General features: G+C 45.1%; 3 protein-coding genes across 9 annotated transcripts in view; 1 reads left to right on the top strand and 2 right to left on the bottom strand.

Annotated features, from left to right (window-relative positions):
* The window catches only part of ITSN1 (intersectin 1), a 193,420-nt gene extending 154,512 nt beyond the window's left edge, over nucleotides 1-38,908 (top strand). For all 6 annotated transcript variants that reach the window (XM_056559559.1, XM_056559560.1, XM_056559563.1 and 3 more), the window contains 14 exons: nucleotides 579-700; nucleotides 894-1,011; nucleotides 2,799-2,990; nucleotides 18,553-18,674; nucleotides 19,740-19,846; nucleotides 22,858-23,041; nucleotides 23,613-23,711; nucleotides 24,728-24,895; nucleotides 25,501-25,713; nucleotides 27,919-28,040; nucleotides 29,507-29,589; nucleotides 32,261-32,344; nucleotides 32,581-32,754; nucleotides 37,876-38,908. In XM_056559559.1, coding sequence (XP_056415534.1) covers nucleotides 579-700; nucleotides 894-1,011; nucleotides 2,799-2,990; nucleotides 18,553-18,674; nucleotides 19,740-19,846; nucleotides 22,858-23,041; nucleotides 23,613-23,711; nucleotides 24,728-24,895; nucleotides 25,501-25,713; nucleotides 27,919-28,040; nucleotides 29,507-29,589; nucleotides 32,261-32,344; nucleotides 32,581-32,754; nucleotides 37,876-38,024 — 1,937 coding nt within the window. In that variant the 3' untranslated portion in view covers nucleotides 38,025-38,908. The remainder of the gene's footprint in view (nucleotides 1-578; nucleotides 701-893; nucleotides 1,012-2,798; nucleotides 2,991-18,552; nucleotides 18,675-19,739; nucleotides 19,847-22,857; nucleotides 23,042-23,612; nucleotides 23,712-24,727; nucleotides 24,896-25,500; nucleotides 25,714-27,918; nucleotides 28,041-29,506; nucleotides 29,590-32,260; nucleotides 32,345-32,580; nucleotides 32,755-37,875) is intronic.
* Nucleotides 38,909-50,527: 11,619 nt separating this feature from the next.
* ATP5PO (ATP synthase peripheral stalk subunit OSCP) lies at nucleotides 50,528-60,151 on the bottom strand. Its single transcript, XM_056559570.1, has 7 exons — nucleotides 60,015-60,151; nucleotides 57,872-57,922; nucleotides 56,313-56,423; nucleotides 54,553-54,682; nucleotides 53,168-53,280; nucleotides 52,941-53,027; nucleotides 50,528-50,717 (listed from the first exon to the last, which is right to left on the bottom strand). The coding sequence occupies exons 1-7, from the start codon at nucleotides 60,048-60,050 to the stop codon at nucleotides 50,607-50,609; spliced, it is 639 nt and encodes a 212-aa protein (XP_056415545.1). The 5' UTR covers nucleotides 60,051-60,151; the 3' UTR covers nucleotides 50,528-50,606.
* Nucleotides 60,152-80,612: 20,461 nt separating this feature from the next.
* Nucleotides 80,613-91,512, bottom strand: SMIM11 (small integral membrane protein 11). 2 transcript variants are annotated; one of them, XM_056559571.1, is made up of 4 exons: nucleotides 91,398-91,512; nucleotides 89,110-89,295; nucleotides 86,236-86,422; nucleotides 80,613-80,782 (listed from the first exon to the last, which is right to left on the bottom strand). In XM_056559571.1, exons 2-3 carry the CDS (start codon nucleotides 89,128-89,130, stop codon nucleotides 86,237-86,239), a joined length of 207 nt encoding a protein of 68 aa, XP_056415546.1. In that variant the 5' UTR covers nucleotides 89,131-89,295; nucleotides 91,398-91,512; the 3' UTR covers nucleotides 80,613-80,782; nucleotide 86,236. The 2 variants fall into 2 exon arrangements, with proteins under 2 accessions (XP_056415546.1, XP_056415547.1); XM_056559572.1 differs by lacking the exon at nucleotides 91,398-91,512 and having other exon boundaries at nucleotides 89,110-89,315.
* Between the last annotated feature and the right edge of the window lie 52,667 nt (nucleotides 91,513-144,179).

Here is a 144,179-nt window from a genome sequence, read left to right on the forward strand (position 1 = left end):
GTGTTTTCTTCATTACAGGTTCTTGGATTGGGCACAGTGGGTACCCTAGACCTATCCGGATTCTCCTTATTGGGACCAGGGCATACCCCGTTTTATTTATTTATATATATATATATATATATATATATATATATATATATATATATAATTTATATATAGTCAGGCTGCTAATCCTAGGTTGCCACCGGCTGGACTCTGCACCTATGGCAATAGATCAGTCTAGCTGTCTGTCTGTGATTACCCCTCCGCCACCAATCTTGATTTCCCCCTGTTGGCAGACAACCTTGCATTATAGTTGCTCAATAAAGCTATTAGGGCATTGTTTCCCACCCAGGATGCTTCCAGCTGTTGCAAAACTACAATGCCCAGCATGTCCGGACAGCCGAAGGCTGTCCAGGCATGCTGGGAATTGTAGTTTTGCATCAGCTGGAGGCACCCTGGGTTGGTCAGGTAACAACCCCTGTTCACATTAGAGGCATGCCTGTGCCCTGTAGCCCTTGCTTAAAGGAAATATTGCATTTCAAAAATATATGTAAAATGATAATCAAATAGGAATGTCTTCTTCTGTTCGTCTTTAGAAATCGCCCAGGTTATTGCCCCCTATACGGCCACAGGCCCAGAACAGCTGACACTGGCACCTGGCCAGCTCATTCTCATCAGGAAAAAGAACCCCGGAGGCTGGTGGGAAGGTGAACTGCAGGTGAGCATTATGGATGAACGGAGAGTCTTTTTTTTTAAGTTTAAAAGTTCTATATTATGGGTTCATTTTTAGAGTTTCCAGGGACTATAGACATGCAGCAGCATGGTGTCATAGAGAACTCTAAAAATCTGATTTACTAGTTGATTTATCTGCATATTAAATGGCTCTTGGTTTGTGTGATTTCTTTCTCCAGGCCCGTGGGAAGAAGAGGCAGATTGGGTGGTTCCCTGCCAACTATGTTAAACTTCTGAGCCCTGGTACAAATAAGACTACACCGACAGAGCCACCTAAACCAGCAGTGGTGCCACCCAGTAAGTATGATCCCGTAATCCTCAGGTGGAGGGTTAAAGCTGAGCTTCTCATTAATTAATTAATTATTAATTTATTTAAATTTTTATTTTATCATTTCTTGAGTGTTTTTTTTTTTTATTTTTTATTTACCAACTCAACCCACCGAATATTTAATTTTTTATCTTGGCAACCCCTTTAACCACTATATATCCAGTTTAGGATATATATATATATATATATATATATATATATATATATATATATATATATATATATTATTTTTTTTTTTTCATTTTCTTTCTTTCATAGTGTTTATATGTATATCACTATTCATTCAGTTATTTATTTATTTTTTATTATTATTTTTTTATAATATCAGAGCTATAGAGCACCAGAGCTATTTGCGCCACCCCTGTCCTCAGGTTGTGTGCAATATTACTACTTATCTCCATACTCTTAAAATGAACTGAGCTGCAATGCCACACATACTTCCTGGGTACAGAGGTTGCGCTGTTACTTGGAAGAAATTAGGTTTGGTTTTCTAGTTCTGGATAACCCCTTTTAAAGAGACCCTGTCATCAGTTTTATGCTGCAACCACAGGCAGCATAACACTGGTGCAGGTGCATAATGCCGGGACACTATGAAGTACTCATAAGTTCTGGCATTTTAGAGTAATCCTAGTTTAAAAATACCGCCAGGACCTGGTTAATGTAGTCATTAGGACGGGTCCCGGTGGCTGCTTCCTGCCTGGGACCGGCCTGAAACGCGTCTCTATGTACTGGTGTGGCAAAGAGCACCCACCGTGCCCACCTCAATGACTAGTTACCCTGGTCCCGGCGGCATTTTTAAACTGAAACTCCTGAACATGTGAGAGTAATTGAGTGTCCTTGCATAGCACTGCCTGCACCACTGTTTGAGCAGCATAAATCTAATGACCGGTTCCCTTTAAGTACTGCCTCCCTTTCTTGTACGGTCATTTTTATTCAAGGGCATGGTTCCTCAAGGGCGGGGCTGTAGCTGTAGTTTATTTTTGTCGTGGCATTCTTCATCCTTTTTTTTCTTTGTATTTAATTATTTTGTACTTGTTTATTGTGACTACCATAAGGTCATGAGAGACTATAAGGGACATTTTAACATTCCATCTTTTTTTTTTTGTTATACTAATTTCTTTTTTTTTTGTTTGGGATGATAAATACGCTCTATTTCCAGAGGGAATACAGGCTCTTGACTACACTGTAAAACTGTATTGGGTCTTACTGAAAGCCATGTATAAGTAACCAAGAAGGCAGGGATGGTAATAAATTGTCCACCTAGGTGGTCCGCAAGTGGTAAACTTCGCCATTCTATAAAGCTCCCCTGATGATCAGCCGATCACAGGATCACACTGCTGTTACCTTTGTCGATCATATCAGGCAACCCCCTACATCAGTGTTTTCCAACCAGGGTGTCTCCAGCTGTTGCAAAACTAGAACTCCCAGCATGCCCGGACAGCCGAAGGCTGGAAGCACAACAGCTGGAGGCACATTGGTTGGGAAATACTGGACTATAGCAATACTACAAAGAACAAAACATAACTATTTAACAATGTTGGTGTAGTAGTAGTAGTAGTAGTAGTGCTAACTAGAAGACAAACATGTGACCTGCCAACATGTTTCACTCCACCAGGAACTTCATCAGGGTAGAAGGGCTAGCAATACTTGTACTTTTGCAACAGCTGGAGGCGCCCTTGTTGGAAAACACTGCCCTACATGACAGCTAATGAATGGGGTGAGGTGGTGGATTAATTTTACTGTGTCACTTTTTCAGCATGCCAGGTTATCGGGATGTACGATTACATCGCGCAGAACGACGACGAGCTGGCTTTCGCCAAAGGTCAAGTCATCAATGTGCTGAGCAAAGAGGATCCGGACTGGTGGAAAGGGGAACTGAACGGCCAAGTGGGGCTCTTCCCTTCCAACTATGTCAAGCTGACCACCGACATGGACCCCAGCCAACAATGTAAGTAGAGAATTAAAGGGCGTGTCTTTTCCGTAGATCTCGCCTCTCGTCTTGTAAGTGACATGCAGCATTGCTGGGATTCTGCGGCTCTTTGCAGACATCAAAGCTTTGCCTACTGCTGCCTTTTACCCATCTCTCAGATTTTATTCAAAGTGAATTTTGTCCATTGGTCCAGTCTCCAGATTTACACATTACATCATGTGATTGTTCTTGGGCCCTACTGCAGAGCTATGGAGAAGTGGGGAAGTTTAAAGGGGAACTCCGGCAACTGGTGCCATAAAATTACACAGATTTGTAAATTACCTCTATTAAAAAATCTTAACCCCTCTAGTACTTATCAGCTGCTGTATACTACAGAGACATTTTTGAAGTCCTTTCCAGTGTGACCACAGTGCTCTCTGCTGACATCTCTGTTTTAAATAGAAGTAATTTACAAATCTGTATAACTTTCTGGCACCAGTTGATTTGAAAACATTTGTTTTCCCTTTTAATTCTAATTCATGGTTTGACTTCTTAGCAAAATTGAGATTTGGTATAAATTTGGAATTTGCAATCCACCGAGATTCCACTTCTATTGCTGATGCTGAATAAGCAATGCCCCCCAAAAAAGGGACTGATGTGAGAAATATTTTAAATATAGCAATGGGCCCTCCTTGCTGTGTTGCATAGATGCAGGGTTAGGCTGAATTCACATAACATTTGGAGCATTTGGCAGCCAAATCCCCACTGGACGCGCTTCATACACCATTAATTTCAATAAGCTGGATGGAGTCAGCTAGTGACTCCAGTCGGGTAATTTTTGGACCATATCCATTTTTGTTGCTGGACTGAAACCGCAGGAGTTCATGATTTTTAGTCCAGCAACAAAAACGTATACAATCCAAAAATAACCTGATCGAAGTCACTAGCTGACTCCATCCGGCTGATTAAAATGAATAGGGGTACGGCAGGGACATGGCCCGAACATGAAATGTGAATGCAGCCTATCAGTGGTTTCCCCCAGACTTTTATATTCATTGCCTGCCTTTAAAATTGCGCATCAATATCAGATCAGTGGGGGTTTAATCCCCAGCATCCCTGCAGGCTCTCACTTACCAGGCACTTACCATGTACAGAGCTGCGCTTGGTAAGGGTGCATTCACATCACGATTTTACCATCCTACTTCTTCTCACGATTTTTAACGTTGCAATCGTACAAATCTACACGCCAAGTCGTACCCATTGACTTCCATTCTTTATTGATAGTCAACAAATGCATCAGTTTTGATCCGCATCCGATTTTACACAATTCAAGATCGGCGGTAAAATCGTGGTTGACCACGATTCTTCCGTCCAGATTCGAAATCGGATCAAAATCGTGTTCGATTTTTTTATTATTGATGTCTATGTAAATCGCATTGAATCGTGAGACTGTGCGATTCTATCAGATTAACCGCACACAATTTTTTTTGTACGCATGCGCTGTAGACTTCAAAACACATACACTTCAAGTATATAAAACTTTATTGCCATTGGCATACCTATTCATTTTAAAAACAGGATCAGATTTTTATTGAAAATCGGATGGAATTTTCATCTGTACGATTTTTGGATACGATTTTAAATCGGATAGCAAAGATATTTTTACATACGATTGTATACGATTTTTTGCAATACGATTTCATCTGATTTTACGGTCCGATAATCGGATGGTTAAATCGTGATGTGAACCTAGCCTTAGTAATATAGAGGCCCGTTTAAGTCAGCTGATCGGCAGTGGTGCAGGGGTGTGGTCCCCACTGAATTGTGTTTAATGGCTAAGGCCTGGACACTTTGCCTGCCACTTTCCTTATTACACCCATAGATTCCATGCTGTTAAAGAGTACCTGTCACCAAATAAAACTTTTTAATATAGTGTTCCTTGTTAGCAGCTCCTTAGCAGACACTTTCCTATTCACTTGCTTTTAAAATTATCAACATATATATGTTTAAAATGTAATAGAAAAAACGGCCACTAGGTGGCTCTGTACTGTTCCCTGACACAAATTAATACAGTGAGTTTGGTCTCTTCCCGGCCTGGCAGGAGACCAAACTCGGGAAGTGTTGAGTGTTGCTTTAAGCTTGATTGACAGTTGCACAGAGCCTCACTGAAACATGCACAGAGCCTCACTGATAGCTGCACAGAGCTTGAGGTCTTCTATTCATCACAGCACTGCAACGATGTGAGGGCGGAAGTGGTCCCCAGCAGGCTTCAGTGATGTCATGCCTGCTGGGAAATGCCTACTTTCTCCTACTGGGAGATTACACTGCTGCTCCCTGCTGGGAGATTGCATGTGAGCAAGAAGAATGGTACGATACACAGCTTTTTAAAGGGTGGGAGGAGTGTTAGGAGTAGTTAGGGAACATAGCCTGAGTTAGTTTAGAAAAGTTTATTTGGTGACAGGTTACTTTTTAACGAACAAGGAATATATTGAGTTTTGCAAACATTTTTTTTATTACCCTAATGCATCTTAAATGTAAGTAAAAAAAAAGACTTTGCTTATAATGCTTGATTTAAATAATTTTGTTTATACGGCACCTATGCAGACCAATGTGTCTCCATGGATACAGACATGCGGCAGCTCCTGTCAGTAGGGCTGCAGAATCAGGCACAGAAAACTTTGCATGGGGATTTGATCTGCAGTCTAATAGATGCTCAAGTGAAGCCCCATAGGAATACAGAACTGGGGGTGTCCCCGAGTCCCCACATATTCTGGCCACAAAGACACTGCACCCAATATGCACTTGACAGATAGAAAAAAAATTTAGGGTGACATTAGGACCAATTTTTTAATTTTTTCTGAGAAACCTGGGTAATACTAAATATAGACCTGCCTAGTTATACTGCCACAAAAGTTTTGATTGTCGAGATCTTGGGGTTGAGACCTTCGCCGATAGCAGAATGCTTCTCCCTGCTCGTTCTAGCTAAATCAGTGTTCCCCAACTAGGGTGCCTCCAGCTGTTGCAAAACTACAACTCCCAGCATGCCCGGACAGCCGTTGGCTGTCCGGGCATGCCGGGAGTTGTAGTTTTGCAACAGCTGGAGGCACCCTAGTTGGGGAACACTGTGCTAAGTGCTTCTCATCCTGCCTCTGTCATCACTGCAAGAGACAGGTTATGTGGAAAGACTATAGAGCTGCCTCCTGCAGCAAAGAAGTGGAGGGGAGAACAAGTGCTCAGCCATGTGCTATTCCACCTTGACCGATCAAAACTTGTGACATCTCTATGTCTAAGTATATGAAAGGGTTAATCTGGTTATTAAAGGGGTAATCCACTGGAAAAAAAATTTCTTTTCTGTAGTGCAATATAACTTATCCCCTATCCGAAGGATAAGTTATAGATCGCGGGGGATCCGAGCGCTGGGGTCCCCCGGGATCTCCTGGACGGGGCCGTGGTAGTATGCTGGAAAGGGGGTGTTCCGTCCCCGCATGATGCGGCAGCTGACACGACCCCTCCATGTACCCCATAGAGATACATGGTGGGGGCTTCCTGCTGGGGACGAAACTGCACTTCCTGCAGACTGCCACGGCCCCATCCAGGAGATCCCGGGGGGCCCCAGCGCTCATACCCCCCCCGCAATCTATAACTTATCCCCTATCCAAAGGTTATGTTGTGCTGGAGTTCTCCTTTTAAAATCAACTGGCGACAGAAAGTTAAACAGATTTTCAAATTACTTCTATTAAAAAAATCCCAATCCTGCTGCTGTATAATACACAGGAATTCTTTTCTTTTTCAATTTCCTTTCTGTATGACCACAGTGCTCTCTGTTGACACCTCTGTCCACGTCAGGAACTGTCCAAATCCCCATAGCAAACCTCTTTTGACGTGGAAGGAACAGCTCCTGACGTGGAAGGAAATTCAAAAAGAAAAGAACTTCCTGTGTAGTATACAGCAGCTGATAAGTACTGGAAGGATTGTGATTTTTTTTTTTAATAGAAGTAATTTACAAATCTGTTTTAAATCAACTGGTGACAGAAAGTTAAAGAAAATGTTAAACAGTGGAGTACCCCTTTAAATACTTTTCCCCTATCCTGTGGGAAGGAGTGTCTGATCACAGGGGTACAGTCGCTGGGTCCCCCCCACCAACTCTAGGATGGGGGCCCATCTCTTCCCGCTGAGCGCTCTAGCACCCACCTTCTTAGCCAAACTGGTTACAGCCCACTTAGCCAATCCCTGGCTGAGACGAGACATTGCTGCGGCCAGTGATTGACTGAGCGGACTGTCACTGTCGAGACCAGTTTGTCTCAGAAAATGGGGGCCGTACTGGAGATTTGGGGGGGGGGGGGGAGAACCCACTGCAATGAGACACTTACCCCCTATCCTGTGGTAGTGATAAGTTTTTATTAACTGCAGTACCTCTTTAAGAAGTGTATTATTTTAGTATCATTTGTTTGGTTCCCTCACTGCATCTCCGTTTACACATCAGTATGATGACAACATGTGAGTGGGCGGCCACATAACCGCCTGCGCTAGTGATGTCACTATCCAGGACATGTCATTGACCTGATAATGGTGGGTATCATGTGTGAACAGACATGGAAGAAGAACCAAACAGCGGCAGTGAAGAGCTCTGTAGTTAAATATATTTTTAAAAGTAAATTTTTACAGCTTTTTGAGCTTTAAAGGAAATCTGTCACCAGTGTCACCTGCACTAACCTATCAGTACAGACAGGTAGTGCAGGTGACACTGATGACAACGGTACTTACCTTGTCCCGTTCCGTGCAGTCGTTCTCCGGTATCTTCAGCTCCGGGCCTGACTTGGATCATGGGCGGAGCTTAGTGACGTCACTGCTGCTGTTCTCTGCTGGGTTCTGCTACTAGGTGACATCACAGCTCCGCCCATACTTCAAGCCGGTCCCAGAGCTGAAGATACCGAAGGAGATTACCGGACAACGACTGCACGGAACGGGACAAGGTAAGTATCATTGTCATCAGTGTCACCTGCACTACCAGTCTGTACCGACAGGTTAGTGCAGATGACACTGGAGACAGAGTTCCTTTAATCCTTAGGAAACCCCTTTTATAAGGGTATTCCCATCCCCTAAAGTGAAGACATGTTGCTAGGTTATGCTATCACTTTATGATCGTCATGGTCCGACCTCTATGATCAGACCTGAGACCCCCTTACTGTTTCAGGGGATCTGAAGCCGCTCCTACTCACTTGAATGGAGGTGCGTTGCCGTTTCCCGCATGGTAGGCCGGGTTTACACCACGGAATCTCCGGCTTCTATTTCCTCCGGAGATCCTGAGGGCACCGCTAGGACTGCGCAGACTCCATTGTCGTGTGTACAGTAGTTCTGCTGCAGGAGAAATAACAGCAAGGGGATACCTTTACACGCGCTGATCTTCATTGTGTAAAAGTTGCGGGTTTAAAAGGGTACTCTGCTGCTTAGTGTTCAGAACAAAATATTCCGAACGCTTAAATCCGGCGCCGGGGGCTCAAGACGTCACGACCCCGCCCCCTCGTGACCTCTGTTCCCTCAGTGCAAGTCTATGGGAGGGGGCGTGACGGCAGTACCCCTTTAACCACAGTAAATTTTTCGATAGTAAAATCTGTCCCGGCTAAACCTGCAGCTTTTCTGCAGTGGAAAACTTGCAGAAGATCGGCCCGCGTGAATGTACCCTAAAGGTATTGCAGTGCTCGACCAGTGCTATATCCCCTCCATTCCCCGGAGGACTGTTAGTGATGGCATAACCTAGCGATATACTATGGGATTATACCTTGACCGATAGATACATTTTCTTAGTAGTCCTGTTATCATACATCACTCCCTGTGTGTGTAGCATGCTGCCTTTTTGTTTTAATTTATTTTGCACCATGCAGCATCATTTATTGTAGTGTACCGTGTTTTTTTTTATTTTTTTTTTATTTTTTAGATTTTTTTTTTTTGTTTGCTTATGTGTTGTTTTCCTCCTTTTTCTAGGAATCATATGTTGTCCATCCCCCTACTCAGGCTTGAAAGTCCTCAAAGAGACCCACTATCCCCATATCACTGCCCAGAGGGATGATGGGAGATGCAGCCTTGATCATGTGACTTCCAGCATGATCATCCTCTGCCTTCTGACTAGACGACCGCTGCACAGAATTTTACCTCATTTTCCATTTAGATGCATGTTGACCATTTACGTTGTATCCGCAGATCCTGAAGCTCAAAAGCAAAAAAAAAAAAAAAAAACTTAAGTAAAATTAACACTCAGAGGATAGTGGGTCCTTTTGTGGCTTTCTCCATTTGACTAAATTTTTTTTTAAATCGCATTTTCATACGTCCATTTTAGTCTGACGTTTCACGACGCTTTGCTCACTAAATTCGAGAGGTAATCGGTCACTCAGTGGATACATTATCCGTTTTGATTTGCAAAAAGACCCACTATCGAGGAATGCTGCATGTACTGTTAATATTGTGTCCATAAATATGAAATGTTTTTTCTTTCTTTTATGTCTTTTATTTTGTGTCCAGTGTTATATTCCTTTTTATTTGAAAGACTGTAGAAAAGGTTACAGATAGTTAAACGTTCCCAGTTTATTTTAGAAGGTATATTCTGCTAAATTATATTTTAGACCATATGCGTAAAGGACTAGTCATACTTTTAGATTTTTTTTTTTACTTTTTTTTATTTTTTTTTATTTTTTTTTTAAATGCCGCAAAACAAAATAAAAAGAAATTGTATTTTTTCTGGTGCAATGGTTTTCCAGCATTGACAGGCTCCACCGTGCTTGTTGATCACACTCCTCAGTTTTGCACAGGTCACTGATGGTATACATCCCTGATTTGTACTGTTTTTATGTATATGTTATTATTATTATTTTTTATGTTATATATGTATACATTTGTCAGGGATATTATATGTCCATTGTATTATACATACCAGTGTTTTTCGTCTCCATCATCCGGTCATGAAAAGGGCTTCCGCCCCCAACCCCTCCACCCCTCGGTCAGTGATAGGGCTTCTTAGCTGTTCCTTTTCGATCAGGACAAAGAATGTATACACTATTTTAACCTGGAATTAATCGCAATGTTTACATCTTTATTATTATCCTCATTTTATCTAGACTGTGGAAGTTGTCATGTTTTTTAGAAGCTTACAATACTGTCTTGTGCCGTACACCCCATTAATTATTCTTTTTTGAAAACTAGCGTCCACTTTTTACTACCTTGCATAGGGAGAAAGAATAAAAAAAGAAAAAAATATATATATAGAGCCAAAATTTTAAATTTGTGCTGATGGCCGTAATATATTTTTTTCTTAAATTTCTGAATCTCCCACCTCCCGCACCACTATTCTATTCATATGTGTGTCCCCCCCCCCCCCCCCCAAACAAAAACATTTATAAGGCTTGAGCCAACTGGAGCTCTGTGTTCACCCGCACTTCAGTATTGTCATGGATATGAATGTAAGATATATAAATATATAAAAACGTACAGCTTTAACAACTGTAATACAGCCTTTACAATCAACTACATGTATAGAGAATTAAAACCTTCTTATAAAAGCTAAAACCCTCCTGTGTGTTTGTTGTCCTTGTGTTTTGTTGTTTTCCGTTTATATAGGAAGTTGTGAGATTTTCAAAAAAGGTAAAAAAAAAGATTGTTTTATGGTCAGTATTCTGTGCAGATTTTCTGCTGTAGATTTCAATGTAAACTGAATGACTGAATACAGCCTGAAATCCTGCAAAAATTTGCAACAAATCTGCGCAGAATACTGTACGTGTGAACTTTTGAGGTATCAAAAATGTTGATCAGTGAAGGTTTGGGAAGGTAGACCCCCCCAGTGATTGTTGAAACAAAGGGGCAGAAGCGCCATCCTCCCCTCATTTCTTATGGGTACTTGGTATGTGATCAAGTGTGGGGGTCCAATCACTAGGATCAAATATAAAAAAAAAAAAAATGTAAAAAAATTATAGGTATCCTTAAAGGGGTACAAAGCTGCTCAGCGTTTGGAACAAACTGTTCCAAACGCTGGAGCCGGCGCCGGGAGCTTGTGACGTCATAGCCCCCCCCCCCCCCTCGTGATGTCACGCCCCGTCCCCTCAATGCAAGTCTATGGGAGGGGGCGTGACAGCCGTGTTTGCCCCTTGATTCCCTTTATGTATATAAAAGTCTCTATCATATCCCCTCTGTCTCTTCTTTCTTCCAAGCTATACATGTTAAGGTCCTTTAATTTTTCCTGTTAAGTTTGCGCTGATAAGTTTTATCCTGCACTCCATGTACTAGTTTAGTATCTTCTCTGAACTCTCTCTAGAGTATCTATATTCTTTTGGAGATACGGCCTCCAGTACTACGCACAATACTCCAAATGAGGTCTCACCAGTGTTCTGTACAGCAGCATGAGCACTTCTCTCTTTCTACTGCTTATACCTCTCCCTATACATCCAAGCATTCTGCTACATTCCTGCTGCTCTATTACATTGTCTTCTTACCTTTAAGTCTTCTGAAATAGATTCTCCTAAATCCCTCTCCTCAGATACTGAGGTCAGGACTGTGTCAAATATTCTATATTCTGATTCTGTGTCAAATATTCTTTATTTTTACACCCCAGGTGCATTATCTTGCACTTATCCACATTAAAGGGATACTCCGGCCCCAATACATCTTATCCCCTATCCAAAGGATAGGGGATAAAATGTCTGATTGCAGGGGTCCTGCCGCTGGGGACCCCCGCAATCTGTCATTCAGCACCCACCTTTGTGAGCTCTCAACAGCGCTGGAGGCTCCGAGTGTGCAGCGTGACTACCACAGGGCTGGAGTATCGTGATGTCACAACTTCGCCCCCATGTGACATCACGCCCCGCCCCCTCAATGCAAGTTTATGGGAGGGGGCGTGACGACCTTTGGATAGGGGAGAATATGTATTAGGGCCCCCTTTAAATTTCAGTTGTCAGAGTTGTGACCATTCCTCTAGTTTGCCTAAATCCTTTTGCATTTGGCGGATCCCTCCAGGAACATCAACCCTGTTACATAACTTTGTGTCATCAGCAAGAAGACCAATATCTTACCATCAAGACCTTTTGCAATATCACTAATGAAGATATTAAACAAAACTGGTCCCAGTACAGATCCCTGAGGTCCCCACTGGTAACAAGACCTTGCTCTGAATATTCTCCATTGACTACAACCCTCTGTTGTCTGTTACTCAGCTACTGCCTAATCCACTCAACAATATGGGAGTCCAAGTTCAATGACTGCAGTTTATTGATATGCCTTCTATATAGGACAGCTAACTCCCCCCCCCCCCCCCTCCTCCCTGCACACTGTCCTCTGCACAGGTCAAAGAGCATGCTCACAACACTTTTCCCATAGAGACTCTTCCTCTGTAAAGCAATTCCTCTATACACTACAAATGTTTATTGATTTCCATTACTGAGACGGCAGATGTCTAGGCGGTAATCCAGGACAGTCCAGATGTGGCCTGCATCTCCTCGGATATGGACTCCACTGTTTCAATGATGTGTTGTCTCAGGTCGTTCAGATCCTGTGACTAGATAGGGCAGATACACTTGATGAAGTCCTCACAGAAAGAAGTTGCAGGTTGTTAGATCTGACGATTGTGGAGGCCAGCACATCATTGGGAAATAAGCACTAAAAATCAGCGCAAGAGGCACAGTATTTGTGTCACGATTCGGCTGGCTGGAGGTGGATCCTCTGTGCCAGAGAGGGATTGGCATGGACCGTGTCGGTGGACCGGTTCTAAGTTGCTACTGGTTTTCACCAGAGCCCGCCGCAAAGCGGGATGGTCTTGCAGCGGCGGTAGCAACCAGGTCGTATCCACCGGCAACGGCTCAACCTCTGTGACTGCTGAGATAGGCATGGTACAAGAGATAAGGCAAGAGCAAGGTCGGACGTAGCAGAAGGTCAGGGCAGGCAGCAAGGATCGTAGTCAGGGGCAACGGCAGGAGGTCTGGAACACTGGCTAGGAACACACAAGGAAAGGCTTTCACTGGCACAATGGCAACAAGATCCGGCCAGGAAGTGCAGGGGAAGTGAGGTAATAAAGCCAGGGAGCAGGTGGTAACTAATTAGGGTGATTGGGCCAGGCACCAATCATTGGTGCACTGGCCCTTTAAATCTCAGAGAGCTGGCGCTCGCGCGCCCTAGAGAGCGGAGCCGCGCGCGCCAGAGCATGACAGCCGGGGACCGGGACAGGTGAGTGACTTGGGATGCGATACGCGAGCGGGCGCGTCCCGCTATGCGAATCGCATCCCCGCCGGCAATGTCAGTGCAGCGCTCCCAGTCAGCAGGTCTGACTGGGGCGCTGCAGAGAGAGGGACGCCGCGAGCACTCCGGGGAGGAGCAGGGACCCGGAGAGCTCGGCGTAACAATTTGTTTGTCATTTGTAGTCTTTGGCCAGCCTATTTGTTATTATTTGGTGTTACACTATGTAAAATCAATTAAAATTTAGCCCATGAAAATAGAACCTGTGCTGGGATTGGTTGATTTGGACAGCTAAGCCAGTGTTGATTTGATGTTCAGTCCCCGGCCATGTACATTTAATGTTACTTAAACTACAGGCCCTAAAGGGGTACTCCGGGGGAAGTATACATATAAAAAGAAAAAACGCTCCAAAGCTACCACACTACCTGGATACAGTGGAGCAAAAAAGTACTTAGTCAGCCACCAATTGTTCAAGGCACTTAAAAAGATGAGAGAGGCCTGTAATGTTCATCATAGGTATACCTCAACTATGAGAGACATGATGAGAAGGAAAATCCATTGTCTGATTTTTAAAGAATTTATTTGCAAATTATGGTGGAAAATAAGTATTTGGTCATTAACAAAAGTTAATTTCAATACTTTGTTAAATACCCTTTGTTGGCAATAACAGAGGTCAAACGTTTTCTGTAAGTCTTCACAAGGTTTTCACACACTGTTGCTGGTATTTTGGACCATTCCCCCATGCAGATCTCCTCTAGAGCAGTGATGTTTCGGGGTTGTCGCTGGGCAACACAGACTTTCAACTCCTTCAAAAAGTTTTCTCTGGGGTTGTGATCTGGAGACTGGCTAGGCCACTCCAGGACCTTGAAATGCTTCTTACGAAGCCACTCCTTTGTTGCTCGGGTGGTGTGTTAGGGATCATTGTCATTCTGAAAAACCCAGCCACGTTTCAATGCCCTTGCTGATGGAAGGAGGTTTTCACTCAAAATCTCATGATACATGGCCCCATTCATTATTTCCTTTACACGGATCAGTCGTCCTGGTCCCTTTGCAGAAAAGCAGCCCCAAAGCATGATGTTTCCACCCCCATGCTTCACAGTAGGTATGGTGTTCTTTGGATGATAGCTGGCTGCCAGTCAACTGCTTTCACTATCTGTATGCTGGCTTACACTGCAGCTCACACACACTGTACATGTCTTTTCTTTCAGACTATCCTTTCCCCAGCAATAAATCATGCTTTGCTCTGAATAACAGAAGTCAGTGATTAGATTTTCAGCAGAAAAACAGTAGCTATGAGCTCAGTTGTGACTGAATCTTCACTGCTTTTCTCTCACAGCGCACAAGCTCCTCACACAGGGAGGGGAGATGTGCCTGTACAGCCAGGGCTCTGGACCAAACAGAAATCAGGTGGTGTTATCCTGAAGGGTGGGGGCTAGTCTCAGTGATGGGTTTACACCAAGACAAGGTGGATTTCAGAATTACTTTTTTCTCTCATTTCCTGCCTGTAAGTGACAGCTGAAAGAGGGAAACTGCTGTATGTAGCTAATGAATTAATGATATTTAGACAAATGCATAAGTTGGTGAGAGGGAAAGGATGGGCTATGGGTTTAGTTCCCCGGAGTACCCCTTTAAAGGTGGCATGTCCAGGATCTGCACTATTACCCAAAAATGTAATATCTGTCAGATGCTCCAAACTGCTGACGCTGTTAAATATGTTAGGGCAAAGAGACATATATGGTACCTTTTATATATCAGTTTGTTCCATAACGTAGAAAAATGCTTTTATTTTCCGTGCCTCTGCAGACATTTAAACATATACTCTGCCACTGGAGCAACATCGGAGTTATGCTTTAAAGAAAACCTGTCTTCCTGTTGTTGACTGAACCACAAGTCATCAATGTGGTGTCTGGTGGCTTCTGTCTACCCTTCCAGCCTTGTTAGGGTATGTTCACATAAGTAATGTGAACGGAATCTCCACTTGCAGAATTCCGTGAGCGGAGATTCTATCTGGCGGCCTCCACCGAAATACTTTGGCAGTAGGACTGCGCGGCCCTGCACTGTTACCATTGACGGCAATGCAGGGCACTCAGACTTCCGCGCAAAGAATGAACATGTTCAATGCCGCTGACATTCCGCAGTGTAAACGGGTCCACAGAAGACCCCATGTTAGGGGCTCACACCGTGGAATTCCGACACTCAATTCCACCCGCGAAATTGCGCGCCAATTTGTTAGTGTGCACATACCCTTAGATAGATCTTCCATAATTCCTTATACTGAAACAGGAAAAGGCAATCGAGGCTGGTGGGGAAGGCAGAAGCCACCAGGGACCTCCCCGATGACTTGTGATACAGGCAGCATGAAAGTGATGACAGGTTTCCTAAAAGGTTAACTATTCCCTGTTGTGGAGTGTTGGTTCTCATGTTTTTTTGTTTTTTTTTTTAGTTTTTTTTTGTCTGACTAAAATTTTTAATATTTAAAGGGTTAAAAAAAGGCGGAGAGAATAAAAGCACAAGACTCATTGCCAAACATACTGTATGTGAAGGCATCTGAGTAGTCAGTTGCCATGTCGTTTATTGCTCTATACATGTTCAAGGTTCTTTAGGCTATACAGCATAGTATGAAGTGATAAGAGTTAAAGGGGTACTCCGCTGGTCAGCGTTTGGAACAAACTGTTCCGAACGCTGGAGCCAGTGTCGGGAGCTCGTGAAGCCATAGCCCCACCCCCTCATGACATCACGCCCCGCCCCCGCAATGCAAGTCTATGAGAGGGGGTGTGACGTCATGAGGGGACAGGGCTATGACATCACGAGCCTAGATTCTGCGAGCGGAGATTACGTCTAGCAGCCGCCGCTGAAAATACTTCAGTGGTAGGACCGTGCGCAACTGCGCCGTCACCATTGACAGCTATGCAGTGCTCGCGGAATTCCGCACAAAGAATTAACATGTTAATTCTCTGTGTGGAACAATTTCTGGGGTGGATTGCGCAGTGTGAACATACCCTTATAGGCCAATATGCAAAGTAGCTCTTCTCAGGAGTAAGGGAGCTTACTCTCTGGTGCCACCTCAGGGATGTGGAAATCCTATCGCCCGACACCCGGGACAAGTAGTTCTGGGCGCCGGGCAAGTGAATTTTTCATAGATTTGGCCCTGTATCGGGCAAGCAGGAGGACCGAACCGACTTCCCTTTTTATTTTTATTATGCTGGTGTGAGGTGCAGGAGCGGGTGCAGACTTGCATTGGACGCAATATGCACCTCACAGTCCAGCGCTCAGGGTGTATAGAGCGGGCTCCTGACTCAAGCCCGCTCCATACCTGGAGGCCCCCGGCTGATTTCAGTAGCGGGGGCCACCACTAATAGCCCGGCATGCGTCGATCACCGCAGCCAGCTATTAACTTTTTAGATTGCCGCTGTCAAAGTTGACAGCGTCGTCTAAAGGGATCTTACAACCATCCCTGGTGGTCTAGTGGGGAGGATCGCCTGTGGAGGTAGCCGGAGTGCTTAACTCTGCATTCATGGTTGCCCCCGTGGATTATAAGCCATTTTAGAGCCCAGTATACGGGGGGGAAAAATGTTAGAGGGGTTAGGAACTTAAAAAAATAAAAAAGTAAAAAAATTTGGTATTGGTGTAATCAGAATGACCTAAAGTATTAAAATAATATGTAAGTATGACCACAAGGTGAATGGCGAAAAGAAAGAAAACCCCCAAATTTGCATTTTTTTCAATTTCACCTCACAAATATTTATTTTTCTTTCCGAGCAAAAATGAAAGGTGTCATTACAAAGTATAATTGAAGTATCAAGGAAAAGAGACTGCACTCACCAATGGCAACAGAGCTTTATTGCAGCATTGCAGGAACAGGTGGATGGAGGGAGGCGGGGGACATACACCAGGACAGGCTGTTTCACGCCAGACACGGCGCTTCTTCAAGCTGGTATGATACCAGCTTGAAGAAGCGCTGTGTCTGGCGTGAAACAGCCTGTCCTGGTGTACGTCCCCCGCCTCCCTCCATCCACCTGTTCCTGCAATGCTGCAATAAAGCTCCGTTGCCATTGTTGAGTGCAGTCTCTTTTCCTTGATACTTCATGCATCGTTCTATATACAGATTTTGCACCTCCTATACTGGCACCCATACGGGGTTACACAAGCACTCCACCATAGCTCCATCATACTGACATCGCAGCCTTAGTCCTGCTAGTGCCGGGTCACTCCATTCTCCTGCTGTACACAAAGTATAATTGGCTCATTTTCGAACCTTGGAGCATGACTGGGAATTAAAGGAGTATTCCAGGTTTAAAAATGTTTTTTATATATTGCTGGTGGGCTAATAAAAAATGAAAAATAAATACTATTACCTACCCCATTCCTTTCCGCTCCTCGTCCAGTGACTTTCGTTTCACATGCACAAACATCCTTAGACCAGTCTCTCTTCTTTGACCTCCAGTGACAAAAACAAAAATTTGGTGTTCTGCCATGGCTCTCCTTCTAAAAAAAGAAGCTTGTTCTGAGATACCCAACAGGTTGCTAATGTTAAAGGGGTACTCCTGTGAAAAACATTATTTTTTAATTAACTGATGCCATAAAGTTAGTAGATTAGTTAACGGTAAATTACATCTATTTAAAAAATCTTAATCCTTCCAGCACTTATCAGCTGCTATATGCTCCATAGGAAGTTCTTTTCTTCTTGAAATGTCTTTTTGTCTGACCACAGTGCTCTCTGCTGACACCTCTGTCCATGTCAGGAACTGTCCAGAGCAGGATAAGTTTGCTATGGCAATTTGCTTCTACTCTGGACAGTTCCTAAAATGGACAGAGGTGTCAGCAGAGAGCACTGTGGTCAGTAAGAAAGGAAATTCAAAAAGAAAAGAACTTCCTGTGTAATATACAGCAGCTGATAAATACTGGAAGGATTAAGATTTTTAAATAGAAGTAATTTACAAATCTGTTTAACTTTCTGGTACCAGGTGATTTAAAAAATGTTTTTTCCAGTGGAGCACCCCTTTAAGTATTAAAGTAATCCTCTTTACTCTTTTCTAATGAATCATAAATTCACTAGACAAAAAATTGTCTCCTTTCTTCCATAAACAGCACTATGGTGGTCCAAGCGTTGTGTCTGGTATTGCAGCTCGGTCAAATGACTCTAAGATGCAATACCACAAGCAACCTGTAGACATGAGTGTCGCTGTCTTTGGAACGAAAACCAGCCATGTTTTTCTAATTCTCTACAACACCTTTGTTTTCTGTGTACAACTCTTGATTTCTGGTACAACCTTCGACGATGTGTTTCTCTATGCCTTTTAACCATGTCCTTGCCAACCTGCAGACATGGCCTATAGGACACCACGGGGAACACACGGTTGAGTCTTTTCTTCTTTTTCTATTTGCCTTTTAGGGTGTGCAGATTTACATCTCCTAGATATGCTGAGTCCAGTAGAAAGGAAGAGACAGGGCTATATCCATGAGCTCATAGTGACTGAAGAGAACTACGTGAATGATCTCCAGCTGGTCACAGAGGTGAGTTCGTCAGGTTAAAGTGGGCCAGCAACATCTGGAGGTCCACAGTTTGGAGACCACTGTTCTAGAAGACCAATATTTTGGGTAGTTTTGCTGCATGTATACTAGTACACCTACATGGTAATTTTATAGACAGTTGTGATCATTGGGGGTCCGACTTCTGACACTCCACCGATTGCTAGAACAAGGGGACCCAAGTGCTCCCTCGAGAGCCGGGTCCCTTATCTCCTGCTTTGGTTCCCTCAGAAGTCTCTCATCGGATCAATACACCACCCGCTCGACTTTCTATGGAAAGCTGAGTGGAAATGAAGGGACGCGGCAATTGTGGACCTTTTTTCTACAATCGGTGGAGGTCTAAGCAGTCGGACCCCCACCAATCACAACTTCTGACAAGTCATGCCATGTTCAAACAGAGCAATATTTGCTGAATGTATGCCTGGAAACGCGGGCGGACATTCCACAAATAGCAGGCATCGGCAGAATATAGGACCGCTTGGAAATGTGCCTTCTCCATAGACGTCAATGCATTTCCGAGTGGATTGTCATGTCAATTTTTTGAGGCCAGAATCGTGATTTCCCAAAGCAGATGTTTCCGGCGCGGAATATCCGGTGCAGAAGAATCCCGTTGAAAACAGTGGGACTCTGCTGCAGCAGACTTTTTCTTGTGTGAACATGGCCTTACGGCAGTAAATGGTAATTCCTCGGTAAGGGCCCATTCACATTGAGGAAATTCAGCAAGAAATTTCCTTGCTAAACTTCCTTGGCAGATCCGCACTGCCCGGAGGAATCGGAGCTTATTACCCAAAGATTTTACAGTGGAAATAAGTGTCGCAAATCAAAGTCTTATTGACTAATAGACTTTTCTGAGCAAATATCGCGGAAAGAATGAACATGTTCATTCTTCCGGCGGAAACCAGTTCTGCCACGGGACTTCTGTGATCTGCACTGAGCAGCAGAATCCCATTGAAAACAATGTGTGTGCCTGGGCCTATGACCCATGACCTATATACATGGCAGTATCAAATATTAATGTCATTTTTTTATTATTTTATTTTTATCTCACAGACATTCCAGAAACCATTACTGGAGTCCGAGCTACTAACGGAGAAAGAAGTGGCGATGATTTTCGTCAACTGGAAGGAGTTAATTATGTGCAATATTAAGCTACTGAAGTAAGAGATATTCAAGTTCGGTAAAAGGGTTGTGTCTATACCAGTGTTTCCCAACCAGGGCGCGTCCAGCCGTTGCAAAACTACAACTCCCAGCATGCCCGGACAGCCATAGGCTGTCCGGGCATGCTGGGAGTTGTAGATTTGCAACAGCTGGAGGTACCCTGGTTGTGAAACACTGGTCTATTCCTTACGCTTGCTCATATACATGCTCATACCAAGCTTATTGGTGTCTGATAACATCATAACTAATGTATGCGCAAAATTGAATTTTTAACTACCGTATATACTCGACTATAAGCTATAAGAATATAATCGAGGCACCTAATTTTACCCCCCAAAAAAACTGTGAAAAATGTATTGACTCGAGTATAAGCCTAGGGGTGGGAAATGCAGCAGCTACTGGTAAATTTCAAAAATAAAATCAGCCCCTCTGTCACCTGGCAGCCGGGAAAGGGACACGTGACGTCAGGGGCATCCCTGCTGCGCACGGCGTCCCTGCGTGGCTTTGTCCCTACCCTGGTTGAGTCCGGGGCTGGCCCGGAGCGGAGAAGGGGGCCTCCCGGTATGCCCGTAAAATATCAGCATTTTTACTATTAATTATAATTGATTTCTGGTTTGGGCAGTATAAGCCAATGGGGGCTTTTTCATCATGTATATACGGTAATAGTCCTTTATATTATTTGCTTTGCTTTGTTCTTTCCTCTAGCTACTATAGTAATGGGAATCTTGTGCTTGCTCTGGGGTTGCCATGGTAGTATAAACAGATTAACTGTCATTCCGTCAGGTGACCTTTACTCTTATTTAGTGCGTTTATATGAGTGGCAGTCACATGACATGATGTCAGTCTGTTGATGCTACCATGGAAACTCCAGAGCAAGCGGCAGGAGCAAATCATGTGTGTATATGATATCAATGACAACAATCAAATCTGTATGTAAGACCGGCAAATATCTCAATGGTCACGATATATTACTAATCAAGAAAGAACCAAATGAACAGTAATCTCCAGAAGCTGCTCGGATCCAATCTAATAGAGCAAGCAAAGTAAATTCCAGCGCTCCATGAAGTCCATAAAATCACTGGCTTTATTGAAGTCTTTTAAAAGCAGAGTTGTACATATGTCATACAGGAATAAGAATTTTATAAGAATAAGAATCGCTCATCATGACAAAGGGGTAACCTCTCCCGAAACACGTCAAGTTCTTACCCATGTGTGACATATGTACAACTCTACCTTTAAAAAAATAAATGAAGCCAGTGATTTTATGGACTTCTTGGAGTGCTGGAATATTACTAATGTACAAGTCATCACAATGTACTACAGTGGTATTTGCATTTTCTTTTATACAGCGATCTTCCCCTTATAGTGGTCAGAATTGTATCATTAAAGGACATTGAGGGGGATTTATCATTGTTCTCTTTGGTAAGGCTAGTTGAAAGTGTTTTTTCATTTTTTGCTTTGAATTTGCTTTCGGGCTCCGTATTTATCAAACATTCGCACGGGATTGATAAATTTTGCGCACAAAAATAAAGCTTGGAAAAATCACCTCGGAAAGCAAGTTCTTATGACAATCCACAGAGGATTACGGTACTACGGCCCTAAGACATCTTATCCCCTATCCAAAGGATAGGGGATAAGATGTCTGACCACAGGGGTCCCGCCACTGGGGACCCCCGCAATCTTGCATTCGGCACCTCTTTGAGCTGCACGCCGCGCTGCCAGCTCACAAACTGCCGGGTGCCGACCACGGGGTCGGATTATCGTGACGTCACGACTCCACCCCCGTGTGACTTCACCCCATGCTATGCACCCCCATGTGACATTACCCCCCGCCCTCGCTATGCAAGTCTATGGGAGGGGGCGTGACGGCCGTCACGCCCCCTCCCATAGACTTGCATAGCGGGGGCGGGGGGGTGACGTCACACAGAGTCGGGACGTCGCGATACTCCGGCCCCATGGTCGGCACCCGACAGTTTGTGAGCTGGCAGCGCGGCGTGCAGCTCAAAGAGGTGGAATGCAAGATTGCGGGGGTCCACAGCGGTGGGACCCCCGCGGTCAGACATCTTATCTCCTATCCTTTGGATATGGGATAAGATGTCTTAGGGCCGGAGTACCCCTTTAAAGCATTGCCCTTAGCTTCTCTATTAATATGTCTAACCCTGGAGGGAAGCATAAGTCAAAACAAAAACACTCAGAAGGAACAATGAGCAGCGGGTTTAAAACTGTGGTCTGCCAGGTCTTGGTAAACTACAAATCCAAGCATGACCAGATTGCCATTTGCTGCCTGGGCATGCTGGAATTTGTAGTTTTGCCTCGTATGGAGGGCAAATGTTTACAGACCATTGCGCATAGATCTCCAAAAAGTGGTCCTCCAGAACTTGCAAAAATTAAAACCCCTGTGCTACTGCATGATCTGTATGTTTTTTAGGTAGACAATGTTTGATCAGCCATTGAAAGTTGTAAATGCTTATGTAAGAGCTTTCAGAAAGCAATGAAAAAGTTTGCTTCCGTGTGCGCTATTATTAAGCGTGATGCGACTTTTCAGGTGAAAGTCGCTATGATAAATTCAGTAACACTACAAAGTGAGATCGGAAAAAGTTTCTTACGTAGTGTTCAATGAGAAATTTGCTTTGCCTCTGCATCCGTCAACAAGTAGCACGATTATTTGCGACAGAGATAAGCTAAAAAAAACACCACTACCTGCTTTGATAAATTCCCCAAAATTCTTCCAAAAAAACAGCACCCCACCTGTCTTTAGGTTGTGTGTCGTATTACAACTTGGCTCTATTCACTTCAGTGGAACTGAGATGTAATACCACACACAACCTGAGGACCGGTGTGGTGCTGTTTTTTCCAGGGAGAGCTCAGCTCTGTTTTTCTATTCCTGAATAGGAGCGCTGCGCTAACACTTTATTGAGGGGTCACTTTGCTTGTAGTATTGTTTATCCGACTCGTCGTTGAAAGGAGCGCTTCTCAAAAATGTACCTTCCCTGTTCTGCCGTTATGTTAGGGCGTTACGTGTTCGTAAGAAGATGTCTGGTGAGAAGATGCCGGTGAAGATGATTGGTGACATCTTGACGGCCCAGTTACCGCACATGCAGCCCTACATCCGCTTCTGTAGCTGCCAACTTAACGGTGCTGCCCTCATTCAGCAGAAAACTGATGAAGTGCCTGAGTTCAAGGAGTTTGTCAAAGTGAGAACCTCAGTGGTTATATATGTGTTTACTGGGGTCTGATGTCTGGCACCCCCACAGAGGAGCTGTTTAAAGGGGCCATGGCATTCGTGCCCTGTCTATCTATCTATCTATCTATCTATCTCCTATCTATCTCTCTCATATCTATCTCTCTCATATCTATCTATCTCATATCTATCTATCTCTCTCATATCTCTCTTTCTATCTCATATCTATCTATCTATCTCATATCTATCTATCTCATATCTATCTATTTATCTCATATCTATCTCATATCTATCTCATATCCATCTATCTCATATCTATCTCTCTCATATCTATCTATCTATCTCATATCTATCTATCTCATATTTATCTATCTATCTCATATCTATCTATCTATCTATCTCATTTCTATATTTCTATCTATATTAGGGTTCTCAAACTGGTGGCCCTCCAGATGTTGCAAAACTTTAACTCCCAGCATGCCCAGACAGCCAACGGCCCTCCATGGGTCTACCTACCTATCTATCTATCTATCTATCATTTAGCTTTAGTGATGGGTCACATAGACAACTTTCTCTCCCCTCAGAGATTAGCGATGGATCCTCGATGTAAAGGAATGCCTCTGTCCAGCTTCATTCTCAAACCTATGCAAAGAGTCACAAGATATCCCCTTATCATCAAAAATGTAAGTAGCATGGAGTACGGTATCCAGTTATCTATATGCAATTCAGGTTTGGACTGTATAGGCCCTTTTGGGGTAACAGGGCTGCTAGTACATCTTCTGACAAATGGGCTGTTGTGGATCCTTTGATTTAAAGTGTACCTGTCACTTAAAAAATACTTTTTTTTAAAAGTTTTGATCGGCGGGGTTCTGAGTGACCTCTAACGATCAGGAGAACCTCCTTGCGCTCCTCTCCCTGCTGTGTGTCACATAATGGAGACTCGCTCCATAGACTTACATTGAGATGGTGACTCCATCACTTGACCTAGAGCCAGGAGAGAAGGCACTGAGTGTGGACTTTTCCTGACTCGTTCTCCTGATCGGCGGAGGTCCAAACACCCAGACCCCTGCTGAAAAAAGTGCACATGGGTTTCTTAGACATGTCCAAATCTCAAAAATCTCAAAAACCCCTTCATAGTGCACAGGTTATTTGACGTATGGAGACGTTGCCTCACATGGCCAAAGCCACCAATCATGACTTCATGTGGCACATGGCAAAGTCACTACAGTAGGCTGTGATTGGCCGCAGCAGTCATGTGACATGACATCACCATGAACATCCGTGGCCTGGATGGCCCCATAGACTTACATTATGTTCTTGTGCAGGTCACGTGACACAGGGCAGGGAGGGAACAATCTAAACCGGGCTTGTCCTCGTGATCTCCTCGACATATCAAAAGGTTTTTTTTCACGACAGTGTTCATTAAACTCAGGTTGCTAAGCATTGTGTCCCTAGCAACTGGTCTTAGAAGAAGAACCAAGGCAGGACATACACATTAGATATGTATTGCTCATTTCTCCAACAGCTATCTCTCCCGATGTGTGTTTAATGAGGAGATAAGGATAAAAAAAAAGTCACTGCTCAGACTCCTCTGGCAGCGGCTTATTTCCTCTGCTTCATAGATAACTTATTTAATTCGATTTAACACTTTTCTTCTTTTTTCTTTTTTTTTTAACTTTTTCCCACTAATGATATTTAGATTATAGAAAATACCCCCGAAAATCACCCGGATCACAGCCACTTAAAGCACGCTCTGGAGAAAGCCGAGGAGCTGTGTTCTCAGGTCAACGAGGGCGTCCGCGAGAAGGAAAACTCCGACCGTCTGGAGTGGATTCAGGCACACGTGCAGTGCGAGGGTTTGTCTGAGGTAAAGATACCTGGGTATATGTGTGTAGATATATATATATATATATATATATATATATATATATATATATATATATACATATATATATAGTGATAGAGATAGATAGATATACCAGTGATCTCCAAACTGTGCACCTCCAGATGTTGCAAAACTACAACTCCCAGCATGCCCGGACAGCCGTTGGAGAGGGTTTGTCTGAGGTATAGATACCTGGGTATATGTGTATATATATATATATATATATATATATATACCAGTGGTCTCCAAACTGTGCACCTCCAGATGTTGCAAAACTACAACTCCCAGCATGCCCGGACAGCCGTTGGAGAGGGTTTGTCTGAGGTATAGATACCTGAGTATATGTGTATATATATACCAGTGGTCTCCAAACTGTGCACCTCCAGATGTTGCAAAACTACAACTCCCAGCATGCCCGGACAGCCGTTGGCTGTCCGGGCATGCTGGTAGTTGTAGTTTTGCAACATCTGGAGGTGCACAGTTTGGAGACCACTGGTATAGATCATTTAATCTCATACACTTATGTATACCTCATTGACCATTCACTAACCATGGACTTATGGCTGCCATTTTGTTTTCCCTCATAGCAACTAGTGTTCAACTCGGTAACCAACTGCTTGGGACCCCGCAAGTTCTTGCACAGCGGGAAACTCTACAAGGCGAAGAGTAACAAGGAGTTATATGGGTTTCTTTTCAATGACTTCCTGCTGCTGACCCAAGTCATAAAACCGCTGGGATCCTCCGGGACCGACAAAGTCTTCAGCCCCAAGTCCAACCTCCAGTACAAGATGTACAAGACGGTGAGTGAGGAATAAGAAGCAGAAGGTCTTTGTACTGAGGTAACATAGACAACGCCAAGGAACATCCGCCCATAATTTGGCATAACTACGTGTAAATTACAATAGTCTGACACGTAAAAATCCAGCATGGACCGTCCGATCATCTGGAATCTCACGAGTGGAGGCGGCCTTAGTTTTTAGGTGTTTGGCCTTGGTTCCCGCTAAAAATCTAATGTCTATAGGGGCAGCTAGGCCCTCGCCTGGTGTCCAGACTGAACAGTTTAGATTCCTCCAATATAAGGGTCTCCATAGATGTCTGTCACAAAGCCATAGGCTATACATGGCTGTCCGGCAGTGTATCCATGGTAACCAGTCACAAGTGAGTCAGGTGCTCAGCTTAAGGATATGATCGAACGGTAACTGAGCTGAGCTTGCTGAATGGTATTGGCAAATTGCAGCGGAATTGTGGTGTACGGCGTCCATTTTAGAACATCGTCAGCCGTAACTCCGTCCCGCGTCAGGCAAAACATTCCTCAGCCGTAACTCCGTCCCGCGTCAGGCAAAACAGCGTCCCGCCTCCTCCCTCAGACCAATCTCCAGTCAGTCATCAGCCACAACTCCCTTCTCCGTCATCCGAAACTCCGTCATCCCTCAGATGAAAAACTTCCTGCCGTGTAGCAGAGTCGGATCAGTGTCAGCTCTCTGCTATACATGCTGTTCAGTGTCAGCTCTGCTGTACAGACTCTGTAGCACTTGTAGTGTCTGTAGTGCAAGTTTCACAGTTTCGACTCTACTATACATGCTGTGCAGCATTGGCTCTGCTAATTGGCAGGAAGTTTTGTCTGAAGGATGACAGAGTTTTGGACGAGGGTGTTTCGGATGAGGGAGGAGGGAGTTGTGGCTGATGGATGACGGTGATTGGTGTGAGGGAGGAGGAGGGACGCTGTTTTGCCCGACGGGGGATGGAGTTGCGGCTGATGACTGACGGACATTGGTCTGAGGGAGGAGGCGGGATGCCGTTTCGCTGACGTGGGACGGAGTTATGGCTGAAGACTGACTATGTCCCAAAATGGACACTGTAGTGGTGGAATTTTTTTGTGCTTAAAACACAGAATTCCACTGAAAATCGAAGCCCTTTTGAGTTCAGTGGGATTCCACCTGCATTTCCGCCAAATTTAGAGAAGTCGTCTCATGCCCGCTCAGGACAGAAAAAGTTATAGATCACGGGCGGTCCGAGCGCTGTGGCCCCCCGCGACCGTCTGTATGGAGCCCCGGTTCCCCCACAGAGTGGCACGTCATGACCCCTGCCCGAAACAGGGGCTGCCACGCCCCCTCCATATCTAAGGGAGAGCCAAAGATAGCCAAATGGGGGTCACACGTGCCACCAAACGGGGGTCATGACGCGCCACTCTGTGGGAGAGCCGGGGCTCCATACAGACAATTGCAGGGGACCACGACACTCGGACCCCCCTCGATCTAAAACTTATCCCCTATCCTGTAGAAAGGGGGTAAGTTTTTCTTTACTGATCGGACATGAGACTTTTCCTTTCAAGACAGGTCTTTATATTTTGCGGAAAATTGAATTTCTGCAGCGGAAATTCTGCTGTGTAAATGGGTCAGCGGATTCCCATTGAACATAATGGGGGAGATTTATCAAAACCTGCGCAGTAGAAGAGTGGTGCAGTTGCCCGTAGTACAGGCATATAACCCCAGTGATAATGGGCTACTGAAGATGCGGAGTCGCTGCCAGGCCTTCTGGGTAGCAGGAATCAGTGGCACTGTCCTTGATAGATTGCGGAGAAGCTTGAAAAATACCCTTTGCAGATGGCGCTGCGGCTCCTTCAGAATGATGAAGAGTAGACCAAAGCTTGGTTTAAGGTTCACATTTTTATTGAGTTTTTAAAATAAAAAACATGCGATGACGCGTTTCGGGAGGATCCCGCCCTTCCTCAGCAAGGAAACGCGTCATCGCATGTTTTTTTATTTTAAAAACTGAATAAAAATGGTTCCACTGTGAACCTTAAACCAAGCTTTGGTCTACTCTTCATCATTCTGAAGGAGCCGCAGCGCCATCTGCAAAGGGTTTTGATCTACAAGCACTTTTCCCAGTCATGGAGTCATTCCCTATCTCTGTGTTATTAATCCGATTTTCTTAACGAGATGTTTAGGCGGAGAGCTTCTGTAAAGACTGTTCACATTGGCTTCTAATGTCACATTCCCCTGCAGCCAATATTCCTAAATGAAGTCCTGGTGAAGCTGCCCACAGACCCCTCAGGGGATGAACCAATCTTCCACATCTCTCACATTGATCGCGTTTACACCCTCCGCGCAGAGAGTATAAATGAGAGGTAAGACAATTCTGTGAATGTGGAGCGCGGGACTCCTGGGTATATCATTACACAAGACTCTGTATGATGAGGATAATAATGGCAGTCCATTATACAGTGATAATAACATTGTACAGAAAGCCGTTCCTCTATCACAGGTGCCTTGGGTGGGCATACCTTTCAAAGGGTTTGGAGAAAATTAAAGGGGTACTCGGGTGGAAAACTTTTTTTTTTTTTTTTATGAACTGTTGCCAGAAAGTTAAACAGATTTGTAAATTACTTCTATTAAAAAATCTTAATCCTTTTAGTACTTTTTAGCAGCTGTATGCTACAGAGGGAATTCTTTTTTTTTTATTTCTTTTTTGTCTTGTCCACAGTGCTCTCTGCTGACATCTCTGTCCATGTCAGGAACTGTCCAGAGCAGAATAGGTTTGCTATGAGGATTTTCTCCTGCTCTGGACAGTTCCTGATACGGGCATCAGGTGTCAGCAGAGAGCACTGTGGACAAGACAAAAAAGAAATAAAAAAAATAAAGATTTTTCTCTGTAGCAAACAGCTGCTAAAAAGTACTGGAAGTGTAAAGATTTTTTAATAGAAGTAATTTACAAATCTGTTTAACTTTCTGGCACCAGTTCATTTAACAAAAAAGTTTTCCACCGGAGTACCCCTTTAAGTTATGGCTTAATGAAAAAAATGAATGTTTCCTGAGTTAAATAGAATATGAAAATTTTTAGTTTTTTTCTCTATCTAACAGTTTTTCCATATAAGACCAGTACCAAAAATAAAAAAGCATTTGCAATAGAAAAAGGCTATGTTCACACAGTGTAAGATTTAGTGGCATCTCTTATTTTACACCCTTCTTTTCTGCCGTAATGCAATTTTTACGGCCAAAAATGCAGGTGTAAAATAAAATATGACACAAAATTTTCCACTGAGAAAAAAAAAAAAAAAAGCTAATATACAGTATTGGAAAAAGTATCCGGTCCAAAAGCAATGCCAGTCATGGAAGAGTTAAAGGGGTTATCCAGGAAAAAACTTTTTTTTATATATCAACTGGCTCCAGAAAGTTAAACAGATTTGTAAATTACTTCTATAAAAAAAATCTTAATCCTTTCAGTACTTATGAGCTGCTGAAGTTGAGTTGTTCTTTTCTGTTTAAGTGCTCTCTGATGACACCTGTCTCGGGAACCGCCCAGCTTAGAAGCAAATCCCCATAGCAAACCTCTTCTACTCTGTGCAGTTCCCGAGACAAGCAGAGATGTCAGCAGAGAGCACTGTTGCCAGACAGAAAACAACAACTCAACTTCAGCAGCTTATAATTATTAAAAGGATTAAGATTTTTTAATAGAAGTAATTTACAAATCTGTTTAACTTTCTGGAGCCAGTTGATATAAAAAAAAATGTTTTTTCCTGGAATACCCCTTTAAGTTGTGTAATCACCTGTTCATTGTACGGAGGGTGATGGCTGATGATTTTGTTTCCTTTAGGACGGCGTGGGTGCAGAAAATTAAAGCAGCGTCAGAGTTGTACATAGAAACCGAGAAGAAGAAGAGGGAGAAGGCATATTTAGGTAAGGTGTCTACGTTATAACTAAATACAAGACGTCCCTTGGAATCTGCCGTGTAGATACTGAATGACAAATACTGTTATGACATCCATGTGAGATGGAGGCTCTCCGCATGTAGCCCTATCTATAGTAAAGTCCATCGTTCCTCTCATGCTTTTAAAAATCTCATCTTCCCATGGCTTCCAATAGGGGGCGTTCTGCATACCACTCTGGCCCCCAATAGTGTCAGCAGACTAGTGAGATTTTTACAGATTTGCATAAGATAAAATAGGTGTTTAGGGAAATGCAGCATAGACTTATCTAGGATGTTGGGAAAACGCTGCCTGCATTTATATTTTACGCTGATCGCTAGAGATCAGCAATTCTACAATGGAATCTAATAAACTGGTCTTCGATTTATTCAGTTGTGTAAAACATGTTCAGGTTTCTAAGTCTAGAACGAGAGGTTTGATCGTGACACTCAAGACTTCTCTGGGGAATCGAAACACAGGGAAATTGAAATGACTTAAAGGGGAACTCCACCCCTAGACATCTTATCCCAAGATATATGATCACGGGGGTCCTGCCGCTCGTGACATCATGGCCATGCCTCCTCCATACAAGTCTATGGGAGGGGGGCATGACGGCCATCACGCCCGCTCCCATAGACTTGCATTGAGGGGGCGTGGCCGTGATGTCACGAGAGGGCGTGACCGTGACATCACAAGGCTCTGCCCCGTATCGCCAGTCATCCGGCACAGAGCAAAGTTTGCTCTGTGCACCGGATGTCTGGGGTGCTGCAGCTGAGATCGCGAGGGTCCCCAGCGGTGGGACCCCCGCGATCAGACATCTTATTTCCCTATCCTCAGATGTCTAGGTGTGGAGTACCCCTTTAAGGCCTCATGCACACTATGTAAATTTGGCTTAGACTTAGAGTGGAATTCCGCTTGCCACATCTCAATTGAATTCTGCTGCACTGTGCACACTACTGAAGTTCTGTTACGGAACTTTCGAGGTGGCTCTCAATTACACCGAAAGAATAAGCATATTCATTCTTTCGGCGGAATTCCACTTAAAGGGGTACTCCAGTGGAAAACTTTTTTTTTTTTTTTAATCAACTGGTACCAGAAAGTTAAACAGATCTGTAAATTACTTCTATTAAAAAATCTTAATCCTTCCAGTACTTATTAGCTGCTGAATACTACAGAGGAAATCCTTTTCTTTTTGAAACACAGAGCTCTCTGCTGAATCACGAGCACAGAGCTCTCTGCTGACATCCCTGTCCATTTTAAGAACTGTCCAGAGCAGGAGAAAATCCACATAGCAAACATATGCTGCTCTGGACAGTTCCTAAAATGGACAGAGATGTCAGCAGAGAGCACTGCGCTTGTGATGTCAGCAGAGAGCTCTGTGTTCCAAAAAGAAAAGAATTTCCTCTGTAGTATTCAGCAGCGAATAAGTACTGGAAGGATTAAGATTTTTTTAATAGAAGTAATTTACAAATCTGTTTAACTTTCTGGCACCAGTTGATTTAAAAAAGTTTTCCACTGGAGTACCCCTTTAAAACTGCCGTGCGGTCAATGGGACGCCAATTAAGCACCTGCTAAAAGCAGAATTTCCTTAGCATGTATGGGCCCTTATTCTTGAAGCAGAAAATAATCCTTTTCATTGACATAAATGGGGCTTTGATTCCACAAGGATTCCACGTAGAAATGCCACATATTCACACACATATGTTTACGCGGCAGAATTTCCGAGCGGAATAAAGCTGAAAACTTCTGCTCGGACTCCCATTCTTTTTATTCGGCTGCACTGTGCACATGGTGAAATTTCCGCTGCGGAAAAAAAAAAAACATCTGCTGAGGAAAAGCCGATTCCGGCCTTCACAGAAAGAATTCATATGTCAATTATTTCTGTGAAATCCACGCAGAAATGCATTGCGGCCTATGGAACGACGCAATTTTCCATTTCGCCATATTCTGCCAGCGCCCACTGTTTGCGACATGCCCACCAGAGATTTTCCCAGGGGGCATTCTTCAAACATTTTGCCGTGGGAACATGGTTTTTACATGTCCGGTGGGAAACTTTTTTTTTTATTTTTTTTTTTTTTTTTTAAATCAACTGGTGCCAGAAAGTTAAACAGATTTGTAAATGACTTCTATTAAAAAGTCTTAAACCTTCCAGTACTTATTTGCTGCTGAATACTACATAGGAAATTATTTCTTTTTTGAACACAGAGCTCTCTGTTGATATCACGACCACAGTGCTCTCTGCTGACATCTCTGTCCATTTTAGGAACTGTCCAGAGCAGCATATGTTTGCTATGGGGATTTTCTCCTACTCTGGACAGTTCTTAAGACGGACAGAGATGTCAGCAGAGAGCACTGTGCTCATGATGTCAGCAGAGAGCTCTGTGCTCCAAAAAGAAAAAAATTTCCTCTGTAGTATTCAGCGGCTACTAAGTACTGGAAGGATTAAGATTTTTTAATAGAAGTCATTTACAAAAAAAAAACAGTTGATTTAAAAAAAAAGTTTTCCACCGGAGTACCCCTTTAAGGTAGAGAAAATTCTACCTTGTGATTGGGCCCTAAATGAATCCAGGGCCAATTCCTAAGATTCAAATGAGTTTTTTTCTCCTTAGAATGTATAGCAGTAGATGAGGCCGGATACATTTGTTCTCTTACTTGATTTTCAGTGCGTTCTCAAAGGGCAACAGGAATCGGTCGACTGATGGTGAATATTGTGGAAGGCATCGAACTGAAACCCTGCAGATCTCACGGTGAGTGCGAAATGTTCTTCTCCCATCAGGGTGGTGAAAAGTTGTGTGTCTCCCAACCAGGGTGCCTCCAGCTGTTGCAAAACTACAACTCCCTGCATGCCCAGACAGCCAAAGGCTGTCTGGGCATGCAGGGAGTTGTAGTTTTGCAACAGCTGGAGGCACCCTGGTTGGAAAACACTTCTTTATTGTGTGACGTCTGAGTCGTGTATTCTTATCCTATCTCTCATTCTACGCAGGGAAGAGTAATCCGTACTGCGAGATCACGATGGGCTCCCAGTGTCACATCACGAAGACCATACAGGACACCCTGAACCCCAAGTGGAACTCGAACTGTCAGTTCTTCATCAAGGACCTGGAGCAGGACGTCCTCTGCATCACTGTGTTTGAGAGGGATCAGTTTTCTCCAGACGGTCAGTACTCCGCGATAGGGCAGCGTACGAATCTACGGCAGGCATAGACAACCTTCGGCACTGCAGATTTTTTTTTTTTTGGACTACATCCCCCATGATGCTCTTACAGCCAGAATGCTGCCAAAGCATCATGGGAGATGTAGTCCAGAACATCTGCAGTCCCGAAGGTTGTCTGCGCCTGATCTACAGGATCCGTGATAAATGTCTGATCGCTTGGGGGGGGGGGGGGGGTGCCAAGTGATCACTAGAATAGGGCTCCTCACTGCATGACCCCAGACTAGTCAGTAGTCGAGTAAGCACCATGCCACTCCATTTAACGTCTATGGGTCGGATGGAAGCAGTCAGTGGCTGTACTCTGCTGTCTCCGTCAGTTCCATTAAAGGGGTACTCCGCACCTAGACATCTTATCACCTATACACCTATATAAAGGATAGGGGATAAGATGTCTGATCGCGGGGGTGCCGCCACTAGGACCTCCGCAATCTCTGTACAGCACCTGGCGTTCATTTAGAATGTGGGTGGCAGGGTCTTAAAGGGGTACTCCGGTGGAAAACTTTTTTTTATTTATTTTTTATCAACTGGTGCCAGAAAGTTAAAAAGATTTGTAAATGACTTCTATTAAAAAATCTTAAACCTTCCAGTACTTATTAGCTGCTGAATACTACAGAGGAAATTCTTTTCTTTTTGGAACACAGAGCTCTCTGCTGACATCACGAGCACAGTGCTCTCTGCTGACATCTCTGTCTATTTTAAGAACTGTCCAGAGTAGGAGAAAATCCCCATAGAAAACATATGCTGCTCTGGACAGTTCCTAAAATGGACAGAGATGTCAGCAGAGAGCACTGTGCTCGTGATGTCAGCAGAGAGCACTGTGTTCCAAAAATACTATTTTACACAGCAGCCGTAAAGCATCCACTGCTATAGTTCAGACCTTGCTAAGGTAAAGGGGCACTCCGCTGCCCCAGCATTCGGAACATTTTATTCTGAACGCTTGGAGTGGGTGACTTCACGGCCACGCCCCTCGTGATGTCCCACCACGCCTCCTCAATTACAGGCTAAGGGAGGGGGTGTAACGGCCACCACATCCCCTCCCATAGACTTTCATGGAGGGGGTGTGGTGGGACATCACGAGGGGGCGTGGCCATGTCATTAAAGAGGTACTCCAGTGGAAAATAAAATTTTTAAATCAACTGGTGCCAGAAAGTTAAACAGATTAGTAAATTACTTCTATTAAAAAATCTTAATCCTTCCAGTACTTATTAGCTGCTGAATACTACAGAGGAAATTATTTTCTTTTTGGAACACAGAGCTCTCTGCTGACATCACGAGCACAGTGCTCTCTGCTGACATCTCTGTCTATTTTAAGAACTGTCCAGAGTAGGAGAAAATCCCCATAGCAAATATATGCTGCTCTGCACAGTTCCTAAAATGGACAGAGGTGTCAGCAGAGAGCACTGTGCTCGTGATGTCAGCAGAGAGCACTGTGTTCCAAAAAGAAAAGAATTTCCTCTGTAGTATTCAGCAGCTAATAAGTACTGGAAAGATTAAGATTTTTTAATAGAAGTAATTTACTAATCTGTTTAACTTTCTGGCACCAGTTGATTTTAAAAAATCCACTGGAGTACCTCTTTAATGACATGGCCACGCCCCCTCGTGATGTCCCACCACGCCCCCTCCATGAAAGTCTATGGGAGGGGATGTGGTGGCCGTTACACCCCCTCCCTTAGACTGTCATTGAGGAGGCGTGGTGGGACATCACAAGGGGCGTGGCCGTGAAGTCACCCATTCCAAGCGTTCAGAATAAAATGTTCCGAATGCTGGGGCAGCGGAGTGCCCCTTTACCTTAGCAAGGTCTGAACTATAGCAGTGGATGCTTTACGGCTGCTGTGTAAAATAGTATTTTGCTCCATACAATATTAGCGCACTTACAGTGAAGCTGTCGCACCATGGTAAATGTCAGTAAGCCGGCAACTTGAAGTCATTAACCCTTTGAATACGCGGGGCGGCCTATGGAGTGTAAATTGCGTGATAAGTACAGTATATGAATTTAGTGATATTCTCATTGGATACATTGGTATATTCAGACATTTTGCAGCAATTCAGCTGTAGGATCTATACCCATTGCATCCTATAATGCAGTGTTTCCCAACCAGTGTTGCAAAACTACAACTCCCAGCATACCCGGACAGCCGTTGGCTGTCCGGCCATGCTGGGAGTTGAAGTTTTGCAACAACTGGAGGCACCCTGGTTGGAAAACATTGATATAATGTATTAAGAATGCTATAGAACAATAAACAGTAATAGATCTATCAGCAGCCACTTTATTAGGTACACCTATGTTATTGCTTGTTAACACAAATAGCTAAACAGCCAATCACATGGCAGCAACTCAGCGCATTTATTTTGTTTACACCAAATTCTGACTATTCCACCGGAATGTCACAGATGGAATCGAGACTTATCAGACCAGACAAGGTTCTTCCAGTCTCCCATTGTATAGTTTTGGTGCCTGTGTGAATTGTAGCCTCGGTTTCCTGTTCTTAGCTGACAGGAGGGGCATCCTGTGTGGCCTTCTGCTGCTGTAGCCCATCTGTTTCCAGGTTGTGCAGTTAAAGATGGTATTCTGCATACCTTGGTTGTAACCAGTGATTATTTGAGTGACTGTTGCCTTGCTGTCATCTCGAACCAGTCTGCCCATTCTCCTCAGTCTGGCATTTTCTTCCACACAACAGCCGCTCACTGAATATTTTCTCTTTTTTTGACCATTCTCTGTGAACCCTGGAGATGGTTAGAGATAAAAATCCCATCAGTTTCTAAAATACTCAAACCGGCCTATCTGGCACCAACAACCATGCAACATTCAAAGTCACTTAAATCCCCTTTCTTCCCCATGCTGATGCTCGGTTTTCTTGACCACATCTACATGCCTAAATGCATTGCTTTTGAGTTGCTGCCATGTGATTGACTGATCAGCTCAGTGGTTACCAACCTTTTTCGGCTCGGGGAACCCCTCGGAAAAAAAAATTCTGCGGGGGTACCCCTACCAAATTTGATGAGAAAAAAAAAAAGGAGGTGGGGGGGGGGGGCATAACAGGCGCAATGCACAACATCAATTTATACAGCAACTCACATGTGACGTCTTCTAAAATCAGAGTTGTTCCCTTCTCTTCTCCGGGTCATCATAACGATTTCTTCCAGCCACAATTCTTCACCTTTAAACCTGCAAAACAAACCTCCGCACTTTTCCTGCATCAGCCTCCAGATTCCAATTTTACAAGTGAAGAGGAATACAGGGGCGTATAGGTGTAAAGGGGTAACAGAGGGGTGCAGAAACGTGTACATGGGTGACAGGTGTGTAGAGGAGTGTACATGGGTGACAGAGGTGTGTAGAGGAGTGTACACAGGTGACAGAGGGGTGTAGAGGAGTGTACATGGGTGACAGAGGGTGTAGAGGAGTGTACATGGGTGACAGAGAGGTGTAGAGGAGTGTACACAGGTGACAGAGGGGTGTAGAGGAGTGTACATGGGTGACAGAGGGGTGTACATGGGTGACAGAGGGGTGTAGAGGAGTGTACATGGGTGACAGAGAGGTGTAGAGGAGTGTACACAGGTGACAGAGGGGTGTAGAGGAGTGTACATGGGTGACAGAGGGGTGTACATGGGTGACAGAGGGTGTAGAGGAGTGTACATGGGTGACAGAGGGGTGTAGAGGAGTGTACATGGGTGACAGCGGGGTGTAGAGGAGTGTACATGGGTGACAGAGGGTGTAGAGGAGTGTACATGGGTGACAGAGGGGTGTACATGGGTGACAGAGGGGTGTAGAGGAGTGTACATGGGTGACAGAGAGGTGTAGAGGAGTGTACATGGGTGACAGAGGGGTGTACATGGGTGACAGAGGGTGTAGAGTAGTGTACATGGGTGACAGAGGGGTGTACATGGGTGACAGCGGGGTGTAGAGGAGTGTACATGGGTGACAGAGGGTGTAGAGGAGTGTACATGGGTGACAGAGGGGTGTACATGGGTGACAGAGGGGTGTAGAGGAGTGTACATGGGTGACAGCGGGGTGTAGAGGGGTGTACATGGGTGATAGATGGGTGACAGAGGAGTGTACATGGGTGACAGAGGGGTGTAGAGTGTGACAGAGGGGAGTAGAGGAGTGTACATGGGGGACAGATGGTTGTAGAAGAGTGTAAATGGGTGACGGGGGTGTAGGGGGTGACAGAGGGGTGTACATTGGTGACAGAGGTGTTGGGGCTGTAGAGGAGTGTACATGGGTGATAGATGGGTGTAGAAGAGTGTACATGGGTGACAGGGGGGCGTATATGGTTAACAGGGGTGTTAGGGGTGTAGATGGGTGACACGGGTGTTGAGGGGTGTACATGGGTGACAGAGGGGTGTGGAAGAGTGTACATGGGTGACGGGGGCATAGGGGTGACAGATGGGTGTAGAAGAGTGTACATGGGTGACGGGGAAGAGGGGTGGACAGGAATGACAAGGAGATAACAGAGGGGTGGACAGGGGTGACAGAGGGTCGAATAGTGGGGGTTGGACATTGGTGATAGGGGGGGTAGATTGGGGGCGGTCAGAGGGGTGGTGAACATGGATGACTGACAGGAAAGTGGACAAGGGTGAAAGGGGGTAGAGGAGTGACAAAGAGGGGTGGACAGGGGTGACAGAGGGAAGAGGGTGCATTACCTTAATTAAGCTGAGCTGTTTTTCAGTGTCCTTCTGCAGGGGGCCAAGAAGATGGTCCTGGGGACGGGAGGATGGTCCTGGGGACGGGAGGATGGTCCGGGGGCTGGGAAGATGATTCTGGGACCGGAAGGATGGTCCTGGGGATGGGAGGATGGTCCGGGGGCTGGGAAGATGATTCTGGGACCGGGAGGATGGTCCAGGGGCCGGGAAGATGATTCTGGGACCGGGAAGATGGTCCTGGGGCCGGGAGAATGGTCCTGGGGCCGAGAGGATGGCCGATCACTGGATCAGCTATTTGTGTAAACAAGCTATTGGACAGTCTTACCTAATAAAGTGGCCAGTGAGTGTGGAAAGTGTTTAGGAAAAAGTATTAACGGGAAAATATGAGTCAGAAATCATTGTAACATGTATTCTCTGCCGTTGCAGATTTTCTGGGGAGAACAGAAATCCGGGTGGCGGACATAAAGAAAGACCAAGGCTCCAAGGGCCCCGTCACCAAATGTCTGCTCCTACACGAGGTCCCCACGGGGGAGATAGTAGTGCGGCTGGATTTACAGCTATTCGATGAAACCTAGGGGGCGTGTCCTCCTCCGCCTCCCCAGCCAGCCTTTCACGATGGTACATCGTCGCCAAAATCCCGGAATCTTAACATCACCGATTTTTAATTGGAAACGACCATTTTCTAAGAAAATGTCTGTGTTTTATATGTGGGGGACTTCGTTTTAGATTTTAGGATGTCGTTTCTTTCCTTTTTCTGAACACCGACGACCTTTGCTGTGATGAACACTCCGCTCGAAAGGAACGCTGTACATTCCCTGGAGAAAAAAGTAGAGCCCGGATGGGGCGTCTGCTGGTGCCGAACTACAAACCCCAGCGAGGCCCACCAGCAGCTACGGAGACAGGCTGGGATTGGTAGTGTCACTACTGCTATAGTTTGGAGCACCTATGACAGTGTTTTTTTTGCTAACCAGTGTGCCTCCAGCTGTATGTTGCCCCGCCCACGAGGAGCAGCATTAGAAAACTAGACAGAAGAGAACCTAGCCAAACATGTTCTTACATGTTATAGTTTGGACCCTCAATGCTGGTTTTGGGGATCCCGACTGCATAAAGCAGTGATCTCCAAACTCTGGACCTCTAGCTGTTGCAAAACTACAACTTCCAGCATGCCCGGACAGCCTTCGGCTGTCCGGGCATGCTGGAAGTTGTAGTTTTGCAACAGCTGGAAGCACACTGGTTGGGAAATACTGATCTATGACCAAAATGCACCAAGGCCCGGAACTGATGCATCAGATTTTTTGCTATTTTTCTATTTTATTTTTAGATTTTAGTAGATTAACCGTTCACATTTCGTTCACATTTCCATGGATGATAGCGCCACCTATCACTAGATTGATTACTTTGTTCATTGCACATTAGCCAGTGGCAGGACACAGCTAATATATATATATATGTATACATATCCATCAGTGGTTGTTGTAGGATGTATGAATTGCGCTATAAAGGGGTCCGCCGCCTTTGCAGAAGATGGACGTCCTAGCAGTGAAAGCACGCAAAAGGTTGCAATTTAGGATGCACGCTAAGGGAAACCCCGCCATTTACTTCAACCTGGGTCAATTTTTGTTAGTAGCCAATCAGATGTAATCTTTCGTCATCCTCTCGATTCCACTGCTAAAACCAGGTTTTGATACGGTTGTGATACGATACATTGTGATACGATACAAAGTCCTTGATGGTAAAGGCGCCATATTTAGAGGTTTCCGAGCACATTGAGGTTTTCTGAAGTCACCGCTGCTTCTAGGTGCGGAAAATACAGTGCCTGGCATCCGGATGAAAAGGATTCATAGGGAAGATGATTGACGATGCCACGCCCCCAAATATAGTCTTTTTCAGCTGGATGCTTCACACAGTATACAGGCTCCTGAGGTATGTATATGTGTATATATATATATATATATATATATATATATATATATAAATATGTCTAAATATATATATATATATATATATATTTATATATATATATTTTTTAATATATATATATATATATATATATATATATTTTTATATATATATATATATATATATATTATAGAAATGAGCGAACTTACAGTAAATTCGATTCATCACGAACTTCTCGGCTCGGCAGTTGATGACTTTTCCTGCATAAATTAGTTCAGCTTTCCGGTGCTCCGGTGGGCTGGAAAAGGTGAATACAGTCCTAGGAGACTCTTTCGTAGGAATGTATCCAACTTTTCCAGCCCACCGGAGCACCTGAAGGCTGAACTAATTTACGCAGGAAAAGTCATCAACTGCCGAGCCGAGAAGTTTGTGACGAATCGAATTTACTGTAAGTTCGCTCATCTCTATATATATATATATATATATATATATATATATATATATATATATATATTTATAAAGATATATATATATATTTATGGGAGGTTTTAAAAGTTACTTTGAAGCCCACTTGAATTTACATATAAGCATACAGAAAATAATGCCACTGTCTATGTAAATGTGTATAGTTTTTAGGTCTGAATCTGTATTTTTTATTTTTATTTATAAGGACGATCTGTACATTTTTTTTCCTGTATTCAGGTACTAATATTGTGAATATTCTGTGTAGACGGTACGGTACACTTTATACATACCTCCTGTTCATGGTACGTGTAGGCATTTAGCGGTACTTGTTCGCCCAAGTCTGAAGGGGTACTTTTATTATGTGGTGGCATATATATTGCTAGGATATTCTGCCATGTTATGTTCGGTGAGGTGACCTCTTAAGAAAATGGGACCTAGCACTATAATGGGGCTAGGGTGACGCTATGTGGTCCCTTTAATGTCAGGATTAGTTAGAGGGCGGCCCAAAGTAATGACAAAACCTAGCATTATACCTCTAAATAGGTCCCACGAGACTAGAAATACATTTTTTGGTCCTCTTCAGGAAATAGTGCCACTGGTGTCCGTGGGCTGAGTCTGGTATTGCAGCCTACTAGTGACTACTGCAATGTTTCTCAACCAGGGTGCCTTTAGCTGTTGCAAAACTACAACTCCCAGCATGCCCGGACAGCCTTTGGCTGTCCGGGCATGCTGGGAGTTGTAGTTTTGCAACAGCTGGAAGCACCCTGGTTGGGAAACACTGGACTACTGCAATACCACAAAACGTACCTCAGCTAAGGGGACAATGGGCCACAAAAGGTAACTATTGCTAACAATGTTGGTGTAGTAGTGCTAACTAAAAAAAAAAGTGACCTGCCAACATGTTTCACACCACCAGTAGCGTCATCAGAGGAGACGGGCTAGCACTACTACACCAGCTTTGTTAGGTAGAGTACGGCTACCTCCATCTTAGGGATGATCTTATGTGACAAGATTTCCATATGTTCACCCATAGTTATATCATTCTTAAACACTCCTGCGTTTGGTTTGAACATCGCATCTTCTCTATTATTATTATTTTTATTATAATAATTATTATTATTAATGTTAACAGGTAGTTTTCATTTGATAGTAAGGGCCTGTTCACACTATTGTGTAGCAGAAACCCATTGAACTGTGTGGAAATTCTGTAGTGTGAATGGGCCCTAAAAGTTAGTTTTTAGCTAGGGTTTGTTATATACCACAATACCAGACACAGGTTTTGCGCTTTTTTTTTTCCGTAAAAAGAACCAACCATGTTTTCCTGATCTCATACAACCACTTAGTAAAGTTGTTTACTTGAGCCGTCCCAGTTGTGGGCGCCATAACACCTTGCTCAGGAGTTGACATCCCTCTCTCCCAGACTCCTAAATGTCGCACTTCCCTATGGATGTGGTGATGATATAGGACTGGTGGTATTAATCAATGTTTTATAAGATTAAAAATTTATTCAGGATTAGAAATACAGAGCTGATTTTTTTCCAAAAACAGCGCCACACCTGTCCTCAGGTTGTGCGCGGTATTGCAGCTCTGTTCCATTAAAGTGAACAGAGCCAAGTTGTAATACCAGACACAATCTGAGCATAAAAGTGACACTGTTCTTGAAAGAAACCAACTCTTTTTTTTTATTCCTGAACAACCCCATTTAAATCTGTCATTCAGGAGTCTTGGAAAGCCGGGCAAAAATATAAGCTAGAAAGAAATAAGATAACAAGGGGGAAATAGAAGCCCCAGCAAACTCTGAGAACCAGGACCGTTATGTTACATGTGTGCTTTTAGTATTGTCACTCCAGACCCATGGGCCTCATTTATCAAAACTGTCTAATAGGAAGACAGGCCTTGTTGCCCATAGCAACCAGAGCTCAGCTTAGATTTATGAAACGGTTCTGAAATGATTGGTTGCTATGGGCAACTAGACCAGTTTTTATGAAGGCCCACTGTCTACTTTCTCCACCTTTTTTGCCTTGGGGGGGGGGGGGGGGGGGGGTTGCTGAGGAAATAACTTTATGTGTATATTATGTTCTTCTCCGTCCTCAGTTCGCTCTCAGGAGTAGATGGGTTTAGTACAATTCAGTTGTGGAGCATCCCTTTAAAATAGACTATTTCTATAAGTGGTCTGGGAATGGCACCTAAATGATAAAAGATGGCTGCTGGACTAGTGCCATATGATCCATGTCTCCTGGCAAAAAGTGCCTGACTAGAGTCATGTGTTCCGTGGCTTATTAAAGTAATTTGGCACAAGATGGCTGCCTGACTAGTGTCAAGTGATCTGTTGCTCATTAAAGTCAATTGCGGCAAGATGGCTGCCTAACTAGTGTCAAGTGATCCTTGGCTCATAAAAGTCAATAGACACAAGATGGCTGCCTGACTAGTGTCAAGTAATCTGTGGCTCATAAAATTCAATTGGCACAAGATGGCTGCCTGACTAGTGTCAAGTGATTCTTGGCTCATAAATGTCAATAAACACAAAATGGCTGCCTGACTAGTGTCAAGTGATCCGTGGCTCATAAATGTCAATAAACACAAGATGGCTGCCTAACTAGTGTCATGTGATCCATGGTTCATAAAAGTACTTTGGCACAAGATGGCTGCCTGACTGGTGTCAAGTGATTCATGGTTCATAAAAGTCATTTGGCACAAGATGGCTGCCTGACTAGTTTCAAGTGATCCCTGGCTCACAAATGTCAATAAACACAAGATGGCTGCCTGACTAGTGTCAAGTGATCCATGTCTCAAAAAAGTAAATTGGCACAAGATGGCTGCCTGACTAGTGTCATGTAATCCATGGTTCATAAAAGTCATTTGCCACAAGATGGCTGCCTGACTAGTGTCATGTGATCCATGGTTCATAAAAGTAATTTGGCACAAGATGGCTGCCTGACTAGTTTCAAGTGATCCCTGGCTCACAAATGTCAATAAACACAAGATGGCTGCCTGACTAGTGTCAAGTGATCCATGTCTCAAAAAAGTTAATTGGCACAAGATGGCTGCCTGACTAGTGTCATGTAATCCATGGTTCATAAAAGTCATTTGCCACAAGATGGCTGCCTGACTAGTGTCATGTGATCCATGCCTCATAAAAATCAATTGGCACAAGATCCCAGACACATAAAAGTATTACTTTCATTTGTGGAGGAAAGTAAAGCTTTAAAGGGATAGTACAGGATTAGAAAACCATGGCTGCTTTCTTCCAGAAATAGCGCCACACAGTTGGCTTTGTCTGGTATTGCAGCTGAAGTTTATCCCTATTCGATTGAATAAGCTGCAATGCTAGATACATGCCCGAGACAAGAGTGAGCAGACATTTCAATAAGGTTTGTATGAGAACAGGAAAACATGGTCCCTTTGTGTCATAAAGAGCGTCACTCTAATCCTCAGGCCATGCCTGGTATTGCAGCTTGGCCATACTTACTTGAATTTATTAAGTTGCAATACCAGACACATCCCATGTAGAGAAGAGTGGCGCTGTTGGGGGGGAAAGAAGGCGAACATGTTTTTCAAATCTCATGATTACATCACCTCTAATGGCTGGAGAGGGATCAATGTAAACTGTAGACCTCCAGATGTTGCAAAACTACAACTCCCAGCATGCCCGGACAGCCAACGGCTGTCCGGGCATGCTGGGAGTTGTAGTTTTGCAACATCTGGAGGTCCTGTCCACCTACAGCCTAAAGTGAAAAATATAGCAACTTTGCAATAATTCTCAATAAAAAATGTTATATTCTGTTTTTTACAGCTTCAATGGAGAATGTGTTTCCATGGTAACAGACTACAAAAAAATTCTCTGTAGTCTGATCCTTCAGTCTTGCAGTCGCATACTTTCTTTTAGTTGACCCCTGACCTCTTTTAGTCGCCCTCAATGTCCTAGAATACATTTGGTAGGTTAAGCAAAAGTAACATTAGAAACAACTCGCCCTCATCTGCCGATTCCGGTGGACCGTCTGACTGTCTAATGTGTATGGAGGCCTCCCGACTATCCTCCCCCCCTAACACATAATACCAGGGGAGAGAAAGAGTGGACATGTTAGATTTTGCCTACCCAATTCTTTTGTTGTCCGGGAGAGATAAGCCGCCGCCAGGACCTGACAGCAGCTTACCCCTCCTCTCTCCAATCAGAACACACAAACATTTGGGGGAGTTGAATGTACCGGTTTATGGCGGGATGGGGAGAATTGCCCTAACAAACAGTTATCCCATACATATGGCTAACTTTAAGGACAGACAGAAGCGAGTGTGAATACAGGATCAGACTACAGCTTGTAGTCTGTCACCATGGAGACGCATAGTCCGCATAGTTACGGAAGAAAGTAAACAGAAAGTAATTTTTAAACTGTGCCTAAGGCAAAGTTTTTCGATTTTTATTTTATACACATTTATGGGGAAGATTTATAAATGTGTATAAAATAAAGTGGTCAACCTGAGGAGAAATTGCCCAGTTGCCCATAGCAACCATAAGATGGCTTGTTTCACAAGGCCTGTGAAAAATGAAAGTAGCGATCTGATTGGTTGCTATGGGCAATTGGTCAACTTTTCCTTTGCACAGGTTTTGATAAATCTCCCCCAATGAGAGAGAATTGTTACTTTTTTCTCTATTTTTTAACACTATTTCTAAACTATTCCTGTCACAAGACTCTATAGACCATATATAGGTAACGCGCCATAATCCACTGCTCGCTATCTATCTAATTCTTCGATGATCGTACGTTATTTAGCCCATGGCGTCGAAAAAAAGCCATCTTGTCATTTTCGGTCACTGACGAAATGTATTGACTGTGTTGTTTTGTGCGGATATTTTATATATATATATATATATATATATATAAAATATATTCATATATACACATACATATATACAGTGTGTATATATATATATATATATATATATATATATATATTACAGTTAAAACTAGTTTAGTTACAACTGGTTTCCCTAGTGAAAACTAGTTTTGACTAAACGCCTTCTTATATATATATATATATATATATATATATATATATATATATATAAACATTTCTTGAAACCGTGCACGTCTCCTTCACAACATTTTGTGCATAGATTTATCTAATACTGTAGTAGAGACAAGTTCCGATTCGTTCTAACATCTGTCTTCCATTTTTTTTTTCTACATATTAAGTTACCTGGAGAAAAAAAAATTCTGGCCTGATAGAATAGCTCTGCCCACAAAATGGCTGCCAGCACTACGTGAGGACAGCAGGTATCCATAGGCTCATTGGAATTGTGACTGTGTTAAAGGGATTGTATGAGATTAGGGACTTCTTTTAGCCTCCTCGTTGCGGCGCCGTTGCCGAGAGAACCCTTGGCGACTACGACAGCCTTTTTCCCGCCAGTGTACGTGGCTTAGACTACTGACTACTGCCGTAGCGTCTGAAACGTAATTTATTGGTACGTGTGTTTGAATATGATATGTATGCCCCTAGGGGCAGTCCCGCGTTTCGCTCCTTTTTTGTTTTAGGCAATACCGTATTGTTGTGAATAATCGTCCAGAAGGGACCATTGCACAAAATCCAGTTGCTCCGCCGCCTGTGTCAACCCCCGGCAACAACTACAACTCCCAGCAACAACTCTAGAATACTTTTCCTAGGAGTTGTAGTTTAACCCATGGAGGGCCACGGGCCGTAGACTGGTGCGCAAATCATATGACATGAATTTAAAAAAAAAGACTCGGGTAACCCGTGGCCCCCACCCCCCCAAACTATATAGGGGGGGGTGAGGGGCACATTCCTACAGACCACTGTAATATAAATGTATTTAGGAGCATTATATGAAAGTTGCAAAAACATCAGAGTTTACATTTCATACTTTTTAGTGTATATTTATTAGGCACAGTGTTGATTTTGTTTTGCACTCATCGGGAAATTTTAGTTTACTTTTGGTTGTTTTTGTTCTTTTTGTCACACATTTTAAGGGTCAATTCACACAGACAGTATCCTTCCTGCGCATCAAGTATAAGCAGAATACTGAACGTATAAATACACCCTAAGGGTACGTTCACATGCACGGATTTTTTAGCATGTTTTCCGCTGCGTATTTGAAAAGTGGGCGGGCTCTTCTCGGCTGTCTGCAGTAGATTTTACGCTGCGGAATTTAAGCTGCGGAAAATCCGCCACAGTCCCTACTGACTTCAATGGGGATTTTCCGCAGTGCACATTCCGCCGCGGAAAATCTGCTGCGGACAGCCGAGAAAAGCCCACCCACTTTCAAATACGCAGCGGAAAACCCGCGCGTGTGAACGTACCCTAAGGGTACGTTCAAACGTGCGCAGATTTGATGCGCAGGATCCTGTATGTGTGAACGTACCCTAAGGCGGCGTTTCCCAACCAGGGTGCCTCCGGCTTTTGCAAAACTACAACTCCCAGCATGCCCGGACAGCCAAAGGCTGTCCGGGCATGCTGGGAGTTGTAGTTTTGCAACAGCCGCAGGCACCCTGGTTAGGAAACGCCGTCCTAAGGGATGTATTTTTGCGTAAATGGAGCATGTATTTGTTGCCAATTTCAGGCTTATACCTTTAAAAGTATTTTGTTTTCTATGTAAAAAGTTACAGTCCTGCTGTCTTGGCTGATATTATTTTTTATTTTTTTTCCGGATGTGAAACACGTCGGGCGTCCGATGCTGCCATGTTTTTGAGAGCAACGTGTTTTGACAAAAAATTATTATTATTTTTTGTCATTGGGTAGGAAAGTGACGAGTTACCTGTTGCGAGTCCGAGAGCATCATGTTGCTATGGGTAACCACACTGTTTATTCGCACTTTTTTGATCGCCCCCTTAGAATTTAAATATATTTTTTTTCTTGTGGGTTAGTAAGTCATCTGCCGAGTATTCTTAGCATTTCACGTTCTTCGAGAGCAGATGTGATCGCCGTGAGAGAAAACGCCAAGTCAGCTGTACTGCAACTTGTAGACCTCCGCCTCTGTCCAGTAGACATATCAGGACTTTTTATCACCTCTTCTGTGGTGTACGAGTTTTATGTTGTTTTGGTGGGGGAAATAAAAATTAATAATAATAAATAATAAAAAAAAGTTTATTAAATCTATTAGTGAAGTACATAAAAGTCTGGAATTTTATTTTTATTCTTGGATCAAAGTAGATTAATTAACTTAAAGGGGTACTCTGGTGGAAAACTATTTTTTTTATTTTATTTGTTTTTAAATGAACTGATGCCAGAAAGTTAAACAGATTTGTAAAATACTTCTATTAAATACTTCCAGTACTTATTAGCAGCTGTATACTACAGAGGAAATTATTTTCATTTTTGGATTTCTTTCTTTTGGACCACAAGTGCTCTCTGCTGACACCTCTGTCCATGTCAGGAACTGTCCAGAGCAGGAGAAAGTCCCCATAGCAAACATATGCTGCTCTGGACAGTTCCTAAAATGAACAGAGGTGTCAGCAGAGAGCACTGTGGTCGTGACAGGAAAGAAATCCCAAAAGAAAATAATTTACTCTGTATTATACAGCCGCTAATAAGTACCGAAAGGATTAAGATTTTTTTTAATAGAAGTAATTTATAAATCTGTTTAACTTTCTGGCACCAGTTAATTAGAAAAAATGATTTCCACTGGGGTACCCCTTTTTAAGATGGCAATTGATTTACACAATTGGCACAAATAACCACTGACATTATAAAAAAACTAAAATCCTGCAACGTCTCTATGGGCTCATGCACACTATGGAATTTCCGCTCTGAATTTTAGATTTCCAGAATTCCACCTGCAGCAGCCTCCTATTGATCTCAATGAGATTCTGCTGCACTGTTCTGTAGCAGTACTTCCAAGGCATGTTGGTTGCAGTCAATGGGATGGTCCTGAATGCCTGCACAGCCATTAAAAGGGGTACTCCACCCCTAGACATCTTATCCCCTGTTCAAAGGATAGGGGATAAGATGTCTGACCGCTGTGGACCCCCGTGATCTCCCTGCTGTACCCGGTGTTCATTTAGAACATCGGGTGCTGCACCGGAGGCTCGTGACATCATGACCACGCCCCGTCATCACAAGTCTATGGGAGGGGTGTCACACCCCCTCCCATAGACTTGCATTGAGGGGGGCATGGCCGTGACGTCACGAGCCTCCTCCTCGCATCTGGCACGGAGCAAAGTTCCCTCCGTGCACCGGATGTCTGGGGGGGGGGTCCCCAGAGATCAGACATCTTATCCCCTATCCTTTGAATAGGGGATAAGATGCCTAGGGGCAAAGTACCCCTTTAAGAACTGATTCTCCCATAGTGTGCAAGTACCCTTCATGTCAGGCAATGTATGCTTCCTTTCACTGACCGCTACAGAGATCTTGGAAATGCTGAAGAATAAAGCTGGTAATATGTATCATGACTCTCCCCTGATGTCAGGGAGATAAGGGTCGGGCCTATTTGAATTGGTACAAATCTATATCCATTCTTGCCAAACTGGAGGGCCACAGAACTATCTGGACAAAGTATCGGGTCTCCTTCACCTTACACCTACAGGAGGCACTCACCATCACTAATCATATGTTTTATTACTGTAGCTAGGTCATGTGATCACCAGTCTGACCAGGAGAAATTCAGTGTTTAATATGTCAGTTCTGTCCTAAGGTCAGCTGAATTCTTGTCAACTACAAAATTAGACCACCACCCTTATCCTTACAGACCCCTCCACTCCCAGCTCTATCTGTATACTGCTGCTCTCTCTATGGGCTGTTTTCCAAACACCAACTCCCAGCATGCCCAGACAGTTTTTAAAACCGCTGGAGGTACCCTTGTTGGGAAACACTGCTCTATGGGATCAGGATTTTCGGTAGTTATACACCTCCCCCTGAGGCTGCATTCACACGTAGCATTTTTATTTTTTTTTACGAGTTTTTGCTGTGATTTTCCAGAAATTACAGTAAACTACACTAGAGATGAGCAAACTTACAGTAAATTTGATTCGTCACGAACTTCTCGGCTCAGCAGTTGGTTTTCCTGCATAAATTAGTTCAGCTTTCCGGTGCTCCCGTGGGCTGGAAAAGGTGGATACAGTCCTAGGAGACTCTTTCCTAGGACTGTATCCACCGTTTCCAGCCCACAGGAGCACATGAAGGCTGAACTAATTTATGCAGGATAAGTCATCAACTGCCGAGCCGAGAAGTTCGTGACGAATCGAATTTTCTGTAAGTTCGCTCATCCCTACACTTTAAAAATGCTAGAAAATATTGGTTAAATACACAATATGTGAACATAGCCCAAGACTTTAAATCTTTTCTAAGGCTAGGTTCACACTGAGGGACCTTTGGACAAAGTTTTTCCAAGTGCACCCAGTGGCAACTATCAGCCGGCACTAGGACCACACAGACATTGCTGTCCTCCCTGTAGAGTGCAATGGGATTCTGCTGCACCAGAATTTCCGACTGACATTCCTAAGGAGCATTCCATAATGTGAACCTAGAGTAAAAAAAAAAATCATACTATAAATAAGAAAAAAAATAAAACATCAAAACTGCACATAATGTGCACTGTCACCAACCCACGTACAAGTTTCAGCCGTTTAAACGGTTGGCATCTGGCTTTACAGAGAGAGGGGTTGGAGTCTCATCACCTGACCGGAGAATTAATGGTAAATGCATTACAAAATTATTTCAGTGGTTAAAAAAAGTGGATCAATATGGCTGAAAACTCCTGCATGCCACATCAGCTAAAAACAGGTAAGCACTCGGCACAAGAACCTTTCCATTCTTCTATATAATTTCTTGCACTATATAAGCAAAAATAAATAAATTCGTTGAGTGAGTCTTTAAAATGTGTGTTCCAACAATGTTGTCCAGTGTATATTGGCTACACCAATTACAAATAAGGAAATAGAAACAGAACATATTGCTGCATCGGTTGTGCGTTTCAGGTGCCATTCGGCTTCCAATCCACTTCAAGTAGCCGCAATCAGTCCAAATGAGGGTGAACAACCGCTCCACTGTTCCTATGCACAGAGTTCTATAAATCTCCCCCCATCGTGTTTGCAGATAGGCCCCTTAGATGGACTTTATGACTAAGAACCCAAGTGTTCAAAACCTGTCAGGGCACAGGTGCACAACTCTTTTGAAAGGGTTTGCAATTTTTTTTTATTTTAATTTATTATTTTTTAATCTTGGAAATTATGATTCTCTGCTACAAATGCTGGATTCCTAAGTGTTTTTTTCGGGTTATTGATTTCTGCACGAGGGCAGCTTCTCTGCACTTGTGAATAAGAACTTTAGTATTCTATAGAAGCGGGGGGGGGTGTCAACAATCATCGAATTAAAACAGTGTTTGCAAAACTGTTGCAAAACTACAACTCCCAGCATGCCCGGACAGCCTTTGGCTGTCCGGGCATGCTGGGAGTTGTAGTTTTGCGATGACTGGAGGCACATTGGTTGGGAAATACTGGACTATAGCAATACTACAAAGAACAAAACATAACTATTTAACAATGTTGGTGTAGTAGTAGTAGTGCTAACTAGAAGACAAACGTGACCTGCCAACATGTTTCACTCCACCAGGAGCTTCATCAGGGGAGAAGGGCTAGCAATACTTGTACTTTTGCAACAGCTGGAGGCACCCTGGTAGGAACACACTGCATTAAACATGTGGTCGAAGGAAAATACGTGTGCGTGAATAAAATGAACATCTTCAGGAAAACCCTCAGACACCAGACAAGTTACACCAGGTAAAATTATTTATTCAGTTACTGGTAATCGGACAAAACTATTGGGAGGAAAATATATATAGACTTTTACACCTCTCTCATGACCTTGGTCAATTTCTGGATCTTTGTTTTTGTGGACATGTCAATGTATTTGTCCCCAACGCTGACAACCATTCCTCCCAAGATTTCGGGGTCAGTCTGAAATAGGAAACACAGCATAAGATTACGGCATTGGAATCATCCAGGTTCGCATAGGATTATTATACAATACAAGTGGAATTAATTGATTAAAATCCCACATCCAGGTACCAAATAATTCCGTACAGAAAAGATGACTAAGTGATGTAGACACAGACATTATTGACTCTCCCTGTAAATTATGTAGCAAAAAAAGTCATTTACAGGTAGAGTTGGGGAGGCAGTACTATCTGTGCTTAAAGAGGTACTCCGCCGAAAAAACATCCTATCGAAAGGGACCCCCGCGATCTTCGGCCCGGCAGCGGCGGCGTCCGGAACACGGAAGCTTGGAGCTTCCAAGTTCATGACGTAATGTCAAGCCCCCTCCATTCATGTCTATGGGAGGGGGACGTGATGGCAGTCACACCCCCAACCATAGGCTTGAATTGAGGGGGTGGGGCGTGACATAGGGGACGGGGTTGTGATGTCCCGATACTCCGGCCCCATGGTCGTGAGGCTTCAGACACTGAGCCTCCAGCGCTGATGCAGCTGAAACAGGTGAGTGCTGCATGAGAGATTACAGGGTCCCAAGAGATCAGATTTCTTATCCCCTATCTTTTGGATAGGGGATAAGATGTCTTAAAAGAGACGCTCCGGCCCTAAGGGGTACTCCGGTGGAAAAAAATAAATAAATTCTTAAATCAACTGGTGCCAGAAAGTTTAACAGATTTGTAAATTACTTCTATTAAAAAATCTTAATCCTTTCAGTACTTATTAGCAGCTGAATACTACAGAGGAAATTCTTTTCTTTTTGAACACAGAGCTCTCTGCTGACATCACGAGCACAGTGCTCTCTGCTGACATGTCTGTCCATTTTAGGAACTGTCCAGAGCAGCATATGTTTATTATGGGAATTTTCTCCTACTCTGGACAGTTCCTAAAATGGACAGAGATGTCAGCAGAGAGTTCTGTGTTCCAAAAAGAAAATTTAATCTGTAGTATTCAGAATCTAATAAGTACTGGAAGGATTAAGATTTTTTTTTTATAGAATTAATTTAAAATATGTTTAACTTTCTGGCACCAGTTGATTTAAAATTATATATAATATATATATATTTTCCAACAGAGTACCCCTCTAATGACCAGGCTCTTTAAAAAAACTATTTTTTTTTTTACTGGGTCTCTTTAAATGGTAAATTTTCAACGCTTTTTCTGAGCGGAGTGCATTTGTCGACACATTTTTTTTGTGAAAAAAAAATCTAAAATTTCTGGCCTTTTAAAAAAATTTTATGGTGTTCACTGTGCAGTAAAAGTGATGTTACATTTATTCTGTGGGTCAGTACGATTATGGTGATACCCATTTTATATCGCTTTCTATGTTCTTTTTCCTTTTCTGAGCAAAATTCTTCTTCCATTCATTTTCCAACAGCCATAATTTTTTTATTTTTCGTCCGATGCCACTAAATGAGGTCTTATTTTTTGCGGGATGAGCTTTATTTTTTATTGGTATCTTTTTTTGCGATCCATACTACCTTTTGATTTTTTGGATTTTGCCATTTGTACCAGAATCGTCAATTTTTTTTTTTGACGGCGTTAACCATGTGGAATTATTTACATTATAGTTTTATAGTACACGTCATTATGGACGTGGCAATACCTATTATGTATATGACTTGGGTTTTTGATCTTTTTTTGATGACAATGCAGGTTTTTATTGGGAAAGTTTTTTTTTTTCCCCCCATACATGTATTGAACAACCTTTTATATTTTATTTTTCACTTTTTACAGGTAATACTATGCTCCAATACATTTGTACTGCAGCACAGTCTTCAAAGAGCTACTACAGAGAGGACAAACAGAACTTTAGCGGGGGAGAACTCAGCGGCCAGGGCACACACTAAAGTGACCCCTCGTTGGACTCCAGTTCACCCACACGATCACCCAGTATATTGTGACAGTTTTCCTTTAATGAAATTAGTGCTATTTATGCCTGCATCATTTATAGAGCGAGACAGTAGAGTCCCTACTATCTGCGCCTACGTTACATAACACAAGACTGCACTGCATCTCTACATATATTACAGACAGTACTGCCTCCATTTCCCTGAAGAAACAGGGAGGTAACCAAATTATACATCTTTCCCTGTAATTTATGTAGGCACAGATAGTGCTTTCTCTAGTCTCATGTGGAGTACTTCTCTCATAAAACCCCTAATATTTAGGTCCAATAAAAGGGGCACTCACCTTGGTCTCCAGTTTCAGTGATTCTCCCTTTGCAAGGAATCCATTGAGGGCAGCCTTTAATTCTGTCAGACTTGCTTCATCCAGAGGCTGGGAAGACATGGGGTATATAGTAAGTATGGTGGGTTATAGGGAAGACACTGGTCACATGACCAGACTGGAGGAGTCTGTTCACACACAATACTGAGAGCACAGGTTACAAAGCATCCATACAGGGGTCAGACACTTACAGAGGCCGTGGTGACAGAACACAACACCTCTCCTCGGTGAGCGCTCATCATTTTAGCGAATGCACCGATCACTTCTTGAGTATAGCGCAGGCGACCGTTCTCAGCCAGTAGATCTGAGGAGGGAAACAATGTCAATGCTTGAGATTAAAGGTCTGTTGTATATGGCTATATTTGGTATTTGTGTCATATGAACATTAAGTACAAGTCATAGGGAGTGCTCTCCCCACAATGCTGGTGTAGTTGTGTTAGTAGTAGAGTTAGCCCTACTCCCCTGATGATGCTCCTTGTGGAGTGAAACATGTTGGCAGGTTATGTATTGAAAAATTTTGCGCCCCCATATGGGCCAGTTTGTTACACATGATTGGTAATCAGCCAATCATGTTTTGTTCTAGTGGTATTGAAGTAGTTTTGGAGTTTTCACAACCAGGGTGCATCCAGCTGTTGCAAAACTACAACTCCTTGTTGCAACAGCTGGAGATTGGTTCGAACACACTGCCACAGACGCTAGAATTTCTATTAGCCATAGCGCCTAAGAGTGCATTCACATCATGATTTTGCCACTGTTTTGCATCAGTTTTTTTTGTGCAGAACAGATGCCCTAAAAACTGTATGCAAACGTGTGCTCTGAAATGAAACTTCATACGGTTTTAAACCATATGCGGTTTGAATTTAGAGGTCCGGTAGCATCAGTTTTTGTTTTAAAAATGTTTTCTTTTTGTTAACACTTTAGTGCAATAAAGTTCCAATTGTTTTATTTTAATTCCAAAAGGAAGTAGGGGTGGTTTGCCAAGAACAAGTAAAAAAATAAAAATAAAACACCCTATCCAAAAACCGTATGGCACTGTAGACACATCCGTTTTTCATTGGTCATGTACGGTTTTGAAGTAAAAAAAACGTACATAACCATATATATCTTGTTGCATCTGTTTTTGCATGAGATGTCTATATGTATATACACGTTTTTTCATACGGTTGTATTTGGTTTTCCTATACAAAACAGTATACGGTAACTGTATAGGGTCCGTGGAGCTGCCATTGAGAAAATTCGCCTCCCAGTTGTCCATTCCTGTAATGTGGACTACTGACAGCACAGTAATGAAGCGTTCGGCCCAGGAGAGAATCCTGGCCACTTCCACTATCGCTGCCCCACTGTGGGTCCTGCCCTGGTAATTTATATACGCCACCAGGCAACCGCCGAGCCGAGAAGTTCGTGACGAATTGAATCACTGTAACTTCACTCATCTCTATAAAGCATTGTGTTTTTATGTGAATTGCGGTTTTGGTCTCTGAGTATACAATCTATATCAGAGTGCAGGAAGAGGTTAAACTAGCGTTGTAAGGAGCCATAACACAGCAGTAGATAATGCAGGAAGCCGGACACTCACTGATGAAGTTGGAGGTGAGAGGGGAGAGCTTCTCTTTAGCCAGGAGATTAGTGATGGTCTTCTGCTTCAGACCACGCTTGATGTGGGGGTCTGTGATGATGAATGAGAACTTAGGATCCTTAATAAGAGTCTGGAAGAGAAAGGGTAAGGATTGTGTATGAGGACAGAGGTACAGACCCACTAGAACATGGAACAGTAATAGGAGGTCAGCGAGTTGGCCCCAATGTGCATGACACAGTTTTGCCTCTGTGCTTTGCATTAAAGCTGTTACGGTCATTTGAAAAAACTTTTGACAAGATATTGTGAGGCCGGGCTCTTCACTCCCTGGCCAATCTGATATTTTCACTTCATAGGTTTATGCAGTAAGAGAGTTTGATTTGACTGACAGCTGGAGAGTGAAGCGCGCTGCTGTGCACTTAACCGGCTTATGACTTGCTATTGTAGAAGGTCTTAGTAACACTTAACCCCTCAACGACCACATATTTACACTCGTGGCCGGCTCCTGTTATGTGAAGCGCGCTTCACACCCGGCAGGTCCTGGTTAGAGATGAACGAACTTACAGTAAATTCGATTCGTCACGAACTTCTCGGCAGTTGATGACTTATCCTGCATAAATTAGTTCAGCTTTCCGGTGCTCCGGTGGGCTGGAAAAGGTGGATACAGTCCTAGGAGACTCTTTCCTAGGACTGTATCCACCTTTTCCAGCCCACGGGAGCACCTGAAAGCTGAACTAATTTATGCAGGAAAAGTCATCAACTGCCGAGCTGAGAAGCTAGTGACGAATCGAATTTACTGTAAGTTCGCTCATCTCTAGTCCTGGTTGCTATCAGCAGCCAGGACCCGCAAGTAATACCGGACATCTCCAATCGGGCTGATTTCCGGTATTAACCCTTTAGACACCACAATCAAAGTTGAACGCGACATCTAAAAACAGGAGAAAAGTGTTGCCGTTAGCTCAGTGGGCTGTTCGGGACCACCGTGGTAAAATTGTGGCATCCCAAACAGTTGAGAGGACAGCGGGAGGCTTCTTACCTTGCTTTCCGCCGTCCAATCGTCGCTCTGCTGCTCCATGCCCGAGATCCAGGTTGGAGCAGCAGAGCACAGATAACACTGATCAATGCAATGCTATGATCAGTGTCTGCAATCAAGGTATTGCATGTTATAGTCCCCTATGGGGACGTCACTAGCCTCCGACGCTGTAAACAAAAGCGGGGAGATCGCAGGGGTCCCCAGCGGCGGGAACCCCATCTATCAAACATCTTATCCCCTATCCTTTTGGATAGGGAATAAGATGTCTAGGGGTGGAGAACCCCTTTAAGGCACAAACCAAGTGATGACTACGCCGATGTAGCCCTTGACATCCCCATAGACTGCAATCTATTCCACACAAGAATGACGATGTTCATACTTTTGGCGGATTCAGTTCCATTGTGCGCACTCCGCAGCAGACTCTTATTGACAGCAATGCAAGTCTATGGGAGGGGGCGTGACGACCATCACTCCCCCTCCTGTAGACTTGCAATGAGGGGGCATGGCCGTGACGAGCCTCCGCCCCGCATGTCATCTGGCACGGAGCAAAGTTCGCTCAGTGCATCGGATGTCTGGAGTGCCGCAGCAGAGATCGCCGGGGTCCCCAGCGATCAGACATCTTATCCCCTATCCAAAGGATAAGATGTCTAGGGGCGGAGTATGCCTTTCACCCTGCGAAAATACAGGCTAACACATCAGCCTTAACATTTGGGTCTCACACTGTACTTACAGATACTCTGTTCAGATCCTTCTCGACCTGATCAAGTTTCTTCTCCTTGGAAGCGGCAGAGTACAAAGCGGTAGCATAGCGGCCTTCCACACCGAACACCTGGATGGGCGGCTGAAAAGAAGAATTTTTTTTTTAAATAAATAAAAAAAATTAGCTTTAGCTTTTCCCATCCCAGTGTCATCTATTACATGTGGAGAGTCAGGACAATTCATCCTAGCACAGCGCAAATCAATACATACAGGACCCACTATTACTAGGTCCAGTAGAAGTTGTGGAAAAAGTAGGTACAGTTATCCCCCAACCTACGATCATTTCAACATACAAAAGCATCGTATCTCGGGGCCATCGCATAAACTGCTACCCGGCAGCGCAGACTGCTTCAGCTGCTGCAGGATAGCCATTTAAGGTGCCCCGTGTGCTCCAGTGAGTTTCACTCACCTGTCCCCGCCGCTCCGGACCATCCTCTTCATGCTCCGTTGCATGGCTGTCACTCTCAGTCATCCCGTCAACCGCGCACGCCATCCAGTCATCCAATAGAAGCGGCGTGCGCAGCGACGTGATGATTGCGATGGAGAGCGACAATCCAGGGCAGCGGTGACGTTGCGGAGCGGCGGGGACATGGGAGTATAACTTTCTATATTACTATTGCACGGATCCCTCAACATACGATGCATTCAAGTAACGATTGTTCATTTGGAACCAATTTTTCCAAGCTGGGGAGATTTTTCCAAGCTGCGCAGAGAAAGAGCGGTGTAGTTGCCCATAGCGACCAATCTGATCCCTTCTTTAATTTCCGAGGCCTTTTTAAAAATGAAAGCAGCAATATGATTGGTTGCTATGGGCAACTGCGCCACTTTTCCTCTACACAGGTTTTGATAAATCTCCGCCTTTCACTTTCAGTGGTGGGTTTCCTGTAATACAAATAGGCTTGTGTGGGTATAAACATAGAGGTGTAGCGTGCGCCAACATCATGGCGGCTGAGTGCGCTGCAGTACAAAAATAGCGCACCGCTGATCATGTTGGCAGACGCTTTATTAATTTAGCCACATGTGACTGGTGATGGTGTCTGTAGTGATGTCATACGGCAGCAGTGACCACGAGCTGCCTGCCATCTTTATGGATGGTACGTCACTAGTTGGCAGCAATCGGACACTGTGGTCACATGATCATCTACTTGGAAAAAAAAACACAAGACTGGCAATAAGTGGAGTCGTACATTATATTCGAATTTTTATTTGATAAAACCATTAAGGGGTACTCCTCTACCCCGGTGTACGAGAAACATTTAGTTCCGAACGTTGGGTGCCCAAGCCCCCTCAATGCAAGTCTATGGGGGGGGGGTGACAGCCAACGCCGCCGCCGCCCCCCCCAATAAACTTGCGTTGAGGAGCGGGACGTGACATCACGAGGGGTGTGGCTGTGATGTCAACACCGCCCCCCCCCCCCCTCCCCCCCACGTTCTGAACTAAATGTTCCGGACGCTGGGCCAGTGGAGTACCCCTTTAACGCAGCCTGGAAGTTACACCGCGGAGTGATGGCTTCACTTGATGCACACTTACCCTCACCAACTTGGCTACTGGTCTGGAGACACTTGTGCTGAAGGAGCGAACCTGTAATACAGAATAGAAGGGGAGGTCATGTCAGGGATATAGATTTCTGTATAAATATACTGACTCTACACCAGTTATTTCCAAACAGTGTGCCTCCAGCTGTTGCAAAACCAACTCCCAGCATGCCTTCGGCTGTCCGGGCACGCAGGGAGTTGTAGTTTTGCAACAGCTGGAGGCACACTGTTTGGAAATAACTGCACTGGTCTCCAAACTGTGGACCTCCAGCTGTTGCAAAACTACAACTCCCAGGATACTAGGACAGCTGTACGATAAGACACATCTCTCTGCAGATACCCCTAATGATATCTGCTCCTCATTCCATCTGCAATCTAAGAAGTGTTGTCATAGGGACGCAGATCTCCAACATGTCGTCAGAGTCTCCTCCACAGCTCTATGCCATAAGGAGCAAGTCAAGTTCACCAGCATGAATTGTACGTACACGGAAACATAGCATGATTGATCCATCTCCGGGAAGGGGTTGATTCCGGTAACCTATTCTAGAGTTTATTTTATTATTTATTTTATATTTATATTATATATATTTTATATTATTACTATTTTATATTTATAAATTTTATATTTTATATTTATTAATTAATTATTAATTTTATTTTATATTATTATTTTATATTTATATTCTTATTTTATATTATTGTTATTATTTTTCAATATTTGTTTGTAACATTATTTGTAATATTTACTTTTATTATTATTTATTTTTAATATAACTGATTGTCATTATAATATTTTTAAAAACAGAATATTCAGGATTATTTTTTAATGCCATTGCCTTGTATACCCTTTAAAGTGGTTGCAATGTCCCCTGCACTTCAAGGTGAGTGAGGGCTACAGTGACCTCAATGACCACCTGACAATTTTATTGGAACAGAGCTACAGCCATGAGACCATAAAGGGGTACTCCGGAGGGGGGAAAAAAAAAGTTGTGTAGTTCTTTCCAGTCTGACCACAGTGCTCTCTACTGACACCTCTGTCCATGTCAGGAACTGTTCAGAGCAGCATAGGTTTGCTATGGGGCTTTGCGCCTACTCTGGACAGTTCCTGACACGGACAGAGGTGGCATTAGAGAGCACTGTGGTCAGACTGGAAAGAACTACACAACTTCCTGTGGAGCATACAGCAGCTGATAAGTTACATAGTTAGTATGGCTGAAAAAAGACATACGTCCATCAAGTCCAACCAGGGGATTGAAGGGAAGGGTGTAAGGGGATAAGGGAAAGGGATGTAGTTTTATAATTCTGCATAAGCATGTTATTTAAGTACTGGAAGATTATTAAATAGAAGTAATTTAAAAAAAAAACGGTATAACTTTCTGGCACCAGTTCATTTGAAAACATTTATGCTGCTGAGAACAGCACAGCACCCCCCCCTCACTCACTCACTCTGGAGGAACCAAAAACTTACTAGAATGGGCTCTATACAACTATGGCATGTGAATGCACCCTCCCAAATTCACCACAAGGGCGGCGGTCACAGTAGTAGAGAATTGGCCAACATCTAAAAGTGACATAGGAATACAGTACATTGGGGCCGGTGTTCCTGCAATTGCTAGACCTAAATATGCTAAAATAACATTTTTGGGTACAATAAACCATAAATTAGTGAGGCTTTACCAGCAGCTTACAGACATCTCTACGCACCTATGGCTGCGGCAAAACTACAACTCCCAGCATGCCCAGTCAGCCTCAGCCTGCGGCAAAACTACAACTCCCAGCACGCCCGGTCAGCCTCAACCTGCGGCAAAACTACAACTCCCAGCACGCCCTGTCAGCCTCAACCTGCGGCAAAACTACAACTCCCAGCACGCCCTGTCAGCCTCAACCTGCGGCAAAACTACAACTCCCAGCATGCCCTGACAGCCTTCGGCTGTCAGGGCATGCTGGGAGTTGTAGTTTTGCAATAATAACATTGCACTACATACACAGGATATATACATTGCACGCTGCAGTCTGGCGAATGTCACTACACATAGGTCTCCTTGAAGGTGAACCTCACACATACACAGCCGCCATCTTTCCCTCCCCCTCAGTCTCTCCCCGTCTTCTCATTCCCCTGTCCCCTCCGCCTGTTATACCTTCATGGAGAACCTGCCCGCTGCCGCCGCTGCCATCTTCTCCTCCGGCCGCTGTCTAGGTCAAACCGGTGCCACCCACGAGTCAGAGGACGTCAGACGTCACTACGTACGTCACGCAAATGAAACCCCCGGCATTTACTTCCGGGTAATGCAGCGCGGGAGGGAAGAGTAAAAGAAAGGTTAGAACGCATGCGCAGCACTCGAGTACTGCCAGCTACGCGCATGCGCAATGGTAAAATAAAATGTATTTGAAATGATGTTTTAATTAGTTCTCCGCTTGTTTATTTTTTTATTTTTTGTGTGGGGGGATACGAAAATGCTCCACCAAAATGCCACATTCCCCGCATGGTGTTTTGTTTTTTTTATTAGCTAAATGTATTTGAAATGCTGTTTTAGTTAGTTTCCCACTTGTCAATCGGGAATTATTAAATTTGGCGTTTTTTTCCTTTAGTGATTTTCTTGGCTCAGCATGCTGAGACTATGGCTTTTTTTATGTTGTTTATTAAAGGGGTACTCCTTGAAAAACATTTTTTTTTTATATCAACTGGCTCCAGAATGTTCACCCCTTAACGACGCAGGACGTAAATGTACGTCCTGATGATGTGGTACTTAACGCACCAGGACGTACATTTACGTCCTGAGCATAACCGCGGGCATCGGAGCGATGCCGGCATCATGCTCGGCAGGTCCCGGCTGTGGATCGCAGCCAGGGACCCGCCAGTAATGGCGGACACCCGGGATCCCGCGGATGTCCGCCATTAACCCCTCAGATGCCGTGATCAATACAGATCACGGCATCTGCAGCATCGCGGTCACTTAACAGGATGATCGGATCGCCCACAGCGCTGCAGCAGCGATCCGATCATCCTGCACGGCAGACGGAGGTCCCCTCACCTGGCTCCGCTGTCTTCCGGGAGTCTTCTTCTCTGATCTGCCTTCCCGCAGACCAGAGCAGAAGATGACTGATAACCCTGATCAGTGCTGTGTCCTATACATAGCACTGAACAGCATTAGCAATTGAATGGTTGCTATAAATAGTCCCCAGGGGACTATAAGAGTGTAAACATAAAAGTAAAAAAATAAAATAAAAAAATGTGAAAAACCCCCTCACCCAATAAAAACGTAAATTCTCCCATTTTCCCTATTTTACCCCTAAAAAGTGTAAAAATAATTATTTTATATACATATTTGGTATCGTCGCGTGCGTAAATATCCAAACTATTATAATACAATGTAAATGATCCCGTACGGTGAACGGCGTGAACAAAAAAAATAATCCAAAATAGCTGCTTTTTTATAACATTTTATTCCAAAAAAATGTAATAAAAGTTTTGTATGAGAAAATATGGTATTAATAGAAAGTACAGATCACGGCGCAAAAAATGAGCCCTCATACCACTGCTTATACGGAAAAATTAAGAAGTTATAGGTCTTCAAAATCGGGGAATTTAAACATACTAATTTGGTTAAAAAGTTTGCGATTTTTTTTAAGCGCAACAGTAATATAAAAGTATATTATCATGGGTATCATTTTAACCCGTTAACGACGCAGGACGTATATTTACGTCCTGCGCCGGCTCCCACGATATGAAGCGGGATCGCACCGCGATCCCGCATCATATCGCGTCGGTCCCGGCACTCATCAACGGCCGGGACCCGCGGCTAATACCACACATCGCCGATCGCGGCGATGTGCGGTATTAACCCTTTAGAAGTGGCGGTCAAAGCTGACCGCCGCTTCTAAAGTGAAAGTGACCCGGCTGCTCAGTCGGGCTGTTCGGGACCGCCGCGGTGAAATCGCGGCGTCCCGAACAGCTGACAGGACACCGGGAGGGCCCTTACCTGCCTCCTCGGTGTCCGATCGGCGAATGACTGCTCCGTGCCTGAGATCCAGGCAGGAGCAGTCAAGCGCCGATAACACTGATCACAGGCATGTTAATACACGCCTGTGATCTGTGTAAAAGATCAGTGTGTGCAGTGTTATAGGTCCCTATGGGACCCTATAACACTGCAAAAAAAAAGTGTTAATAAAGGTCATTTAACCCCTTCCCTAATAAAAGTTTGAATCACCCCCCTTTTCCCATAAAAAAAATAAAACAGTGTAAAAAAAATAAACATATGTGGTATCGCCGCGTGCGTAAATGTCCGAACTATAAAAATATATAATTAATTAAACCGCACGGTCAATAGCGTACGCGGAAAAAAATTCCAAAGTCCAAAAAAGCGTATTTTGGTCACTTTTTATACCATTAAAAAATGAATAAAAAGTGATCAAAAAGTCCGATAAAAACTTCAGATCACGGCGCAAAAAATGAGTCCTCATACCACCCTGTACGTGGAAAAATAAAAAAATTATAGGGGTGAGAAGATGACATTTTTAAACGTATACATTTTCCTGCATGTAGTTATGATTTTTTCCAGAAGTGCGACAAAATCAAACCTATATAAGTAGGGTATCATTTTAACCGTATGGACCAACAGAATAATGATAAGGTGTAATTTTTACCGAAATATGCACTGCGTAGAAACGGAAGCCCCCAAAATTTACAAAATGGCGTTTTTTCTTCGATTTTGTCGCACAATGATTTTTTTTGCCGTTTCGACGTGCATTTTTGGGTAAAATGACTAATGTCACTGCAAAGTAGAATTGGCGACGCAAAAAATAAGCCATAATATGGATTTTTAGGTGGAAAATTGAAAGGGTTATGATTTTTAAAAGGTAAGGAGGAAAAAACGAAAGTGCAAAAACGGAAAAACCCTGAGTCCTTAAGGGGTTAATTGTATTGACCCAGAGAATAAAAAACATATGTCATTTTTACCATAAATTGTATGGCGTGAAAACAAAACCTTCCAAAATTTGCAAAATTGCGGTTTTCTTTTTAATTTCCCCACACAAATAGTATTTTTTTGGTTGCGCCATACATTTTATGGTAAAGTGAGTGATGGCATTACAACGGACAACTGGTCGCGCAAAAAACAAGCCCTCATACTAGTCTGTGGATGAAAATATAAAAGTGTCACAATCACACCCTATTGGTCCAGCCAAGACGCTAGAGAGAGTGTGATGGTGCAAGGGTTAAAGCCGCCAGACCTCTGGGTATCCACTACTAGTCCCAGCAAGTCACCAAATTAACCCTTAGATAAACGTGTTTCCACCAGAGCTGCCTTCAGAAAGGTGAGCTCATATATTTAGAGATCAAAGACCAGAGCTGATTAATTAAACATTTAATCTGATAAAAGGTATCACAGTGCTGACTATATAAAAATACAGAAACAAATGACATACAGGTATAAAAATATATAAAAGAGTTTAGCAAGGCAAGTTCAGAAAACAAAAGATGAAGTTCTTACAGCATGATGATATAGCAGTCCTTCTATGAGTCAGAGTCCAGCTCTTGTCAGCTTTTTGCACAGCCTTTAACAACAGTTGAGTCCAGCATTTTAAGTCTTATCTCCTTCTTTGGAGGGAAACTCCATCCCCCACTCCCCTCTGATCCCACCAGGTGGGGCATCTCTCTTCCTGACCCCTTATCTCTTTGATTATATGATGGAATTAGAGTGCATGACTTCAAAGGAGATACCAAACAAACAGCCAGACCCCCAATAAAATGCAATACACAAAAAACAAAGGATACACCGTCTGAATGACCCCTCACCCATGTCTTATAAAACATATGTATGTTTCCATAATCAGGCCTTGGGCCTGACACCTCCCCCTTAAGATGGAGACAGAGAGATACCGCCTCTCCAGGCTGATCTGTCTCCATTAACCATCTATTTCTCTTCTTAACACCACAGGCCCTGCATTCCCAGGCAAAGATGGCACAGAAGGGGCCTATTTCCTCATTTAGCTGCCTTTTCTTTGCAGCTAAGAGCTGTGAATTGATCTCTACTAGTGTTGCTCGCAAATATTCGCAATGCAAATTTTATTTGCGAATATCGCATATTCGCGAATATTCGCGAATATAGCACTATATATTCGTAATTACGAATATTCGTTTTTTTTTTTTTATGAATTATAATTTTTTTTTTTTCACAGTACACATCACAGTGATCATCCCTTTCTGCTTCCAGCTTGTGTGGTGTAAAGAAGGCTCTAATACTACTGTGTGAGACCGGTGTGCGCATTTTCGCATATGCGAAAATTTGCATATGCTAATTTTCGCATATGCGAAGTTTCGCTTATGTAAATTTTTGTATATACTAATTTTCGAATATGTAAATTTTCGCATACACGCATTTTCGCATATGCGAAAATAAATCGAGATTATTACGAATATGCGAATATTCGCAAATATATGACGAATATTCGTCCATATATTCGCGAATATTCGCGAATTCGAATATGGCTTATGCCGCTCAACACTAATCTCTACATCCTGAAGGGATCCCTGGCTCTTAGCTTCCTCCACTAGGTCTAGTAGGGGATCACTACCCAGCCCTTCCTCTGGTGCACTGCATACACTGAGTACCACCTCCTCAGGGTCATAGTATGCCATATTAATGTGGTACTGTCTCTGCTTCTGACCTTTCTCATCAAGAGCAACTACATATGTGGTGGGTTCTAGGCGCTGCAGAATGAGGAAGGGACCCTCCCAGGCGGCCTGCAACTTATTCTGCCTGATGGGGTTCAGAACCATTACCTTCTGTCCCACTTCATAGACCCGGTCCCTTGCATTGTGATCATACCAGTACTTCTGCCTGGACTGTGCTGCTGTGAGGTTGTCATGTACCAGTACAGTCAATGCCTGCCTCCTGTCCCTGAATCTCAGAACATACTCCACCACAGAAGTCTCAGGGGCAGGTAGCCCCCCTTCCTATTCTCCCCTAACTAAATCTAGGGCTTCCCGCACTTTGTGACCATATTATAACTCAAAGGGCGAGAAACCTGTAGGCTCTTGGGGTACCTCCCTGTAAGCAAATAACAGATGGGGTAAATACTTTTCCCATTCTCTGCCCTCTGATTCTACAAATGTTTTTAGGATTTGTTTCAAGGTGCCATTGTTACCGGACACTCTGTCCAACCAATGTAGAGGGTTGTGATCAGTTATGACAGTAAAATCCCTGCCATACAGGTATGGCTGTAATTTTTGCAAAGCCCAGACCACAGCTAGACATTCCTTCTCTATGACCGCATAGGCCACTCCCAAATGTCCTGCCAGGGGGGTCTCATGGGCCAACCTCAGCAGCTCTTTCCTGTACTGCCTAGGAACTACCAACTGCCTTTATCTCTCCTGGGCCCCTAGCATGCCTTTGGAAAGGGACTCCCAGTACAAGATATCATTTTCCCAATAAACCCGATGCCCCTCTGTGTCAACATCTGTATGCTCAGCACGTTGTCTCAGCCCTTCAAGGGAAGGGGCACTGCACAGAGCTTCCCGGAAATGCTAATTTCCCTCCCCCATCTTGGGGCATCAGGGAGCACATTTCCCCCAGGTGAACTAGCATCTCTACCTTCCTCTCCCTCAGTTCCAGACATAACAATGTTACAGGCATCATACACAGGGCTATCACTCCTTCCCTCCTCCTCCTTAGGCTCACAGGATTGGAACATATCACTCACTGCTGGTCCCTCATCCTTAAATGTCACCAGGGGCACACCAATCCCCCCCCCCTCCCAGCCCATCTCCACTAGGTTTTGGCATTGGCAATGCATTGTCACCACATTTTACAATACACCCCACTCCACTTTTGGAAAACATTACTGGTTCAGTCACAGGTAAACAATTATCAATCCCCTGCACTCCCTCCCAGTTACCACGTTTCACAACACACCCCATTCCACTTTTGGAAAACATTACTGGTTCAGTCACAGGTAAACAATTATCAATCCCCTGCACTCCCTCCCAGTTACCACATTTCGCAGTGTCTCCCAAAGTCTCGCACAGTACCTCAGAATGAACAGGGCTCTCTCCTAGCCCATCCGGTGTGCAGGTAGTGTCCTCTGGAGCATAATGACAGAGCATCCGACCCAAATCATTCCCCAGCAGAACATTAACAGGGATGTCCTCAGAGACCCCCACCTCCCGCAAACCTTTGCCTGTACCCCAATCCAGGTACACACGGGCCATGGGCACAGCAGGCCGCACACCTCCAATTCTTTTTAAAGCCATGGTTCTTCCAGGGATGATGCCTTCTGTATCCACCACTTCAGGCCGCACCAAGGTAAAGGAGGCTCCAGAATCTCGCAAACCCACTGTCACCCGGTCACCCACAGTTACACTCTGCAGGTTATCTGCTCTTTTCTCTTCTTCTTGTTGGGGCAAGTGGCACTCAGGTGCCCAATATTGTTGCATCTGTAACATCGGCGGGTGTCCCCCTGACCCAATGAGGCTCCTGTTTCTTTTGGGAATGATGGTGTCACGATGCCGGCTGGCAGGTAGTGGACCCTCTGTGCCAGAGAGGGATTGGCGTGGACCGTGCTAGTGGACCGGTTCTAAGCCACTACTGGTTTTCACCAGAGCCCGCCGCAAAGCGGGATGGTCTTGCTGCGGCGGTAGTGACCAGGTCGTATCCACTAGCAACGGCTCACCTCTCTGGCTGCTGAAGATAGGCGCGGTACAAGGGAGTAGGCAGAAGCAAGGTCGGACGTAGCAGAAGGTCGGGGCAGGCAGCAAGGATCGTAGTCAGGGGCAACGGCAGAAGGTCTGGAAACACAGGCAAGGAACACACAAGGAACGCTTTCACTGGCACTAAGGCAACAAGATCCGGCAAGGGAGTGCAAGGGAAGTGAGGTAATATAGGGAAGTGCACAGGTGAAAACCCTAATTGGAACCACTGCGCCAATCAGCGGCGCAGTGGCCCTTTAAATCGCAGAGACCCGGCGCGCGCGCGCCCTAGGGAGCGGGGCCGCGCGCGCCGGGACAGAACAGACGGGGAGCGAGTCAGGTAGGGGAGCCGGGGTGCGCATCGCGAGCGGGCGCTACCCGCATCGCGAATCGCATCCCGGCTGGCAGCAGGATCGCAGCGCCCCGGGTCAGAGGACGTGACCGGAGCGCTGCAGCGGAGGGAGTGAAGCGAGCGCTCCGGGGAGGAGCGGGGACCCGGAGCGCTCGGCGTAACAGTACCCCCCCCCTTGGGTCTCCCCCTCTTCTTGGAGCCTGAGAACCTGAGGAGCAGACTTTTGTCAAGGATGTTGTCCTCAGGTTCCCAGGATCTCTCTTCAGGACCACAACCCTCCCAGTCTACTAAAAAAAAATTTTTCCCTCTGACCTTTTTGGCAGCCAAAATTTCCTTGACCGAGAAGACGTCCGAGGAGCCGGAAACAGGAGTGGGAGGAACAGATTTGGGAGAAAAACGGTTGAGGATGAGTGGTTTGAGAAGAGAGACGTGAAAGGCATTAGGGATACGAAGAGAAGGAGGAAGAAGAAGTTTATAAGAGACAGGATTAATTTGACACAAAATTTTGAAAGGACCAAGATAGCGTGGTCCCAACTTGTAGCTAGGGACACGGAAGCGGACATATTTAGCGGAGAGCCATACCTTGTCTCCAGGGGAAAAAACGGGGGGAGCTCTTCTTTTCTTATCCGCGAACCTCTTCATGCGTGAAGAAGCCTGTAAGAGAGAATTTTGGGTCTCTCTCCATATAATGGAAAGGTCACGAGAAATTTCATCCACAGCGGGCAGACCAGAGGGCAAGGGGGTAGGGAGGGGGGGAAGAGGGTGACGGCCGTACACCACGAAAAATGGGGATTTGGAGGAAGATTCAGAGACCCTGAAGTTATACGAAAATTCGGCCCATGGAAGGAGATCTGCCCAGTCATCCTGGCGGGAGGAAACAAAATGTCGCAAATAATCACCCAGGATCTGGTTAATTCTTTCTACTTGTCCATTGGACTGGGGATGATATGCAGAGGAAAAATTTAATTTAATCTTGAGTTGTTTACAGAGAGCCCTCCAGAATTTAGACACGAATTGGACCCCTCTATCCGAGACAATCTGCGTAGGCAACCCGTGAAGACGAAAAATGTGTACAAAAAATTGTTTAGCCAACTGAGGCGCAGAAGGAAGACCAGGAAGAGGGATGAAATGTGCCATTTTGGAGAATCGATCAACGACCACCCAAATAACGGTGTTGCCACGGGAAGGGGGTAAATCAGTAATAAAATCCATACCAATCAGAGACCAAGGCTGTTCGGGGACAGGCAGAGGATGAAGAAAACCAGCGGGCTTCTGGCGAGGAGTCTTATCCCGGGCACAGATAGTGCAGGCTCGCACAAAGTCCCCAACATCCGTCTCCAGAGTCGGCCACCAATAGAAGCGGGAGATGAGTTGCACAGATTTCTTGATGCCCGCATGACCTGCGAGATGGGAGGAGTGACCCCATTTGAGGATTCCGAGGCGTTGGCGTGGAGAAACAAAGGTCTTTCCTGGAGGAGTCTGCCTGATGGAGGCAGGAGAAGTGGAGATCAGGCAGTCAGGTGGAATGATGTGTTGCGGAGGGAGATCAACTTCTGAGGCATCCGAGGAACGAGAGAGAGCATCGGCCCTAATGTTCTTATCGGCAGGACGAAAGTGAATCTCAAAATTAAATCGGGCAAAGAACAGAGACCACCGGGCCTGGCGAGGATTCAGCCGTTGGGCCGACTGGAGGTAGGAGAGGTTCTTGTGGTCGGTGTAGATAATAACAGGAAATCTTGATCCCTCCAGCAGATGCCTCCATTCCTCAAGTGCTAATTTAATGGCTAGAAGCTCTCGATCCCCGATGGAGTAGTTCCTCTCCGCTGGAGAGAAGGTCCTAGAGAAAAAACCACAAGTGACAGCATGCCCGGAAGGATTTTTTTGTAGAAGAACAGCTCCAGCTCCTACTGAGGAGGCATCAACCTCCAATAGGAAGGGTTTGGAAGGGTCAGGCCTGGAGAGCACGGGAGCCGAAGAAAAGGCAGACTTGAGTCGTTTAAAGGAGTCTTCTGCTTGAGGAGGCCAGGACTTGGGATCAGCATTTTTCTTGGTTAAAGCCACGATAGGAGCCACAATGGTAGAAAAATGTGGAATAAATTGCCTGTAATAATTGGCGAACCCCAAAAAGCGTTGGATAGCACGGAGTCCGGAGGGGCGTGGCCAATTTAAGACGGCAGAGAGTTTGTCTGGATCCATCTGTAGTCCCTGGCCAGAGACCAAATATCCTAGAAAAGGAAGAGATTGGCATTCAAACAGACATTTCTCAATTTTGGCATAGAGTTGGTTGTCACGAAGTCTCTGAAGAACCATACGGACATGCTGGCGGTGTTCTTCTAGATTGGCAGAAAAAATTAGGATATCGTCCAGATATACCACAACACAGGAGTATAACAGATCACGAAAAATTTCATTGACAAAGTCTTGGAAGACGGCAGGGGCATTGCACAGTCCAAAGGGCATGACCAGATACTCAAAGTGTCCATCTCTGGTGTTAAATGCCGTTTTCCACTCGTCCCCCTCTCTGATGCGGATGAGGTTATAGGCGCCTCTTAAGTCCAATTTAGTGAAGATGTGGGCACCTTGGAGGCGATCAAAGAGTTCAGAGATGAGGGGTAAGGGGTAGCGGTTCTTAACCGTGATTTTATTAAGACCGCGGTAGTCAATGCAAGGACGTAGGGAGCCATCTTTTTTGGACACAAAGAAAAATCCGGCTCCGGCAGGAGAGGAGGATTTACGGATAAAGCCCTTTTTTAGATTCCCCTGGACGTATTCGGACATGGCAAGAGTCTCTGGGGCAGAGAGAGGATAAATTCTGCCCCGGGGTGGAGTGGTACCCGGGAGGAGGTCGATAGGGCAATCATAAGGCCTGTGAGGAGGTAGAGTCTCAGCTTGTTTTTTGCAGAAAACATCCGCGAAGTCCATATAGGCCTTAGGGAGACCGGTTACTGGAGGAACCACAGAGTTACGGCAAGGGTTACTGGGAACCGGTTTTAGACAGTTCTTGGAACAAGAGGACCCCCAACTCTTGATCTCCCCAGTGGACCAATCCAGGGTTGGGGAATGAAGTTGAAGCCAGGGAAGTCCAAGGAGAATCTCCGAGGTGCAATTGGGGAGGACCAAAAGTTCAATCCTCTCATGATGAGATCCGATGCTCATAAGAAGGGGCTCCGTGCGGAAACGTATGGTACAGTCCAATCTTTCATTATTTACACAATTGATGTAGAGGGGTCTGGCGAGACTGGTCACTGGGATGTTGAACCTGTTGACGAGAGAGGCCAAAATAAAATTTCCTGCAGATCCAGAGTCCAAGAAGGCCACTGTAGAGAAGGAGAAGGCAGAGGCAGACATCCGCACAGGCACAGTAAGACGTGGAGAAGCAGAGTAGACATCAAGGACTGTCTCACCTTTGTGCGGAGTCAGCGTACGTCTTTCCAGGCGGGGAGGACGGATAGGACAATCCCTCAGGAAGTGTTCGGTACTAGCACAGTACAGGCAGAGGTTCTCCATACGGCGTCGTGTCCTCTCTTGAGGTGTCAGGCGAGACCGGTCGACCTGCATAGCCTCCACGGCGGGAGGCACAGGAACAGATTGCAGGGGACCAGAGGAGAGAGGAGCCGAGGAGACGAAACGCCTCGTGCGAACAGAGTCCATATCTTGGCGGAGTTCCTGACGCCTTTCAGAAAAACGCATGTCAATGCGAGTGGCTAGGTGAATAAGTTCATGTAGATTAGCAGGAATTTCTCGTGCGGCCAGAACATCTTTAATGTTGCTGGATAGGCCTTTTTTGAAGGTCGCGCAGAGGGCCTCATTATTCCAGGACAATTCTGAAGCAAGTGTACGGAATTGTACGGCATACTCGCCAACGGAGGAATTACCCTGGACCAGGTTCAACAGGGCAGTCTCAGCAGAAGAGGCTCGGGCAGGTTCCTCAAAGACACTTCGGATTTCCGAGAAGAAGGAGTGTACAGAGGCAGTGACGGGGTCATTGCGGTCCCAGAGCGGTGTGGCCCATGACAGGGCTTTTCCGGACAGAAGACTGACTACGAAAGCCACCTTAGACCTTTCAGTGGGAAACAGGTCCGACATCATCTCCAGATGCAGGGAACATTGGGAAAGAAAGCCACGGCAAAACTTAGAGTCCCCATCAAATTTATCCGGCAAGGATAAGCGTATCCCAGGAGCGGCCACTCGCTGCGGAGGAGGTGCAGGAGCTGGCGGAGGAGATGACTGCTGAAGCTGTGGTAGCAACTGTTGTAGCATAACGGTCAGTTGAGACAGCTGTTGGCCTTGTTGCGCTATCTGTTGTGACTGCTGGGCGACCACCGTGGTGAGGTCAGCGACAACTGGCAGAGGAACTTCAGCGGGATCCATGGCCGGATCTACTGTCACGATGCCGGCTGGCAGGTAGTGGACCCTCTGTGCCAGAGAGGGATTGGCGTGGACCGTGCTAGTGGACCGGTTCTAAGCCACTACTGGTTTTCACCAGAGCCCGCCGCAAAGCGGGATGGTCTTGCTGCGGCGGTAGTGACCAGGTCGTATCCACTAGCAACGGCTCACCTCTCTGGCTGCTGAAGATAGGCGCGGTACAAGGGAGTAGGCAGAAGCAAGGTCGGACGTAGCAGAAGGTCGGGGCAGGCAGCAAGGATCGTAGTCAGGGGCAACGGCAGAAGGTCTGGAAACACAGGCAAGGAACACACAAGGAACGCTTTCACTGGCACTAAGGCAACAAGATCCGGCAAGGGAGTGCAAGGGAAGTGAGGTAATATAGGGAAGTGCACAGGTGAAAACCCTAATTGGAACCACTGCGCCAATCAGCGGCGCAGTGGCCCTTTAAATCGCAGAGACCCGGCGCGCGCGCGCCCTAGGGAGCGGGGCCGCGCGCGCCGGGACAGAACAGACGGGGAGCGAGTCAGGTAGGGGAGCCGGGGTGCGCATCGCGAGCGGGCGCTACCCGCATCGCGAATCGCATCCCGGCTGGCAGCAGGATCGCAGCGCCCCGGGTCAGAGGACGTGACCGGAGCGCTGCAGCGGAGGGAGTGAAGCGAGCGCTCCGGGGAGGAGCGGGGACCCGGAGCGCTCGGCGTAACAGATGGCAAGAATTTCCCGGCTGACCTGGTGGTGCTCTGTGGGTGTGTGGCTCCCCTCCAGGTACTTGCTCCAGCTTGTGCAGATCCACGCTTTGCTGCTGGCGCCCGGTTGTTGGCAAAGTCATCTCCTAGTTCTGCTGCTTCCGTTGCTGTCTTGGGCTTGCGGTCCAATATCCACTCTCTGGCTTCAAAGCTCTGTGTTTGCAGAAACTGATCCAGGACCATCAAGTCCTCCAGGGCCTCATAAGTAGTGACTTGTAGGCCTCCAGTCCATTTCCTGAATGCAGTCCTTAGCTGACCTGCATGTTGAGTGCAGCTTTATGTGGCACTTTGTTGCAAAGTCCGAAACTTTTTCCGATAAGTCTCTGGAATCAGATTAAAACTTTTTAGCAGGGCAGATTTTATTGCCTCATAGTCCTGGTCACTCTCAGAGGGAAGAGAAGCAAACACATCCAGAACTTTCCCTCGCAGCCGTGGGGTTAGATATCGTCCCCACTGTTCCTTAGGTAGATGGAACTGCCGGCAAACCTTTTCAAATCCCCTCAGGAACACATCCAGATCACCATCTTTCTCCAACATGGGGAAATGTTCCAAGCGGGGTTTGTGGTCTCCTTGATCCTGCACATCACTGCGTGCGGATGAAGCATCCCCTCAGAACCTCCAGTTCATGCCTCCGCTGGGCCTCTCTCTCTGCCGCTCGTGCCTGAGCCTCTCTCTCTGCCGCCTCTCTCTCTGCAGTTTGGTACTGGAGAAGCAGTTGGAGTTTCATATTGGCATCCACATTCCCAAGGTGTTGTAAGGCAGTCCGCATATAAGAGTCCAAGGCGTCATGTGGAGTACTGTCCTGATGGGGAGTAATGTTATATTCCCCAGGAGATATCAGTCATTGGATGGCAGTTCCAGCTGTAGGACTTTGTCTCATGTCACTCAGCTCTTCTGCACGGGCATCATACTCCACAAGATCAGCAATAAGTTGTTCCTTGTTCTTTCCTGCAGTAGGGATGTCCCTTTCTTGGCACATTAGCTCCAGTGCAGGCTTGGACTGCTTGCGATATGCCTCCATATTTCCGAGGTGAGACAGAGGAGGTAAAACAGGAGATGGGGAGGACAGAACTGTCTTGCACTCTTTTTGTATGTCTTTTAAACCAGCACTGAGCTATGTCTTTGGAATTTACACACAAGAATATATATATGCAATTTCTTTTTAGTGCTAAGATTTCCTTACAGGTAAAATCCAGCAAGCACTAAAAATCTCTAAATATATCCCGACACTGCCACCAGTTGTCACAACCACACCCTATTGGTCCAGCCAAGACACTAGAGAGAGTTTGATGGTGCAAGGGTTAAAGCTGCCAGACCTCTGGGTATCCACTACTAGTCCCAGCAAGTCACCAAATTAACCCTTAGGTAAACGTGTTTCCACCAGAGCTGCCTTCAGAAAGGTGAACTCATATATTTGGAGATCAAAGACCAGAGCTGATTAATTAAACATTTAATCTGATAAAAGGTATCACAGTGCTATATATGTAAAAATAAACAAATGACATACAGTTACAAAAATATATAAAAGAGTTTAGCAAGGCAAGTTCAGAAAACAAAAGATGAAGTTCTTACAGCATGATGATATAGCAGTCCTTCTATGAGTCAGAGTCCAGCTCTTGTCAGCTTTTTGCACAACCTTTAACAACAGTTGAGTCCAGCATTTTAAGTTTTATCTCCTTCTTTGGAGGGAAACTCAATTCCTCTCTCCCCTCTGATCCCACCAGGTGGGGGCATCTCTCTTCCTGGCCCCTTATCTCTTTGATTACATGATGAGACCAGAGTGCATGACTTCAAAGGAGATACAAACAAACAGCCAGACCCCCCAATAAAATGCAATACACAAAAAACAAAGGATACACCATCTGAATGACCCCTCACCCATGTCTTATAAAACACATGTATGTTTCCATAATCAGGCCTTGGGCCTGACAAAAAGAGTTATGATTTTTTGAAGGGGAGGAGGAAAAAACGAAAACGTAAAAATAAAATTGTCTTAGTCCTTAACCTCTTAAGGACCAAGGACGTTCTGGAATGTCCCCACACCCTGGGCTTTAAGGACCAAGGACGTTCCAGAACGTCCTGGTGTTTCTCCGGTCTCTGCCGCGCGCCGGGCAGAGATCAGAACGGCATTCCTGCTGAAATCCTTCAGCAGGCATGCCATGCAAATGCCGAGGAGGGTCCCGGGGCCCCCCCCCCCCATGTCGGCGATTGCAGAAAATCGCATGTCAATTCAGACATGCGATTTTCTCCTATTCCGGGCTGATCAGGCTGACCCGATCACCCGGAAAATTGTGATGATCTGACCTGTCAGTGACAGCCCAGATCATCCTGAAGGGTAGGAGTGAAGTCGCAATGCTGCGATTTCCTCCTATCCCCTGCCATTGGTCAGAATTGATTCTGACTAGAGATGAGCGAACTTACAGTAAATTTGATTCGTCACGAACTTCTCAACTCGGCGGTTGCTGACTTTTCCTGCATAAATTAGTTCAGCTTTCCGGTGCTCCGGTGGGCTAGAAAAGGTGGATACAGTCCTAGGAAAGAGTCTCCTAGGAATGTATCCACCTTTTCCAGCCCACGTGAGCACCTGAAAGCTGAACTAATTTATGCAGGAAAAGTCATCAACTGCCGAGCCGAGAAGTTCGTGACAAATCGAATTTACTGTAAGTTCGCTCATCTCTAATTCTGATCAATGGCAGAACAGGACAGTGGGTTGCCATGGTAACCCCCCATTCTGCCCACCCCTAGATGTCGAGGGGATCGTGGGAAGAAGACAACAGAGCTCTCTGCTGACCTCTGCTGTCCATTTTAGGAACTGTCCAGAGTAGAAGAAAATCCCCATAGCAAACATATGCTGCTCTGGACAGTTCCTAAAATGGACAGCAGAGGTCAGCAGAGAGCACTGTGGTTGTGACAGAAGAGAAATCCAAAAAGAAAAGCATTTCCTCTGTAGTATACAGCCCCTTAAAAGTACTGGAAGGATTAAGATTTTTTAATAGAAGTCATTTATAAATCTGTTTGACTTTCTGGCACCAGTTGATAAAAAATAAAAAAAAGTTTCCATGGGAGTACCCCTTTTAGGACACGGCTAAATTTTATTTTTGAATTTTTTCTCATTTTTGATTTTTTCTTTCTCGCCTTCTAAGAGCCAAAACTCTTATTTTTCCATCCACAGACCCATATGAGGCTCGTTTTTTGTGCAACCAATTGTACTTTGTAATGACATCTTTCATTTTAGCATAAAATGTACGGCAAAACCAAACAAAAATATTATTTGTGGGAAGAAAACAGACAGTGTTTTCAGACAGTGCACTTTATGGTAAAACTGACATGTTCTCTTTTATTCTGTGGGTCAGTACAATTAAAACAATAGCACATTTATATATTTTTTATTATTGTAAAAAATAAAAATAAAAAAAAAGGTAACTTTTTTTTTAACAAAAATAATATGCTTGAAATTATCCCTTTCTGACCCCTATAACTCTTTTATTTGTCTGTATATGGAGCTGTATAAGGGCTTATTTTTTGTGCCGTGATCTATAGCCTTTATGGGTGTCATTTTTGCTTAGATGGGACTTTTTAAATATTTTTTTAAATTAATTTATTTCTATTTTTTTTAAAAGTTTATATTATGTTTGACAATATATTTTAATTGCTTGAACAATTTTGGCTGGAGGCAGGTAGGGGGAACCTCCGCCACATTTTTTAGCTCCTCAGACCCCCACGATCATGTTAGCGGGGTCCGGTGAGCCCCCTGAGCTAAAAAGTATGTTTCATTTATACCTAAGAAGCTGTGATAGTCATTGATCGTGTAGACTAAAGGGTTAATGATGGGCAGCAGTGGAATCGTTGCTCCCCGTCATTAGCGACGAGTGTCCGACTACTGCTACTAGCTGTCAGTCACCGCCTATGAAGCAAGCGCAGCTCCTGTGTTTGCTTTAGGCTAGGTTTCCACATTGGTTTTTTTCTGGCATTTTTTGGAAAACTACCTTTGCAGTTTTTGATCCAAAGTCAGAAATGGATCCAGCAGGAAGGAGAAGTATAAGTCCTTCTTTTAGATTCCCTATTCCTTTTGAATGTGTATGTTCACAAGGGCAGATTACCTGCGGAATTTCTGCAGCGTATTTGCTGAGGAAAATCCGTAGCGGATTTTGCTACTATTGAGTTTAATGGGTCCGAATGAAAGTCTGCAAATCTGCCTCTATTGCTGAATTTCTGCTGACCCATTGAAGTCAATGGTAGCAAAATCCGTTGCGGAAATTCCGCAGGTAATCCGCCCGTGTGAGTGTACCCTAAAGGCAGTGAATACCGATGCAATTAACACATTTCAGATATTTATTTCTAAATTAAAAAATCTACAATTTCCTTCCACTTCCTAATAATGGACTATTTTAAATCTGTGGTTATACTGTGACAACATGTAGAAAAGTCCAAGGGGTGAATCGTTATACAACAGAGGGTTTCGTATTTCAGATAAATGTCTGATGGATGCAGGTTCCAAATTGTAGAATGATGGATCACATAGATAGGGATTATGTAGATTCTGCATTAAAGGGGTACTCCACCCCTAGATATCCGTCATGCCCCCTTCCATAGACTTGCATTGAGGGGGGGGGAGTCGTGACGTCACAATCTTCCGTCCCCGTGATCGGGAGCCAGACTCTCCAGCGCTTCCGGAGCAGTAACAGGTGGGTGCTGCGTGCTATATTGCGCGGGTCCCCAGTGGCGGGACCCCCGCGATCAGACATCTTATCCCCTATCCTTTGGATAGAGGATAAGATGTCTAGGGGTGGAGTACCCCTTTAAAGGGGAAGGGGATAAGAGGTCTGGCCGCTGGGACTCCCTGTGATCTCCTAAATACAGTTGATCGCTAAATGATCACTAGAACCCTTTACTTCCCATCCGCTATTAAAATGTAACTTTTATTGAGCCACTATATTAAAACATCACACTATTTTGTATATAAACCTTTTATATGATTGCATGTCACTGCATGCTAATGTGAATTTTATTATGCAGAGATATTGTGGCTGCAGTCCACAAAACTCTATTTAGTTAGTGTATTTTAAAACCAGCAACACATCGCCCACCCGACGTTTCGCCACAAACTGTGGCTTTCTTAAGGGCTAAGAGGCAACTGGCATGCAAACAAGCCATACAGGGTTTTTTATAACCTTCTATACATGATGTCATACGACCATGTCACTTCCTTTAGCATTACCATAACTTAAAGGGGAACTCCGGTGGGAAAAAATGTTTTAAAATCAACTGGTTCCAGAAGGTGGGCGGTGCTACACGCTAAGAATACAAGTACAATTGAAATCCATACAAAGAAGTAATAGCGAAGCAACTCACCCAGCGCTTTGGGAGTCAGGTCAGATGGTAGACATTGCGGTTAGGTGGAGATTCAGTGGGAGGCGGAAGATGTAACAGGGGGAATCAGGCATCGGGCCACAGGCGTATCGGAGGGGCCTCTAGAAGCACCAAACGGTGCGATACGGCTGTGGCCCGACGCCTGATTCCCCCTGTTACATCTTCCACCTCCTGCTGCATCTCCACCTAACCGCAATGTCTACCATCTGACCTGATTCCCAAAGCACCGGGTGAGTTGCTCCGCTATTACTTCTTTTATGGATTTCAATTGTACTTGTATTCTTAGCGTGTAGCACCGCCCACAGGAGCACAGACACCTGCCACATTTAACCATATACTGACAGGAGCTTAGCTAGCAGGTTTACAAGACTGTGCCTTATCTTTCTTTCTTCTGTGGTTACAGATTTGTAAATTACTTCTGTTTAAAAATATCAACCCTTCCAGTACTTGTAGTTCTTTCCAGTCTGACCACAGTGCTCTCTGCTGACACCTCTGTCTGTGTCAGGAACTGTCCAGAGCAGGAGAGGTTTTCTATGGGGATTTCCTTCTAATCTGGACAGTTCCTGACACGGACAGAGGTGTCAGAAGAGAGCACTGTGGTCAGACTGAAAAGAACTTCACAAATTTCTCTGTATTATACAGCAGCTGATAAGTACTGGAAGGCTTCATATTTTTTCATAGAGGTAATTTACAAATCTGTTTAACTTTCTGGCACCAGTTGATTTGAAAACATTTGTTTTCCACCGGAGTACCCCTTCAATTGGTCAGTTCTTAGGCAGTAGTTCTATCCTATCACACATTGCCCTCTATCCAATAGTTTTATACAATGGTGCATCTCGTCACGGCAAGTATGATTGACCTATCCTGCCTGGATTGCTGCAATTGCACGATTCTGATACGTCCTGGCCGCTTCCACGTAGTTGCGCAGGCGGGTGATATGTTGCTGGTTTTAAAATATACTCATTAAATAGAGTTTTGTGGACTGCAGCCACAATATCTCTGAATAAGGAAATTCACATTAGAATGCAATCATATATAAGGTTTATTTACAAATAGTGAGTGAAGTTTTAATATCGCAGCTCAATAAAAGATACAATTTAATATTGGATGGGAAGTATAGGGTTCTAGTGATCGTTCAGCGATCAGCTGTTTATAGTCTTGATTACAACCCTCCATCCATAGGTCCTTTTCTTTTTGGTTTCCCTGTGATCTCCGACGCAGCACCCAGAAACCCGTTGCACGGAGCGAACTCCGCTCTGTGCCGGATGACGGGCAACCCCAGCCGTAACGCCCCTCTATTCATGTCTATGGGAGGGGGCGTGACGGCTGTGTACGCACCGTTATGCCCGCTCCCATAAACATGAATAGAGGGGGCTTGGCGTGACATCATGAACACGGAAGCCAAAAGCTTCTGTGTTCAGAACTCTGAGGGCCGGCACTGAGATCGCGGGGGTCCCAGCAGCCGGACCCACCGCAATCAGACATCTTATCCTCTATGCTTTGGAGGTGGAATGCCCCTTTAAATGTCAACTGCTAAACTGGCCTTCAAACTGTTTGCCTCCAGATGTTGCAAAACTACAACTCCCACCATTGGCTGTCCGGGCATGCTGGAGGTTGTAGTTTTGTACAGCTGGAGCTCCGCAGTTTGGAGACCACTGGCTCAACCCAACAAGAAGTGTAGCGTAACCTTAAAGGCGTTCTCCCTTGGAAAACTTTTTTTTTTTTCTCAACTGGTGGCAGAAAGTTAAACATATTTGTAAATTACTTCTTTAAAAAAAATCTTAATCCTTCCAGTACTTTTTAGGGGCTGTATACTACAGAGGAAATGCTTTTCTTTTTGGATTTCTCTTATGTCACGACCACAGTGCTCTCTTCTGACCTCTGCTGTCCATTTTAGGAACTGTCCAGAGCAGGAGAAAATCCCCATAGCAAACCCATGCTGCTCTGGACAGTTCCTAAAATGGACAGCAGTGGTCACCAGAGAGCTCTGTGGTGGTGACAGAAGAGAAATCCAAAAAGAAAAGAATTTCCTCTGTAGTGTACAGCCCCTAAAAAGTACTGGAAGGATTAAGATTTTTTAATAGAAGTAACTTACAAATCTGTTTAACTTTCTGGCACCAGTTGATTTAAAAAAAATAAATAAAAAATAAAAATTTCCACAGGAGTACCCCCTTTAAAAACAATTAAACCACCGGGTTCAGATGACACCCACCTCTGAGTTTTGGACTTATTATTGATTTTTTGAGTTTGGTTTGTTTCCCTGGAATGGCTCATAGCAAATGTGATGCTAACCTCCATTTAGTGGTAGCGAGCGGTAAGACAAAAACAACCAACAATTATGGGAATTGTGTACATTGACCCACATTTACCATTGCACACCCGACAGGTTTTTTTGGGGTTGTGCGCCAGATTCTGGCGCATTGCGCCAGAAGTTCTGTCTGCGCCAGTATTGGGAAGAAAAAAAAAACAAAAAAACGACTAACTCTCCATTTTACTAAGAAAACCTGAAAAAGGGGTGTGGTCACCAAAAGGGGCGTGTTCCCCACATTTTCACAAAAACCCAACATATTTACTAAGGTTTCCACAGATAATGGCCCTCATTTACTATTCTAAACCCGACCTCTTTTGTCGGGTTTTTTTTGGCGCATCTTTGTCTGCGCCATGTCGCAGACATCATGCGCCAGTCTGCGACACTATGCGACATTTTTTCCCGACGGACCCGATGTGGATTCTCCCAAACCCGAAAAAGGGGCGTTACCCAACATTTCTGAGCTTTCCCACGTATTTATTAAGGTTTCCAACCCGAATTTGTTGAATTGTTGTGGATTTTTTCCCGACAGCTCAGAGGAGTTGGAAACCAAAACCAACAAAACCCACGTGCGACAAACAGGATGCGACATAATAATAAATACCAGGGGAAAAAAGCAGTCGGGTAAGAAAGCAACATAGACTTACCACCCGATTTTCTTAGTAAATGAGGGCCAATGTGATGGATTTGAGCTGAGAAAACCCGACAGATCAGAGCAGGTGTAAAAAAAAAGCAAAATGTAGGGAAACCTTAGTAAATACCGTGGCAAAAAAAAATTGTAAGGAATTAAAACTCACAAAGAAACCTACACAACACTCTTAGTAAATAAGGGCCAAAGAGTATACGGCATGGAGGAAATATTACATCAAATAGACACAGTGTTTTAGAAAAAAAGTTTTACAAACATTTATTATTACCAAGTACAAAATGGTATTATATTCCAAAATATGGCGCTTTAAGTAATAATTTAAAAGTCCAAAAATTCATTTATTAGCTCTGTCTTCCATTTGTTCCATAAATAAAAAATCATAAACGAGCTTCGTCCTTTACAGACACGAAATCTGAAAAAGAAAATAAGAATAAATAGATTGTTACCCCCAATACAATACCCAGCTTGTTCATTGTTACACTATATACCAGAGTCCTCCACCAACCTGTGGCTCTCCCACCATTGCAAAACTACAACTCCCAGCATGCCCGGACAGCCTTCGGCTGTCCGGGCATGCTGGGAGTTGTAGTTTTGCAACAGCTGGAGGCACCCAGGTAAATACAGTGCTTCCCAACCATGGTGCTACCAGACGTTGCAAAACTACAACTCCCAGCATGCCCGGTCAGCCTTCGGCTGTCCGGGCATGCTGGGAGTTGTAGTTTTACAACAGCTGGAGGCACCCAGGTAAATACAGTGTTTCCCAACCAGGGTGCCACCAGACGTTGCAAAACTACAACTCCCAGCATGCCCGGACAGCCAAAGGCTGTCCGGGCATGCTGGGAGTTGTAGTTTTGCAACAGCTGGAGGCACCCAGGTAAATACAGTGTTTCCCAACCAGGGTGCCACCAGACGTTGCAAAACTACAACTCCCAGCATGCCCGGTCAGCCTTCGGCATGCTGGGAGTTGTAGTTTTGCAACGTCTGGTGGCACCCTGGTTGGGAAACACTGTATTTACCTGGGTGCCTCCAGCTGTTGCAAAACTACAACTCCCAGCATGCCCAGACAGCCTTCGGCTGTCCGGGCATGCTGGGAGTTGTAGTTTTGCAACAGCTGGAGGCACCCAGGTTGGGAAACACTGCCTTATGGGATATAGTAGGCCTGAGCAGATGTTCCATGTCGCCCTAGAAGCACTGACACAATTTTCTGTTCAGAAATGTTCTTGTGTTCTGACCACGTGCATTTGTGACCATAGGAAAAGCCATCCAGAGGAAAAGTTGCCCAGTTGCCCATGGCAACCAATCAGATCGCTTCTTTCATTTTGCAGAGGCCTTGTTAAAAATGAAAGAAGCGATCTGATTGGTTGCCATGGGCAACTGGGCAACTTTTCCTCTGGATGGCTTTTGATAAATGTCTCCCATAATGTACTGTTCACTAGAGATGAGCGAACTTACAGTAAATTCGATTCGTCATGAACTTCTCGGCTCGGCAGTAGATGACTTATACTGCATAAATTAGTTCAGCTTTCAGGTGCTCCGGTGGGCTGGAAAAGGTGGATACAGTCTTAGGACAGAGTCTCCTAGGACTGTATCCACCTTTTCCAGCCCACGGGAGCACCTAAAAGCTGAACTAATTTATGCAGGATAAGTCATCAACTGCCGAGCCGAGAAGTTCGTGACGAATGGAATTTACTGTAAGTTCGCTCATCTCTAGTGTTCACACCACTTTTCTCTGTCGGAAAAATCTGATGTGGCTCTGCGGCAAAAATTTGATTGGAAATCCATTATGTGAATCTGCTCTATAGATGTGGCAGATCGGTAATCCCTTATGATGTAATGGCTGTGTGCACTAAGAAAATCATGAGGGTTATGCTGGGTGTAGTAGTCCCTGATGATTAAGTCACGTAGCTGAGTGGTGCTAACCCAGAGTTCCTACGTGACCCACAAACACCTTTTTCAAATGAACCCCTTAAGGACTGAGGGTTTTTCAGTTTTTTGCATTTTCGTTTTTTCCTCCTTGCCTTTAAAAAAAATCATAACTCTTTCAATCTTTCACCTAAAAATCCATATGATGGCTTATTTTTTGCGCCACCAATTCTACTTTGTAATGACGTCAGTAATTTTGCCCAAAAATCTACGGCGAAACGGAAAAAAAAAATCATTGTGAGACAAAATTGAAAAAAAAACAACTCTGTTTTGTAACTTTTGGGGGCTTCCATTTCTGCGTAGTACATTTTTCGGTAAAAATTACACCTTCCCTTTATTCTGTAGGTCCATACGATTTAAATGATCCCCTACTTATATAGGTTTGATTTTGTCGTACTTCTGGAAAAAAATCATGACTACATGCAGGAAAATTAATACGTTTAAAATTGTCATCTTATGACCCCTATAACTTTTTTATTTTTCAGCGTACGGGGCGGTATGAGGGCTAATTTTTTGCGCCGTGATCTGAAGTTTTTAGAGGTACCATTTTTGTATTGATCGGACTTATTGATCGCTTTTCATTCATTTTTTCATGATATAAAAAGTGACCAAAAATGCACTATTTTGGACTTTGGAATTTTTTTGCGCGTACGCTATTGACCGTGCGGTTTAATTAACGATATATTTTTATAATTTGGACATTTCCGCATGCGGCGATACCATATATGTTTATTTTTATTTACACTGTGTTTTTTTTATGGGAAAAGGGGGGTGATACTAACTTTTAATAGGGAAGCGGTTAAATGATCTTTACTCACTTTTTTTTTGCACTTTTATAGCTCCCATAGGGACCTATAACACTGCACACACTGATCTTTATCATTGATCACTGGTTTCTCATAAAAAACCAGTGATCGATGATTCTGCCGCTTGACTGCTCATGCCTGGATCTCACGCACTGAGCAGTCATTCGGCGATCGGACAGCGAGGAGGCAGGTAGGGATCCTCCTGCTGTCCTGTAAGCTGTTCGGGATGCCGTGATTTTGCCGCGGCTATCCCGAACAACTCCCTGAGCTAACCGGCATGCTTTCACTTTCACTTTAGAAAGGGTTAATAGCGCGCAGCAGCGCGATCAATGCCGCGTGCTATTAGCCACAGGCCCCGCGTTATTGATCGGGAGCGGACACATGACGTACCGGTACGTCCTGTGTCCTTAAGGAGTTAAAGGGGTTATCCAGGAAAAAAAACTTTTTTTTATATATATATCAACTTGCTCCAGAAAGTTAAACAGATTTGTAAATTACTTCTATTAAAAAATATTAATACTTTCAGTACTTGTGAGGTGATGAAGTTGAGTTGTTCCTTTCTGTCTAAGTGCTCTCTGATAACACGTGTCTTGGGAACCGCCCAGTTTAGAAGCAAATCCCCATAGCAAACCTCTTCGACTCTGTGCAGTTCCCGAGACAAGCAGAGATGTCAGCAGAGAGCACTGTTGCCAGACAGAAAACAACAACTCCAGCATCTGATATTTATTGAAAGGGTTAAGATTTTTTAATAGAAGTAATTTACAAATCTGTTTAACTTTCTGGAGCCAGTTGATGGGTATTTTTCCTGGAATACCCCTTTAAAGGGGTTCTCTGGTGCTTAGACATCTTATCCCCTATCCAAAGGATAGGGGATAAGATGCCTGATCGCGGGAGTCCCGCCGCTGGGGACCTCCGGGATCTTGCACGCGGCACCCCATTTGTAGTCAGTCAGTCTGATTACCGGCGACCACAGGGGCGACGGCGTGTGAAGTCACGCCTGCGCCCCTGTGTGACGTCACGCTCCACCCCTCAATGCAAGCCTACAAGAGGGGGCGTGACAGCTATCATGCCCCCTCCCATAGCCTTGCATTGAGGGGCGGAGCGTGACATCACACGGGGGCGGGGGCGTGACGTCACACGCCGCCCGCCCTGTGGTCGCCCGTAATTACAAACGGGGTGCCGAGTGCAAGATCCCGGGGGTCCCCAGCAGCGGGACTCCCGCGATCAGGCATCAGGCATCTTATCCCCTATCCTTTGTCTAAGCACTGGAGAACCCCTTTAAGCTGTTTACACATGCAAAGAAAGCCCAGGAGGACTAAATTTTGTATGATAATTTATTTTCCCTTAGTCTCCTCAGCAGCACAATGTGGGGTGTCTCCGCCCCTGTGAGCTATTTAGGACCCAGATTTTTTAGTGAAAAATAAACCAAAAAAAATAAAAAATACAGGCACCTCCCCGCTTGGCTATAAAATGCCCCTCACACATCAGTACAGTGAGTAAATTATAAAGTAAAAATAAAGGTAAGTATATGGGAGGGAAGCTTGTGCTGCTGAGGAGACTAAGGGAAAACAAATGATCATACAAAATTTAGTCTTCTCTGTCGTCCCTCAGCAGCACAATGTGGGGATTTAGCAAGTATAACCCCTAGGGAGGGCTCTCCTGCCTTGCAGAATTCAGAATGGTCTTAGTGAAAATAGTTTTACTAGACAAAAAGGTGTCAACTCTATAATGTTTCAAGAAGGTTAATGGTAAATTGAGGGGACAGCTTAGGAGCGTCCACGCTCACATCAGGACAGAAAAAAACTCACTGTACTGATGTGCGAGGGCCTTTTTATAGCTGGGGGGGGGTCTTGTAGTTTTTTTTGTTTATTTTTCATTAAAAAATACCGGAACTAATTAGCTCACAGGGGCGGAGACACCCCACATTGTGCTGCTGAGGGACGACAGGTAATGAGACTTTGATGTTAAAAACCCATGAAACAACTTTGCAATTCCTGTCTCTTGAACACAGCTTTGCATCGTACAGCTCAGGAGAATGTCGATTTGGTCGCTGCCCTCTGAAATAGCGCTTTGCTAGCAGCTGAATGTTAGAAATCTTGAAGGGCTCTAGCATGTGTGCATGCAAAACATTTGTACAGATACCTGCAAAAATTTAAAGGGGTACTCCGCCTCTAGACATGTTATACCTTAGGATAGGGAATAACATGTCTGATTGCGGTGGGTCCGGCCGTGAGGACCCCCTACAATCTCTGGGCCAGCGCCTGGGACTTCCATGATCGTGACGTCACGCCACCCACCCTCAATTCATATGTATGGGAGGAGGCATGAAGGCTGTGTACTAGCCATCACGCCTTCTTCCCATAGACATGAATGGAGGGGGCGTGGTGGCTGTGTTTGCCAGTCATCCGGCACAAAGCGGGGTTCATTCCATGCACGAGATGACTGAGGTGCTGTGGCAGAGATCAGACTTTAAGGTTCTCTCTAGCTCTGTAGTTCTTATGTCCAAATTACTGAAACTACTGGACGAGGATCCTCACAGGTTGAATAACTGTAGTGTAAGGCGTGATATATAGAACTCTACTTTTCTCACACTTTTGGTGGCAATCTATGACACGGCAAAGTCTACTCCAGGAAAGTCCCCCCCTGACTTGGGAGACAAACTGGCATTGATCAGACCATGGGCCCAAAATAGATCAGCAAAATAAAGAAAGGTCCTTGCACAGCTTCACTTTCCTTAAAAAATACTCTCCTCCAGGAGGATAAAGTAATGTAGAAATGTATCCTCAAAACGTGGACTGGAACTAGAAAAAAGGGCAGTGACTGAAGGTATATATATATATATATATATATATATATATATATGGCCCGTATGGATGTAGGCCTAGCAATGACTGGAGCTAGTCAAAGCACGTGTGAGGAGGGTTGGACTTGGAATGGGCTCCTGGATTTATTGGACAGGAGACAACATGTGACCAAATCAATCATTCAGCTGTATAGTGAAATTCAAATAAAAAAAAATGTTAACCCTCTGCACTCTGGTTACCTCAGTGTAACCTGTAGAAACTTAGCCACCCAATAATGCTAGTGGGTAGCAGACAGAACTGCTGTACTTGGACACCACATAATAGTGACTTACCTCAGTCATCTTTCTTCTCAGCCTCTTCCTTCTCCGCTTTCTTCTTCCTCAGTTGCTCTTCTTGCTCGAGCTTTAGTTTGGCTTCAACTCTTCTCCTTTGATAAATCTTAGCACCAGCAAAGGCCAAACACAACAGCAGGGTCTTCGCTGCTAAAATGTACATCAGCAGTGGGAAATTTTCCAAAACCTGAAATCAGAAAATAAACAGAAATACAGTGAATTGGTGACAATGGTGAGCAGGGCCGGATCATCATTGGCGCTCATGGAGCGCTGTCCGGGCATGCTGGTAGTTGTAGTTTTGCAACGGCTGGTGGCACCCTGGTTGGGAAACACTGAGTTAATAGATGTATGCACTATGCAGAGGATGGCTTATGGTATACATGAGGGGAAAAAAAGTATTCTGGAAGTTTTTACAACTATAGGCCATGTCTGTACGCCATCCAGAATTACCCCAAACATTGGCCAGGATGTGGCATGCTATCCTTCTGGGGTCCCCTATTTAAAGAACCATGTGATGGCTGTTTGTTCTGGTTCCCAGGCAATGCTACATTCAACTGTATCCCGATCCACTGGGCGTCAATATAATTTAAAGGGGTACTCCACTGGAATTATTATTTTTTTTTTAAATCAACTTGTGACAGAAAGTTAAACAGATTTATAAATTACTTCTATTAAAAAATCTAAATCGTTCCAGTACTTAACAGCTGCTGTTATGATCCAAAGGAAGTTTTTTTTATTTGAATTTCCTTTCTGCCTGACCACAGTGCTCTCTGCTGACACCTCTGTCCATTTTAGGAACTGTCCAGAGTAGGAGCCAAATCCCCATAGAAAACCTATTCTGCTCTGGACAGTTCCTAAAACGGACAGAGGTGTCAGCAGAGAGCACTGTGGTCGGACAGAAAGGAAATTCAAAAAGAAAATAACTTCCTGTGGATCATAACAGCAGCTAGGTACTGAAAGGATTAAGATTTTTTAATTGAAGTAATTTACAAATCTGTTTAACTTTCTGTCACCGCTCTTCAATCTAATAGGCTTTTGGTCACTTTAGGCCAGGCAATGTGAAGCCGTGACACAATTTTAACTTCCCGCACTGAGCCCACCACATAGAAGTTTAAGCTGCACTGATATATGTGGGAACAGAGGTAGGTGGGTACTGGGTTTTATAATTGTTAGGTGCCCAAAGAGAGGGAGGGGAATGGAAAAATGTATGAGCGCACTATTACCGTGGGACATAAAGTGGGTATTATTACTTTGGGAGAGCACAGAGGGGACACTATTACTTTGTGGGGGGCGCAAAGGGGATATATTAATATGAGCGCACTTGTGCACTTTGGGAAAGTGGTAAAATTACTGTGTGTGTGTGAGAGGGGGGGGGGGGGGGAGTAAATGTAAATATTGTAGGGCACAAAAAATAAAAGATTAAAGGAGAACTCCGGCGCTCACTTTTCTCATTTTATCCCGTCCGGGCTGCAAAATAAAAGAAAACACACTTTCTCTTACCTGCCAACGAGCCCCCGGAGCTCCGGTACAGGTGTTCGGTCCCCGGGCTGTATTCTTCTTACTTCCTGTTAGCCCGGCACGTCACATGGAGCTTCAGCCTATCACCGGCCGAGGCGGGACATCGCTGCGGCCAGTGATAGGCTGAAGCTCCGTGTGACGTGCCGGGCTAACAGGAAGTAAGAAGAATACAGCCCGGGGACCGAACACCTGTACCGGAGCTCCGGGGGAGCGTAGGCAGGTAAGAGAAAGTGTGTTTTCTTTTATTTTGCAGCCCGGACGGGATAAAATGAGAAAAGTGCGCGCCGGAGTACTCCTTTAAGGTTTGGGGACAACTAATACTTTTGTGTGGGGCAAAAAGCGAGAGTTATTACCAGACACAAATATAAGTAGTATTATTATGTGAGGGCACACCAAGTTTTGGCTGTTATTCACACACATATATATATATATATATATATACACACACACACACATTGGGGGGAGATTTATAAAAACCTGTCCAGAGGAAAAATTGCCGAGTTGCCCATAGCAACCAATCAGATTACTTTTTTTTTTTTCAGAGGCCTTTTCAGAAATGAAAAAAACGATCTGATTGGTTGCTATGGGCAACTCAGCAACTTTTCCTCTAAGCAGATATTGAAAAATCTCCCCCATTATATATATATATATATATATATATATATATATACACACACGAAAAACTGCTAACACTTCCATGCCTCCATCCCTGCAAAACACACCTCTAAACACTAGAGGTCGCCCTACACTTATTCACTTCTTGTCTCCAGCTGTGGCGTCACTATCCTGGGCCAATAATTGTTTCTTGGACTTCACAAAGATGGCCGACAGTCCACCACTAGATGCAGTCATTTGTTAGAATGACTGCAGCAATCAGTTTTACATTGTATCCTTGACTGAGGAGAAGCACTATGTAGCAGAACCGACTTATGTCTGGATTGAATACTGCAGAGCCCTTCTTTACAGTGCTCTCTGCTGATCTTGCATTACATGCTGGTAAGAGGCTTCCTTGTAAACTGGAGATCTATCTATCTATCCTGGTCTCTAGGTCACCATAATGCCGAGTTAGCTTGGAAACCCCAAGGCAATGCAAGATTGCACACATGTAGCAGAGCTGAGTTTGTAATGTAACTCTCTCAGGATGCTTTGTATAGTGTCATTTCTCAGCAGTCCTGTGTACGGTCACATTACATGTGTCAAAGATTTGTGCCAGATGACCTACTCAGCTTTAACCACATGCTAAAGAGCACACTCAGCTCTGCTATGTCTATCCACAGCAAAGCAACATAGCGGCTAGTCAGTGCTTTCCTTCCATCCATTCACTATGAATTCTCGTTGGGCAGATGGGCCACCTACCTTCCAATTGAATTCCGGCATCTTGATACGTCAATGCAGCGCAGTAGTAGCAGAGCTGAGTCTGTAGTTGGTGTCGCAGGGAGCTGGCTATGTACTGGGACTAGACTCACCGCTGGGAGGAGCTCCTCTCATTCTGGAAGATTCAGGTCTTGTTGAGGATTGACAGGAACAGCAGCTACAGGACAGCTGGAACAATGGACGAAAATAAGGAGACAAAAATACCCGTAGAACTGCGTAATAGAGATGAGCGAACTTACAGTAAATTCGATTCGTCACGAACTTCTCGGCTCGGCAGTTGATGACTTTTCCTGCGTAAATTAGTTCAGCTTTCCGATGCTCCGGTGGGCTGGAAAAGGTGGATACAGTCCTAGGAAAGAGTCTCCTAGGACTGTATCCATCTTTTCCAGCCCGCCGGAGCACCTGAAGGCTGAACTAATTTACGCAGGAAAAGTCATCAACTGCCGAGCCGAGAAGTTCGTGACGAATCGAATTTACTGTAAGTTCGCTCATCTCTACTGCATAACTTTGGAAAGAAAAAAAAAAAAAAAAGCTTTTAGGTCTACCATGGTGCATGTATTGAGGCACAGAGGGGTCACCACAGCCATGACTGTACAGTGATCCCTCAACTTACAATGGCCTCAACATACAATAGTTTCAACGTACAGTGGTCCCTCAAGTTACAGTATTAATTGGTTCCAGGACGACCATTGTATGTTGAAACCATCATATGTTGAGACCATATCTCTATGGAAACCTGGTAATTGGTTCCGAAGCCCCAAAATGTCATCCAAAAATAGGGAAAAGTGAGGATTAAAGAAAAATAAGTAGGTAACTAATATAGATAAAGCAAATCCTTACATATAAAAGTAAGAAAGATCTGCTGGAAGCTGTAATCCAGTGGTCTCCAAACTGCGGCCCTCCAGATGTTGCAAAACTACAACTCCCAGCATGCCCGGACAGCCGTTGGCTGTCCGGGCATGCTGGGAGCTGTAGTTTTGCAACATCTGGAGAGCCGCAGTTTGGAGACCACTGCTGTAATCACTGTCTGTGTCAGTGTTTGCCAACCAGGGTGCCTCCAGCTGTTGCAAAACTACAACTCCCAGCATTGGGGGAAGTTGTAGTTTTGCAACAGCTGGAGGCACCCTCTTTGGGAAACACTGGTCTATGTAGAGGACAGGAGCTTCTTCAGGATACTGTACAGAACACGCAATGTCCCAAAAAAAAAAAAAAAAAATAAAGGAAAATGGATCCGCCCTCACCTGATACAGGTAGAGTACAAGCAGCTTACCCTGGTACAGGTAGAGTACAAAACATTTAGTACTTCCCTGTACTGTAGGGGGCGCTACCAGACACCAGTCAGTGCATACACTTTTGGCATACAGGGGTTTTACCAGTGAAATGCCCATTCTGATTGGTCTGTTCTTCCAGCCATTGACACATTTTGCAGATTCCATAGCATTGTATGTTGAGTCTGGTTTCAAGTTACAATGGTCCAGAAAAGACCATTGTATGTTGAAACTATTGTATGTTGAGGCCATTGTAAGTTGAGGGATCACTGTACAATGGTCTTTTCTGGACCATTGTAACCTGAAACCAGACTCAACATATACATGTACAGACAGTCCAGATCTGCAAAACGTGTCACAACTGGAGGAACTGACCAATCAGAATGGGCGTTTTACTGGTAAATCACCTCTATTACTGAAGTGCCTGCACTGACTGGTATCTGGTAGCGCCCCCTACAGTACAGGGAGGAACTACAAGTTCTGTACTACTCCTTACCTGTGCCAGGGTTAGCTGCTCCTTTGGACACCAAGTAAGGGCGGCTCCATTTGGGACACTGTGTGTACTGTATAGGACCCTGAAGACGCTCCTGTCCTCTACATAAACCATTGTTTCCCAAACAGGGTGCCTCCAGCTGTTGCAAAACTACAACTCCCAGCATGCCCGGACAGCCAACGGCTGTCCGGGCATGCTGGGAGTTGTAGTTTTGCCACAGCAGGAGGCACCCTGGTTGGAAAACACTGACATAGACAGTGATTTACAGCTCCCAGCAGATCTTTCTTACTTATATATAAGGATTTGCTTTATCTATATTAGTTATCTACTTATTTTTCTTTTGAATTCTCACTTTTTTCCTATTTTTTGGATGACATTTTGGTGGCTTCAGAACCAATTACCAGGTTTCCATAGAGTTCTGGTCTCAACCTACAATGGTCGTCCCAGAACCAATTAATATTGTAACTTGAGGGACCGCTGTATTATCCCCTAAAACAGTGTTTCCCAACCTGCGTGCCTCCAGCTGTTTCAAAACTACAACTTCCCAGCATGGAAAAGGCCGGCAATAGGAGGCTACGGCAGTGTTTTTTTTTAAATAATGGCCCAGATTTATCAAACTGTGTGAGAGACAAAGTGGAGAGATTTTCCCCCAGCAACCAATCACAGCGCAGCTAACTAGCTCTGGTAAAGTGAAAGCTGAACAGTGATTGGTTGATGTGGGAAAATCCCTCCACTTTTTCTCTTATACAGTTTCATAAATCTGGGCCAATGTATCTTCAGCATGCCCGAAAATACTGCCCAAGAGTGTCTTTTATAGCCTCTGAGACTGCACGGAACACCCAGCCTCCCATAATCATCGCCCTCTCGCCCTCCCACTCTTAACTACCTAAATAAAGACATGACACATATTTCCATTTTAACTGGGCTGGATGGTGGTCACAGCTCATTTATTGTAAACAACGTGTAACCTGATAATAGCAAACAACCGCATTGCTGTTAACCCCTTAAGGACCGGGTTTTTTTTTTTCGGTTTTTGCCTTTTTGTTTTTTTCTCTCCTTACCTTTAACCCCTTAAGGACCGGGTTTTTTTTTCCGTTTTTGCATTTTTGTTTTTTTGCTCCTTGCCTTTAAAAAAAAAATCATAACTCTTTCAATTTTGCACCTAAAAATCCATACGATGGCTTATTTTTTGCGCCACCAATTCTACTTTGTAATGACGTCAGTCATTTTGGCCAAAAATCTACGGCGAAAAGGAAAAAAACTCATTGTGAGACAAAATTGAAAAAAAAAAAAAAAAGCCATTTCGTAACTTTTGGGGGCTTCCGTTTCTACACGGTACTTTTTTCGGTAAAAATGACACCTTATCATTATTCTGTAGGTCCATACGAATAAAATGATACCCTACTTATATAGGTTTGATTTTGTCGCACTTCTGGAAAAAATCATAACTACATGCAGGAAAATTTATACGTTTAAAATTGTCATCTTCTGACCCCTATAACTTTTTTATTTTTTTCCGTGTATGGGGCGGTATGAGGGCTCATTTGCGCCGTGATCTGACGTTTTTAGCGGTACCATTTTTGCATTGATAGGACTTATTGATCGCTTTTTATTCATTTTTTCATGATATAAAAAGCGACCAAAAATGCACTATTTTGGACTTTGGAATTTTTTTGCGCATACGCCATTGACCGTGCGGTTTAATTAACAATATATTTTTATAATTCGGACATTTCCACACGCGGTGGTAACACATGTTTATTTTTATTTACACTTTTTTTTATGGGAAAAGGGGGGTGATTCAAACTTTTATTAGGGAAGGGGTTAAATGATCTTTATTCACTTTTTTTTTCCACTTTTTTTTGCAGTGTTATAGCTCCCATAGGGGGCTATAACACTGCACACACTGATCTTTTATATTGATCAGTGGTTTCTCATAAGAAACCACTGATCGATGATTCTGCCACTTGACAGCTCATGCCTGGATCTCAGGCACTGAGCAGTCATTCGGTGATCGGACAGCGAGGAGGCAGGTAGGGACCCTCCGGCTGTCATGTAAGCTGTTCGGGATGCCGTGATTTCACCGCGGCTATCCCGAACAGCTCCCTGAGCTAACCGGCACGGTTTCACTTTCACTTTAGACGCAACGTTCAACTTTGAACGCCGTGTCTAAAGGGTTAATAGCGCGCGGCAACGCACTATTAGCTACGGGTCCTGGCCGTTGTTAGAGGCCGGGCCCGACCCGCTATGACGCGGGCCCACGCCGTGGCTCCGTGTTATAGATCGGGAGCGAACTCATGACGTACGTGTACGTCAAGGTTCCTTAACCCCTTAAGGACTCAGGGTTTTTCCGTTTTTGCACTTTCGTTTTTTCCTCCTTACCTTTAAAAAATCATAACCCTTTCAATTTTCCACCTAAAAATCCATATTATGGCTTATTTTTTGCGTCGCCAATTCTACTTTGCAGTGACATTAGTCATTTTACCCAAAAATGCACGGCGAAACGGAAAAAAAAATCATTGTGCGACAAAATCGAAAAAAAAACGCCATTTTGTAACTTTTGGGGGCTTCCGTTTCTACGCAGTGCATATTTCGGTAAAAATTACACCTTATCATTATTCTGTAGGTCCATACGGTTAAAATGATACCCTACTTATATAGGTTTGATTTTGTCGCACTTCTGGAAAAAATCATAACTACATGCAGGAAAATTTATACGTTTAAAAATGTCATCTTCTGACCCCTATAACTTTTTTATTTTTCCACGTACAGGGCGGTATGAGGACTCATTTTTTGCACCGTGATCTGAAGTTTTTATTGGTATGATTTTTGTTTTGATCTGACTTTTTGATCACTTTTTATTCATTTTTTAATGTTATAAAAAGTTACCAAAATACGCTTTTTTGGACTTTGGAATTTTTTTGCGCGTACGCCATTGACCGTACGGCTTAATTAATGATATATTTTTATAGTTCGGACATTTACGCACGCGGCAATACCACATATGTTTATTTTTATTTATTTTTACACTGTTTTATTTTTCTTATGGGAAAAGGGGGGTGATTCAAACTTTTATTAGGGAAGGGGTTAAATGACCTTTATTAACACTTTTTTTTTACTTTTTTTTTGCAGTGTTATAGGTCCCATAGGGACCTATAACACTGCACACACTGATCTCCTATGCTGATCACTGGCGTGTATTAACACGCCTGTGATCAGCATTATCGGCGCTTGACTGCTCCTGCCTGGATCTCAGGCACGGAGCAGTCATTCGTCGATCGGACACCGAGGAGGCAGGTAAGAGCCCTCCCGGTGTCCGATCAGCTGTTCGGGACGCCGCGATTTCACCGCGGCGGTCCCGGACAGCCCGACTGAGCAGCCGGGATACTTTCAGTTTCACTTTAGAAGAGGCGGTCAGCTTTGACCACCGCTTCTAAAGGGTTAATACCGCACATCGCCGCGATCGGCGATGTGTGGTATTAGCCGCGGGTCCCGGCCGTTGATTAGCGCCGGGACCCACGCGATATGATGCGGGATCGCGGCGCGATCCCGCTTCATATCGCGGGAGCCGGCGCAGGACGTAAATATACGTCCTGCGTCGTTAAGGGGTTAAGGGGTTAAAGGGGTACTCCCATGGGAAACTTTTTTTTTTAATATAAATCAACTGGTGTCAGAAAGATAAACAGATTTGTAAATGACTTCTATTTAAAAATCTTAATCCTTCCAGTACTTATCAGCTGCTGTATGCTCCACAAGAAGTTCTTTTTGAATGTCCTTTCTGTCTGACCACAGTGCTGTCTGCTGACACCTCTGTCCATTTTAGGAACTGACTGGAGGAGGATAGGTTTGCTATGGGGATTTTCTCCTACTCTGGAAAGTTCCTAAAATGGACAGAGGTGTCAGCAGATTGACTTTCTGTTTAACTTTCTGGCACCAGTTGATTAAAAATAAATAAATGTTTTCTAAAGGAGTACCCCTTTAACATAATAACTTAAGAAACACGGAATTACCTTCTTCTTCAGCCAAAGCGGTATGCCAGTCACCGGGTCCCCAATGGGCATGTGTGCCATCGGCCCTTTCACCTCCAGGTCATTACTCTTCAATGCCTCCGAGGAGCCTGTATACTCCTACATGGTGCTCTGACCGCCACCGACTAGCAATAATGCCTGCTCCACTCCATCCTGCAGTCCTGACAAAAAGATGTCCAGCCCAATATCTTTGTGGTGGACACTGTCTAAAATCATGAACCTGCGATTGTCACCCTCCATTTCCTGGTGACGAACCACCACTCCAGCCTTAGCCCTCACGAACCGGGCCATGAGAGAAATAACCAAGCGGTGAGACCGCTCAATAGCCTCTGCATCCCGGACCCCTTGCCACTTCACCCAAAGTACTATTTTTGACCATACCACTATAAGTTCTGAAAAGAATCCCAACAGCCTCCCGAGATCAGTCCTCATAATATTGATCAACTCCGGAACTCTCAAAAAAAAAAGGTCATTGACACCGGCGAGTATGACCAAAACAACTGGAGAGCGTGCCCACCGCATACCTCCAATGCCACGCCAGTGCACCACAATGTTGCTGAAGTCTAGAGACCTGCCATGGGGACGGCAATCCGCACTGTCACGATTCGGCTGGCTGGAGGTGGATCCTCTGTGCCAGAGAGGGATTGGCGTGGACCGTGTTGGTGGACCGGTTCTAAGTTGCTACTGGTATTCACCAGAGCCCGCCGCAAAGCGGGATGGTCCTGCAGCGGCGGTAGCAACCAGGTCGTATCCACCAGCAACGGCTCAACCTCTCTGACTGCTGAAGATAGGCGCGGTACAAGGGAGTAGACAAGAGCAAGGTCGGACGTAGCAGAAGGTCAGGGCAGGCAGCAAGGATCGTAGTCAGGGGCAACGGCAGGAGGTCTGGAACACAGGCTAGGAACACACAAGGAAACGCTTTCACTGGCACAATGGCAACAAGATCCGGCGAGGGAGTGCAGGGGAAGTGAGGTATAAGTAGGGAGTGCACAGGTGAACATACTGATTAGGCCTGCTGCGCCAATCAGTGGCGCAGTGGCCCTTTAAATTGCAGAGACCCGGCGCGCGCGCGCCCTAAGGAGCGGGGCCGCGCGCGCCGGGACAAGACAGACGGGGAACGGGTCAGGTACGGGAGCCGGGATGCGCATCGCGAGCGGGCGCCTCCTGCGTCGTGAATCGCATCCCGGGTGGGAGAGATATTGCAGCGCACCCGGTCAGCAGGTCTGACCGGGGCACTGCGAATGAGAGGATGCTGCGAGCGCTCCGGGGAGGAGCGGGGACCCGGAGCACTCGGCGTAACACACCCTTTGTGCCGCCTAGTGTATATACGAATGACTCAAAAAATTTGAAACAGAAAAACAGGTTATAACAATAATTCTGGACGGACATACCATGCATAACAGGCAAAACTCCATCGCCCAATTTGTTGAATTACCGCCACCGGGAGCCCCATGCGTGAGGCCTCCATCGCTGTGCCAATCCAAAACAAATAGGTCCAAAACTCCGACACCGGGGCCCCAACGTGCCCCAAACAGCACTTAAAAAAGCCTAAAATTTATATCGGGTCAACGGAGACCCATCCTCTTGTGCCAAAAAATGCGCCCTCGACATGCGAACCTTCAAAAAATTCCACAACAGCCCCCTCCACAGCCTGCAAACAGATCCACGCCTCTTGACCAACCTGGTCCGTCTTAGACCACCAGACTCGCTGCTGCAAATCCTAATTGAAACAAACATGCCCCCCGAACTGGACATAGACACTGGCACAAGCTCATCGATCCGAAATGCCCCCAAAAAGCAAGACAAGGCCGCCAAATAAAGGACGGACTCAAAAGTTGACAAACGGCAAAATCCGTGGCTCCTAAAAGCGACCCCAACAAAGGTTAAGACACAGAGCACCAACATTCCCGCCGCACGTGCGTGCACAGCCACTCCTTCAAGGCCTGCTGGATAGAAAAATATTTTGTCACATCTGCCCATCCCAACAACTTGAAATTAAAACTGACACACACTAAACTCTGTTGTGCAACCAGGGCTGGGACATTCGCAGCGTGCAAAGATTACAAATAGTCAAGTGACACTTAAGCGGACCCCTTCGTCCGCATCAACCTCACGCCCAGCGACCATGGACCCCCATTCCCTCCATGCCTTATTGTATACAGACCAAATGGCAGCCGCCACCCATGATTGAATAAGCTTCAAAGCATCAAAAGCTGTTCACAAAATCCCATGACATCAGGGGGGGGGGGCACGGCAAGACCTCCAACTCTGCTCCCGGACACAGCCGCCAGAACTCCTGAAATGGAAAACAGGAAAGAGAGTCAGCAACAACATTCTCAAACCCCGGAACAGAAACCAAACATTCAGTTCCAAACAGCAGAGGACCAGGTGATGAAGAAGAGACAAAACAGGAAGAGAAGAGGATGGCAGTCCAATAATACAGTGCACAACACTCACATCAGTCCAAAAACATAACCGTTTGTCCCTCAGATGCTGACCCCACAGCTCTACTGTGGAAACAGTTGCAACAGTGTGAGGTTGTGACACATTTGAGAAGTAATGCAAATATGATGACCCGGCCACGAGGAACCCTTCGTGGCCAGCGACAACAGACGGGGAAAAAACCCTCCCCATGGGCATCACCCGACAGGCAAAAACCAGGTGACCGAACAAAACTTGCAACTGTCGGAGCGTCACCTTCTGTGCCAAACAATAAAGCTCCACCAACTCAAGAAAACTTTCGCACTTTTCCACTGGAAGCCTAAAAACCATAACCTCCGTATCAATTTCAATACCCAAAAACCACCCCATATGAAAATAAAAAGAATCCAAGAAAAACCGACACATAGAAGACCCCGGCGGGGCCACAAACAAAAAAATCGTCCAAATAATGAAACCACTGCCCATCTCGAATCGCACTGCCCACTCCAGAAACATACAAGACATTTCAAAGGCAAAAGGCCCAAAAACTGTCCCAAAGCAACTTCCTTACCAAACTTGTCACGCAGCACCTCAAGGTGTTCCGTAGCCGATTTCAAATTATCCTGATAAACCGAAACAGGAGGCTGCAAACACAAAGGGGAGGAAAAAAAACATACGTAAGACAATCCAACAAAACAGCCGCATCCCCCCGATTAGGGTACTGTCAGGGGTGTAGGAACCCTCACAAATCTGGGGGGGGGGATAGCATCATAACTGGGTGTGGCTTTGCAAGGGCAGAGCCACAAAGGGGACTGGACCAGAGGGGCGGAACCATTCAATGTTGCGTTACGCTACAAAATTGAACTTCAGGGTCCTTAGCACAAGTATCTTCAGGGAGCAGTAAAATCAGGAGACAGGGATCTGTCAGGACTGTGGAAGTTCAGGGTTCTCTACAGCCTGTGTAGGCCAAAAAGAAACACTAAAGGGGTACTCCGCTGCTAGACATCTTATCCCCTATCCAAGGGCCAGAAATGGGGAGTAAATTAACACACTGACGTCAGGTTACGTATAACTGTCTTTACTGAGCTGGTACAGATGGTTATACACATACAGCTGGCCTTGGTGTGAGAGTGAAGCATAACCCCTTGGGAGCCCTGTTACCTTGCTGAGACTTGTGGTGCATTCACCGGACAGAATTATACTGACTAGAGACTGAAGATGAAATCCTGGTTTCTAGGGTCCTGTCAAGGTACTGAAGACTGTTCCGCTGAGGCATGAATTTCCTCCTTGCGAGTAATCCTTGCAGGATGACCAGTTGAGAGATTAGATTTGAAGCAGGCCTCTCCTCAGAGCACACGACACACAGCACACCTGAGGTAAGCACTGTCTAACACTGGACTGACTAACTCCTCCCCTGCACCTCACTATACAGGGGAGCCTTTTGGGGTTCTCATTGGAAGGCAGGGTCACATGAGGTTCACTGCTCACAAGTAAAGGCACAGTAACAAGAAAACATATATACATACAAAATTAATTTTATAAAAATAAATTATATGGCATTATAACTCTCACATAATCCTTGTCACAATAAAACTCTGGTAAGCCCAACACCTTGTGTTGCCAAGCTGCCCGAGACAGTCCAAAGCCACGGGACAGCTTCTGGTGCTGGGACACCACAAACTCCCCCTCTAAAACACAGCCACCCTCAGCGCCCTGATGAGGTTAGAGTTGGTGCCTATTGTTAAACCAAATGCTCGTTTTGAGATACAGTGCTAACCTTACGGATAATGTAAGGTTATTGAGTCTTGTAACTGACTTTTAAACGCAGAAGACAAGAAATACTATTCTTTGCCGTTCACCATGGGTTGCAGCGGGACAATTCTGAGGGAACTCTGAAAGGTGGGCCGGCGCTGCCATAGGCTACCATTTAGCAACTGGTCCGGTGCCATGGGGCTCTTTTGGCTTCTAGCACTTCTCCCCGCTACGAGTTTGAGTCCTCCTCCATGGCCACACCCTGGGACAAACAAAGAAACGCACAGACACCTCCTTCCACAACAACTTTACTACCAAGGTGCCGCCTTGAATTTTGGGGCCCTCGTGCTTCAGGAGACACCCTAGAGGGACAACAAAAAACACAGACAGAATCCCGTGGCATCCTAACTGTTCTCCCCCCTTTCTCCCTGTTGTCTCTTTGCCCTCTGTTGTCTAGTGATGTGGTTTCTAATGCTCCCCCCTGTCATCTGCCTACTTTCCCTTTCTTAGGTTCTTTCTTTTCTTACCGCTCTTTTGTTGTGCTATGTAGTGGTTGAGTCCACTCTTTCACTTCTCTGTCTTTTCTAATGACAGGTGCTTGCTCCTCTGTCATTTTTACAGTATTGACACGTTTGTTGATAGCACCAATATCCTACTCCATGTGATACTATATTCAGCTTACTGTTCCTAAAGGCCGACCTGTCGATTATGGTTTTGTTATCATTACTTGAATTGAGTTGTCGCTCTCTTTGCTATATTTGATTCTTTTTGTTGTTGTTTATTTCTCTACTCAAAACAATAAAACTTTAAATTTGAAAAAAACACAGAAAGAATTATATACATCCTGACTGGATATGATAAGGCATTTTACTAATTGTCTGGCTTTAAGCATCACTCAAGACATTAAAGGGGTTATCCAGCATAAGGTGATTTTAGTACGTACCTGGCAGACAGTAATGGACATGCTTAGGAAGGATCTGCACTTGTCTTGGGGCTAAATGGCTATGTTGTGAGATTACCTTAATACCGTGGCCACCTTTTTGTGAACTTGTATTTCCTGTTTGACTTTTCTTTTTTTGACTACAAATCCCACAATTCCATTTTCCTCCTTCCCACACATCAGCCACCCCACCCATTGAAACATAAATGAGCTGCAGTCCTGTGGTTTTCAATCAGGGTGCCTCCAGCTGTTGCATTAGTTGCAGATTGATCCCTCCACCCATCAAAGCAGACAGGCTCCCTGTCATCAGCTGACTAGTGAGTCAGGTCTCTGCCGCATTGCAAGCTGGGAAAAATCTGAGACAACAGTCATTTTGTATGTTGGTAAAAATAAATATTGGAGTGAAAATTGCACACACAGGTACAGACACTATATTATGAACTACACTAACTTTACAGCCCCAGTAGCATAGTCAAATAATTTTTTTTTCCTGGAATACCCCTTTAATTTGAAGAAAGTATAATGAAATGAGACAATATGAGAAGTACACTTTAAGACTATCTAGGACAGTGATGGCGAACCTTTTTGAGCCCGAGTGCCCAAACCGTAATGCACGCCAACTTTTTTCCCCTCAAAGTGCCAGCACAGCAATTAAATCAGAATACACATTAGCTTGGCAGTATAGTTCCCCCACATTAGGTGCAGTATAGTTCCCCCACATTAGGTTGGCAGTACAGTTCCCCCACATTAGGTTGGCAGTATAGTTCCCCCACATTAGGTTGGCAGTATAGTTCCCCCACATTAGGTGCAGTACAGTTCTCCCACATTAGGTTGGCAGTACAGTTCCCCCACATTAGGTTGGCAGTACAGTTCCCCCACATTAGGTGTAGTACAGTTCCCCCACATTTGGTTGGCAGTACAGTTCCCCCACCTTAGGTTGGCAGTATAGTCCCCCCACATTAGGTTGGCAGTATAGTTCCCCCACATTAGGTGCAGTATAGTTCCCCCACATTAGGTGCAGTATAGTTCCCCCACATTAGGTTGGCAGTACAGTTCCCCCACATTAGGTTGGCAGTATAGTTCCCCCACATTAGGTGCAGTATAGTTCCCCCACATTAGGTTGGCAGTACAGTTCCCCCACATTAGGTTGGCAGTACACTTCCCCCACATTAAGTGTAGTATAGTTCCCCCACATTAGGTGTAGTATAATTCCCCCCACAAGGTTGGCAGTATAATTCCCCCCCACAAGGTTGGCAATATAATTCCCCCCCCACAAGGTTGGCAGGATAATTCCCCCCCACAAGGTTGGCAGGATAATATCCCCCCCACAAGGTTGGCAGTATAATACCCCCCCACAAGGTTGGCAGGATAATTCCCCCCACAAGGTTGGCAGTATAATACCCCCCCCCCCCCACAAGGTTGGCAGTATAATACCCCCCCACAAGGTTGGCAGTATAATACCCCCCCACAAGGTTGGCAGTATAATACCCCCCCACAAGGTTGGCAGTATAATACCCCCCCACAAGGTTGGCAGTATAATACCCCCCCACAAGGTTGGCAGTATAATACCCCCCCACAAGGTTGGCAGGATAATTCCCCCCACAAGGTTGGCAGTATAATACCCCCCCCCCCACAAGGTTGGCAGTATAATACCCCCCCACAAGGTTGGCAGTATAATACCCCCCCACAAGGTTGGCAGGATAATATCCCCCCACAAGGTTGGCAGTATAATACCCCCCCACAAGGTTGGCAGGATAATTCCCCCCACAAGGTTGGCAGTATAATACCCCCCCCCCACAAGGTTGGCAGTATAATACCCCCCCACAAGGTTGGCAGTATAATACCCCCCCACAAGGTTGGCAGTATAATACCCCCCCACAAGGTTGGCAGTAAAGTTCCCCCCACATTAGGCAGGCAGTGTTCCCCCACATTAGGCAGGCAGTGTTCCCCCACATTAGGCAGGCAGTGTTCCCCCACATTAGGCAGGCAGAGTTCCCCCACATTAGGCAGGCAGAGTTCCCCCACATTAGGCAGGCAGAGTTCCCCCACATTAGGCAGGCAGAGTTCCCCCACATTAGGCAGGCAGAGTTCCCCCACATTAGGCAGGCAGTGTTCCCCCACATTAGGCAGGCAGTGTTACCCCACATTAGGCAGGCAGTGTCCCCCCACAGACATACAGCCTCCAGCCATATACAGTGTATGGCTGGAGGCTGTATGTCTGTGTCGGAACACCGAAGATGATGTCCCGCTGGTCACTTACCATGCGCGCGTCATCCTCGGTCCTCCCGATGCTCCGCTCTGCTTTACGGGCGCACGCATGGGACGTCAGTGACGTGACTTCCCTGCGTGCTCTACCTCCCAGCGGTCCCTGCGTTTTTAAAGCTAACGCGGGACTGCAGAGAGGTAACCGGGACATCCTTGTGTCCCGAAATGATCTTTTGGGACACAGGGATGTCCGGAATGTGACGGGGGCCTGTGGCCGCGTGCCCACAGAGGGGGCTTGGGGTGCCATCTGTGGCACGCGTCCCATAGGTTCGCCATCACTGATCTAGGATATACAATTCCTCTGCACTAGACAATCCTAACTAGGCAAGACATTTTGAAGGCATTTTAGCATTGATGGCAACCAACGAGGAAGGCAGAAGAATATGTAGTAATAGTTCTCGACAGAGTCGGGCGCTCAAGCATTTTGGTTAATTCTTAAGTTGTTAAGACACAATTCTTAAACGTTGCAGAACTTGAACTTAAACATGTTGCAGTCCTGGGGCATTGATATCAAATGTTCTGCACAGACTGGTATACTCAGACAAACTTAGGCTCTTACGCCAAAATACAGTGGTAAAAAAAAAAAAAAAACACAAAAAACAGATGAGGCACTTGAAGGGATGAGCATTATTGTGGCTCACCTCCTCCGCCGTTGTAGAATTTCTTTAGTTTGTAGGATAATAGCCATCTCAGTTGCAGTGGCCACCACCTCTTCTTGGCTGGGACAGGAATCTTGCAGCTCTTCCTGGAGAACCCTCTGCTGGGTTAATAGTATTGGTTCAGGACACTTCAGACAAATTGGAATTTGAAAAACTAATGGTAACCACCATCTCACAGAGGCAGCTGGCGCCGCTGTGGTGAGAAGTTCTTCAGCAACTGCTCCTTCTACTTGGTTTTCTTTTGGTGGAGGTGACTGGGGTTTGGCATCTGCAGCCACCTTAGTAGTAAACAGACCAAGCGGGTCAGAGGACCTCTGAAGGAAAGTAAACAAATGACAACTGCGTAGGATTTTTGGGTCTGATCACCACAGCCACCCACTCTCCTCTATAACTCTGCACTGGGGTATATTCAACAATTTCCCCACTTTCAAGATTGTGTAAGGGCCGAGGTAGGTAGTCTCTCTTCACAGCCCTCCTGTTTACAAGGAGAATGCCACCATGGTGACAGTCCATCAGGGTCCCACACCCCCTCTGTTTATCGAATTTGACAAGTGACCTGTTGCCGGACTAAAGGGGCTTCACCTGGGATAGGGTGGTCAAGCATATGGATATACACCCGTTTAAGATATTTAGTGTCATCTTGCTGTTGCTGACGTACCTCTGGTGGGAGCCTTTGCTGGTGGGCTTCAGCTCTCAGATCTCCTGAATGATGGCCACGATACGGGCCTCCCGCTTCGCTTCTGGAATCAGACCTTAGGGCGGTCTGTGTTTCGGTGGCGATCTTTTCCCGGCAGAAGAGTCAAGTACTTGTGCATCACCCGGATGACCGCTGACCGCAGGGTTGTCGCCAAACACCCACCGTGGCAGCGGGGGTGACTTGGGCCACTTACCGGGCTCTGCTGCTGACTTGTCAGGAATCGATTCGGCTTCTGAAGGTGTTGACAGATCCTGAAGAGAACCCCATGTGGGTAGCTGTGAGGCCGCAGGCTCTTCCGCCTTCCGGGGTGCTGGGATGTCAAACCAGGAATCCTCCTCGGGCAGCGGGACGGTCACCCAGCTGTCTTCCAAGGATGGGAGCACCAGTCGCGCCGCGAGAAGTTGTGCTAACCCAGCGATGACACTGTCGGGTTTAAGTGAAGTGGTGGCCGCCATCTTAGTACTCTTTTACATGAGGTGCTGTCTGTCATCTTCTTTATTCAGATTACAGGAGGCACAACTGAAGGGTGGAGTCCTGCTGCTGGCTTTATAGCAGGCTCCCCCAAAATGGCAGCCAGGCGGAAGTACATCATCTGTGCAACCTTTTCAACATCCCCTGTGCAACAAGGGGGCGGTCCTTTTGAGTTCCCCTTAGGCTTTGGCACAGCAACTTGTTTCCCGCACCTAGGGCAGTGCGTTTCACCTAGCGGGGATTCTTCACACGCTTTGTGCTTGCTGGGTTAACCCCTTCTGGGGCAGACTGGATTCTGTGGCACAGCATGAATTTGCTGCGCTGTTAATGAATACAGGAGAGCCTAAAATAAACTATGGGTGTCCCCTTACTACCCTCTCCACCCTACACTATATGACAGTGGTTTATATATATATTTTTTTTCTTATTACTGCTACTAAAACTAACTAATAATAACTTATTCTGTTTTTTTTTTTTTTCCCAGTGACACCATTTTGGGGTATATATATAACTTCACGATAATCTTGTTGGGGGCTGGGGTGTAAAAAAAAAAAACTGTGATTACACAATAAAAAAAAATGTTTGCGTTTTGTTGCGGACAAAATAAAGTTTTTCATTTATTTTTAAAATCTGCAATAAAGGAATTTTTTTTTTTTTAAATGTGGTTTTCTAATTATTTTTTTCCAATCCGAGACATTTATGAAATGGTTGACCCTGTTTTTTGGCACATTTTCAGGCACTGATTGTTCACTTTTAATAATTTTATTTAATCATCATTCCACCTGGAATTCTGTCAAGTCTTGAGTGCACGGAAATTCTGTCGAAATTCCACAGTTTCACAGCAAGCTTTGTGGAACGGAATTTGAGTGGAATTGCAGAATTTGGGTTGTGTGAACATAGCCTAACAGAGAGGTTAAATAAATGAAGCAGTTTGGCACGAATTGGTGCATTGCTGATGTGCCAAACACTATTCATGCATATGGCGGAATTATAATAAAAATTTCCTTATGAAAAGGTAAAAAAAAAAAAAGGATGTGCTCAGCCTGGAGGAAAACATAAAAAAACCTATACTTACTTTACTCGATTTGTTGGCCAATTAGTTGGTTGCCCGCCCATCCATGCACTAATTGCAACGGGCGGCCAGTTTAGGGAGTATGGCGAGGGCTTAGGACTCAACCCTGCTCCACACCCAGCAGCACTTGGTTACTTATAGCAGCTTGAAGCCTGCACAAAGCAATCTTTGCTGGCTGCTATTAACCATTTAGATGCTGCTTTCAAAGTTGACAACAGCATCTAAATGGCTGTTACAAGTGGCCCTGGTGGTGCAGTGATTTGGATCTGCTTCCCACAACGCTAACGCAGGCAGCAGATCTTTTGTCATGACAGTCCGTGGCCTAAGCTAGGCCTACGTAACTGCTGGGGACTCTGCTATCCATAGATGTCTCTGGCCTCTAGAGTGCAGATCTCCTGGATCAATTCAATAAAGTGTTCCCTCAAGTTACAATATTAGTTGGTTCCAGGACAACCATTGCATGTGGAAAGCAATGTATGTTGAGACCATGAGGGAGATTTATCAAAACTTGTCCAGAGTAAAAGTTGCCCATAGCAACCAATGAAATCGCTTCTTTCATTTTTAACAAAGCCTCTACAAAATGAAAGAAGCGATCTGATTGGTTGCTATGGGCAACTGTGCAACTTTTCCTCTGCAAGGGTTTTGATAAATCTCTCCCCATAACTCTATGGACACATGGTAATTGGTTCTGAAGCTCCAAAAATAGGAAAACATTAGGATTAGATTAGAGGAATAGGGAAAATAGAGGAAGTAGATTTCAAATACAGATTCTTGGTATATCTAGTATATTGTTCCGTGCACATGAGGTTCAGTTCTGGCTGCTGTTACTCGGCTATATCACGTCCCGGCGGAAAAGAAAGACAGTGAGGAATTACTGGGTACACCCCCTGACCAGCCAGCGCTTTTCCAAGGGACCGTTCCACCTCCATTACGGAGACTTGCAGAAATGCCCTAAAAGATTTTTCGATTATTTTAAAATGTCCATAGGAACGTTCGATGAACTGCTGGAAAATCTCAAACCCGCCCTCGTCAGGAGCGACACTATGACTATTAAGTATGTCCCATTCTAGAATAAGTTATGTATAAAGGGGCCTCATGCCCATAGCCATATTATGGCACCATTTTGTATGGAACCATAATAGAGCTTATATGGTGTCAAAGTGCTCTGTGGGTGCACTAGAGGGCTCAGAAGAAAAGGAGGGACAATGGGATTTTGGAGAATGAATTTTGCTAAAATGGTTTTTGGGGGACATGTCGCGTTTAGGAAGCCCCTATGGTGCTAGAACAGCAGAAAAAAAAACCACATGGCATACTATTTTGGAAACTACACCCCTCATGGCATGTAACAAGGGGCCCAGTGAGCCTTAACCCCCCCCCCCCCCCCCATAGGTAAAGTTGGATGTGTAAATGAAATTTAGTTTTCACTAAAATGCAGTTTTCCCCCCAAATTAAAATTTTTTACAAAAAGGTAATGCGAGAAAATGCCTCCTAAAAGTTGTAACCCCATTTCTGAGTATGGAAATATACCATGTGTGGACGTCAAGTGCTCTGCTGGCGCACTACAATGCTCAGAAGGGAGCCATAACAACAAAAAAAACAAACCCCACATGGCATACTATTTGGGAATCACACCCCTCAAGGAACGTAACAAGGGGTACAGTGAGCCTTAACACCCCATAGGTGTTTGACAAATTTCCGCCAAAGTTGGACGTAAATATGAAAAATTAGATTTAAGGGGTAATAGGAGAAAAAAAATCCCAAAATATTTAACCCCATTTCTTCTGAGTATGGAAATACCCCATATGTGGATGTAAAGTGCTCTGTGGGCGCACTATAGGGCTCAGAAGAGAAGTAGCGACATTGGGCTTTTGGAGAGAGAATTTGATTGGAATGGAAGTCGGGGGCCATGTGCGTTTACAAAGCCCCCATGGTGCCAGAACAGTGGACCCCCCCCCCACATGTGACCCTATTTAGGAAACTACACCCCTCACAGAATGTAATAAGGGGTGCAGTGAGCATTTACACCCCACTGGCGTTTGACAGATCTTTTGAACAGTGGGCTGTGCAAATGAAAAATAAAATTTTTAATTTTCATGAACCACTGTTCAAAAAAATCATACCACTGGGGTGTAAATGCTCACTGCACCCCTTATTATGTTCTGTGAGGGGTGTAGTTTCCGAAATAGGGTCACATGTGGGGGGGTCCACTGTTCTGGCACCATGGGGGCTTTGTAAACGGATATAGCCTTCAATTCCAGACACATTCTCTCTCCAAAAGCCCAATGGAGCTCCTTCTATTCTTAGCATTGTAGTGCGCCGCAGAGCACTTTATATCCACATATGGGGTATCTATATACTCAGAATAAATGGTGTTACAAATTTTGGGGGGATTTTTTCCTATTACCCGTTGTGAAAATGAAAAATTTGCATCCACACTTTACATCCACATATGGGTTATGTTCTTACTCAGAAGAAATGGGGTTACAAATTTTGGGGGGCTTTTTTTTCCTATTTTTCTTGTGAAAATGAAAAATTTAGGGTAACACCAGCATTTTAGTGAAAACTTTTTTTTTTTTCATTTTCCCATCCAACTTTAGCAAAAATTTGTCAAACACCTTTGGGGTTTTAAGGCTCACTATACACCTTGTTACATTCTGTGAGGGGTGTAGCTTCCAAAATGGGGTCACACGTGAGTATTTTTTTTTTTGCGTTTATGTCAGAACCGCTGTAAAGATACACACTCCTTGGGGATATATCCCCTCAGGCATAACCCTGACTAAAGACCCCCTAATGCTATTAAAACATAGCCTTTATTTCTATAGTTAAAAATTGTGATAAAGTGCTCAATGGCCACTAAATGGCAGTGGTGTATTAAAATTACGACACTGTGTTCATTTGCTTCCACCTGTAACTTTCCTTTGTGTCTGTGTTACAGACTACTTTATAATAGAATGCTGGATGATCAAATACTGTCTACAGACCAGTATTTTCAGCAGTCTATTTTTCTCAGAGCAATGACACAGTGTCAAGCTTAAAATTCTATCCTCCCTCCTAACGTTTCACCAGGGACCTGGCTTTTTCAAAGACGCGAGGCATGTCAGGGACACAAATTTCCGGCTATTTATAGACTGGCTTGTTACCGTTCTTAATATTGTTAGCAGACTTTTTCTTGTGGTTCTCCAGGTATGTTCTGTGCATGAGTTCCATTTTTATCATTTTACCTACCTTACTGCGATGTCTGCGCATGTCTTCAGACTTAGAATTTTTTATTCACTGTGCTCCGATGTTTGCGTATGTCTTAGGACTTAGAATATTTTTATTTTCTGTGCTCCGATGTCCGCGCACGTCTTGGGACTTAGAATTTTCCACTCACTGCACTCTGATATCTGCCCTTGTCTTGAAACTTAGTATTATTTTCTTACTGCACTCCTCTATTGGTGCATGTCTTTTAGTTAATGTGTTTGCTATCTACTTTTCTATTTCGGCGCATATATTGGAACTTATTGTTATTTACTCTCTACACTCCTTCTTCAATATGTGTCTCTAGACATTACATTGTTCGTTCCTTGCGCTCTTATATCTTAGAACTTATTTTCACTGCGCCTTGTAGTTTCATGTTTTCTTATATTTATTTTTTTTATATTTATTTGTTATTTATATTTATTTTCCAGAGGCTGCAGTGGTGCAGGATTTGTGGGACCTACAGGCATAGTGCCTGACCACCCGCTCCCAGCAGCCTCATGACCGCCGCACGTTTTATTTTGGGGTTTGTGGCACCACCTTCTTCCCTTTTACAACAAATTGGCCGATTATTCGATAATGGGATACGTCAGCCCTACATAGGATCCATCTGTCTGCAATTTAATCTCCGTACAAATACACCTGTTCTGTGAAGGCCTCAGAGTTTGGTAGAGAGCATTACTGAACAAACAGCAGCATGAAGACCAAGGAGCTCACCAAACAGGTTGGGTATAAAGTTGTGGAGGATTATAAAGCAGGTTTTTTTTTTTAACTGTTTATTTAGCTTTTTTTTCAATAAAACATTCATTTTAACAAGAAACAAAAAGAGTTATAGAAAGAAAAAATCTTGCGACAGCAAGAATGTGGAATAACATAAAATATCCAAGCAAAACTGTCAGAATATGATAAGAATCCTATATCTATGTAGCTTTAAGTTATTACCATGTCTCTATAAGTTTAGAGTAACGGGTACTTAAATTATCAATCTATTTATATCTGCAAGTGTATTTTAGTCATAGACATAGCATTCTATAAAAATTTCCATTGAATTCCAGAAATGGAATAGGAAACATGAAGAGAAGAAAGAAAAGAAAGGAAGAAAAGAAAAAAATGGGAGAAAAAAGAAAGAAAAATAATATACCTGTTAGACTAAGGTGTGAAATAAAGAATAAATTCATACACATGCGACTCCTTTCGACCAACCTCCTCTCAGTGTGAGTTATCGTCTTCCATATATTCATCCCATACTTTCCAAATATCGTAAAAACGAGAAAGCCTGTTTTCTGTCATTGCGGATAGATATTCCATCCGTCTAACTTCCAGGATCCTATTGGTTAGTGCTTGGATGGATGGAGGGGTAGGTTTTTTCCAATCTTTAGCTATCAGACATTTGGCAGCCGTAAGTATAGAATGAAACAGTCTGAGTTTATTTCTTTTAATACCAGGGGAGGAACATTTAATAGATAATTGATTGGATTTAGACATATCCCTAATCCCATTACCCTCCCAACTAGAGACTGTACTTCCAGCCAAAAGTGGCGGAGAGAGGGACAATCCCAAAATATGTGTGGTAGTGTACCTACTTCCTTATTACACCTCCAGCAATTGGAATTAGTTTGTGGAAATAGTTTGCTTAGTACTTCCGGTGTATGGTACCACTGAAAGAGAATTTTGTATTGATTTTCTTTATGTATTACGCACGAAGAAGACTTTCTTATGCCATATGGTTTGCCAAGTGGATTTTGGAACTTCAAATCCCAGATATTCTTCCCATTTTGTCATGTAGGGGTGTTTCCAATTATCTTGATATGTGAAAGAATGTAAAATATTGTAAATGGAAGATATTAAACCCCTTGTGGTAATCTGCCCCCTACATAATATTTCAAAAGATGTTGGTTTAGAAAAGGCGATTTCAGATGAACCTAATCCTGCATATGGGGTAATGGTTCGGAATTTTTTTTGTGTATCTTTAGGTAAATTAAACTTGTCACTTAGGACTTGAAATGTAAGAAAAGTTCTTTTAATAGGGTCAACTAGATCTGCAAAATGGAACAGTCCTGCCTTAACCCATGGAGAAATGATATCAACATCATTACCATCAGGAATAGAGGGATTAAATATAAAGGGAGTTAGAAGGGAATTGGGGGATTTTATTGGATATTTAAACGTAATATTTTCCCATATTTTCAATGTGGTTCTCATCGGGCCAAGTACATTTTTTTGATCGACATTGGAACTTGAGTCCCATATCAGTGCACATGGATGGATTGGGGCCGACCACAGTTTCTCAATGTCCGTCCATTTATTATACGCCCGAAATTGCGACCATGACGGGATATTTTTAAGGTGAACTGAGTAATAATAATCATAGACGTTTGGCAATGCCAATCCTCCATAGTTCTTTTTAGCTGTCAAGACAGACACCGCCAACCTGTGGCGTCCCCCCCTCCAAATAAACCTGAGAATGGTTGATTGAAAACTCTTCAATGCTCCTTTAGGTATCAAAACTGGTAAGGTTTCCAGTAAGTAAAGGAATCTGGGCAACACAGACATTTTGACTATTGAGATCCTTCCAATCAGGGATATTGGAAGATTGGACCATTTCTCCATTTGGGATTTAATATCTTTAAAAAATTGGGGAATTTTTTTTTTAATAAAGAGTAGAATATTTAGAGGTGATGCGTACACCTAAATAAGTAATAGAATCATCCTGCCACCTATAAGGATAGTTCAATTTAAGAAGGGAAAGTTGGGCTTCAGGTAAGTTAATGGGTAGGGCTTCTGTTTTACCTTCATTTATTTTATATCCCGACATACGGCTATAATTACGGAGAATGGAGTGGAGTGAGGGCAGTGAAGTCAAGGGATTAGCAATGGTTAGCAGTACGTCATCCTCAAACAGCGCAATTTTATATTCCTTATGTTTTACCACTATCCCCTTAACATCTGGATTTGAGCGGATGAGGGTCGCTAGTGGTTCTATACTTAATACAAACAATAATGGGGACAGAGGGCGTCCCATTGTAGATCTTTATTTTTTGAGATGTGGCATGAGGGAATCTATCTTGCGCCGTTGGGGATGAGTATAGGTGTGAAATAGTTTTCATAAACGGTCCGGAGACACCAAAAGCTCGAAGGGTAGATTCCATAAAAGGCCAGCTTAGTCGGTCGAATGCTTTTTCTGCGTCTAAACTTAACACTAGTCCAGAGGACTTAGTCCTGTGTATTACTTCAATGAGATTGACCCTACATCTTGTGTTGTCCCCAGCTTGCCTATGAAGGGTGAAACCTACTTGGTCTTTATCTATGAGTTTCGGAAGAATTAGGCTAAGTCTATTGGCCAGTATTTTTGTAAATAATTTCAGGTCCGAGTTCAATAGTGAAATTGGTCTAACTCGCACACTCTGAGGGGTCTTTACCGGGTTTTGTAATGACTGTAATGTAGGATTCTAACATACTTGATGGGATAGGAGTTTCACCCAAAAAAGAATTAAAAAGGGAAGTCATATGTGGAAGTAAAATTTCGGAAAAGGTTTTATAATAAGAATATGGAAGCCCATCCGGGCCAGGAGACTTGCCATTAGGAAGTTCTTTAATAGTGTCCATTATTTCTTCTTGGGAAAATTCTCCATTTAGATTATTTAAAGGGGTACTCCAGTGAAAACCTTTTTTCTTTTAAATCAACTGGTGCCAGAAAGTTAAACATATTTTTAAATTACTTCTATTAAAAAAATCTTAATCCTTCCAGTACTTATTAGCTGCTGAATGGAAGGCTACAGAGGAAATTCCTTTCTTTTTGGAACACTGATGACATCACGAGCACCGTGCTCTCTGCTGACATCTCTGTCCGTTTTAGCAACCGTGTATAGCAGATGTATGCTAAGGGCAGCATGGTCGCTCAGTGGTTAGCACTGCTGCCTTGCAGTGCTGGGGACTTGGGTTCAAATCCCACTAAGGACAACAATAAATAAAGAGTTATTATTATTATTATAATGATCTCAGCAAAGAGCACTGTGCTCGTGATGTCATCAGAGAGAATTCCAAAAAGAAAAGAATTTCCTCTGTAGTATTCAGCAGCTAATAAGTACAGGAAGGATTACGATTTTTTAATAGAAGTAATTTACAAATCTGTTTAACTTTCTGGCACCTGATTTAAAAGAAAAAAGGTTTTCACCGAAGAACCCCTTTAAGTCTGATGGGGTCATTTTAGGAAGGTTACAGGAGTCGAGGTAATTCTTTAATATGGAGTCTCTTGCGCTGTGGTCTGAGGGTAATTGGGAGGGTAGATTGTATAAAGTGGAATAATATTCCTGAAATTTTTTTGCAATTTGTGTCGGATCGTAGTGCAATTGTCCCTGGGGATTTTTTATAACAAAAGGATTAGATTACGCTTTTCGTGAGTTTAACTGTGAAGCTAATAAGGTGTGTGGTTTACTTGCTTTGCTATAATATGTGTGCCTCGTGAAAGTTAGCATTCTCTCTACCTGGGCAATTTCACTGTCCTTCAACTGATTTCGGATGTGGATGATCTGTTTTAACCGTCTCAGGGAGGGGTAATCGACCGTTCCATCCTCAAGTTTCCTAAGTTTAGCTTTAAGCTCGCTCGCAAGAGCTGTAGAATTGTTCTTCAGTTGGGAAGACAGCGAGATACAGTGCCTCCTTATAACCGCTTTATGTGCCTCCCATAGGGTATAACTAGTTGTAACACTACCCTCATTTCCCTCAAAGTAGTATTTGAGACATCCTCCAATATGAATCCCTATATTACAATTTCTTTATTAATAATTCGTTTAGTCTCCAATGACAGGTTTTTCTAGATGTAATAGCAGATTTTAACTCCATTATCACCGGGGCATGATCCGACCACGTGATAGGAAGTATTTTAACATTATCAACCAATTTAAGTCCCAGAAGATTCCCAAAGAAGGTGTCTATTCTAGAGTGGGTGGAATGAGGGTGTGAGAAAAAGGTAAACTCTCTGCTATTGGGATTACTTATCCTCCAGAGGTCAAAAAGGTCATATTTTCTCACAAGTTTTCGAAAGGCAGTGGAAAGTTGTATTAATGCTGAAGAAGGTGTGTCATGTAGTATTGAATATCTATCTGTTGTACTCGAGAATGGGATGTTAAAGTCGCCTCCGATTATCAATGTTGTCGGAAGTAATGTTGCAAGTTTGGAAAAGATACTATTCAGGAAGGCTATCTGGGATGTATTGGGTGCGTATGTATTACATATTGTAAGAGGGACACCCGCCAGTGTACCTGAGACTATGATCCATCTCCCATTAGGATCTAACTGCGTGTTGGATACCTGAAAAGGACATGTGCGGGATATCAGTACTGCCACTCCTCCTCTCTTTTTATCCTGCGTAGCAGAAAATACTGTGGGGTAGTATCTAGATGCAAATTGAAATGAACAAGATTCGTCATGATGTGTTTCCTGAATAAGGGCTATATCGATTATTATAATTTTTTTTTTTTTTTAGATCTTTTAAAAGGAGACGTCTTTTAACGTCTGTATTTAAGCCCTTAAATTCCGCCCCTAGACATCTTATCCCCTATCCAAAGGATAGGGGATAAGATGTCAGATCGCCTCGGTCCCGCTGCTGGGGACCCCCGGGATCCCCGCTGCGGCACCGCGCTATCATTACAGCACAGAGCGAGTTCGCTCTGCACGTAATGATGGGCGGTACAGGGGCCGGAGCATAGTTACGTCTTGGCCCCGCCCCTCGTGATGTCACAGCCCGCCCCTTTCCATACAAATCTATGGGAGGGGGCGTGGCGGTTGTCACGCCCCCTCCCATAGACTTGCATTAAGGGAACGGGCCGTGATGTCACGAGGGGCGGCGCCATGACGTCACGCTGCTCCGTCCCCCGTATCGCCCGTCATTACGCACAGAGCGAACTCTCTCTGTGCTGTAATGATAGCGCGGTGCCGCAGCGGGGATCCCGGGGGTCCCCAGCAGCGTGACCGCGGCGATCTGACATCTTATCCCATATCCTTTGGATAGGGGATAAGATGTCTAGGGGCGGAATACCCCTTTAAGAAACGTGTCATGACGAATATGCGTTATAGCAACCTATGGTAATGTTCAGCTTCCTACCACTGGCGATCATTGTTGCTAGAGGTAAAATTCTGGAATGAATCTCTCTAGATGAACGGGAAGCGTCAGGCACTCACTGAGACGGTCTGAAGGAGGAGGTCGGGTCGCATGGGCATGTTGTACTTGGAAAAAAGAAGAAAAAACTTGTGAGAAAGAATAAAAATAATACAAATATATGACTAACAGAAGATACAATTCTGAAAGTCCAAGGGATACATCCCTTGGTCTTAAGTCGCTGTTAGAGGAAATTACCACCTTCAGCTTAAGGGAGCACATAACTACCTTATCTCTTGGGGAGCAGTGGGTGGGCAATAAAAAGTAAGACCTGGAACTGCTTACTTATAAAGCAGGGTTAGCTTATAAAAATAAAAAAAAAGGATATATTTTAAAGGAGTAGTCCAGTCCTGAAAAACTTATCCCCTGTCCTAAGGATAGGGGATAAGTTTCAGATCACAGGGGGTCCGACCGCGATCTCCTGTATGGGGCCTCGACTCGCTGGCCAGAGAGCATGTGTCGACCACCGCACGAAGCGGCGGTCGACACGCCCCCTAAATACATCGCTATGGCAGAGGTGGAGATTGCCAAAGGCAGCGCTCTGGCTCTGCCACAGAGTTGTATTGAGGGGGCGTGTCAGCCACCACTTTGTGCGTTGGTCGACACGCCCCTTCCCACCGGCTGCCGGGGTCCCATGCAGGAGATCGCAGGGGGTCCCAGCGGTCGGACCCCCCTGCAATATAAAAATGTTCCCCTATTATTAGGATAGGGGATATGTTTTTCAAGACTATAGATCTCCTATAGATCTCTCACCATAAAATCCATCATCACAAAATGGAAAGAATATGGCACAACCCGCAAACCTACTTCTAAGATAATGCCGTCCACCCAAACTGAGAAGCCGTACAAGGAGGAAATTAATCTGAGAAGCAACCAAGAGGCCAATGATAACCGCTGAGGTGGGAGAATCAGTCCAAAGGATGACTATTAGTCATGTATTCCATAAATCTGGTCTTTATGCTGGTATTCCGATGTACCGATGATGACGTGACTCACTGTCAGCATTTTAGATGCAGACCTTATTGCAGTTTGTTTTTTAAAAAGTGTCTCCAGCTGTTGCAAAACTACAACTACCAGTATGCCCGGACAGCCTTCAGCTTTCCGGGCATGCTGGGAATTGTAGTTTTGCAACAGCTGGAGACGCACTTTTTTTTTTAAAAACACTGCCTTTTTTTGTAAAAGTCTGTTCCGTTTAGTGTTTAAGTGTCTGAGATTAAAAAAAAATTGAATAAAATATTGTGAAATTGTGAGCCCTATTGGGGACAGGGACTGATGTATGATGACAACCTTTCTACAGATGTTTTATAAGAAATATAAATTGCTTACAAAAAAGTTTATAGACTTTATAATTTAAACCTGCTGTACCATTTATTACCCCTAGATGGGGCTGCATTACCAACAATACTTTGTCTTACTTGAAAGTGGGACAATACTGGTAAGTTCTGAAGAACGTTTACATTTTATTACAGCTACAATTGGCTTTACAGCTGGATTGAATCATTTTCCACTGTTCTGATTTATCATTGCAGCAGTACAATAATAAAATAGACTTGTTAGGCTGGGTTCATATATGTCCAGCATCCGTGAACTCAGCCTAAATCTTGACGCAACTGATGCCAACGTGCATCAATTGTCATCAGTTGTGTAGCATCCGGTGTATGCGTTCCCCTGTCTGGTGCCGTTCGGTGTATTCAACCATCCGGGGTCCAAACTGAGGTCATCACCTGGTCCCATCCACTAATCCGTCTATCTTAAAGGGGTATTCCAGGATCTAAGCTTTTATCCCCTATCCAAAGGATAGGGGATACAATGTCTGATCGCTGGGGGCCCGCCACTGGGACCCCTTGCGATCTCCCTGCAGCACCCGCATTGTATGCGGGCTGCATCTCCAGTGTCGGAAACTTGTGGGTAACGTAACGTTGGTCATCTGTCTTCTGCTATTGTCCCCTGAGGAGGAGCTTAGCCAAAACAGGTTGGGACATTTAGTATTAAATTTCTTATGATGTATAGTATTTTGGTTTATGCAATAGGAGTAAGCATCACATGGCATTGTTTATGTATTATTGTAATTTTGCATTATGTGTTGGAAGCTATCTGTATTATCCATTGCCCTTGGTGGACTATTCTATGCTATTTTTTTTCCCCTTATCAGGTCCTTTGCGGATAATATGCACCTCCAAGCAGGTCAATATAGAGTGGGAAGGGTTCCTGTAGGGGCGATGTCACCACGTAGACTCAGGGTCTGTATATTCTGTATGATAGAGATAGGAGGGTCGCTATCATCCTTGAACCCACAATCCCATCACTAGGTTTACTCTGTGCATTATTTGCCCAATTTGGTTTCATCTTTGTAATGCTATATCTGTAGTTGGACTGGATGTCTGGTATTGTAGCCATCCTTGGTATTGGATATTTTTACGCTCGGCCTGGGTGTTGGGTCAGATCAGTCAGTTGCCATCTTTGACCATTTGAAGTTTTTACTGTGCTTATAAAAGTTACATTTTAGGTTTCAGTCAATAAGGCAACATGGTGGAATAAAAAGTATTTGCCCCATACACATAGAAAGGCTGCCTGCCAGGCATTACAGCCCCCGTAGTAAATGAGTCCAGTGACCGATAGACTCGTGTTTCCATAAATCACCATATGAGGTCTTTAATATTACAGACTTTTTTTTTTAACCTATTATGCATTGCCTGAAAAACAAGTCTTCACATCACTTCTGTCTTCAGTGAGAGTCGGCATCCCTCCTGAGGTGCCTTAGAAGGCCAGCATTCGGAAGTGAATGTTCCGAAAGTTATTTTCACGCTGCGGGGGTCGGCCACGCCCCTCATGATGTCATGTCATGCCCCCTCAATGCAAGTCTATGGGAGGGGGCACGCCCCCTCCCATTGACTTGCATTGAGGGGGCATGGCATGACATCATGAGGGGCGTGGCCGACCCCCGCAGTGCGAAAACCGCATTCAGAATATTCACTTCTAGGCAGGATATTGTCATGTATAAAAAGAGGCATGGACTCAAGGGACAGGGACATAATACTCCCCCTTTATAAAGCATTGGTACGGCCTCACCTGGAATATGCTGTTCAGTTTTGGTCGCCTGTTCATAAAAGGGACACTGCGGAGTTGGAAAGGGTGCAGAGACGCGCGACTAAACTAATATGGAGCATGGAACATCTTGGCTATGAGGAGCGATTAAAGGAGTTACAATTGTTTAGTCTTGAGAAGAGACGTTTAAGGGGGGATATGATAAACGTATATAAGTATATAAATGGCCCATACAAAAAATATGGAAAAAACTGTTCCAGGTTAAACCCCCCCCAAAGGACGAGGGGGCACTCCCTCCGTCTGGAGAAGAAAAGTTTTAGTCTAAAGGGGCGACACGCCTTCTTTACCGTGAGGACTGTGAATTTATGGAACGGTCTACCTCAGGAACTGGTCACAGCAGGAACAATTAACAGCTTTAAAACAGGGTTAGATACATTCCTGGAACAAAATAACATTAATGCTTATGCAGAATTATAAAACTACATCCCTTCCCCTTATCCCCTTACACCCTTCCCTTCAATCCCCTGGTTGGACTTGATGGACGTATGTCTTTTTTCAACCATACTAACTATGTAACTATGTAACTTCTGAACGCTGGCCAGTGGAGTACCGCTTTAATATGTATGGGAGCTTCGTGGCGCTTCCTGGACAGATGTATTAGGAGAGAAGTTTCTAGGTGTGTTGGGTTCTAAATGCTCGGTTCTTATGTTCTCTCGGAGATAAGCTGCTGCCAGAAGAGTCTGCAAGTCGTTTACCGCACCCATTGCCTTCCAATTACATGAATTTTTAGGACAAGCCCAAGAGTGCATGTGTATGGGGGTCAGGAGAGATGTTGGCCGAACCAGTGTTTAGTTAACAGCTGCCTCATGTGCCTTATGTCATTTGCAAAAACATTTGACATATCGCAGAAACATAGCAAACCTTTTGCTTGCTCTTGGCCTAAGTGTTTAGACCCCCATAGATCATTAGAACGAGCTGTGCGCTTCACTCCCTGGCTCGCTGGAATGTCCATGTCACTACATGTCCATGTCTCCAGCAATAAGACAGATCACAGCGAGCTGAGGAGTGAAGTGTTCAGCCAGGCTCTTCACCTCACTTGTTCTGGACACCCAGACCCTGATTGATCATAACTTTTGACATGTTAAAAAGTTTTTGCACACGACAGGGACCCTTTAAGGCATCTCTGTAGCCAATCAGCACCCTACTCTGTACTGATGATAGACAAGGACCTGAAGCAGCTGTCTACAGATGGATGATTTCCTTTTGGAGAAGACTCTGCTTGGTAAGTACCGAACAGCCTCTACCTTCCGCGGTAAAGTGAATTTGCATATCTTGGTTTCAGTGAAATTTAAGGTACCCAAAGCCTTTGTGAAACCCCTACAGACTTCATGTTGTGTGCCCTCAGAAGACGAAGAAGTGACATCTGCAGGTATTTAATACTAAGTTGTAATAAAGTCTTTATTAAAGCTTAAAGAGTACTTTTGATTTCTCACCTTAAAAAATAAATGATATGTTACTCAGTACCTAATCTTGATTATGTGCATATACTATTTATGTGTCTAGCACCTATATTTCTCCCCAAAATACCTCAAAACAAGCATGCATAACATAGCAAAATAGTAAGGTATAGTATAGCAAAAAAATTATGCAATGTGTATATAGGTCTCACCCACCCACAATAACACCTGCAGCCCACGCGCATCAGCACCCTAGCAGCCAATGGGTACCTTCAGTTGGTGCACATTGAATAGATGGGGCAGATACAAAGTCCTTCTCCAAAGTGTTACCTGGTGTAGGCTGAAACTCTCAGAATGTCAATAAAATGGAGATAATAGTTTTTATGTGATTTCAAGCTGCCCTGTTGTGGGACATGGGATAAAAAGGGTTTCATGCTTACCCTTCCACAGGCTGTAAATCAGGTCAGTCCAGCTTTAAGTTTCTTTTCCTTGGTTACAAAGGTTTTTTTTTATTTATTTTTTTATTTTTTTGCAACCAGCACTAGATCTTGTTTAACTGGCTAGCAGATTCACGTCTAAGGACCACATCCTGACAGGCCCTCTCCTTCTGCTTTCTGCTCAACTGCAATTCCAGGATGGCCACAAGCACATGTCCACACTCCTCCTTTCTCAGCTCAAGTTATTGCTCAGTTAATTTGCTTGTGCAGTACACCATCTACAGGACACTTCATGTAATTGCAGGGTAATAACACAACCGTAATCCCAGGTGTTTACACGAATAATATATTACCCTGCAGAATACCACTGATGTGATGCGGGTGGCACCCTATCTCTTCCAGATTGAATAATCTCTTAGTTATTTGAGTAACATGGATGAATAATATTTTAGCTATAGTCAATAAACTGTTCTGCTTATAATGCTCACTTATTACAGTGATTTTTGAGAGTGCTAAAAGCCCGAACCGGGATGGGTGCCCCAATCTAATTTTTGATGTATGCAGACTCTCACAACCTTATAGTTTTATATACAATTCAGTAAGCCTCACATTTTTCAAATTTATTTGGGACCTGCATAGCGCCTCCTCAAGGACAGCTGAGACAGATAGGAATTCAATGCAGGCCAGGCTTCTGGAAGTGTTTAACCAAGACACAATGAAGTGCAAATTTTTTTTAACATTTGTTATTAAGCAAGACTGGTCTACACAATGGATGATGTATACCAGAGGCACAAAGCATTTATTGTGGATGCAGAAATATCCAGTAACCTCCTCTGTACATATGAGACAAAGAGAATAAAAATATTTACATGTCTCATAGGTCCCAAAATATTTCCACAGTTACGTAGTGGCCAACAAGGCAAAGCATCATGGAACAAAAAAACAAGAAAGAAACATCCTCATTCTACAATAAATCTTAGTTTACAGGAATATTAACGTGTAATAATGATGTTAAAGGGGCTCTGGAGTGGAAACTTCCTAATCTTTACACATAAAGAAAGGTTTTTAACTGCTTTACCCTTTTGTTCATAGACCATTAAGCCACCGGCAGAGCTGTCTGGTACTGGCTTACCCCTCCTCTTTCTAATAAGTACAAATGGACATATGTAAAACAAAAATAGAGAAAGAGAAGCACAGACGCACATCCACAATGTGTATTTTGATCTACTTGCTTCTCAGGATAAGTTCAAAAACGAGCAGGTTGTTAGTATACCTTTTGATCAAAAAGTACAAGCCCCCTTGCCACGTCAAGGCCTCCTATTCAGAGTGGGTCCCTAACCTAACACTGGCGTAGCGCCGGGCGGCAACCACTGCCTCAGAGACACCATGTCTACAGGGGGAATGACCCAGTGGCCAGGCAGCCCCACTACTGCCCGACCAAGCCCCTGGCTCCGGGCCACACCACCCCACAGACATAGCACCACAGTAACAATGACCGCTGCAGAGCACCACACCAGTGTGAACACCTACCCTGTGCTCCCTGCCAGAGGGCTGGGAGAATGCTAGTGGACTTGTACTTTTTTATGAAAATGTATACGAACAACCTGTTAGTTTTTGAAATTGTGCTGATAAGCAAGTAGATCAAAATACAAATGGTGGATGTGCGGCTATATTTCTCTATTTTTGTTACACATGAACATATGACCATGTCGAATTGTTGTTGTGTTGCTGGCGGGCCTATTGACATTATTGGGTTGAATGTATTCCATTTGTAGCAACATTTGGTTTATTCCAAAATCTGTGTGTTTTCTTTGCGGGAATGTGATCAACCTCATTTTTGAGTCCTGCACAGAAGTTTTAAATTTGGGAAATGGACCAAACCATGTCGCAATGAGAATACATTTGGCCCATTAATTGCTGGCTGGTCAATAGACCAGGGGGCAATGCATAATTCTGTACGTCAGCATCCCATGTAAATGTAGCCTAAGTGACAAAAAAACGTTTAAAGGGGTACTCCGTTGTAAACATCTTATCCCTTTCCAAAAGATAGGGGATAAGATGTTAGATAGCTCGGCCTGACGTGCGGCACCCCATCATTCGGTGCACAGAGCGAACTCCGGTCCGTGCCCGATGACTGGCGATGCCGGTCGCCACACCCCCTCCATTCACGTCTTTAGGAGGGGGCTTGATGACTACCTACTAGCTATTACGCCCCCTCCCATTGACATGAATGGGGCGGGGGGGGGTGTGACATGACGTCACAAACGCGGAAGCTGCGAGCTTTCGTGTTGCTGCCACTGTCGGCCCGGAGATCGCGGGGGTCCTTTGGAAAGGTGATGTTTGCAGCAGAGTGCCCCTTTAATAATTAGGCATCTCATGTAATTGTAGCCTAAGTGACCAAAAATTTGAATAAGTGGGCCTCTATGTATGATCCCATGTCTAAACTGCCTGTCCAATAGTTTGTAGGGTGTGAAAGGCCATACTGTTGCAGTTTTTGGGCAGGGTTAGGCACCATCTAGAGCACTGATTCCCAACCAGGGTGCCTCCAGCTGTTGCAAAACTACAACTCCCAGCATGCCCGAACAGCCTTCGGCTGTTCGGGCATGCTGGGAGTTGTAGTTTTGCAACAGCTGAAGGCACCCTGGTTGGGAAACACTGATCTAGAGGGAACCTTATGCCCATTTTCTTGCATTTTACACTATGAAGAAGTGATTTGACTGGCAGTAAAAAAAGGTCCCTTTCTGTGAAAGGCAGCTCTTTAGATGTTATCAAGAGAGTCGAGGTACTGTAAGTATCATACATACCTTCAACATTATTTTGTGCCTTGTAATTCACATGATTGTATTCATAATGTGTAATTTACTGTTCATGTTGTACCAGCACCATCTAGTGGCCATTGACATATAATTTAGAGCAAGTGTGTCCCAGTTCAGCCACCGTAGCTTGCACCTATTAACTCTGGTGACATCATCAGCTAGTATAGCAGCCATCTTCTTTCCATCTTTCTTATTTTACAGCAAGCTCAGCTAGAGGTGACACATGGCTAGTGCATATTTCTTCATTTTAGTTTATGGTCGCATCGCTGGTGTGTACATTATTACCTGATGTTGTAGTTTGCATCTTTATGCATAGTGATGTGTTTTTTTTTATGTTGCTCTGTTATTACAGTCTATAGTTAGCAGCTGGGGACCATGCTTCTCATGCAGATAGGATAGAATGCTGCTTAGTATATATCTGTGTATACTCTCATGGATGCTTATCATTGTCATCATCCTGTATCTATGTTTTGAATAACTTACATGTTGTGCACATTTCTTGTACAGTGACCCCCCCCCGACCTACGATGGCCCCGACATATGATCAAATAGACATACGATGGCCTCTCAGAGGCCATCGCATGTCGATGTCAGCATCGACATACGATGCTTTTTTATGTCGGGGCCATCGCATTAAGTGCTATCCGGCAGCACAAAATGCTTAAGCTGCTGCCGGATAGCAGCTTAATGTTCCCCGTGTGGTGCGGTAAGTATTACTTACCCCTCCACGATGCTCCAGGGTGCCCTCCGGGTCCAGCGCTGGTCTTCCGGTGTCTTCTCGACCCTCTCCGATGACGTCAATACGCTGCTGCGCATGTCATCCAATAGGAATGGCGTACGCAGCAGCGTAATGACGTCGCTATGCAGGCCCAGTAAGGCCTTGTGGAAGACAGCGGAGGACCGGGGAAGACAGCGGAGGATCGGAGAAGACAGCGGAGGATCGGAGAAGACAGCGGAGGATCGGAGAAGACAGCGGAGGACCAGAGAAGACAACAGAGGACCAGAGAAGACAACAGAGGACCGGAGAAGACAGCGGAGGACCAGAGAAGACAGCGGAGGACCGGAGAGGACAGCGGAGAGCTCAGCGGAGGCCCGGGGTCACAATCGGGAGCGGCTGGGACACCATCGCGAGCGGCGGGGACAGGTGAGTACAGCATCCTATACTTTACATTGCGCAAATCCCTCAACATACGATGGATTCGACAAACGATGGCTCGTTTGGAACGAATTACCATCGTATGTTGAGGGACCACTGTATTTGCATTGCTATGTACAGTAATGTCTTATATGCATTGCCCAATGTCAGTGCACATTAGTAAGTGTGTTCTTTTCTCTGTTCCGCAGTTTTACCACACACACATTCACGTATTTCCTTGCAATAAAAGTTGAAGTTGGACACATTGCTCCTTTGTCAATGCATTAACCCCTTAAGGACACGGGGTTTTTCCGTTTTTGCATTTTCGTTTTTTTCCTCCTTACCTTTAAAAAATCATAACTCTTTCAATTTTGCACCTAAAAATCCATATGATGGCTTATTTTTTGTGCCACCAATTCTACTTTGTAATGACGTCAGTCAATTTACCCAAAAATCTACAGCGAAACGGAAAAAAAAATCATTGTGAGACAAAATTGAAAAAAAAAACAAAAACATTTTGTAAATTTTGGGGGCTTCCATTTCTACACAGTAGATTTTTCGGTAAAAATGACACCTTCTCTTTATTCTGTAGGTCCATACGATTAAAATAATACCCTACTTATATAGGTTTGATTTTGTCGTACTTCTGGAAAAAATCATAACTACATGCAGGAAAATTTATAAGTTTAAAATTGTCATCTTCTGACCCCTATAACTTTTTTTTATATTTCTGCGTATGGGGCGGTATGAGGGCTAATTTTTTGCGCGGTGATCTGAAGTTTTTAGCGGTACCATTTTTGCATAGAATGCACTATTTTGGACTTTGGAATTTTTCCGCACGTACGCCATTGACCGTGCGGTTTAATTAACAATATATTTTTATAATTCGGACATTTCCGCACACGGCGATACCATATATGTTTATTTTTATTTACACAGTTTTTTTATTTTTTTTTTTAAATGGGGAAAAGGGGGGTGATTCAAACTTTTATTAGGGAAGGTGTTAAATGATCTTTATTCAATTTTTTTTCACTTTTTTTTTGCAATGTTATAGCTCCCATAGGGACCTATAACACTGCACACACTGATATTTTACATTGATCAGTGGTTTCTCATAAGAAACCACTGATCGATGATTCTGCCACTTTACTGCTCATGCCTGGATCTCAGGCACTGAGCAGTCATTCAGCGATCGGACAGCATGGAGGCAGGTAGGGACCCTCCAGCTGTCATGTAAGCTGTTCGGGATGCCGCGATTTCACCACAGCGATCCTGAACAGCTCCGCAAGCTAACCGGCATGGTTTTACTTTCACTTTAGACACGACATTCAACTTTGAACGCTGCGTCTAAAGGGTTAATAGCGCGCGGCACCGCGATCAGTGCTGTGTGCTATTAGCCATGGGTCCCGGCCGTGGCCCCGCGTTATAGAATGGGAGCGGACTCATGACGTACCGTTACGTCTTGGGTCCTTAAGAGGTTAAAGGAAATCAGGTTTATACTGCCTGTCAATCTAGAACAGAACAGTAAGGTTTATAGAAAAGGGTAGATAATTCTTCTTTAAACCCCAGTTCTTGTTGACTTCAAATGGAAGGTCCCTAATTCGAATGGGGCAGAAAGTGGGTTATTGATGTGGTTAAAGAGGTTTCTCAGTTCACAAAGTTCCACAGGATAGGGGATATCTAGTAGATTGGTGGGGATCTGACTGCGGGATCCCCGGCGTATCCTGTGAACGCAGGGAAATTGTGAAAGAAGCGCTTAGCACACCCCCACCAATCCATTTGTCCTCCCCTATCCTGTGGATAGAGAAAAACTTTGTGAAATGAAAATGCCCCTTGAAATGTGTAAATGGCCATATTTTCCAGGTTGGGCATTTTATCAAATTAAGGTGGAATCTGAAATGGTGATGACATATGAAAAAATTGGTGTTCTTAAGGAAGTAGTCTATTCAATTTGCAGCCATATTTTATGTTTTGGCTGTCCTTATGGAGGTATGGTGTACTGCTTTCTAGTAGGAGGTTGGATCTGTCAATCTAATGCAATCCACCAATGGTGACAGTAAAGGGGAGCATTTGTACAGGAGGAGTGGAACATTGGTCACATGACTCACTTCTAGCCCCTAGTGATTGTTTACAACACAGTCACCAAATAGGATCATCTTCTGTCAGACCTTTGTCATCCACTGTTGCATCATAACCTAGCCCCGTTGAGTGTTCTGGTGGGCCAGTCTGGCCCTAGCATCATCAAGTGCACATCAGGATGTATTTTGGCTTTTCATTTTGTACGGTTTTCAATCCAGTAATCTGCTTAAAGGGGTATTCTGCCCCTAGATATCTTATACCCTATCCAAAGGATAACATGTCTGATCGCGGGGGTCCCGCCGCTGGGGACCCCCACGCTCTCGGGTGCGGCACCCCAGACATCCGGTGCATGGAGCGACTTGCATTGAGGGGGTTTGGCCATGACATTACGAGCGGAGCGTGACGTCACGAGCCATCGGGGCTGCACCAGACACTCTAAACGAACGCCGCTCCAGCGGTGGGACCCCTGCGATCAGACATCTTATCCCCTTTTGGATAGGGGGTAAGATGTCTAGGGGCGGAGTACCCCTTTAATTAAAGTTTTCTAAGGATTAGTTCCTTCAAGGAACAACATACAGGGTAGCTGTAAAATAAAATAAATATATAAAAGGTAAACTGCTCTCACTCCATAAGGAGCTGTAAATCTGGAGGCAGGCCTGCTAAGATGGGTCTAAGGTTAACGTGATTTTTGCTGTTTCTTGTGAATTCTTGGCTCGGAACCCAGAAGAAATTAGTTATTAATGGATCCGTTAAAAGACGGAGAGCAGAGAATGAAGGAATCTCAGCCAGAGTCAATACTGGTATTTTGGAACTTTTGTGATGTCTTTGTTTTTCAGGTTAAATGTTATTGTTGCTTGGTTGGTGGTCTGTAAGACAGTGGTATATTTTATTCTTATATTGTATTAAATGGCTCATTTTACTATTGTAAATATGTACCTATGGGCAAGACATGGCCGCAAGGCAAGTTCTTTAAGGGGAACTCTGGCCCCAAGACATCTTATTCCCTATCCAAAGGATAGGGGATAAGATGTCTGATCGCGGGGGTCCCGCCGCTGGGGACTCCTGCAATCTAGCAAGCAGCACCCACCTGTAAGCACTGCTGGAAGCGCTGGAGGCTCTCAGTGTTATGCCTCCCGACCACCGGGACGGAGTATCGTAACGTCACAACTCCGTCCCTTCCAGCAGTGCTTACAAGTGGGTGCTTCATGCTAGATTGCAGGGGTCCCCAGTGGAGGGACCCCCGCGATCAGACATCTTATCCCTTATCCTTTGGATAGGGGATAAGATGTCTTGGGGCCGGAGTACCCCTTTAACTATGATATTCATTCTCAGCTTGGGATACATTAAGTTGTACCCACATGTGTTTAATCTTACCCACAGTAGGAAGACATATTTCCTACACATTTTAACCTACAAACCAGCAATTGTCAGATACAAAGCAATAACAACCTACAAAACTGGCAATCCAAAATGCTAAACTTTTTTAAATAACTAAATAGTACAACAATACAAAAAAGACAACGACCCCAATGCCAAAAACATCCCACCCTTAAAATACCTCAGGAGGCTCATGAGGAGGAGACTATCTTGAAACATGTGTAGGGGGTGCGGTGGGGTATACGCTGGAATACTGGATGTCTCAAAAAGGTAAAATATATATGTGGTGATTCTTGTTATACAGAATTACATTATTACTGAAGAAGGATTGGTGAACACTGTACTATTGACCGGTATATTCTTAGGGGTTATCCCTGCTGGTGTTTTGGGGTACATGTTTTTTAAAGGAAATCTGTCATCAGAATCACCCGCACTAAACCTGTTACACAGGCTTGTAGTGCGGGTGATCCTGATTAAAACGCTTCTTACCTGGTTAAAAATGGTTCAGCGGTCCTTCAGATATCTTTATTTTTTAGTTTTCTGTTATTCCCTGGCTTGGGACTTATCATCTCGGACTCGGCCACACGTCATTATAGCTGGGCGGAGCTGCCGCCCGGCTCATGAATATTCATGAACTTATCCTCGTAGTCTAACTCCTTTTTCTAGGTCTGGTGGGGAGGGCCGCGCATGCGCCGCTTTCCGTACACCCACCCGGAAGCAGCGTTCTCCCCCCGGCTTCACTCGAGCTGCGGCCCAATACAAGTAAGAAGACGGGCTGCATGTGTGAAAAGCCGGGGGGAGAACGCCGCTTCCGGGTGTACGGAAAGCGGCGCATGCGCGGCCCTCCCCACCAGACCTAGAAAAAGGAGTTAGACTACGAGGATAAGTTCATGAATATTCATGAGCCGGGCGGCCGCTCCACCCAGCTAGAATGACGTGTGGCCGAGTCCGAGATGATAAGACCTCCCACTGAGTCCCAAGCCAGGGAATAACAGAAAACTAAAAATAAAGATATCTGAAGAACCGCTGAACCATTTTTAACCAGGTAAGAAGCGTTTTAATCAGGATCACCCGCACTACAAGCCTGTGTAACACGTTTAGTGCGGTTGATTCTGATGACAGATTTCCTTTAAGGGTGGGATGTTTTTAGGGGTGGAGTCCTTGTCTTTTTTTGTATTGTTGTACTATTTAGTTATTTAATAAAGTTTTGCATTTTGGATTGTCAGTTTTGTAGGTTGTCATTTCCTACACGTTGCCACCTTCTATGGCATGAGGGTTCTTTTTGCAGGACATATTGTATTTTACTAGCACTATCAAATCTACCACATATTGTATTGAGGAACTTTTAAAGAATTATTTGTGTTGTGGAATGGAAAACAAAAATTACAGCAATATTACATTTATACAGTATAACTTTATTTTTCTGTCGCTGGAGCTGTGTGGGGATTTTCTTATGTGGGACAAGTTGATGTTTTTACTGGTTCCAGTTTTAGATATTCATGACTTTTTGATCACTTATTATTTGTGGTTATACCAACTATATGCTTTTTTTTATTTACACGATAGATGGGGATGTCTTAAACTTCTTATATTTTTATTGTTAATACCTTTATTAAGATAAGATGTCAACTGGGGATAGACTTCCAAAGAGTGGCGGGTCTTCACGGCGCTGACCAGGAACGGACACCGTGTCCGTTCCTGGTCAGCGCCATGGAGACCCGCCACTCTTTGGAAGTCTATCCCCAGTTGCTGTCAACTTGGTTGGGAGGCTGCAGACCGGACCCTATCGCTCACTCACGCTTACCATTGTTGTGTGTGAGTCCACACAACCACCTGGGGTAAGAGGCTTGCATAATCATTCCTTTTACCATATTCACCTGGGTGGTTTACATTATGGAGCGCTCTCTTTTGTTTATATACTAAGATGTCAGGCCCATAACTCACTGCATCCCATGATCACATCATTGGGGCAATAAGGAGTTGGCTCCCTCTGCCTAAACTCCCTAAATGCCCCAACCAATTGCTAAGGGGGATAAATTTGGAATTGAAAACTAAAGATAGGTCTGATACAGCCACTCTAGTGACTGTGGTGGCCCAGTACAGAAGTGCCCCTTCTGTACACTGTTTAGTCCTTTCAGGCGGACCCAGTCCTAGTCCCCTGGCCCCACACTCCTCAGGAGTCTCGTCACACGATGGTTCATACAAAGAGTTAATGTATTGTAATTGAGTGAATATGTCTTTAAGTCCTGTTGTTAAGTCATGTAACCAGGGAAGGTGTCAGTGACCAGGTGACTTATGGGTGACCTATGGGAGTCCTCCAAATTGGTCCCTTTAATACCAGGAAGGAGCTAGCTAGTTCAGGCTAGAGTCTAAGCTGAGGAGCAGTACAGTCATGACCTGAGAGTGTCTGGTGTCCTAAGGGCGACCAAGGCCTAACCTCGCAGCCATGCTTCCATCAACCGTGCACCCCTTCAGGTGTAAGTCAAAGCCTGGTAAGTCAAACCACAGGGGAGAAGTCCAGTCAGTCATAGCCAAGTCTAAAGTCAGCGTGGGATTGCATTATTCAGTCAAAGTCCACTACAAGTCTCCTGAAGTCACTGGTCATCTCCTTGGGCCTAACTGAGCTGTAAAGACTATAACACCTGACTGCCTCAGTAAAGCTGCCATTGTTCCACAACCTTGCATCGGAGTCATTATTTATTCCCGCGCCTGGCCCAGGAGTCAGCGGCCATACCTCGGGTGGTGTAGAAGATAATCACGCCCTGGCGTCACGAACACAAGGGGTTAATACATCTACCCCTAGGGCAATAACATCTGCCCTTTCATCGCACCCTCACCACATAACCATCTGACACTCACTTTATATAAAGTAGGCTCAGCTCCTGAACCCGCTCCATGCATGCCCTTCTGACTAATCCCACCACTGTTATTGGGCACTGCCAACATGCCACTGCCACCAACATGTGACGTCTTACCAACTTTACACAGGGTTGTGGGGCAGACAGTTAATCCCTTGCACTACATTTAGGCTCAGTGCATGCAGGAAACAAAGACACACAAAAATACACTTGTATCCCAATAATTTTTTGGACAGAAGTGTCATCTGTCAGTCGAATGGCACTTATGTACATGGCAGATTGACGTGTACATTAAAGGGGTACTTCACCCCTAGACATCCAATCCAGAGGATAGGGAATAAGATGTCTGATCGCAGTGGTCCCCCCTCTGGGGACCTCCGCGATCTCCCTGCTGCACCTGGTGTTCGTTTAGAGTGTAGGGTGCAGCCCCAGAGGCTCATGACGTCACGAGCATTGAGGGGGCGAGGCCATAACATCATGAGCAGGGCATGGCCATGACGTCATGAGCCTCCGGCGCTGCACCCGACGCTCAAAACGAACGCCGGGTGCAGCAAGGAGATCGCGGGGATCCCCAGCGGCGGGACCACTGCAATCAGACATCTTATCCCCCTCCCATAGACTTGCATTGAGTGGGCATGGCCGTGACGTCATAAACCTCCGCCCTGCATCGCCTGTCATCCGGCATGGAGTGAAGTTCGCTCCGTGCATCGGAAGTCTGGGGTGCCGCAGCCGAAATCGCGGGGGTCCCCAGTGGCGGGACCCCCACTATCAGACATCTTATCCCATATCCTTTGGATAGGGGATAAGATGTCTAGGGATGGAGTGCCCCTTTAAGCGCCGATTCCAGGCAGTACAGATCCACTGATCAAATTCATTGTGAAAGGACCCAAACAGCACCACTGCGTCCATAACAGCTCTAGCCACAGATCACCCACAAGAGTGCCAATGTCACCCTGTTATTTTGGATCATCGGCACACTTGTTGCGTTTTTTTGAGCATTATTAAGTATAAAAGGGAAGATTTGTGCTTTTATCATTTGTTTTGCCTGAATGCAGCCCTAATAAGACTAGCAATGGTGTTACAGGGTCTGGTGGTATTAACCCTTGATTTGTCGTGATGCCAGGGTGCGGTTGTTTTCTGAATGACTCCCTGCCGACAACCGGCCCCAAAACTGCAGGAAATAAATAATGGAATGTCCACAGCAGGATTATGAGATAACTGGAACTTTTCCTTAAGCTTCTCAGGAAACAGTCTTTACAGTTTTTCCATTTCTCTTGAGGTAACCGGCATGCAGGTTCCTCACAGGCTTTGCTGGGACTAGTGGTCTTGAGATTTAAGCAGGCCACTGTGCTACTAATTATATGCTTTGAGTGGAATAGTAGTCACTAGGATTTGTAGATAGAGCTTGATAACTCACGGTTTTGTAGTGGCTGCAGGTTCCTTAGGCTTTGGCCTAAGTAAGATGAATTGAGATATGCTGATTGTATTTCTTTAGTGTCCAGGTCTCAAGAGAGAAGAGAGAGAATTTAGAGACTACAGCCCCTTATATACTAAGGAGGCTGGACTACAGCCCATTGGTTGCCAAGCCTGTAGGTCCTGAACCCAGGGAACTCTGGGTACATCACATGACAGTATCACATGACCCAGGAAGGTCCTAAACCTTTGTACAACTTTTACAATATATGACATGAACTAGGAAGGTCCTATACAATTATACTACCTTTATATACACATTAAACAATATACAGAAATACATTTATATGAGGTGAGCACGGGGTGAGCCCTATGGACTGAAGGGACTCTTCCTGAGGGGACGTAGTACAGGAACAGGACAAGGTCCTGTACCGGGACACCACACTTCATACATATCTTTACAGTTACCATAATATTATTTAAGAATAGCTATAGGGGGTGCAGAGGTCACAGTTGCACTCGCCCCTGGTGCCTGAGGAGAGTGCAAAGGCCGCTCTTGCACATAAGAGCCCACCAGCATGTTACAGATTTTGCAATGGAGCCCAAGGGGGGTTTTAGTTTGACATCTGAAATCTGAATTCGTGAATTGCAAACCTTCTTCATACAGAATCTATTAACCCTTTGTGGTGCCGTATTATGACACTAGATATATGCCCCGTACTTTCTCCTTTTAATCGGCGCCTTGGAATGTGACTGTGTGGGATAAGTCTTATCTTCTGGCCGCTCGCCATATGACAGGGCTCATCCTCCTAGTCAGCTGCCCTGGCTCTATTTACATCGGGTGGCTTGAGACATTTCTCTGTTCATGTTGATGAAATCACTGAGCATTTTGTAAAATTCCACTGTTCTGTCCGTCATGTGACTATTGCCTTCGGAGGCTGAAAATGAGTCAGTGAATAGCGGAAAAAAAAAAAGAGAAAAATATAAAATAACCTTGTCTTGGCTTTGGTTCTTAATTTTAGGGTTGGAGGGGGCAGGCGACACTGCATGTCATACCACTCTATGTACGGTAATGGAACTCTACAGGTACAGAGACTCGATCGTCATGACGCAGAGCTTGCAGTGTTGCTTAGCAACAGTCAAAGTCGGAATATTCACTCCAAGTGAGTCACATTGCCATTCAAGTCACTTCCTAAATGGCTCTGCTCACTTTCAGTTGTTATATATTTAACCGAGTCAATTGTGGATGATTCGCAGTAAAATTAGTAGTTTTATTACCGGATGCTTCCTTCTTTTGACATTTCACGATCTGCAACCAGGAGTGTTGTGTCAGGGTTGCATCGGAGTCACAATCGGTCTCGCCACCATTTTCTCCTAGCGAGAGGGGCTGTGAATTCTGAAGGAAGAGAAACTACCTAAGGGATACATAGGTGCCCGCACCAAAGATTGAGAAGTGGTCTCCAAAATTACAACTCCCAGCATGTCCGGACAGCAGTTGGCTGTTCTTCGTCCATTCATACACCCATCCAAATCTGTTTGCCTGCAGTGTGCAATGAGTTTCCATCAATATTTTTAGGGGGTGTTTCAGGTACCAGGAGACACCCTGCCTACGTTTACAAATGTGGTGGTCTAGTACAGGAGTTGCACCCCTGTACCCTTGCTGTCCTAAGCTGAGCTATAGTAAAGTCAAGACCTGAGAGAGTGTCTGGTGTCCTGAGGAGACCCAAGGCCTACTGTAGTAGAGGGTGTGATGCAAAGAAGAGATGGAATTACCCTAGGGGAAGATGTCATTAACCCCTTGTATTCAAGACGCCAGTGCATGGTTTATCCTCAATGCCACCCGAAAGTATACCGCTAGATCCTGGGCTAGGCACAGGGGCAATAATGACTCCGACGCCAAGTTACGGATAACGGTAGCTTTACTGAGGGGTAGACAGATGGTAAAGTCTATATAGTTCAGCCAGGGCCCACGGAGGTGACCAGAGACCTTAAGGCTAAGTTTCCACTTGGTTTTTTTTCTGGCAGTTTTTGGATATCTGCCACTCCAGTTTTTGATCCAAAGTCAGAAGTGGATCCATAAGGGAGGAGAAGTGTAAGTCCTTCCTTTATATGTCCCATTCCTTTTGAATACATTTCTGGCTTTGGCTCAAAAACTGCAGTGGCAGTATTCCAAAAACTGCCAGAAAAAAAAACAAGTGGAAACTTAGCCTTAGGGCTTGCTGGGACTTGTAGTAGATGGGGTCAATTTAATGCAGGCCACATTGACTTGAAAAATGGTGACTGTGACTGACTTGACTTGACTGACAATACAGAAAGCCCTGGAGGGGACAGAATGGGACCGGAGGGGCCCCATGACAGGGGTATTATGCGGGCAGGTAGGGGTTAAATGAGAGGTAGGATAGAGGAGGGAGCTAGGGAGCGCGGGCTTTTAGTGAGGAAGTAGGGAGAAGTTAGGGAAGCTATAAAGGATAGGGGATCACGTGTGGGGGCCACAATCTGCGTGGCTGAAGAAGTGTCCCTACCTGTGCCAGTTGGGGGGGGCCAGGTCGGGCGCGTCGGCGGCGGCCCCAGTGGTGGCGGCGTCGGGCGCTGGGGGAGGGGTGCGGGTTGCGGATGCGGCTAGGGGTGAGATCTATGTTTGTTTTGAGGACCGGTTGGGCGCTCATCTCAAAGCGGAGGTCAGGGAAAAAATTTGGAAGCGGGAGTATGTCGAAATTTTTTCGCTCCTGCCGCTTGAAAAGTTCAACTTGGACAGGGTCCGGCCGGACAAGTCCAAGCGGTTGGAGAAGGTGGAAGAGGAAGAGCGTCGGCGGTATCGGCTGATACCGCGGACGTTCTCCAACTGGCTTCAGGCCTTCGCAATTCTGGCTAGTGTAGTGGGTGAGAAGGCACCGGAATCCTGTTCCGGACTCTTCTGTTATATGGATGCGGTGGGGGAGGCGTATCGGGTCTACGGGGGCACGGCGTGGCTTCGGTATGGCGAGCAGTTCCGGCAACGCATGGCGGTGCGTCCGGATCTGCGTTGGGAGCATAAGGATATAGGTTTGTGGATGCGGCTGATGGTGGCTCCACGTAGCGGGACCGGGCCGCAGTCCTTTCGAGAACAAGGGAGCTGCAAGTTCGGGTCGGATTGCCGGTTGAAGCACGAATGCTCCGGCTGCGGGGGTGGGTGGCCACGGTCTGTCGCGCTGTTTCCGGAAAGGGTAAGGGAAAGCAGGGAGAGGCTGACCAGAAGAGGGGCAACGCCAGTGCGGGTGGAAAGGATGTTGCCTTTCCTCGCGCTTTACCCAAATAGGGAGGCGGCGGAGCTGTTGCGCCTGGGTTTTGCGGAGGGTTTTCGGATCCCTTTTTCTGGGTCGGCGGGTTCGGGGGGGTCTAGTGCGGAATTTGGTTTTGGCGCGGGCCCGTCCGGAGCTTGTGGAAGAAAAGCTTTTGAGGGAGGTGGAGCTTGGTAGGATGGCTGGTCCCTTTGCTGGCCCTCCTATTGAGGGCCTGCGCGTTTCGCCTTTGGGCCTGGTGCCCAAAAAGGAGCCTAACAAGTTTCGCCTCATTCACCATCTCTCTCACCCTGAAGGGGGGTCGGTGAATGATGGCATTGACCCGGCCTTGTGTGCGGTGTCGTACACTTCCTTTGACGCTGCGTTGGTGTGGGTGCGGCGATACGGGCGGGGGGCTTTATTGGCAAAAACTGACATAGAGGCAGCTTTTCGCCTGCTGCCTGTCCATCCTGACAGTTTTTACTTGTTGGGTTGTTGTTTAGGCGATCGTTTTTTCGTTGAGCTTTGTTTGCCCATGTGATGTTCTATCTCGTGCATTTTTTGAAAAGTTTAGTTCGTTTTTAGAGTGGGTGGTGCGGCGGGAGTCCCAGTTGGATTCGGTGTTGCACTACTTGGATGGCGATGGGCCTTGTTGGGCGGTCTGTGACCCGGTCGACATGGGAGTCCTATAGTCGGTGGTGGGCGGATTGGGAGCTATTGCTTCAGCAACTCTCCGTTGCAGGCGCCCCTTCGGAATTTTCTTTTTTAGGGCCCGGCTGGGTCGAGGGTCTGTGCGGTGCTGTTGCAGGAGATGGAGCAGGTCGCAACGTGGTTTGGTGTCCCGTTGGCGCCAGACAAGATGGAGGGCCCGTCTACAGCTGTTAAGTTTCTGGGTATCATTATTGATACCGTAGCGATGGAGTGTCGGCTGCCTGATGAGAAGCTGAGCGAGCTGAAGAGGGACGTTGATAGGGCATGCAGGGTTAAGAAATTGCAGTTGCGGGAGGTCCAGTCACTACTGGGCCGTCTCAATTTTGCCTGCAGGATCATGCCCATGGGAAGGATTTTTTGCCGGCGGCTGGCGGCGGCTACTGCGGGGGTTTCTCAGCCTACTCACTATGTGCGGTTGTCAGCAGACTTGAGGGCGGACTTGCGGGTTTGGCAGGAGTTTTTGGGCAGGTACAATGGTCGGTAGGTGGTGATGGGGCGCCCGGTTTCTAATTGTGATTTGGAGTTGTTTACCGACGCGGCGGGTGGTTGCGGTTTTGGGGCCTATTTGCAGGGTCAATGGTGTGTGGGACAATGGCCGGAGGTCTGGCGGGTGGCGGATTTGACACGGAACTTAGCTTTGCTAGAATTGTTTCCGATTGTGGTGGCACTGGAGGTGTGGGGTGACTTGTTTCGCAATAGGAAGGTTTGCTTCCATTGCGATAACATGGGGGTGGTACAGGAAATCAACAACCAGACGACGAATTCTCTGCCAGTGGTTACGCTGCTGCGTCACCTGGTGCTGCGGGGGTTGGAGCTTAACTCGCATGTTGTCGCTTTGCATGTGTCGGGGGTGATTAACTCAGTCGCTGATGTGTTGGCGTTTTTTGGGGCTTTTCTGATATCCGAGTTGGTGTCTCCTAGTCGTTGTCGGGCCGGGGGGCTTCTTTTTTCGGATGTGGTTTGGTGGATGGGGTTTTGCTGTGCCATGTTCGGCGGTCGAAGACGGACCAGCTGGGTCAGGGGGCGGTGGTGCGTTTGGCGCGGCTGTGGGGTTCGGAGATGTGCCCGGTGGCTTGTTACTCAGCTTTTTTGGCTTTGCGGGTGGGGATTGCGGGTCCGTTGCTGGTCCATGCTGACGGGGGTTTTTTGTCACGTTTTCAGTTTATGGGGGTTTTCCGTAAGTGTTTGCGTGCGGCAGGATACGTGGCGGAGGAATACAGTTCTCATTCCTTCTGGATAGGTGCGGCAACCGAGGCATGGGGCCTGGGGCCGGAGATGGTTAAGCGGATTGGGAGGTGGGAATCTGAGAGGTATAGGCTGAACGTTTGTCCTCATTTGTTGTGATATGTGTGTTGCGTTTGTGGGTTGTACTGTATTTCTTTTCTTTTGTCGTTTCAGGTGATGCGGCTGGGCTTGTCTGGATTGTCGGCCATTCCTATGTGACGCGGGGGGCAGTACGGGCGGGGGTTCGGCCGGTGGGAAGACAGTTGGGGTTGGATGGTTCGGTGGCCCAGGTTCGCTGGCTGGGGAAGGGAGGCATGAGGTGGTCGGAGCTGCTGTCCAGGGTCTAGTTCTTTGTTCAGTTAGACCGGTCCCCGGATGTCCTGGTTATCCATTTGGGTGGGAATGACTTGGGGGTGCGCAGGTCACTGGATTTAATCAGGGACATTAAACTGGACTTGTTGCGCTTGTGGTCCTCTTTCCCGGAGTTGGTCCTTGTGTGGTCCGAGATGGTGGCCAGGCAGAAATGGAGGCAGGCTCGGTCAGTTGTGGCGATCAACAAGGCGAGGATTAAGGTTAATAAGGCTGTGAGTAAGTTTGTGGCCAGAAATGGGGGCCTGGTGGCGCGGCAGCGGGATTTGGAGGAGGGGGGATCGGATTTTGTTGCCTCCGATGGTGTTCTTCTTAATGTGATGGGCATGGATCTTTGGCTTCTTGAGTTGAAGGAGATGGTGGAGAGAGCATTGAGGCTGTGGAGGAACGGGGGCAAGTAAGGGGTCACTTGTCCCCGTTGTGGCGGGGTCAGGAGAGGAATTTGGGGAGGCACCAGTGGATGGGCATGGTATGTTGGATGGTGTGGAGGTGGGCTGGGAGCGGTTCCCAGCCCGAAGGTGGAATTCAGGTTGGTGGGCTTCACAAAATGGTGCTCCTGTGCAGGTGAGCTACGGCTAGGAGCAAGTGAAGATCCCATCACCTTTTGGTCTGGTAACGGTGCCCCTCAGGTTCTTCTCCTGCGCTAATAGACATCCTAATGTTAGGACAGGTTATTATTGTTATGTATGACGTTCATACATTGGTTTACAATGTTGTAATTGAATATTTATGGTAGTTAATAAATGGGCTGCTGTGGCCTTTGTTTAAACCAACACATGTCTTATGTCATTTATCGGAGGGGGAAAGTTAAGTAAAAGGTAAAGGTGGTTTTACGAGATTGATTGGTGGGGGTCATAGCAGCTATAATATCCCCTAGTCATGAGACTGTGGTTACTTGTAGCTGCTTGTGGCTGCAGAATGGACTTGAGGCCTCTTATGACTCTGAACATTCTCTAGGACTCGACTTGACCTCAGCAAAGACGTTAAGGAAAGAGAAGCTAGCTCCACCCAGGGCTTATATAATGGAGACTAGCAGTAAGCCCATAGGTCACCACTGGGATCACCTGGTCACTGGTACCTCCTGGGTAACAATCACATGACAAGTCACATGGTAAACAGTCTTAAAGTGACAACACTTTCTGAACACATTACATGGTATAATGCATTAGAAACATATTTACATGGCGAGACAGATGCACAGGGGCCCAGGGGACACTGTAGGGAGGCCGCCTGACAGGGCAGCAAGGGTATGGGGTAACACCTCCTGTACTGGGCCACCACACTACCATGCAGCCACGCTTCTACTAACCAAGTGCCCCACAGGTGAAAGTCAAAACCTGGTAAGCTACATACGGGGTGAATTCTGTCTGGTCAATCCTAGTCAAGTAAGTTAAGATCAGTCTGGATAAAGTCAGTGTGGGTCTGCAGCAATTAATCCAAGTCCACTATAAGTCCCAGCGAGCCCTACAATCTCTGAAGTCACTGGTCACCTCCTTGGGCCAAACTGAGCTGTAAAGACTATTCCATCTGTCTGCTTCAGTAAAGCTGCCGTTGTTCCGTAACTTGGCGTCGGAGTCATTATTTGCCCCGTGCCTAGCCCAGGATCCAGCTGTATACCTTTGGGTGGAGTAGAGGTAAAACCTCACGAACACAAGGGGTTAATGCCAACTGCCCCTAGGGTAATAACATCTGCCCTCCATTACACCCTCACCACAACTTTTGGCACCCTATGAACAGGATATGGGTGTGGGCCTTATGCGAAATGTACCCTCTCCCAGCAGGGCCGGACTGGGGATTAAAACCAGCCCTGGAAATAATTGCAGACTGGCCCCCACAGCATCGCGTCAGCCATCGGTAGCTACGCCTAGATTTATCCCTTTAGAGTACACTAATATATATAAAAAAAAAATTATTTCCTCAATATATATTTTGAAGAAATAAATTGCTACTGTATTTCACTATGCTGGAGCAATTTATATATGTGTCAATTTTCCATGCATTATAATACTGTATATGTCTATATAATTCATACAAGTAACAATAGTATGGGAGGAAAGGAAATATTACCATCACACTGTAACTGACCAAGTCCTCTATACTTAGACTGATATTAACAATAATGGCACTATAAAAGGAGGAATATTATCACCCTACATATTACCATCATACGGTTACTGGCCAAAATCTGTATACAGTGACCCCCCCCGACTTATGATGGCCCCGACATATGATCATTTCAACATATGATGGTCTCTCAGAGCCCATCGTATGTTGAAGGCAGCCTCGACATATGATGCTGCTGTGTGTCGGGGCCATCGTACAAACAACTATCTGACAGCGCTGACAACTTCAGCAACTGACAGATAGTTGTATAATGTGCCCCGTTCTGCCTCCTGTTACTCACATGCTGTCCTGCTAACTCACGCAGGCTTCCACTGTGAGCTCCGTGTAAGCCCCGCCCCCCCAGTGCAGCCATAGCCAATAGCCTACAGCATCTTGCTGCAGGCATCCAATGAGCTGCTGGCTGCACTCCCCTTCCTTTCCTATAGAGCTGTAGTCGGCAGGATCGTAATGGAGGACATTCTGTCTCCCCTGAAGGTATTTAAAGAACTGTACAGTGCTGTATGCGATGTCACACATCACATTCAATACATATACACACTATACACCCCATACATCAATGTTTCCCTATCAGTTTGCCTCCAGCTGTTGCAAAACTATAACTCCCAGCATGCCCAGACAGTCAATGGCTGTACATGCATGCTGGGAGTTGTAGTTGTGCAACAACTGGAGACACCCTGGTTTGTTAAACACTCCCCATACACTCCACATACAATGGTCATCCCAGAACCAATTAATATCATATGTTGAGGGACCACTGTACTGACCAATATTACCAATAATACCAGTATACAAGGAGGAATATTATCACCATTTATATTACCATCATACTGTTACTGACTAAATCCTGTATGCCAGTGTTTCCCAACCATTTTCGTCTCGGGGCACCCCTCCAAAAAAAAATTTTCATGGGGCACCCTGACCGAAGTTGACGAGCAAAAAAATAAAATAAAATAATGTTTAAAAAAAAAAAAAAAGCCGCAATGCACACAAATTCCATTATCTATTTATCAGTGGGTATGTAGTTTAAAGTTCTGCTTTATACAGCAACTCACATGTGACGTCTTCTCTGATCAGCATCGTTCGTCTGGTCTGGACCGTCCTGACCATTTCTTCCAGCCACAACTCTTCACCGTTAAACCAGCAAAACAAATATATTAGGCTCCGCACTTTACCAGCATCAGCTTCCAGATTCCCCTTTTACAAGTGAAGAGGAATACAGGGGCATATAGGTGTAAAGGGGTAACAGAGGGGTGTACATGGGAAACAGGTGTGTAGAGGAGTATACGGGGGAGACAGAGGGCTGTACATGGGTGACAAAGGGATGTACATGGGAGACAGGTGTGTGGGAGTATATGGGGGTGATAGAGGGGTGTAGGGGTGTTTACAGTGGTGGCAGAGGGGTGTAGAGGTGTGTACATGGGTGGCAGAGGGGTGTAGAGAAGTGTACATGGGTGACAGAGGGGTGTACATGGGTGACAGATGGGTGTAGAGGAGTGTACATGGGTGACAGAGGGGTGTAGAGGAGTATACATGGGTGGCAGAGGGGTGTACATGGGTGTAGAGGAGTGTACATGGGTGACAGGGGTGTAGAGGAGTGTACATGGGTGACAGAGGGGTGTAGAGGAGTGTACATGGGTGGCAGAGGGGTGTACATGGGTGTAGAGGAGTGTACATGGGTGACAGAGGGGTGTAGAGGAGTGTACATGGGTGGCAGAGGGGTGTACATGGGTGTAGAGGAGTGTACATGGGTGACAGGGGTGTAGAGAAGTGTACATGGGTGACAGAGGGGTGTAGAGGAGTGTATATGGGTGGCAGAGGGGTGTACACGGGTGACAGAGGGGTGTAGAGGAGTGTACATGGGTGACAGGGGTGTAGAGGAGTGTACATGGGTGACAGGGGGGCATCAGGGGTGGACAGGAGTGACAAGGTGGCAGAGAGGTGTAAAGGGGTGTACATGGGTGATAGAGGAGTTTACATGGTGACAGAGGGGTGTAGAGGAGTGTACATGGGTGGCAGAGGGGTGTAGAGGAGTGCACATGGGTGACGGGGGTGTAGAGGAATGCACATGGGTGACAGGGGGGTGTACATGGGTGACAGAGGGGTGTAGAGGAGTGTACATGGGTGACAGAGGGGTGTAGAGGAGTGTACATGGGTGGCAGAGGTGTAAAGGGGTGTACATGGGTGGCAGAGGGGTAAAGGGGTGTACATGGGTGACACAGGGGTGAAGAGGAGTGTACATGGGTGACAGAGGGGTGTAGAGGAGTGTACATGGGTGGTAGAGGAGTGTAAAGGGGTGTACATGGGTGATAGAAGAGTGTACATGGTGAAAGAGGGGTGTAGAGGAGTATACATGGGTGATAGGAGTGTACATGGGTGACAGGTGGTGTACATGGGTGACAGGGGGTGTAGAGGAGTGTACATGGGTGATAGAAGAGTGTACATGGTGACAGAGGGGTGTAGAGGAGTGTACATGGGTGATAGGGGGGTGTACATGGGGGATAGAGGAGTGTACATGGGTGACGGGGGGTGTACATGGGTGGCAGAGGGGTGTAGAGGAGTGCACATGGGTGACGGGGGTGTAGAGGAGTGTACATGGGTGACAGGGGGTGTAGAGGAGTGTACATGGGTGACAGGGGGTATAGAGGAATGCACATGGGTGACAGAGGGGTGTAGAGGGGTGGCAGAGGGGTGTGCATGGGTGACAGAGGGTTGTAAAGGGGTGTGCATGGGTGACAGAGGGGTGTAGAGGAGTGTACATGGGTGACAGGGGGGTAACAGGGGTGGACAGGAGTGACAAGGTGGTGACAGGGATGACAAAGGGACAGAGGGGTGTACATGGGTGACAAGCAGTTAAAAGAGGGGTGGACAGGAGTGACAAAGAAGGGTGGACTGGGGTGACAGAGGGGTCATAGGTGACAGGTGTAGACTGGGGGGTGGTCAGAGGGATGGAGGGGGGGGGGACATGGGAGACAGGGGCATGGACAGGGGTGACAGAGGGGTGGCCAAGGTGGACATGGATGACAGGAGGGTGGACACGGGAGATATGGGGGTAAACAGGGATGACAGAAGGGTGGACAAGGATGACAAGGGGGATAAAAGAGGGGGGACAGAGGGGTGAATAGGGGGGTGGACATGGGTGACAGGGGGTAGACTGGGGGTGAACATGGGTGACAGGGGTGGACAAAGTGGACATGAATGACAGGAGGATGGACATGGGTGAGGGGAGGAGGATGGACATGGGTGAGGGGGGGATGGACATGGGTGAGGGGGGGGATGGACATGGGTGAGGGGGGGGATGGACATGGGTGAGGGAGGGGGGGGGGATGGACAGGGGTGAGGGGGGGATGGACATGGGTGAGGGAGGGGGGGGATGGACATGGGTGAGGGAGGGGGGGACGGATATGGTACAGTACCTTAAGAAAGCCATTTTTCTTCTCCGTTCTTCCCCTCTCCGGCAGGGCACCGACTCAGGGCTCCGGCAAAGCAATCATTCACGGCACTGCAGGGGGAGGGGAACGATGGGGCAAGGGTCACTACACTGGCTCGGCGCCGCTTCCGCATACTTCACCCTCTCTGGGCCGCAGGGGGGAGGGGGAAGCTAAGGGACGCTAGGGGGCGTAGGGGTATACTGAGGCCTAGAACAACAGTCTCTGATCATGTGACTCCGACTCCTCCATGTGACTGATCACATGACTGTGACATCATCGCAGGTCCTGTTAGCCTCACAGCGCACACAAACTTCCCTCCCCCCTGCGGCGCCGGGGAGGGAAATAAAAAAAAATAATCAGGGTTGGGAATCACTGCGCTCTGGATGCGCAGGTACTGGGTTGAGTGGCGGGGCTGGGAGCCTACAGCTCATAGCTCCGCCTCTCTGTGGCCGCTTCACACAAGGTCCTGACTTAGTGTCAGCACCTTGTGTGAGTGAGCAGCCACTGTGTGGCCGCACACGGGTCGGCCGGTGTAGTGCAGAAAACTGGCCCACTGTGCGGTCGGCCCACCGGGAATTTTCCAGGTATCCCGCTAGGCCAGTCCGGCCCTGTCTCCCAGTCTGAACTGTGTCCAGTAATGCAGAGTAAAACATACGCGTGTACGACAAAAATTGCACCATAAAGTGTACGGGACTTTGTCAGTGAAATCTGTTTATTGCGAGGCAATTGTTAAATAGAGGGGTAGGTAAAGAAAAGTCTGCTATCTGCCATTGTGAATCATAAAAGAATTGTGCCGGCCTGTGTAAAGTTTGTACCTGAAAGAGTTAATCTGGTCGCAGCTCCGCCCACGTCAGTCTCCAGCGGTGACGCCGCTTCGATCCAGCGAGGAGGAACCAAAGGGCCGCCCTGTGTTGCACAGGGGAAGATTTTCATGACCGGACCCAAACAGGAAGTTCCCTGGACGCCGCATTCTTGGAAGTTCCGGCTGCTGCGCTCATCTCCGGCTGTCACCCGCAAAGTCAGCGATGCATCGCAGGTTCCACAAACACCACCGATCACTAATACAATGTCTCTGGTACCTGAGCTTGTTGCTACTGTCCTATTGTTGTCCGCAAGTCTGGTTGCTGAGCCGTTTATCACCGGGTACCTGCAAAATAGAGGGGGAGTGTCCGTTGTAGTACCCCCATCATCCAAACTGAAGCCGCTGCAGAATCTCATCAATTCTCTTAAAGGGGAATGCACCTCATTCTTCTTAAAGCTATAGCGCACTCAAAAATCCACAAAGATGTCTGAACCCAGCACCACAGATCAGCCGAGTGCCAGCGCCCCTTCATCTCCAGCGGCGAGCCTGCCACCTGGTCCAGCAGCTAGTGTCCTGGCCCCTGCAAACATCAACAATCCTGATGTTCCAGTGACGGCATTGGTATTCATGCGGAATCCTGTCCTCTCTACCTACAATGGAGACCCCTTCACCCTGAGGGATTTCAAAGAGAGGATCCAGAGTTTGTTTGTCTTTTACTCTTTCCCTCCTAACCAACAGGTGCAACTGCTAACAGGACAACTCCAGGGACCGGCACTAGAGGAAGTCCGCACCTGGCCAGCATCTGAGAAGGCGACGGTGGAACAGGACTGTACCAGGTATTTGGGTCCCCTTCTCCATCAGGGGTACGTCTCCGGCTGTATGAAAGGCGACAAAAGCCAGATAAGACCTTGAGAGCGTATGCTGTACCCCTACAGAATGCCCTAGAGACTGTCCAGCAGTTAGATGGTGTAACTCCCAGCAGGGCAACAAAGTGTTAATGGACAGATTTATTGATGGAGCCCATAACAAGTGGGACTTGAATGTTAGCAGTTCAAAA

This window comes from Hyla sarda, chromosome 2, assembly GCF_029499605.1.
Source record: "Hyla sarda isolate aHylSar1 chromosome 2, aHylSar1.hap1, whole genome shotgun sequence".
Classification (NCBI taxonomy): Eukaryota; Metazoa; Chordata; class Amphibia; order Anura; family Hylidae; genus Hyla; species Hyla sarda.

What these genes read in the sequence shown, in the direction of transcription:
- ATP5PO (XM_056559570.1), bottom strand. Translation starts at nt 60,050, where the DNA reads ATGGCAGCGGCGGCAGCGGGCAGGTTCTCCATGAAG. An exon ending in CGGGCAGGTTCTCCATGAAG is followed by an intron (nt 57,923 to 60,014) that starts GTATAACAGGCG and finishes TCTGTATTACAG; the next exon opens with GTTCGCTCCTTCAGCACAAG. An exon ending in TCTCACCTCCAACTTCATCA is followed by an intron (nt 53,281 to 54,552) that starts GTGAGTGTCCGG and finishes TTCCCTCCTCAG; the next exon opens with ATCTACTGGCTGAGAACGGT.
- SMIM11 (XM_056559571.1), bottom strand. Translation starts at nt 89,130, where the DNA reads ATGCCGGAATTCAATTGGAAG. An exon ending in TGCCGGAATTCAATTGGAAG is followed by an intron (nt 86,423 to 89,109) that starts GTAGGTGGCCCA and finishes TTCTGATTTCAG; the next exon opens with GTTTTGGAAAATTTCCCACT.